The sequence below is a fragment of the Eulemur rufifrons genome, chromosome 30 (genome assembly GCF_041146395.1).
Source record: "Eulemur rufifrons isolate Redbay chromosome 30, OSU_ERuf_1, whole genome shotgun sequence".
NCBI classification, from domain to species: Eukaryota; Metazoa; Chordata; class Mammalia; order Primates; family Lemuridae; genus Eulemur; species Eulemur rufifrons.
Window position 1 is genome coordinate 131,291,573 of NC_091012.1, and position 108,513 is coordinate 131,400,085.

General features: G+C 40.4%; 2 protein-coding genes, 3 non-coding genes and 1 pseudogene across 9 annotated transcripts; 4 read left to right on the plus strand and 2 right to left on the minus strand.

Moving 5' to 3' along the window:
• The first annotated feature begins 1,549 nt into the window (after positions 1 to 1,549).
• LOC138379344 (small Cajal body-specific RNA 15) lies at positions 1,550 to 1,682 on the plus strand. Its single transcript, XR_011232110.1, has one exon. It is a non-coding gene; the product is annotated as a small Cajal body-specific RNA 15 (non-coding RNA).
• Positions 1,683 to 20,232: 18,550 nt separating this feature from the next.
• RBBP7 (RB binding protein 7, chromatin remodeling factor) lies at positions 20,233 to 48,261 on the plus strand. 4 transcript variants are annotated; one of them, XM_069462792.1, is made up of 12 exons: positions 20,233 to 20,558; positions 21,386 to 21,530; positions 27,955 to 28,100; positions 31,963 to 32,136; positions 33,152 to 33,267; positions 37,189 to 37,349; positions 38,570 to 38,696; positions 38,816 to 38,893; positions 39,516 to 39,592; positions 42,186 to 42,243; positions 45,356 to 45,466; positions 46,156 to 48,261. In XM_069462792.1, the coding sequence occupies exons 1-12, from the start codon at positions 20,543 to 20,545 to the stop codon at positions 46,222 to 46,224; spliced, it is 1,278 nt and encodes a 425-aa protein (XP_069318893.1). In that variant the 5' UTR covers positions 20,233 to 20,542; the 3' UTR covers positions 46,225 to 48,261. The 4 variants fall into 4 exon arrangements, with proteins under 4 accessions (XP_069318893.1, XP_069318895.1, XP_069318892.1 ...); XM_069462794.1 differs by having other exon boundaries at positions 20,274 to 20,558; positions 31,990 to 32,136; positions 46,156 to 46,584; XM_069462791.1 differs by lacking the exon at positions 20,233 to 20,558 and adding an exon at positions 20,733 to 21,105.
• On the minus strand, positions 42,614 to 42,718 carry LOC138379365 (small nucleolar RNA U13). Its single transcript, XR_011232128.1, has one exon. It is a non-coding gene; the product is annotated as a small nucleolar RNA U13 (small nucleolar RNA).
• A 64-nt stretch (positions 48,262 to 48,325) lies between the features above and the next one.
• On the minus strand, positions 48,326 to 93,557 carry TXLNG (taxilin gamma). Of its 2 annotated transcripts, XM_069462789.1 has the most exons (10): positions 93,434 to 93,557; positions 72,156 to 72,459; positions 69,581 to 69,672; positions 62,526 to 62,696; positions 61,014 to 61,208; positions 57,556 to 57,675; positions 55,166 to 55,240; positions 53,313 to 53,405; positions 51,230 to 51,325; positions 48,326 to 49,818 (listed from the first exon to the last, which is right to left on the minus strand). In XM_069462789.1, exons 1-10 carry the CDS (start codon positions 93,533 to 93,535, stop codon positions 49,495 to 49,497), a joined length of 1,572 nt encoding a protein of 523 aa, XP_069318890.1. In that variant the 5' UTR covers positions 93,536 to 93,557; the 3' UTR covers positions 48,326 to 49,494. The 2 variants fall into 2 exon arrangements, with proteins under 2 accessions (XP_069318890.1, XP_069318891.1); XM_069462790.1 differs by lacking the exons at positions 69,581 to 69,672; positions 72,156 to 72,459.
• Positions 93,558 to 95,273: 1,716 nt separating this feature from the next.
• On the plus strand, positions 95,274 to 95,681 carry LOC138378467 (thioredoxin pseudogene; annotated as a pseudogene).
• An 11,548-nt stretch (positions 95,682 to 107,229) lies between these two features.
• On the plus strand, positions 107,230 to 107,344 carry LOC138379218 (U5 spliceosomal RNA). Its single transcript, XR_011232002.1, has one exon. It is a non-coding gene; the product is annotated as a U5 spliceosomal RNA (small nuclear RNA).
• Positions 107,345 to 108,513: the final 1,169 nt, after the last annotated feature.

Consider the following 108,513-nt stretch of genomic DNA (forward strand, 5'->3'; position numbering starts at 1 on the left):
TCTGCTATCTTCCTGCCAGAACAGAGCGAGCTCACCGCTTTGCCTCACCTCCCCTGCCTAGGGCACTTTGGGCCAGTTCCCCCAGGGCCTGGGACATTGTGGCCCAGATAGCCACACCTTCAGATTTCTGCTCAACCTTATCAGTGAGGCCTTCTCTGAGCAACCCTCACCTCCCCCCCCCAAAAAAATCCTCGCTGCTATCGCTCTCTCTTCTCTGCTTCACTTTTCTCCAGGGCACTTGGAATCATCTGACATTCAAACAGGGTTCTTTGCTTTGTCTGCTCCACCCCACTGGAATGTAAGCTCCACAAGAGTGGGCATCTTTCTCTGTTGCTCACTTCTGGATCACCAGTGCCTAGAACATGCCTGCTACATAAGGGCTCAGTACATGTGTGTGTGTGTGCACATGTGTGAGAGAGAGACAGAAGGAGACAGACAGAGACAGAGGGAGAAAGGGGAGGAAGTTCAGATAAGGTTGAGAGGTAGATTGAAACTAGATTCTACTTGCTGTCTGACAGGATGAATAAGCAGGATCAGGAATTTACTGAATCTTCAGGAAAGGTCCTAGCAATGTATCCAAATGTCCATATGTTTAAATTTGCAAAAGTAAAATGCTTAAGCTGTGATCGGTTAAGAACACTGTCTCTTTCCTTTCCGACTTCCCCTCCGTCACACGTGCTACGGTGGCTTTGTGCTGTATTAACTTAGCTAAGCTGGAACTCTTGCCCCGAATTCTCTGCCCTGTATGGTTCCAGGTTTGCGCTGGCTGCTAGAGACAGTCTGTAGGTGATATGGAAGGCAGGTCTACACCAGCAGGCATATTTTTGAAGTTCTGAAGGTTAGTCCAAGGGGCCAGCTACTGTGGCAGCTTGAATGCAGTGTCACTGACTGGATTTCTCACTTAGGTGGCACTGGGCAGCACTCAGGCCCGCAGCTCCTTCAGTGACTCCCAAGCCTGTGCCAAATGCACGCGCCACTCCATAGCAGAGTACCAGCTTCTCGTGCAGGTCACCCACAACATCGCAGTGAGAGGCAGTAAGAGATTAGACACAGGTTCCAGTTTGTCCCCAAGCATTCCAACTGTGGGTCCCAGTTCATCTTTGCTCTTGTCCACATTCAGTTCCCCTTCCTAAGTGCTGGTCTGGCTGACCTATAGCAACTTTAGGCTCAACAATAGACATGGAGCAACAGCTTGCACACACTCTTCCACCAGCTACCACAGTGGTGTAAGATCGAACCCCTATAACAAAGCCCTTATTCTAGATCATTCATAGCAGTTCTGCTTGTTGGATTGACCACTGACAATCGTGCTCAGTGGCATTGGAGTGGCCACAGGCATTTTGGGAACCCAGCTAAGGGGAAGTTGAGTTGGGGGTATGTTTGGCTACGGTTCAGAGAGACATACATGGTTGGCAATCTCCTCTATGAATGGTTAAGTCATTGATTAGCCATCCAAATAGGAACGGCTCCCAGGAACTCGCCTACAGCCCCCTGCCAGAGGGCTTATCGCAATATGATCATGTCCTAAGGCACCTGGCATCAGATGTGTGTAGTGGACAAAAAACAAAGTTTAAAATGCACAGAGCTAAGCTGACTCTACTTTTAGCCTCTGAAATGAAAAGGTAGATAGAACAGGTCTTGTTTGCAAAATAAATTCAAGACCTACTTATCTACCAACAGAAAAAAAAAAAAAATGCACAGAGCCAGGAGTAAGTCTGTGGAAAGTTCTCCCAATCACATGACCCAGTTTTTCCAGAGTTTGTGATGCTTCTGGTATTTGTCAGCTTTTTAACATTTGTAATTTATTATTTGTTTTCTCATTCCAAATAATTATGCACTTTTGTATCTACTGTCGTACTATTAAGTTTTTATCATTGCTCTTAAAGAAGGCCCCCAAACTGCATAAACTTCCGCACCCGTGAGACTTAGATCATCCCCTGCTCTTAAGTATCAAGTTGGAAAAGTTGGATTTACCTCTGGAGGCAATCAGGAACCATCACAGGATTCTGGCAGAAGGATGGAATAATCAGATCTGTACCGAGCAGTGGTGTGCTGGAGCAGGGTCACATTGGCTCATGAGAGCTAATGGTGACATTTTCAGGAGTTTTAGGAGGAATTGACATCATATCGCAGTAGCTTGAAATTAGTCACTGTGGGAGTATTTATACCATGGAAATTGGCAGATCCTATAAATCAGGCCTCCCCCTCTTCCCCCAGAGAGCCGGTTGTTAAACATATACCAACACACCACTGGTACCAAGTGATTTCCTCGGTCATAAATCTTCATGAGAAAATATCCCTGGAATGAATTTACTCTCAAGTGAGGCTGATAGAGATGGGGGTTAGGGAGGGAAGAAAGGGTAGAAGGCATCACAGAGGAGAAGTTGCTTAAAAGCTTTGAGTACTGAAGAAGAGAAATAAAGAAAAAGGATGGGAAACTCTCAAAACAAACAAAACTGTACTCACCCTTCAACTTTGCCCAAGATGAACCCTGCTGACCTTCAATTCTACATGGGGGTGAGGGGCACTGCAGTGGAGATTTCTCAGTTTGTATGTTACATGTCATGCCTTGGACACTCAGGGAAGCACTGATCATGGCATATGCAATTTAATATTCTAAACTAGATTTAGAATCACAATAAAAGGTCATTGTCTTTGCCGCTGGGGGAATTTCAAGATGTATACTAAAATAAATATAAAGATAAATACTTTCGCTGATATTCTTAAATTACAGACCATATTTCATCTAGTCTAAGGTGTCATGATTATAAGATATATCATTATTTAATATATAAAACTAAGAAAAATGCTGCCAACTATACTATGACATGATATTGACCATCAGATGAAACCTGAATTCAGAGATGTTAAAATGTGAGGGAAAAAAGAGTGAGTCTCAGAATCAGTGAAATATGAAATAGCCCTTGAAGATCTTTTAGACTAAAAGCATTGTTTGAGAAATGAGGAAATGACAGCTCTGGAAGAGCAAACCATCTACTTAAGAGCATAGGCCTAGTTACTGACAGAGTTGGAAATGGAACCCAATTGTCTCCCTGCCTAGATCAGAGCTCACAGGTATTAGAGAATTTCATACATCAGAAATGATGATAAGGGTTAGTCTGTAAGTTCTTTTCACCTCTGAGAACATGATGTGCTAAAATATACAAATTATCCTCAGATAAATCAGAAAATGTTATATAAGACAGAATGACAGACAGCATCTGCTAAAAAGGTCCCCATATCAAGCATTGGTTTCTATTATAGATTTCTGTGTCTGTAACAGTGCCTAGCCAATATGTGTATTGGCATATTGTAGGTTCTCAATAAATGTCAGATGGGTTTATCTGGCCCAAGGACTATCTTGATGACTTTGAGCCAGTTACTTTCTCTCTCTGAGTCTGCTTCTTCATTCATAAAATGGGCATACTAATATCCATCTCCCAGGTGCATAGTGAAGGTTAAATGAGATGGGAATATAAGTATGCCTGATAGAGAAGCTGGCCAATGGTGGAAACATCAATGTTAGTTACCTTCACCTTTTAATTTATTGTTAGATTCAAAGTCGTTTAAATGCCAACTTTGTAAAGCCATTCAGAAAAACCAATGTTCCTATAGACTCTAATGCTCTAGATTTGCACAGTACAATATGGTAGCCACTAGCCACATGTGGGCTATTTAAATTTATAATTAAATTAACTAAAATTAAAAATTCATTTCTTCAGTCACATCAGTCACATTTCAAGGGTTTGATATCCACATGTGGCTAGTGGCTGATGTGCTGGACAACACAGATACCGGACTTTCTAGCATCGCAGAAAGATCCACTGGACAGTGTTGCTCTGCACTAATTGGAGGAGTACAACACTGCCCGTGATTCTTTCCTCAACCCAAGTAATGATGTCCCCCATTTTATACCAAACTTCACTTGATTAATGTATTTGTGCGCCCTCCTGTGGCTAGAGGTGGAAACTACTCTGTGTTTAACTGAGGTGAAGCAGCACATTTACAAAAAGAATAGCTTAGACATTTTTAGTAATCCAACCACTAGAAGGAAAAGAAACATAAAATAGTATATGCATTTTGAATGCTCTGAAGACTACTAACGAAAATCTATTTGAGGAGGTTTGACCACGTAATCATATTATTCCTGTATCTCAGCATTTTCTGAATTATTTACACTCATGAGATAAAGACATTCTCTGTTTAAACAAAGGATGGTACTATATAGCTGTTTAAAAGTGTGAAAAGAGGCCGGGCGCGGTGCTCAAGCCTGTAATCCTAGCACTCTGGGAGGCCGAGGCGGGTGGATCGCTGGAGGTCAGGAGTTGGAGACCAGCCTGAGCAAGAGCGAGACCCCCCCTCCCCCTCCTAAAAATAGAAAGAAATGATTTGGACAGCTAAAAATATATACAGAAAAAAATTAGCCAGGCATGGTGGTGCATGCCTGTAGTCCCAGCTACTCGGGAGGCTGAGGCAGAAGGATTGCTTAAGCCCAGGAGTTTGAGGTTGCTGTAAGCTGGGCTGATGCCACGGCACTCACTCTAGCCTGGGCAACAGAGCGAGACTCTGTCTCCAGAAAAAAAGAAGTGTGAAAAGAGAGGCAGGATTATTCGATGAATGATCCCAGGCGCTGTCTCAGTGGCACCTGACAACAAACAAGCTGGAACCTGTCCCCCCCCCCCCCCCGCCCCAGTAGCGTGTGAGAGGTGAGAGGACTAAACTGAGACGCCACTTCCCACCGGATAAAGGGGACTCCTGTTTCTGGGCGCCAGGCACCTGGCCCTTGCCGACACTCCCCTGCACAGCTGGCACCTAAGCTTAGCCTGCCTGGTGCCTGAGCCCAAAACTTTGTGCCTCACCTCCTCACCCCCTTGCAAGGTTGTTCTCAGGCTTATGTAATGAAAATGAACCGTGGTGGCCGGGTGGGGCTTCCCGTGGAGCAGTCGGCGCCTGACTTCTGTGGTCTCCAAGCATCCTCTCCACAGCATGCTCAGAGCGTGAGGGACCTGGGGGACCGCTGACTCTTCTACCCAGGATTCCAGCCTCACCTTGGGGGTGGTGGGAAACTAAACCTTTTTGTACAGATTTATTTTTTTCTTTTTTTCTGAAGACGTTAATATATCATGTACACACACCAAAAAAAATCAGAAAACACAGAGAAATACAAAGAATATAAGGATCACCCATAATCCTATCACCCAAAAAGAATCACTTAACAAATACAGCTTAATATAGGGTTGTTCTATACATAGTGAGTGGTATTTCCCCCCTCCCCCATACTAGTTTACTTAGCTTTAAAAGATATGCAGCGCCGGGCGCGGTGGCTCACGCCTGTAATCCTAGCACTCTGGGAGGCCGAGGCGGGAGGATCGCTCTAGGTCAGGAGTTCGAGACCAGCCTGAGCAAGAGTGAGACCCCATCTCTACTAAAAATAGAAACAAATTATCTGGACAACTAAAAACATATATAGAAAAAATTAGCCGGGCATGGTGGCACATGCCTGTAGTCCCAGCTACTCGGGAGGCTGAGGCAGGAGGATCGCTTAAGCCCAGGAGTTTGAGGTTGCTGTGAGCTAGGCTGACGCCATGGCACTCTAGCCCGGGCAACAGAGTGAGACTCTGTCTCCAAAAAAAAAAAAAATTAATAAATAAATAAAAGATATGCAGCGAGCAATGCGGTGGCCAAACAGCAGCTGCCTCCTGGAGTCTGGCCAAGAGGTTCCCAGCACAGCTCTGGGACCCTCCGCCACGCAGGACAGGCTCACTGCAAAAGTTGGGCTGAACCCAACACGAAGTCCTTCAACTCAGGACAGCCACCTCCTTCGACTGGACACCTACGTGTGTACTGTGCTCCGAACATTGTCTCTGTCTGGGAGCAAGTGCCAAGTCATATCCCTCCCAGTGCAGCTGCAACTCATCAATCAAGGGTTTCACAAGGAATGCTTCTGGAAACCAGGTACAAGATGACCCGCTAGCATTCCACATTTATCTGAGCTCATGGCATTCTGGGGAGTAGATACACACAATGTTGCTTTTTCTTTTCTTTTCTTTTTTAAAAAATAGCTTTATTGAGATATAATTCACATACTACACAATTCAATCATTTAAAGTGTTGCTAGCTTTTAGTATATTTACAATCTAATCTTAGAACATTTCATTCCTCCTAAAGGAAACTCGGAAAAATTAGCAATCATTCCCCACTTTCCCACAAACTTCCCAAAGTTAGGCAATCACTATTTTATGGCTCTATGGATTTGCTTATTCTGGCCATTTCGTATAATTGGAATCATATTATATTAATACAATATGTGTTTTTTTGTGTCTGGCTTTTTTCATTCAGTATGATGTTTTCAAGGTTCATCCGTGTTGTAGCACATATCAGTACTTCATTTCTTTTTATTGCCAAATAATATGGATAGACCACATTTTATTTATCCATTTATCAGTTGATGGACATTTGGGTTGTTTCCACTTCTTGACTATTGTGAGTAATGCTGCTATGGACATTCATGTACAATTTTTTGTGTGAATATATGTTTTCATTTCTCTTGGGTACATGCCTAGGAGTGAAATTGCAGAGTCATATGATAACTCTATGTTTAATATTTTGAGGAACTGTTAAATTGTTTTCCAATTTGTCTGCATCATTTTACAGTTTCACCAGCAATGTATGAGGGTTCCATTTTCTCCACATCCTCACCAACACTTGTTATCATCTGTTGTTTTCATTATAACTATTCTTGTGAGCATGAAGTGGCATCTCATTATGGGTTTGTACATCTTCATCAGAAAAATGTCTATTCAGATCCTTTGCCCACTTTTAATTGGGTTATTGAAAAATAAATTGGTTTATTGTCTTTTATGATTGAGTTATAAGAATTCTTAATATTTTCTGGATACATTCCTTTATCAGATATATGATTGGCAAATATTTTCTACCATTCTATGGAGTGTCTTTTCACTTTCTTTTTTATCAATATATAATAGTTGTACATATTTTGGGGAAATGTGTCATATTTTGATACATGCATTCAATGTATAATGATCAAATCAGGGTAATTGGGATATCCACCACCTCAAACATTTATCTTTTCTTTATGTTGGGAATGTTCCACTTCTTCTCTGCTAGCTATTTTGAACTACACAATAAATTATTAACTATAGTCACCCTACTGTACTATCAAACACTAGATCTTATTCCTTCTAACTGTATTTTTGTACCCATTAATCAACCTTTCTTAATGGTATCATTAGTAGCACAAAAGTTTTTAATTCTGATGAGTCTAGTTTATCTTTTTTTTTTTTTTTTGGTCACTTACGCTTTTGGTGTCATATCTAAGAAATCCAAGGACATGAAGATTTACTCCTATACTTTATTCTGAGAGTTTTATAGCTTTATCTATTACATTTAGGTCTATGACCCATTTTGAGTTAACTTTTGTGCATTGGAATTGAGGATACAACTTCTTGAGGGCATCTAATTGTCAAAGCACCATTTGTTGAAAAGACTGTTCTTTCTCTCTTTGAATTGTCTCAGCGCCCTTGTCAAATATCAACTGTCATAAATTTAAAGTTTTCATTTCTGGAATCTCAATTTTATCCCACTTATATATGTGTGTATCCTTATGCCAGTATGACTGTCTCAATTACTGTAGTTTGTGGTAAGTCCTGATATAAGGAAGTGTGAGTCCTCCAACTTTGCTCAAGTTTGTTTTGGCTTTTCCAGGTGTCTTGACTTTTCATATGAATTTGAGGATCAGTTTGTCAATTTCTTCAAAGAAGTTAGCTGGGATTGTGACAGGGAGCGTGTTAAATCTGTAGATCACTCATACTGTTTTATAACCTGCTTGTTTTTCAGTTCAATATATTGTGGATGTCTTTCCATTTCAATAATTACAGAGTTCAGGCCGGGCGCAGTGGCTCACGCCTGTAATCCTAGCACTCTGGGAGGCCGAGGCGGGAGGATTGCTTGAGCTCAGGAGTGTGAGACCAGCCTGAGCAAGAGCAAGATCCCGTCTCTACTAAAAATAGAAAGAAATTAACTGGACAACTAAAAATATATAGAAAAAATTAGCCGGGCATGGTGGCACATGCCTGTAGTCCCAGCTACTCGGGAGGCTGAGGCAGGAGGATTGCTTGAGCCCAGGAATTTGAGGTTGCTGTGAGCTAGGCTGACGCCACAGCACTCTAGCCCGGCAACAGAGTGACACTTTGTCTCAAAAAAAAAAAAAAAAATAATAATAATTACAGAGTTCATCTTTTTTTATGTAATAATTCAACAAATATTTATTAAATAATTATAAGACACAAGGTAGTCTGGTTACTGATTATACCAAGATGAATCAGGCATGTATCCCACCTAGAAAAAGGACCTAGGAAGAGAAATAAAATATGAATATAAATAACTGTTCTCCAAGTATCAGAGTTATAGATAAAATGCTACAAAAAAGGTTACTTACAGAAATGAGGAATGAGGCTATAGATATAACCATTTAGCTAGACTAGGGTTTCTCGGTCTCAGCATTATTGATATTTGGGGATTATTCTTTGTCACGGGGCATGACGGGGGCTGTTCTGGAGTATGTTTAGCAACATTTCTGGCTTCTACCCACTAGATACCAGTAGCACTCTTCTTCCCTAGTTATGACAACCAAAAATGTCTCCAGACATTGCAAAATGTCTCCCGAGAGGCAAAATCATCCCTGGTTGAGAACCACTGAGCTAGACCTTGCACAATCATTTTTAGTGGTTGCATAGTACATTCCAATAGATAATCTACAATTTATGCAACTAATACCCTATAATTGCACATTCCTGTTGTGCATAATTTTTTACTACTTTTTATAAAACATAACTTTCAGAAAATATAACATCAACTCCTTAGGGTAAATAGTTACATCATGCTAGGTTTTTGTTTTTTTTTTTTTAACTATAAAAGTTCTATGGGAAAATTATTATTTCAAACAATTTAGAAGATAAAAAGGCTATGTCTCTCAGTCCTACTCCCCAGAAATAGTCTATGGTATGTCAGTTTAAAATTTTTACATTTATTTAGAAGTGGTAAAAACCTTCTTTTAGTGCATTTTTATCATTACATGTGATAATTCGGTCTATTCACTGTACATTTTATCTGGAGCTCTCCAAGCCACAATTTTCAAACTGCCAGTCTTGGCCCATTCCTGGAATCAAATTAGAGGGTCATGACCAACATTTCTAAAAATGAAATAGAACAGAATTGATTATATCAGAGCATACTATACATAGCAAAGATAGGTACTACCTTGTAAAAAAACTGTTTCAGAGTATCACATAGCTAGATGATAGATAGATGGGTAGATAGGTGGGTTTAAAATGCATGTGTTGCTGTGGGTTGCAGCCAAGAAAAATTTAAAAGCCACTGCTGTAAGCAATCTAAATATATATTTAACATTCCTTTCTATAATGGGAGTGGAGTAGTGGATGGGGGGCAAGTCTCTTCTTTCTTGATTAAAATAGAACAATTAATATAACATAAGCAAAAACACTTTGTGTTAACAATTACTCCCCAGAAAAACAACACTAAATCCTATACAAAATAGTATTTAATGTAAAGTTAAGATCAGGGCTCCATTGATTCAAATTGCCCGGACTCCTTAGGAATTAAATGATTCAATAGGAATCATTCACGATGCTTTTATACATTTATAATTGAAATTACACTACTGTATACATTAAGATAGTTGCTGACTTTTTCAATGTAGTTCTCTTGTACCTTGTTCTTCACCCAGTTTGACTCAATAAACATCATCACCAAACAGTCCATGACTACTGGTAGGGAACACGGGACACAGTGGCTTATATAAATGTTGTCCTTCCCCTCAGCAAGAAGTGAGAGAGGAAGGTCAGTTTATACGGACGTGATGCTCTTGAATATCTTTATTTCATACCAGGATAACACAATAAGGTCCACGTGACCAATTTACTTTATATTATTATATTAATCTTTATGTTTGTTTAAGACAAAACTATTGTGAAATTTGGCTATAAAGCACGTTTCACAAAGGATTTCACTAAACTCATAATATAATTAAGATTTCTGGCCGGGCGCAGTGGCTCACGCCTGTAATCCTAGCACTCTGGGAGGCCAAGGCGGGAGGATCACTCGAGGTCAGGAGTTCAAGACCAGCCTGAGCAAGAACGAGACCCCATCTCTACTAAAAATAGAAAGAAATGATCTGGGAAGCTAAAAAATATATATATAGAAAAAAAAAATTAGCCAGGCATGGTGGCACATGCCTGTAGTCCCAGCTACTCGGGAGGCTGAGGCAGAAGGATTGTGTGAGCCCAGGAGTTTGAGGTTGCTGTGAGCTAGGCTGATGCCACGGCACTCTAGCCCCAGCAACAGAGCGAGACTCTGTCTCAAAAAAAAAAAAAAAAAAAGCAGAGCACTTTTTAAAAATGAAGAAAAAAAAAATATTTCCCCAAGTTAGAATATTTACTCTAATTTGAAATGATCATATTTTCAAGGTCACTGAAGCCAAAATTGTAGATGAATATACAAAATGACCTTCAGCCTAACATAGAAAGGAAACATTTGATAGGCCTGAGAAACAAGTTTTTCCCCAACATTTTATTTAAAAGATTACCAAAAACATTTGATAAAAGAAAACTTTTGAATCTTCTGTATGAGCCTATTCTTTTTCAGAACACCAACAGCCAAATGATGCCAGCTTGGCTGATCTATCAATGCAATCATTGAAAGCCACATGGCAGGGAGAGAAAAATAATAAAGTGAACCCTTTTGGAAATGTAAGGGGATTAAACAAAAAACAATTTAGATCTACTTAGGAGAGGATTTCATTCTGAGATCTAGTCCAACTCTTCAGAGATGAGGAAACTGAGTCTTAAAATAAGACTTTTTTAGTTAATAGACTTAATTTTTGTGAGCAGTTTTAGGTTTACAGAACGGTTGAGTGAAAAGTACAGAGTTCCCATGTGGCCCCTCACCCCACCAATATACAGTTCTCCAGGTTAATTCACACATGTTACTCTTGGCACGTTTGTTATAATTGATGAGCCAATATACATACATTATTATTAACCAAAGTCCATAGTTTACAGTAGGCTTCAATATTTGAGTCCTACATTATATGGCATTTGACATTAAAGTATCATACAGAATAGTTTCACTGCCCTAAAAATCCCTGCGCTCCATCTATTCATCCCTCCTTCTCTCCTCCTGAATCCCTGACAAGCACAGATCTTTTTACTGTTCCATAGCTTTTAGCCATCGTAGAGGTGAGGGGAAACTTCACCCCAAAAGTTCGCTGAAATATCAACTCACAATTAAGGCAGATTAATAAAAGAAAGGTTTATTTACTACTGTGTGCTCGGGGAGAATCATGGAGTGATTGATTACCCACTATCCCAGTGAAGTTCAGATATTTTTTTATCTGTCCTTTTGGGGGGGGGAATGAAGAGTACAGGTAATTCTGTTTCAGGGCAACAAATAGTGCTAGGGAGGACAAATGGATGCAGGAGACAGATTGACTTGTAAATGATTCTCTTTGCAAATTAAATTAACCTGAGAGACAAGTATTATATTTAAATGACTTGGGCCAGGTCTAGTTGCATCCTTGATTTTCTTTCCTGCAATACATTGAGATAACAGGGAGAGGAAGGGAGTCAATCGCCCTTTTGATCTTTTCATGGGTCAGTCTGGTCAGTCCGGTTTATGCAGATAGAGGGAAAACCTCCTCCAATGCTTTTTTATCTTGAATATCAAAATACTGTTTATACCACGGAGTCATATTTTGGGTTGAAATTTCCTGAGCTCTTTCAGTAACAGGTGTATAGTGGTATCTTATTGTTTTCATTTGCAATTCTATAATGGCATATGCTGTGGAGCATCTTCTCATGTGCTTGTTTGCCATCTGTATATCTTCTTTGGTGACATGCCTGTTCAGATCCTTTGCCCATTTTTAAATTGAGTTGTTTGTTTTCTTATTGTTGAGCTTTAAGAGTTGCTTATATATTTTGGATGCCAGTCCTTATTAGCTAAGTGTTTTGCAAATATTTTCTCTATGGCTTGTCTTTTATTCTCTTAACAATGTCTTTTGCAGAGCAGAAGTTTTTTTTTTTTTGAGACAGAGCCTGGCTCTGTTGCCCAGGCTAGAGTGCCGTGGCGTCAGCCTAGCTCACAGCAACCTCAAACTCCTGGGCTCAAGAAATCCTACTGCTTCAGCCTCCCAAGTAGCTGGGACTACAGGCATGTGCCACCATGCCCGGCTAATTTTTTCTATATATTTTTAGTTGTCCAGCTAATTTCTTTCTATTTTTTAGTAGAGACGGGGGTCTCGCTCTTGCTCAAGCTGGTCTCGAACTCCGGAGCTCAAATGATCCACCCGCCTCAGCCTCCCAGAGTGCTAGGATTACAGGCGTGAGCCACTGTACCCGACAGAAGTTTTTTTTTTTTTTTTTTTTTTTTTTTTTGTTGAGACAGAGTCTCACTTTGTTGCCCAGGCTAGAGTGAGTGCCGTGGCGTCAGCTTAGCTCACAGCAACCTCAAACTCCTGGGCTCAAGCGATCCTACTGCCTCAGCCTCCCGAGTAGCTGGGACTACAGGCATGCGCCACTATGCCCGGCTAATTTTTTCTGTATAGATTTTTAGGTGTCCATATAATGTCTTTCTATTTTTAGTATAGACGGGGTCTCGCTCAGGCTGGTCTCGAACTCCTGACCTTGAGCAATCCACCCGCCTCGGCCTCCCAGAGTGCTAGGATTACAGGCGTGAGCCACCGCGCCCGGCCGACAGAAGTTTTTTATTTTAATGGAATACAAACGTATCAATTTTTTCTTTCATGGATCAGGCTTTTGGTGCTGTGTCTAAGAAGGCATCACCAAACCCAAGGTCATCTCGATTTTTTCATGTGTTATCTTCTAGTTTTATAGTTTTACATTTTACATTTAGGTCTCTGATCCATTTTGAGTTAGTTTTTGTGAAAGGTATAAGACCTATGTCTAGATTCAATTTTTTGCATGTGGATGTCCAGTTGTTCCAGCACCATTGTTGGAAGGACTATCCTTTGTTGAATTGCCTTTGTTCCTTTGTCAAAGAGAAAGACTTTTTAGCAACACATCTAGGTGTTCTTTTCATGTCAGTTCTTTTTACTGGCAAACTGATTATAGCTTAATTTAAGGGAATTGTCTCTGGAGTCAGATGACTTTTGTTTTTTTATCTAAGCTTTTTCAGTTAAATGCTGTGAGATCAGGTAGTTTATTGAACATAAATTATACCTCGATATAGTTAAAACACATACCCTCATTCATGAGACAAGCCAGGAAATGTAAATACTATCTGGATATTAATATCAAGGAATTATTGTTAGTGTTTTTTGTGTGTGAGAATGTAGTTATTTTAAATTTTTAAAAAGTTCTTATCTCTGTAGAATGAGATACATAGAGAAATGCTTGTAGATAAAATAGTACGATATGTGATATTTGCTTCAAAATAATGAGAGAAGGGAAGAGTGGATTGGGGGGAGAAATGAAACACACATGGCCATGAGCTTATATTTATTGAAACTGGATAGTGTGTACATGGCGGGTTCATTCCACTATTCTCTTATCTTTTGTGTTTGAAATTGTCCATAATTTAAAAATTTTAAAAAACTCTGCACATAAACTATTGTCTTTATTTCAGTTGATAAATGGAACAATACTGAAAGCATCACAAAGGTTTTTTGATTGTTGTTACACATCATTTTTCATTTTAATTTTCAATTAAAATTTTGGAGATAATTATAGATTCACATATATTTGTAAGAAATAATATAGACAGATCCTGAATACACTTTGCCAAGGTTCCCACAAAGGTAATATCTTGCAAAACCATAGTATAATATCACAACCAGGATATTGATATTGAAACAATCCATTCATCTGACTTAGATTTCCCCAGTTTTATTTGTGCTTTTGTGTGTGTGTGTTCTATACAATTTTACCACCTGTGTAGGTTCATGTATCCTCCACCACAGTCAAAATACTGAACAGTTCCAACACTACAAGCACAAGGATTCTTCATTTTGCCCTTTCATGACCACACTCAACTTCCCCCCACACCATGCTCCCCAAACCCTAAAACCTGGCACCACTAATCTGTCCTGATTTCCAAAATTTTGCCATGTCAAAATGTTATACAAATGGAATCATAAAGTATGTAACCTTTTGTGATTGGCTTTTTCACTCAGCCTAATTCCCTGGAATGTCAAGTTGTTGCATGTACCAATAGTTTCTTCCTTTTTATTTCTGAATAGTTTTCATGGTATGTATATACCACAGTTTGTTTAACCATTCACCAGTTGAAGGACATCTGGGCTGATGTCAGTTTTGGGCTATTACAAATAAAGCTGCTATGAACATTCACAGATGCATTTTTCATCTAACATTTTGTTTTGCTACTAGTATATAATCTCCCCTTCCATTGATTAATTGCAGATAATCAGTAATTTTGCAAACTTTCCCACTAAGGTCTATTGGCTTAATTGATCTATACTTTTGAAGAATGTATAATTTCCCTTTAGAGATTGTGAAGTATTTTTTTCAACAATATAATGAATTTTACTGGTTTTTCTTCTAACATATTTTGCAAAGCAATTCTCAATAGGAATCTGTAAATGACCTTATAGTTACAGACCTTTCGATGACTATGATAGCTTTACATCAATGCCAGTTTCCTCTTTGTAATAATCAAACTAAACAATCTTGCTGTACCTCCTGCGCCTCATAAATATGTATTGGGAGACAAATTTTCCATCGGATATATCTATATGCCTTCACTAAGGGCCAGAGAACATGTTACAGGTTTGAAATTTGTGCCCTTAGGTCTTTCAGCATAGTATAGTAACAAAGTAATTTACATTCAGCCACAGATATACTGCAAATTTCCAATTTAATGGGGAATTCTATTTTCAAAAACCATTACTAATCCTCTTAAAAGTGAAGCATGCTTTTGCCGTGGTTATTCACCTGCCGTCTCTTGGCTCTAAGCTAACCCCCTTTTGGGGTGGGGGTGGAAGAAAAAAAATAATAAGGTAACCCCTTTTTACTCTGTCCTGTGACACTGGGGCTGGTACTCTACAAACTGTTTTTTCTAATTCCTGTGCCAGTTGCCTTCCTGTTAGGTTCTTTTAATGCAAGTTTCTAATGGGAGATTGAAAGAGGGGAGAAAAGACTTCTTGTTGCCAGCTTCCACCACCAGCCCCCCCCCCCACTCTCGATGCAGCCTCCACCTTCTTTCATCCTTCCTAACATCACCAACCCATATTCCCACAGAGCCACCAGCACCAACCAGCCACACCTTCCTGGGTGGTCTGAGCCTGAGCTGAGCAGTGCACCCCTCAGACATCTGAACATCCACTGTAGGGAGAGCCAGCCAGCCAGGTGAGGTAGCCACTATGTACCAAATTCCCTGTATTGAATCAGCTCTATTTGAAATACTTAGCATGGCTTCTGTTTTCCAGAGTGTCATAGCCTTTTTATACAATTGCAAGCAAAATTTTGCAAATTTTTTAGTATCTTATCTATGCTCTCCAACTCTCCAACTACAAAGGTCATGTTCTTTATTCAGGGTAATCTGTGGTTGAATTCAGGACTTGGAGAGGGAAGGAGGTAGGGTTTTAGGCAAATATCAGAGTTTTTTGTTAGGAAGCAACAAATGGACTCCGCCTAACTTAAGCAAAAAGGGAATCTATGAAAGCATGTGAGGAGAGCACAGAATCAAAGGAGTCAATTTGGAAAGGGTGGGAACCAGAGCCATTCCAGAGATCTAGGATACAGGAACCAATGGATTGTACCTTTAGGGACTGTATCTTCAGGGTGCTTCACCAGCAGGAATCTAAGGAAGCCACATTCCAGGAAGGGCATGGCCCCCTGCAGTCAGGTGCCTACCTCTGGGTGCTGGAAAGCGGGACATCTCGATAGACAGTCCTCCCAAACTGTAATTGGTTGAGGAAGACTCGTTCACCCAAAAGAAATCTATGTTGTTTCCTGGAGAAGGAAGAATGGATGGTGGTCAGCAATTACAATAAACATACCCTACAGTACACTTCAAAAGAGGTCTTCAGTTATAAATTAGAACGCACTGTATACAAAAGCTTTGACTAAAAGAACACTGTATTTGGGGTGGAACACCCAGGGCAATGTTTCTAGGGGAAGTTTCCACGGTTAGGAGAAATAAGCTTTAGTGGTCTAGTGCACAGAATGGTGACTATAATAAATGGTAATATATTGTATATTTCAAAATTGCTAAACAAGTAGGTTTTAAATGTTTTCACCACAAAAAACAAGCATGGGAGGTGATAGATGTGTTAATTAGCTTGATTTAATCATTCCACAATGTAAACATGTATCAAAACATCACATTGTACCCCACAAATATATATGAGTATTCTATCAATTAAAAATAAAATTTAAAAAAAAAGAAGGTTCTGAATGTGAAGCCTTCTCATCACTGCTTATGGACTGGGACAAGCCCAGGAAGAGTTTCTTATTCATTATTTTTCGTTTGACAAATATTTATTTACTACGCCCCAGTGAATCTAAGTCCAAGCCTCAGTGATTCTGGTCTAGGTCATTTCCTTTATTCACTGTAACCAATGCGGAGCTCATGTTGCTTAACATTAACAGCTAGCATGGCAGGGTAAATTGGCCTTTTAGAAACCCAGAAAGACACCCCACAAACGTTCAATGTCAATGCATTCATAAGCATAAAGCAATTACTTCACTTTACCTAAGAAAATATCATAGTAAATAAAAACAAAGTACAAGTTCAAACAAATACAGTATGTTTTCTATTATAATAATTTTCCTTCAACTCCCTCTTGTACAATTGCATTAAACAATATTTTAAGAGAAATTACTTAGAATTCTATCACACTAAGACAACTTTTCATTTGTATTACTCTACTACCATTTATTTTTATCTAACATACATGTTTTTTCCTGTTTATATGAGTAATGTGTGTCTACTGGAGAAAATTTTTTATGAAGATAAAAAAATGAAGATATGAAGAATAACAAAACAATCATCCATACACCAGTACCAAGAGACAAAATGGCTATAAATATTTTAGTGTATTTTCTGCACTCCTAATGATTTGGATGAAAACAATTTGGCCAGAAACAAAACTGGTATTCTTAATGCTACTCTTTTGCTTGTATAATTTTCAGATTTTTCTGTAACAAGCTTTGTTTTTGTAATAGGAAAAACAAACAATAAAGGAATGTGTAAAAGAGCAGGATCTCTGTGTGTCTTGTTCATCCAGCTATCTCCAGTTCCCAGAACACTGCTTGGCACACATCAAGTACTCCAAAAATGTTTTTTGAATGCCTGAGATTTTCAACCCAAAACTAGTGAGACACGGTTGCTAATGAACATGGAATCACTCTGCAGGTTATGTCTGGGTATTATTTTCGTCTCCGATTCCTTTTAGTAAACAGTTCATTCTATCACATATGATCACTTTTGCTGTCTTAATATAAGACTGATTAAATCCAAATTTCAACTCCAACACTCACTAGCTATGTGACCTTGGCAAGAAACTTCACCACTCTGCCTCACCTTCCTCACCTGGTAAGCACTGGTCCAGGTGGTGGGAGCAAAACAAAACAAAGATCCCATCCTCAAATTTACATTCTAGTGTAGGGAGACAGTCTATGAGGAAACATTTGTCAGGTGGTGATAAGTGCTATGAAAAAAAAAGAAAAAGAAAATAGAGTAAAGGGGATGGGAAGTGATTACTTGTGGGGGAGGATGAGGGTGGGTTGCTATTTTACAACAGGTGGTCAGGGACAACTAAAGGTTTAAAAAATATCCTAGTGTAGTGTTTTTCAAACTTCAAGTTGTGACCAAGTGTGATGGAGGGCGATCTTCATTTAAAAAAAAAAATGAAGTAACATTCATGCTTTGTGTGTGCATTTGTTTGTGCATTACTCAATTAGCTGAGGCCAAGAGGGACAAAAAGACAACTGCAGAAAAAGTGCCAGAAAAGATGAGGACCAGAGCAAAGGGGTTGGGAAGAAAGGCAAAATGAAACTGAAGACTTAAGCAATGCAAGAGAGAAAACCGGTATCACTGTTTTTTCATGTAAAAAAATTACCTGATGGGAAAAAGACCAAAAAGATTAAGAGAGAGAAAAAACAGATTCAACAACAGAAAAAAATCCAAAGATAACGAAATATGCTGTATGTGATACTTTCAGATTAAGTGTATGATGGTGTGTGAATATTCCCAGAAACTCCCCAAATATATGCTCCATACTTCCTTCTCTGACTCTCAGCAAGGGAGACAGCATAAAGATTTTACAGCCATATCATCCGGGAAGATTTCTTTTCTTTCAGTCCTTTAAACATTTATTTTAACAGGTTTTGGAAATCATATCTACCTATCAGAAATGAGTAAATTGTACGAAAGACAGGCAGGAAATCATCTCCCAAGCTTTTTCTTGCTGTGCACATGAAGTTCCCATTGAAGCAGAGCTAGAACACAGTGGGCAAACTACAGTCCTCCTAGCTAAATCGAAGTCACCTAGTGTTTCTGTATGGCCCTCAAGCCGAGACTGGTTTTTCCACTTTCAAGTGGTTGAAAAAGATCAAAAGAAGAATATTGTGTGACCCATGAAACTACATGAAGTCCAACTTTCAGTAGTGTCTACAGTTTTATTGGAACACAGCCAAGTTTATCCATGGTGTCTGATCGCTTTTGCGCTGCAATGGGGCAGAGTCGAGTAGCTAACCCCAAAGCCTAAAATATTTATTCTCTGGCTCCTTTTAGAAAAAGTTTGGCCAACTAGTGTTCTACAATATGAAGGCTGTACTGCTTAAACACCCTTCCAACCCTCCTCCTTCTCCCGCCACCCGCTCAGCTTTAGTCACTAACAAGATTCCTGGACCTGACATGGAGGGATGGTGTTATAATAATGGATTGTATCACATCGGACACCAGAAACACGAGACAGTAAATTTCTATATAAGGGAATGTGACTGGTTGTGCCACTGCCCAGATTAACGTCTGGGTTTGCCTCCCAGTCAGAAAAGTGGGCATCACAGCGGCATCTGCATGATTGCGTCTGAGCATGAAGGCACTTGGAAAGGCACCAAGGCAGCAAATGTTCCGGGGGTGCTTTTGCAAGGGGAGCCTCTCTCGGAGTCTGGACCTAGATTGCGGTTCCTTTTGCACGTAGGCACCTCGGCCACCTCCCCCCACCCCATCCCCTCTGCTCCTGGCCTTCATTTTCTTCTCTCCATTACCCTTTTGGCCTTGCAGCTTGCTTTCTCCTCATTCCTCCCCAACCCTCCCAGCCCGCCCACTTCCCCACTCCCCGGGGCAGAGCAGGTCTCAGGTAAGCTGGCCCGGGTCAGCCCAGCCCAGCTCTCTCCAATTTTGCAAGCTTAGGCTAGGGTCACCCTGGGACCCCTGCAGGTGAGAAGAATGACTCAGCAGGGGCCCGGGCTGGAATGAGTTAGGGACGCTAGTGCAGGAACAAAATCCCCTGCAGCAGTAAGAGGCTGCCAACCATCATTTTAAGGACCCAAACGTGCAAACTAGAGAAAATGCAATTCAAGTTAGGTTTGGACTGTCGGCGGCCTGTGCCACCAGGCTGCATGTTTAGCCTAACAGGGAGGCCCAGCGGCTTCTGCAGCCAGAAAGCGCCCGCGGCCTCCGCAAAAGTCGCCTTTGCCTCCAGCAAACCCCACCTCGGCCCGACCGGGACTCAGGAAAGGCCAGTTGGCTGGAGTGGAACCTTTCAGGGCTGCAGAAAATTGCATGTCCGTGATTATTTGGGAGACTTTGAGAGCACAGTAATCTCTCGAGAATAGCAACCATTTTCCTCTCTCGCTCTGAGATTTTGCTTGGCTATGCCGTGGCAGCCTCCCTGCCCCCCTCCCACCCACACCGCCGCTGCCGCTTCTAGCAACCACGCCCCGCGGGCCCCAGGGCTGGCCGCCACAGGGCTAGCGGCCCCCGCGCAGGCAGCACGCCGCGCCTCCATCCCCCCGCCCCGCGCGCCCCCACCCGCCCCCGCGGCCGGCCCTGGGAGCGCCGGGCGAGTCCTCGCGCCTGCGCCTCACCAACTTCCTGCCGCGGAACGCCTCGCCTACCTTCAGAGGCTCGCCTCCGAACGCCTCGTGAAACCCGCCCGCCTCACGTCATTGGTCCGGGCGCCGGAGCCGTTGGCTCCCAGGCCCGCCTCTCACTTTTCCCAGAGCTGATGCGCCTGCGCTCAGCTGCCTGGGCGGGCTGGGAGGCGCGGGTTGAAAAGTCTCGTTCCAAGTTTGGAGAGAGAGAGAAGAGCGCCTCAGACCTCGGTACCCGCGAGCGGGGAGGAGGCAGGGAAGAAGGACGCAGCGCCTGGGGAGCACCCGGGCTGCGAGACGGAGCTCAAGCTTCGAGAATCAAGAGTGTGTGACGTGCCTGGGAAAGGCAGGAGCGCCAGCGGTCGGGCTGCTCTTGGCTAGCGAGGGGAGTCCGAGGCGGCGGCGAGGGGCAAACGACCCGACGCAAGATGGCGAGTAAAGAGAGTAAGAGGCCCTGCGGGGCGGCGCGCGTCGGGACCGCGGGGGGCAGCGGGCGCGCGAGGCCGCGGCACGCGCCGGCGAAAGGCGCGAACTGGCGTGAGGAACGGGGGGCGGGGCCGGGCGCGAGGCTGGGCGGGCGCCTTGAGGGGCCTGCGCGGGACGGGGCCGCCGCGAGGAGGGCTCAGAGCACTTCCGGAGCCGGGCGCGGGGCCGAGAGCTGGGCCCCCCTCCCCCTTTCCCTCCTCCCGCGGCTGCGTTCCCTCCGGCGCCCTCAGCCCCGGGGCGGAGGCGGGCGCCACCGCCGGGAAGCGAGCACGGCGGCTCCTTCCACGCGCGCGTCGACCGCCTCGGGGTCGCGGCCCTTGGGGGGGGCGGGGCGCTGGTTCTGGAGTCCGCTGGCCTATGGCTGCCGACGCGGGTGTCGAGGGAGCTGGGGCCTCTCCTGGCGGGGGATGGAGGGAGCGGGCCTATAGGTTTCTGCTGCACGTGGATTTATCTCCCCAAGTGGATTGTGCACCCCCTCTACATGCAGGTCGTCATCTTAGAACAGGTGCGAATGGCTGTAACGTGCTAGACAATTTCGATGTCGGTGTAATTACCCAATTTGGTATACGCAGGAGGTATTGATCTCGAAGGGGAAAAAATAAGCTTCCTGGTGTTATTTTCTCCACGTTCTGGAAGAGCAGTTAGTTGTTGGTGTCCAAATTAGAGGTAAAAGGAAAGAGTGGGTGAGGTGTGGCCATCTTGAGGTGACCTCCAGTATCTGTGTACAGATTCTGACTTGGATTTCTTTTAAACACTTAATCGTATGGGCTTTCTCCAAATTTCAGTGTTTGAAGATACTGTGGAGGAGCGTGTCATCAATGAAGAGTATAAAATCTGGAAGAAGAATACACCGTTTCTGTATGACCTGGTTATGACCCATGCTCTTCAGTGGCCCAGTCTTACCGTTCAGTGGCTTCCTGAAGTGACTAAGTAAGGGTTTCTGGCAAGTTGTATTTTGCTTAAATTTAACTGTCGTACGGAATTTCCTAGTTTTGGTGTTTTATACATAGAACACAAGTATGTAATCAGCCCTTGGATGAGGTGGCAGGTGGTTTTTGTTTTCAAAACTTACGTGATTTGTCAGATGATTTCTGATGTATAAGTGCGATTTTAAAAGGGGAGAAAGTATCTGTTGTGAGATTAATGGCGTTTGGACGAAAAACTGGATTTATTTGACATTTCGTAGGCTTAAATGTAGACCAGCATCTCTCTGGGTTTCAGACTAATGCATTTCTTTAAAAATTTTATTGAAAAATAGCATATATACAGAAAAGTCAACAAATCATGATCATATGGCTTGATGAATTTTTACAAAATGAACACACGCATAACCAGCACCCAAGATAGATACGCTTTAATTGGCAAAGGGAAAGAGAGGTTGGCAACAACTGACCATGGAAAAGGTGGTGTTATTGGCTTATAGTATGGAATACACTTTGAGATTGTTGTTAGTCTTCTTAAGAGTGTTCTTTTTTTGTGAGTTCTAAAATTTTTCTGGTAATAATTGCTAGCGTTTATTGAGCATTTAGAACGGGGCCTGACATATTTGAAGAGTTTTACATTCTATTATTTGGTGTAATCCTTATAACAGTACTATGATGTAGGTACTTTTTATCATCCTTGATATATCGATGGGGAACCTGGGTTCAAGAGGTTAAGTGCCATGCCCAAGATGAAACAGCTGGTAAGTGGTGGCTTGGACTTACCAACTCAGACCTGTTGGCTCGAGACTTGAGGCAACCCCTGCATTGTACTACAGTTCTCATACATTTGTACCTTTTCTAATGAGAGCTTGGCCATGTATTCCAAAAGTATATTAAAGTTGTGTGTTGTGTGCATATATAATTTAATGAGGATTAACTCAAACTCTGATGGATTTTACATAAAATTACTCTTATAATGGCCACATTCTTCATATGCAAACATTAACTTCCATACAGGTAGGGACTTCCCTTGGGGTTCTCAAAAATCTAAATGTTGTAAATGTGGAGATGTGGGAAGAGCAGAGAACTAAATGATGGAAACTTCTAAGCATTGACATTTACAATTACCTTTGAACAGATTTACAAATAGAGCATCATATTATACATTTGTCTTTTTGTCTTCTTGTTAAGCAGATTTAAAATGTGTTAATTTACCTTTTCTGGGTCTTTTTGACCTATTGTAACATAGTAGAAAAGAGCAGAGGCTTTAGGTTTGAGTCTTGCTCCTGCTTTTTATTAGCTTTGTGAACAAGGGCAGGTTGTTCACTCTCTCCCCAAGTTGTCTGGTCTGTAAATGGAGACGTTGGTCGTGCTGATTGCCTACACTTGAGGGAATTAAGATCATGCATGTTAAAGTGCCCGGTGCAGCATACTTACATAGGTAAGTGGTGACTGATGTTGATTCTCCCACCCCTTCCGGTTCAGAAATCGTTTGTTAGGGTTGAAATAGCTCTGTGCTTCTACATTTAGATTTTAGTGAAAGCTACTTACTGAAATTTTTAAAAGTGTTATCTATAATGTATTTTGTTTAAAGGTTTTAAAGATAATAGCTCTATATGTTCTTAGGCCAGACAGATTGCTTTTATATTAACACTTAGGAGCTTAACAGAAAATGCTTTAATTAAATTATATATCATGGTGTTCTTTGTATACAAAGAAGTTGTGGGACGTGCAGTGGCTCGGAGAATGCAAGAAAATGCCAAGCAGCCTGCATTCTTGGATACTGAGGACTGTTCTGTGGTGCTTTGCAGGGTTCCATATAGGATCTGAAGGAACTGTGATTGTGTTTTGTCACCATACAGAACAGTAAAAATGTTGGCTATTCTCACTGCTCCTACTCCACCTCATATGCCCTTCTTCTGCCTATATACAACATGCTTCCTAATGAGTGCTTGGACTTGCTAATCTGTTGTCCATAAATCGAGTTAGGTAATTGTCCAAATAATTGATTTGGCTTTTAAAGTTTTTATTTAGGTATCTCTAAGAAATTGGTTTTTACCCTGGGTATTGTGGCACACTGCTGTAGTCCTATCTACTTGGGAGACTAAGGGGAGAGGATCACTTGAGCCCAGAGAAGTTCGAGTTGAGCCTGGGCAACATAGCAATACCTTGTCTCTTTAAAAAAAAAAAAGAAAGAAAGAAAGAAATTGGTGGGGTTTTTTTTTTGGACGGAGTCTTGCTCTGTTGCCTGGGCTAGAGAGCTGTGGTGTCAGCTCAGCTCACAGCAACCTCAAACTCCTGGGCTCAAGCAATCCTTCTGCCTCAGCCTCCCGAGTACCTGGGACTACAGGCATGCACCACCATGCCCGGCTAATTTTTTCTATATAGATTTTTAGTTGTCCGGCTAATTTCTTTCTATTTTTAGTAGAGACGGGGTCTCACTCTTGCTCAGGCTGGTCTTGAACTCCTGACCTCTAGCGATCCTCCCGCCTCGGCCTCCCAGAGTGCTAGGATTACAGGCGTAAGCCACCGCGCCTGGCCAAGAAATTGTTTTTTTAAACTGGTAGACAGTTATTTCATATCTCTTGTGAAATTTCTTAAATATATTGAGACTAACTTATTCTCTACCTAAAAAGTTTTGTCATTTTTAAAATTCAGACAGTACAAAAGTGTATAGAGTGAAAAATAAGTCCCCCTTCTACATCCCTTACTCTCCTTAGTTCCCTTCCTCAGAGCAGAGGGAGTCATTGTTTTTAATTTCTTACCTGTCCTGCCAACATGTAGAGGTACGTACTTATATCTTCTTTTTTTGTGGTAGAAAGTTCTTCACTTGAGTTTTTCAGTGGAAGTGTATATTGGAGACTTTCCTATCAGCATGCTAGATATGCTCAATCTTTTTAAGGGTGCTATAGAATTTTATTTATGGATATAGCATATAATTTATGTCACCAATTCCTTACTGATACTTATGGGTTTTTTGGTCTTTTGCTGCAACGAACAGTACTGCTGAGAATAATCTTCTAATAGGCTGTACGTTTGTGATGGTTGGGTGAATTTCCTAGCAGTGGAGTTACTGGGTCAGGATGCTGGTACTGAAAATGGATAGGCTCTTTAGACTCTTTTACCATTTGTACTTCTGCAGCCTTTAGGTGTATCCAGTATTGGAGGAAAATTAGTGTCATATTGATTGGTTCAGGAAAGTGGGCTATGTTTTAATGATGGAGGTAAAAGGATTTGTATTAAAAAGAAAAGTCCTTATATGATGATCAAGTTAAGGGAAAGTAGAATAATTGAATTTGATTCAAGAGGAATTTTTAAGATCTTCTAGTCCATCTTGGGACAGTGCTCCTTAGAAAGGGCCTATGATACCCCATCTCTACTAAAAATAGAAAGAAATTATCTGGCCAACTAAAAATATATATAGAAAAAATAAGCTGGGCATGGTGGTGCATGCCTGTAGTCCCAGCTACTCGGGAGGCTGAGGCAGTAGGATCGCCTAAGCCCAGGACTTTGAGATTGCTGTGAGCTAGGCTGACGCCATGGCACTCACTCTAGCCTGGGCAACAGAGCGAGACTCTGTCTCAAAAAAAGAAAAGAAAAGAAAGGGCCTATGATAAATTGACCTGTTTACCTGTAACTTTTACCTGGGTGGTCTTATTTTCCTGCTTAACTCCACAAAAATCAAGTCATTTTTTTCCTTTTATGTCAGTCCTAACATTGCTCTGTGGTACTTCCTTTCTCTCAAGCATTCATATTTCTTTTCAAATATTTATTATGAAATATGTTTAAATTCCCTTTCATTTTTTTTTTTTTAAGAGATGAGGTCTTGCTATTTTGCCCAGGCCAGACACGAGCTCCTGGGCTCAAGCAATCCTTTCGCCTCAGCCTCCCAAGTAGTTAGGACCACAGGTACCTGGCTTTCCCTTTCATTTTTAAGCCACTATTCTCTGTAAAGATTCATTTTGTTCAGGTCCTCATAAAGTACATTACTTAGAACCTGATTGTCCAAGTGTGGTGTTGGTTAAAAATAAATGGGCGGCGCGCACCTCTATTTTCAGCTACTCAGAAGGCTGAGGTTGGAGCATCATTTGAACCTGTAAGTTCAAATCCAGCCTGGGCAGTGTGGCAAGACCTACTCTAAAATATATGTGTGTGGGCACTTGGTCGTGCACATTGCTCACCCCCCACATATAAAGACCATCTAGGCCGGGCGCGGTGGCTCACGCCTGTAATCCTAGCACTCTGGGAGGCCGAGGCAGGTGGATTGCTCAAGGTCAGGAGTTCGAGACCAGCCTGAGCGAGACCCCGTCTCTACTAAAAAAATAGAAAGACATTATATGGACAACTAAAAATCTATATAGAAAAAAAAAATTAGCCGGGCATAGTGGCGCATGCCTGTAGTCCCAGCTACTCGGGAGGCTGAGGCAGTAGGATCGCTTAAGCCGAGGAGTCTGAGGTTGCTGTGAGCTAAGCTGACGCCACGGCACTCACTCTAGCCTGGGCAACAAAGTGAGACTCTGTCTCAACAAAAAAAAAAAAAAATAAATAAAGACCATCTAAGATGGAATTAATTACCTTTTTTGATAGTCACATCATATTCTTGGCACACTGTATGTATCAGCTAAGACCCATGTCTTTTTCCAAACAAGTTGCTATTGCTTACCTATGACTGCCTTGTTCTGTTCTTGGGGGGTGGGGGGAGTGTGTGTTTTTGGTTTTTTCTTAGTAAAAATTCATCTGGTTTTTCTTAAGTTATTACTGAATTACGTGCCTAGAAGTAACCTTCAAACCTTTTTTTAAACCACTGAAGTCTTTGTACTGCTAAAATTTAGAAATAAACAGGTAAGTGGCCTAACTTACCTGGTGTTGAGACCCAGAGCACTGCTTCTCAGTCCTCTACATTGAAGTAGACTATGGAGCACAGTTGAAAATTGCTATTCTAGATAATGCAAATGGGAAAGCCTTGTTGATAGCTACCAATGCAAAAATCACCAAGGTGCCAAGAGGCATTGGCAAATTCTTTGGCTTCAGGGTGAGTCTCCACAGAACAAGGTAACAAAGACCCCTTGGTAAAATGGAGAATGCTCATTTCATAAACTTTAGGTGTCATAAACATAAGTGAGGGGTTTCCCATTATGCCATTGGCACTTAAACCCATTATTTAGGTGGAAAAACTGAGGCCCCAGGGAGGTTGAGATTTAAGCAATTGCATATAGCTAATTTAGTTTGAGCGGGGATTTAAACCCAGTTTTTCGGCTGAACACTATTCTTTCCATTCTACCTTGTTGCCTCTTACTAGGAAATCAGAAACATGTAGTGTATTAAAATAAGACTATAGGGCCGGGCGCGGTGGCTCACTCCTGTAATCCTAGCACTCTGGGAGGCTGAGGCCGGTGGATTGTCTGAGCTCAGGAGTTCAGACCAGCCTGAGCAAGAGTGAGACTCTGTCTCTACCAAAAAAAAATAGAAAGAAATTAGCTGGACAACTAAAAATATATATAGAAAAAATTAGGCCAGGCACGGTGGCTCATGCCTGTAATCCTAGCACTCTGGGAGGCCGAGGTGGGCGGATCGTTTGAGCTCAGGAGTTCGAGACCAGCCTGAGCAAGAGCGAGACCCCGTCTCTACTAAAAATAGAAAGAAATTATATGGACAGCTAAAAATATATATAGAAAAAATTAGCTGGGCATGGTGGTGCATACCTGTAGTCCCAGCTACTCGGGAGGCTGAGGCAGGAGGATCGCTTGAGCCCAGGAGTTTGAGGTTGCTGTGAGCTAGGCTGATGCCACGGCACTCACTCTAGCCCGGGCAACAGAGTGAGACTCTGTCTCAAAAAAAAAAAAAAAAGAAAAAAGAAAAAATTAGCCAGACATGGTGGTGCATGCCTGTAGTCTCAGCTACTCGGGAGGCTGAGGCAGAAGAATTGCATGAGCCCAGGAGCTTGAGGTTGCTGTGAGCTAGGCTGATGCCACGGCACTCTAGCCCAGGCAACAGAGCAAGACTCTGTCTCAAAAAAAAAAAAAAAGTCTATAGGCAGAAGTTTTTTAGGTGGGAAATCATGGTTTATGATTATGGATAGGGATCAGTGATGGACTCTTGTATAGATATTTGTCTTTATTTACTGAACTGGGTGTACTTTTCCCAGAGTGCTTCTTTAGAAAAGGTAGTTTTCACATTGATAATCAAGACAGGAGGATGGCTCTAGGAAAGAAGCAGGCCCTCTGCATACATGTTGTGGTTAGATTATTTTCTTACATTTGCACATGTGGGGATTGTAAAGTTGGTAACCAGAGTGGGAGCAGGTACATAGTTAATGCTCAGTATATATTTGCTAAAGAAATTTTAGTACATTATGAGGGAACTAGATTGAATTTATTATCAACTGAAGATTTCTTGTAGGATTAGCATGACTTATGTTCTTTCTTAAACAGACCGGAAGGAAAGGATTATGCTCTTCATTGGCTAGTGCTGGGGACTCATACCTCCGATGAGCAGAATCATCTGGTGGTTGCTCGAGTACATATTCCCAATGATGATGCACAGTTTGATGCTTCCCACTGTGACAGTGACAAAGGTGGTAGGTATACTATATATTCCAATATTGACATCAAAAGGAGTATGCCTCTTTAAAAGCTTATGCTATTAAAGCTTTATACTATTAGCTTTTGGCCCGACAGTTTAACTTGTTAGGCTTTATCCTACAGAATTACACACATATGTGCAAGGATTTCGTAGTAGTATTTATTATTTGCACGATTGAAAAATTAGGATCAACATAGCAACCCAGATGTTGGTTCATAGGAAATTGGTTAAACTTTTTATGGTATGTTTCAAATACTACTCAGCAATTAATAAGAATGAGAAAAATCTGTATACGTTGGTATGGCAAGGTATCCAAAATAAATTAAGTGAATAACTGGTATGTTTAATTACTATATTCCATTTTGGTAAAAGTAATATGTGTTGGTGTATGCACAGAAAAAAATCAGGCGTATATACCAAAAAGGTAACAGTGGGAATTTTTGGTGGGGGAGAGGGGCAATGGTAGTATGGTTAATTTAGGGGTTGTCGACGTCTTTTTAATGTCAAACACATACTCCCTGTTTTGGTATTCCCATGACTGCCCCAAGTTTTGCTACAAGGACTCACAAGAGCAAATTATACTTGTGGCTAAAGTTTGTTACAGTAAAGAATACAGAACAAAAGGAGCAGGAAAAAGATATGCATGGGAGAGTTTGGGGAGTTCTGGCACAAGTCTTATCCAAGGCCACACAGGATGTGCTTTCTCTCTGGCAGCAAACTAGAGGGACATGTTTGAAATGTCTCTGCCCAGGGAAAGCACATTTGGGTCTCTGGGTCTGAGGCTTTCTTGGGGGGCTGGTTGTGTAGGCACATCCTGCTAACAACCAGCCATGATAGTTGAAGCTTAGGACCCCAATAATGAAAGTAGGTGCGTATCATTAATCTTGATATTTGTGCAAAGCAACCCTGACAAACTGGTACAGCATGGTCCATTGCTCCAGGTGTATACTACAAAAGTTATCATCCATCAGTGACAAAGAACATTCTGAGGTGCGTGTTCCCAGGAGTTGGCTAAGGGGCAGGGGCAATAATGGCCCCAGTGTCCCTCAGAGATGTGAGGATTAAGCAACCAGACCTGCTGGGTTAACTCTTTCTTCACAGCCACAAAGGGTTTGATGATTGTATATTTTCTAAGATTTGCTTTAGGTTTTTTCTTATTGAAAAGAAAATATCATCTAGTGTAGTGATACTGCTGGATTGTATGGTGTATTCATTGTTAATTAAAAATAATACAAAACTATTCTCCAAAGGGATTTACCCAGTTTACCACTCCCACAACTTACAGTTCATTCCTCCACAACCTTACACTTTATTTCTGTAAATATTATTGTAATCAGAAAAATTTTAATGGCTTTTAGTCCTGAAATATATACTTACTGGGCGTTCAGTATAACAGTCTCTATAATATATAGATATATTAAATTATTAAAGTTACACATCCAGTGTATTATATTCTAACAAGTGGCTGAAATAATTCACAGTTAACACTTTTTAAAATTTTCAGTTATTGTATTTTTTAATAGATATTATGGTCATTAAAACAGTGACTTTTCAGTCTTTTGAGTTTGAGAAAACAAAACTCTGTTCAAAGTAAATTGTACCTGGAAGCCCAATTTTTTAAAAAGGAAAGTTATTCAGGTTATTTTAACTAAAAGAATTTGGAAACTTGAGTATCTTTGTAGCAGAAGGGTTAGAACCACTGGAGACCACAAGGATGGGATGTTGAAAGTCAAAAGGAGGGCAGATTTGGAGCAGTTTCAGGAGGTAGAAAATGACAGGATCGGGAGGGATGGCCTTAGGATGCTGAGGCACACTTCTTGTGTTGACAGGATGGAAAGTGCTGAGAGAGAAGTAGGTGCTTTTGCATGTAGTCATGTGAGAGTAGTGGGTGGAGAAGCTTTGGGCTTATTGTGTGGATTGGGATATGGTTTTCAGCCACGCTGAAACAGTGAGCTGTGTTTGCTGCAGAGAAGAATGGCCAGATGCTGCTGATACTAAGACATGGGAGCCAGTGTTCCTGAAGCATTCCCGTATAGCAAGAACTGGCTGGAACCGAGAAGTGGTTTACTCCTTTTGGTCTGTTTTCTCCAGACCCCAGTCTATTTTACTTCTTACCTGCCTAGCTTTGTTAGGCATTTGAGTTAGTGGTCCCTGACCTGAGACACAGGATGAGCTAAAGAATGTGCAAAGAAGAGACAATAAAGGGCAGGAAGAAATAACAGAATTGCAGTGTGAATGCTGCTAAATTTTTTAAGTGTCAGCAAGTAATTCAAGTTTTTATCTGTGAGCACAAAAAAGAATGTTCTTGTTGGTGCTATCTGCTTAGATGTTCTCTACGTGTATTCTTTCTGTGAACATCTTGTTCTCAGAAGTTATACTTTTTATGCAGCTTTGTTACTTTACAAGGCCTTTTTCATAACTTCTCAACAGTATAGTCTTATTCATATATAGCAAGAACTGGCTGGAACTGAGAAGTGGTTTACTCCTTTTGGTGTGTTTTCTCCAGACCCCAGTCTATTTTACTTCTTACCTGCCTAGCTTTGTTAGGCATTTGAGTTAGTGGTCCCTGACCTGAGACACAGGATGAGCTAAAGAATGTGCAAAAAAGAGACAATAAAGGGCAGGAGGAAATAACAGAATTGCAGTGTGAATGCTACTTTTTTAAGTGTCAGCAACTAATTCAAGTTTTTATCTGTGAGCACAAAAAAGAAAATGTTCTTATTGGTGCTGTCTGCTTAGATGTTCTCTACTTGTATTCTTTCTGTGAACATCTTGTTCTCAGAAGTTATACTTTTTATGCAGCTTTGTTACTTTACAAGGCCTTTTTCATAACTTCTCAACAGTATAGTCTTATTCATATATAGCAAGAACTGGCTGGAACTGAGAAGTGGTTTACTCCTTTTGGTGTGTTTTCTCCAGACCCCAGTCTATTTTTACTTCTTACCTGCCTAGCTTTGTTAGGCATTTGAGTTAGTGGTCCCTGACCTGAGACACAGGATGAGCTAAAGAATGTGCAAAAAAGAGACAATAAAGGGCAGGAAGAAATAACAGAATTGCAGTGTGAATGCTACTTTTTTAAGTGTCAGCAACTAATTCAAGTTTTTATCTGTGAGCACAAAAAAGAAAATGTTCTTATTGGTGCTGTCTGCTTAGATGTTCTCTACTTGTATTCTTTCTGTGAACATCTTGTTCTCAGAAGTTATACTTTTTATGCAGCTTTGTTACTTTACAAGGCTTTTTTCATAACTTTTCAACGGTATAGTCTTATTCATGCACCAGATGGAGAGGTTAACCTTGGCACCGCACTGGCAGTTAAACCAAGTTTGCTAGCAGGGTCAACGTGTATCTTAGGGACGAGTGGGGGTTAGTCAGCTTAGGTTTCTGAGTTGAGGATGTTTCTGACTTTAAACTCAAAAAGTATTCATAGTCATGAGGGTAAAACCTTTCCTGTTTGGATGAATCCTAAAATAAGATGCTAATTCAGTGTAGCACTTCCAACTGAGTTGTATTTGTGCTAAAAAGCTGTTGGTCTGTTTATTTTGTGGTTATTTGAAATTTTAGAGAATAACTATCTCATCTTTATAACTGAAAGAGGCTAGTTTTAATTGTTTTAAATCTAAGATAGAACTGAATTAACATGCCATAAGGTAGTTATCAATATTTTCCAGTGTAAGTGGTCTTTAAGAATGAATAAATTCCAAGTGAAGGGTAGACCCACATTTTTGGGTTTTCTCTCTGTGTCATCAATTTGTGTTGTATTCTGTCAGGTTAAAATCTGTTGGGTTGATTAAACCAAGCAAATTGTGAATTTTAATGCCGAGTGTATGTATGTGTTTATTTCTTTCTCCTCACATTAGAATTTGGTGGCTTTGGTTCTGTAACAGGAAAAATCGAATGTGAAATTAAAATTAATCATGAAGGAGAAGTAAACCGTGCTCGTTACATGCCGCAGAATCCTCACATCATTGCTACAAAAACACCATCTTCTGATGTGTTGGTTTTTGACTATACGAAACATCCTGCTAAACCAGGTATGTAATAACAAAGTCAAGCCATTACTTGAGTGTTTTTCTTGATGCAAAATGGTAATGTTTTCTAGGTCATTCAAAGTAGTATGTATACTCTATAATCTTTAAAGGTTTAAAAATTGCTTTGGGGGTCCCATACCATCCTCTAGTTCAGTGATTTGCCATAAGAGCCTAATAGCAGCTTATAATCATGGCTAACTAAGTTTTATTACAGCAAAGGGCCCAGAGCAAAAGCAGGAGGGAAAAGATACACAAGTGAAGTCCAGAGAGGTCAGCCACAGGCTTCTGAGCCTTTTTCCGCCAGGGCCCCACAGAACATGCTTTGTCTCTAGCAGCAAATCACAGAACACATGCTAAATGTCTCTGTCCAAGGGAGCCTGTTGAAGTCTTAGGGTCTGAAGTTTTTATGAAGGCCTGGTCACATAGGCATATCCTGCTCTGTGACCAGCCATGGTTACAGAAACTCAGGACCCCAGCAGAGAAGCCAAATATATCATGAATCTTGCTAAACAGTCCTACAAGTCTTGACAAGTCCCTACAGTATGCCCCACTGCTCTGGGTGTGTACAGTTTCATCAGTCAATGACATAAAGAACTTCCTGAGGGTCACGTTCCCAGGGGTTGGCCAAGGGTCATTCGTGGTTGCAGGCTACCCTAGAGGGATGCAAGGACTGACCTGCTGTGTTAGAAATATTTCTAAAAATGGACTAGGGGTGGGGGGATGGGGTTACTACTACACAAATTTGTGGGATAGCTATAATTTTAGGTATTTTGTGTTGGAGATAAATATTAGGTTTTCCAAAGAAACCAGTCATTTAATAGTCATGAGGCTCAGTTTGCATTGAGTATTTAAAATGAAGCAGAGAGAACCACTTTTCAAAGTGGTTATGGGTCAGACCAAGTCCTTGTTCAAGTGCAGTTGGCTGTTATGGCTCATTCAATGAAGGAGTGAGAATTTGCTCTCACCAGTTCTGATAAACGTAATAACTTAGTAGCTAATGTATTTCTTTTTTTCTTAGACCCAAGTGGAGAATGTAATCCTGATCTTAGGTTAAGAGGTCACCAAAAGGAAGGCTATGGTCTTTCCTGGAATTCTAATTTGAGTGGACATCTCCTAAGTGCATCTGATGACCATGTGAGAAAACATATTCTTTGTAATTTGCGTGTTTACTGAGAGTTAAAGTGTCAGACAGCTCTGCACTGAAGGAGCACTGTATAGATGAAAAGTTTTATAAGATAATACTGCTGATTATTGTGATAACATTTTCTCAGAATTTAGAGTGATGGTTTTCAGACTGCCGTGTTACGAGTCTTAGGATTCCACAAAGCTCTTTTAAAGCAGCCTTAGAATGGAGGGAGGGTGGGCAGAAGGCCTCTCATTATTTAAAAGAGGATCTCTAGGCTCTTATAATGGAAACTGTATAGAGTGTAGGGCCTGATTAATAGAAAGTATTTTCTTAGTTTATTTTTTAGGTGTACAATTCAGTGGGTTTTAGTATACTCACAAAGGAGTGAACCCAATGCTACTAATTCTAAAATATTTTCATCAAATATCCCAAAAAGAAATTCTGTACCCATTAAGCAGTCACTCCCTGTTCTCCCCTTCGCCTAGCTCCTGGTCACCACTAATTCATTTTCTGTCTATATAGTGTTCTCTTCTTGACATTTTATATAAATGGAATCATATAATATGTGGCCTTTTCTGTTGGGCTTCTTTCACTTAGCATAATGTTTTCCAGGAACATTGCTTCTACTTCATTCCTTTTTGTGGCTCAGTAATGTTCCATTGTGTGGATATACCACAATTTGCTTATCTATCATTTGATGAAGATTTGGGTTATTTCTGCTTTTTGGTTATTTTGAACGATGTTGTTATAAACATCAGTGTACAAGGCTTTGTGTGGATGTATGCTTTCATTTCTCTTGGGTAATTACCTAGGAGTTGCATCATATGTTAACTCTGACTTTTTGAAGAACTGCCACACTGTTTTCCAAAGTGGCTGCTCATTCTACGTTCCCACAAGCAGTGCATGAGTGTTCCAGTTTCTCTATATCCGCACCAACACTTGTCTGTCTTTTTTATTACAGCAGTCCTAGTGGGTGTAAAGTGATATCTCATTGTGATTTTCTCCTATCCTGTGGGTTGTCTTGTCTTGTCTTGTCTTTTTTTTTTTTTTTTTTTTTTTTTTTTTTTTTTAGAGAGTCTCACTCTGTCACCCAGGTTGGAGTGCAGTGGCATGCTCATAGCTTAAATTCCTGAGCTCAAGGAATCTTCCTCCCTTAGCCTTCTGAGTAGCTAGGACTACAGGCAGGTGTCACCACACCCAGTTGATTTTTAAATTTTTTTTTTTTTTTTTTTGAGACAGAGTCTCACTCTGTTGCCCAGGCTACAGTGAGTGCCGTGGCGTCAGCCTAGCTCACAGCAACCTCAAACTCCTGAGCTTCCTACTGTCTCAGCCTCCCGAGTAGCTGGGACTACAGCATGCACCACCATGCCCGGCTAATTTTTTCTATATATATATATTTTTTAGCTGTCCATATAATTTCTTTCTATTTTTAGTAGAGATGGGGTCTCGCTCTTGCTCAGGCTGGTCTCGAACTCCTGAGCTCAAACGATCCACCCACCTTGGCCTCCCATAGTGCTAGGATTACAGGCGTGAGCCACCGCGCCCGGCCTGATTTTTAAATTTTTATTTTTATTTTTATTTTTTTTAGAGATGGGGAATCTCTCTATATTGCCCAGGTTAGTCTTGAACTCCTGGCCTCAAGCAGTCCTTCCTTCCACCTTGGCCTCCCAAAGTGCTGGAATTACAGGCGTGAAACACTGCGCCCAGCCTCAATGTTTTTGATGTTGTCCTTTGAAGCACAAAAGTTTTTAATTTTGATGTCCAGTTTTTGTATTTTTTGTCACTTGTACTTTTGGTATCATCTAAGAAATCATTGCATAAACCAGCGTCGCAAAGACTTACACCTATGTTTTCTTGTAAGAATTTTATACTTTTTGCTCTTACATTTTAGGTCTTTGATCCATTTTGAGTTAATTTTTGTTTATGATGTGAAGTAGGGGGTCCAACTTCATTCTTTTGCATGTGGGTATCCAGTTTTCCTAGCACAATTTGTTGACAGACTAATCTTTCCCTATCGAATTGCCTTGGTACTCTAAAGTATTTAACAATTAAAAGTACCGTATGAATGCAAAGCGATCGTGTTAACTTATTGTAGATCGGTGTTTATGGCATTCTTATCATAGCACATGTAGCTTGGCCAGAGTTAGCATTTCATATCAACTTCATGAGAGTAGGTTCCTTGCCTGCTTCCTTAGGATATCTTTGTGCCTAGAACAGGGCCAGTCACTTGGCAGACCTTTATATTTTTGTTGATTGCGATTCCGGTTAAACTACTTGAAGTATTGAAAGTAGATAATTGCCTCAGTGAAGGTTCTTCAGTTGTAAGCAGCCACGACCAACTCTGGCTGATTTCAGCAGAAAAGGAATCTATTGGTGGAGGAGCATTAGGTAGGGTGGCTCACAGAATTGCTGTGATGGCTAGAGAGTGAGGCTTAGAAAACTGCCCTGAAAGAAAGAGGAGAGGCCAGAACCATGACCCAAGTCAGGCCAGTAAAGACATCACTGTGGCTGCCCTGGAAAGTGGATATTGCTGCCCCCAGTACCCCCAACATCAGAACAGATTGTCCCATTGCTGTTTACAATTCAAAGTCTTGGGGGATGACGGAGCCTGTGTCACACTCTTGCATCCCAGCTGCTAAGGAGGCCAGAGAAGCAAGCATCTGCCTTGGTTTTCCAAAAATAAGCTTCTTCCCTCTAAGTGTATGTGGGATGGTTTCCCAAATAGGGAAGGCGAGCTGTACTGAGTAACCTAATTACTAGTACCTTTTGAAGACACCGGGCTGGAAATTGCTGATAATAATAATAGCTGACATTTACCAAGGGCTCCTCATGTGCCAGACATCATGCTAATCTTCCCAGGGTCATTCTGAGGTGGGGAGCAGGGGTGATGGCAGGAACTCCACACGTTCCTTTCTCTTCGGTGCATATAAATTGGACATCTGAGTGTATAAGTAACAAGAGACTAAGGGCATATGTATTGTGTAAAGAAAAGGTTTTGTTACTGGGAAAATGTGCTGGGAAATAGCTTTGTTTCAGAAACTCCTTCATATAAGTGACTTAGAAAGAGATGAACCCGTATCAGTGCCAGTGGAATTAAAAGTAGTGCTTATATACCTTGGTGGAATTACTTCTTATTTTAAACCATTGAATGGGAATCATTGCCCTATAGCTTGCGGTATTTTTTCATTAAAAACTTAAGACTTTCCTCTTAACTCTTTTCATGATAGGATGTCAAGAGAAAACCCAGATCATGAAGCCTCATGATTTGTGGGCTACTGTGATCTTTGAGGCCCGGGGAAGGCCCTGTGACCTCTCCTTGGGCTCTGCTGATGTTTCGAAGAGTACACTGTGGGGATCTGTCTGTAGGCCCCAAGCTTTGTCCTCTCTGAGTAGACTAGTAGAGGTTTTTGGCCCAGGGTCATTCAACCGTCAGACTTCCTGATGTCTGTGGTGGTTTCTGCCATGAAGTGAGAGACTTGTCCGAAAGGCTTTTGCTTTCTAAGAGGCACATTTTAGTTTTAATTCCTAGTCTTCTCAACCCAATGTGAATTTTTAGGATGTGCATTTCTGTTTGGTAGATACTGAGCGCCTGACTCTCAGTGATTTGTTGTGTCATCTAGATGAATTTTAGATACTTGAATGTCTGAATGTATATGAAGGTAGAAACTCCAACGCAAGTGTCCCATGCCTACCACCATACTCAGTCTTCCCCTCCCCTCATTACAGTGGAGTTTCCTTCCCCTCTGCATCTGACATGGGGGCTGCACCCACACTCTACTGTTTGTTTTATATTTCCTCTCCCTCCCGTTTGTTTCTAACTTTTATATATAGTCAAATAGTTTTGTTTCTAATGAAGGTGTTTGAAATAAGGTATTAGCATTTAAGTTCAGTCTCTTACAGCTTTTGTTCTTCCCCCCCTTCTCCCTCAGACTGTCTGTCTGTGGGATATAAACGCAGGACCAAAGGAAGGCAAAATTGTGGATGCTAAAGCGATCTTTACCGGCCACTCAGCTGTTGTAGAGGATGTGGCCTGGCATCTGCTGCACGAGTCATTGTTTGGATCTGTCGCTGATGATCAGAAACTTATGATGTAAGGTGGAAAGTTCAATGGGATTGTGTTAGATGGGTGACTTGAATGACAGTCAGTGATTGTGGTGGATTGTGGTCTGATTTCCTTTTTTAAAGTTATGGCCTTAAAAAAAAGAAACAAATAGCTTCAGGTGGGGTGTAATTGCCATACAATAAACTGCACATATGTAATGGCCTTTATACATAAGTTACTGTGCTATATGGAAAAACACGGTTTATTAAAGAAAAAGAAAAATAGGTATGTAAATGTGAAGGAATGTGCTTGGTAGTGGTAAATATCAAAACTGAGATCCAGAGTGCCTTCACTTGGAGGTCAGGGAGGAGAATGATTTCATCAGGGTGTGGCCACGGGGCTGCATTCAACCACCTATAATACTTTTTATCTTATAAACCAAGGCCGGGCGCGGTGGCTCACGCCTGTAATCCTAGCACTCTGGGAGGCCGAGGCGGGAGGATTGTTTGAGCTCAGAAGTTCGAGACCAGCCTGAGCAAGAGCAAGACCTCGTCTCTACTAAAAATAGAAAGAAATTAGCTGGACAACTTTTTTTTTTTTTTTTTTTTTTTTGAGACAGAGTCTTGCTTTGTTGCCCAGGCTAGAGTGAGTGCCGTGGCATCAGCCTAGCTCACAGCAACCTCAAACTCCTGGGCTTAAGCGATCCTACTGCCTCAGCCTCCCTAGTAGCTGGGACTACAGGCATGCGCCACCATGCCCGGCTAATTTTTTTCTATATATATTTTAGTTGGCCAGATAATTTCTTTCTATTTTTAGTGGAGACGGGGTCTCGCTCTTGCTCAGGCTGGTCTCGAACTCCTGACCTTGAGCGATCCACCCGCCTCGGCCTCCCAGAGTGCTAGGATTACAGGCGTGAGCCACCGCGCCCGGCCGACAACTATTTTTTAAAATAAAAAAAATAATATCTGATGCAAATATGACAAAATACTGAAATTTGTCAAGGCTAGTTGTAGATAGTTAATTGTTATATTATTCTATTATTCTCTACAAAGTGTATATTTTATGTATGCTTGGTAATTAAAACAAGGAATCTAATAAAAGAGGAACCAGAAACAATATAGCCTGAGTTCTCCGTAGATTTAGAATGTGTCGATGGCACTGAGTAGAACGATGCCGACTGACCTGGGGCCCAGTGTGAGTGTGTGAGAAGCTTGGGAGGCTTGAGCGTCCTCCTTGGGTGCTGTGTGCCTTCTATCTTTGTGTTTTAGATGGGACACCAGGTCCAATACCACCTCCAAACCGAGCCACTTGGTGGATGCGCACACTGCTGAGGTCAACTGCCTCTCGTTCAATCCCTACAGCGAGTTCATTCTAGCAACCGGCTCTGCGGATAAGGTTTCAAAGTTTTTGCATGTTGTTTACAAAACCAGTTGTCTTGTGCTTTAATCAGATATTTGAAAACTAGTAGGTAAAGCGCAGAAATAAATTCATTTTTATTTGTCATTTTTCTTCAGACCGTAGCTTTGTGGGATCTGCGTAACTTAAAGTTAAAACTCCATACCTTTGAATCACATAAGGATGAAATTTTCCAGGTACGTAACTGTTTTCTGGTGTCTGTATGTCAGGCTTCAGTAACTTTTTGGGTTGGGGGCGGGAGGGTTTTAATTTTTTCTTTTATATGGAAGGCATGGGACTTTTTTTTTTTTTTTCTTGACAGCTCCTCTTTTACTGTTATAAGTAAACTAGTTGGAAATAACTTAGAGCTTTTTGAGAGGTTATTAGTTCAGAAGTAGAGGGAAAATCCTCACAAAACAGGATCAGTTTGAAAAGCAAAATCCAAGGATTCTTCGGTTAAGGTATTGGTGGGTCCACTAGTGAAAAAATGTCTTGTATATATTTTAACGTAGAGATTTGCATAGGTTAAGAGATACCTCACTGAAAATTTTAAAAGCTTCTGGGATGGTTATGGTGGTGAGTAAGTTTGTTGGAACCCTTAGCTGAGTTGCGCAGTACTGAGGATCACAACCTTCCTGGGGACAGGCTGGAGCTGGGCTGTTTCAGAGCACTTGGAGGGCTGGGACAAGGGGGTGAGGGCTTTAGGCTGAGGATAAGATTACAGAGCACAAGATGGGAAAATATCACAGATTAGAACAATAGCCACAAACCTAGCAACGGATGATTCACTAAATACATTTTCAAAATACCTATTGCTAGGTCCACTGGTCTCCGCATAATGAAACTATTCTGGCCTCAAGTGGTACTGATCGCCGCCTGAATGTGTGGGATTTAAGGTAACGCAGAGTCCTATGACGAGACACTGAAGAAACATGCTAATCTGGCAGGTTATGTAATGATTCATAAACTTGAAAAGTGATTTCCTAATCCCACTTCAATAAGCCTAATATTAAACTTTTAAGTGCCTTCCTAAAGAGCCTTTGTTCTATAAAAGGAAGTAGATCAGCAAATGGACCGTAAAATAAATTTTTGTTGTGAGTTTTGTTTATCTCTTGATATTCAGGCATGAAGGGTGTGTGTGTGTATTTTGCATCCAGATGATTATATTTAAAACACTCTTGCTATAGAAAGGAATAAATGCTAGCTGTTCATGTCTCACTGGATCTCATAGTACACCAGCAGGACTATACTTCCAAGAGTTTTTGTACTGTTTGCTCCTCTGTGCTTTCATTGATTCATTCTGCAGATGTGAGCTCCTGCTGTGGGTTGTGTATCTGCTAGGGAGACCTTTGTGAAGGGGATAAGGACAGCCCATGCTGTCAGAGAGCTTATGTTCTCCAGGGCTCATTGTATGACTTTCTCCCAATTCTTAAGTTGCTTGACTTCAGAGTTGCTGTTCTAAGAATTTCAGACACCTTTACTTTTGTCTGAGCATTTAGAACCACTATAGAGTTGCTCGGTTATATATTTCTCCATAAGATGTCATTATCTTAGGTTTAAATCATAGAATTACCCCCAAAAAACCCTTATTTCCTGCTTGTATTAAATGTATTGTTTTGAAGTGGACTAAATTTAGCACAGGTATGAATATCCCTTATCTGAAATGCTCAAAACCAGAAGTGTTTCTGATTCTGGATTTTTTTCAGATTTTGGAACGTCCGCATTATGCTTAGCAGTTGAACATCCCAAATCTGAAAATTCAAAACCCAAAATGCTCCAACGAGCATTTCCTTTGAGTGTCATATCAGTGATTAAAAAGTTTTGGATTTTGAAGCATTTCAGATTTTGGGGTTTGGGGATGCTCAACCTGTATATTAAAACTAAGGCTGCCTTAATTACAGAGACAGTAGACCCATCTTCAATGCATGGAAGAGACACTGCAGAATAAAATGCTCAAATCGCGTGTAAAACTTAAAACATCTAATGTTCAAAGGTTCTTATGGAACTAACTCACTATGAAAGATACTTGAAGATGTAGAAAATCTTTAAACCAGATATTTGGATGCATTATTCTATTTTATTTAAAAACAATTTTAGTAGTAAAATTAAAAACCTAAGACAAAATTATATAGTGGTTGTGTGAAGTGTTACAGCAAGGTTTGAAAATCTGATGCCCTGGCAACTGTATTGCCCCTAAAGGTGCTAGTAATTTGTGGGCATTATGTATAATTTCTTATAATTCATTCATAACTTTTATTTTTTATTTCTTTAAGACAGTTTTGCTTTGTGCCCAGGCTGGAGCGCAGTGGTGCCATCATAGCTCACGGCACCCTTGAACTCCTGGGCTCAGGTGGTCCTCCTGCCTCAGCCTCCAGAGTAGCTGGGACTACCGGGGTACACCACCACACCCAGCTAATTTTTAAATTGTTTGTAGGGATGGGTTTTCCCTATGTTGCCCAGGCTGGTCTCGAACTCCTGCCCTCAAGGGATCCTCCCAAACTGCTGGGATTATGAGCTATCACTCTCAGCCCATAACTTAATACTAAAGTTACACTAGATAAAATTCAGGATTAAAATGGTGTTAGCAGCTATACTCCTGACAGGGGGAAGAGAAATATACTTGTCTAGCAAGCCTACATGTTTAGGTTTGTGTTTGGTCAGTTTTATGGGAAGGGAAAAAGAAAGTCTTGTTTGGAAGGCTGTGTATTTTGAATTTTTTTTATGTGGTTATTACTATCACATGTATCTTTTGGCTGGATATAAGATAAAGCTGGCACTTGATAAGTAACTTAAAGAGTGATTTCACTGTTGGGGTAACTGGCAAATTCTGCAAATTGAAATTTTTTTTTTAGAGAAGAAGAAAATCCTTAAAAGCCTTTCCTTGGCTTATACATTCCATAGTTAAAGTTGTTTTGTTGCCATATCTTTAGACAGATCTGTAGTACTGATGTGTAATTGTATTTCACTTCTGGAATGCAAAAAGTTTTAAGAGTGAAGTGTAGGGGCTGTGCACCATTTCATATGTAGATTTTTAAAATATACTTTTCACCTTTTAATTCTAATGCAGTAAACAACAAGGTTAAAATATTGAAAGAATTTTGAATTAATGTTTATTAACAATAATTCCTGATTTTGCAGCTTCAATTATGAACAACTCTAACTCACTTCCAGGAAGTAAACATCCCATCCTCCCACCAAATAATTAATATAAAAACCCTAGCTGGGCACAATGGTGTGCACCTGTAGTCCCAGCTACTCAGAAGGCTGAGGCAGGAAGATCACTTGAGCCCAGGAATACTGAGGCTAGCCTGCGCAACATGATGAGACCTTGTCTCTATTTTTTAAAAATAAAAAACTGTTGTAGTATAAAAATAAATTGGTTTTTTGAGTGTGTGCGTTTTAAGATAGCTTTCTGGGCTAATACTGGTTTAGTATACATTCATGCTATAAGAATTTCAATAATGAAAGCATTATGTTCTTTCTTAATAGTAAAATTGGAGAAGAGCAATCAGCAGAAGATGCAGAAGATGGGCCTCCAGAACTCCTGGTATGCTTTGGCTGTCTTGTGGAAGATGAAATGTCATATGCAGATTGGATTATTTGTCATTGGTCCATTTATCTCAAAAATGAGCCAGAACTTCAAAATTCTAGCTGTTGCAGATGATTTCAAAATGGAGGTTCTGGAGGTTATTGTGATTGGGCTTTGGCATTTATCGGAAATAGTAAAGGAAGCCCAGTAGGTTTTTACAGATGTTTCACTGAGAGTAGTTTGAGGTCCTGGGGGATAGTGTGTAGTAATTTCTCACTGATTTTAACTCTAATATTTTTGAGGGTTGGGGCTGAGTATAATTGCTCTTCAGTTAGCAATACTTAACATTTTCTAACAGTATGGAAAAAAATTTTTTTTTTTTTTTTTATGTCAGACGGGTAATGTGCCGATGTCGTAACAAGGTTTAAAGGGAGGCACATCTCACGCATGCGCGTGAAAACCCAATCATCATGCTTATGAACTACAAAAGGATCTGGAAAAAAATTTTAATGACCTGATTTTTAAGTTCCCTGCCCAGAAAATGAATGCTCCCTTGACCTTCTTGGTACCAGCAGTGCCCACCATCTCCCTCTTGTTTCTAATTGAATCATCTCGCATCTCCTCTATCCCTTGAAGGCATAATTATGTGGTGGTGTCTGTCCTCCTCATTCTCCCTGTCTCTCTGAGTCCTTCAGTGTACACTTTTCTGTGAAACATTGCAGGACTTAGCAGTGATTCTTTGTCCTTGCTCTAAATTCGACATTTGTCTCTTCCAGTCATTTGGCAGATAGTCGTTCATCATTGTAACAGAACTAGTTTTTGTGTACCTGTACTTTGCTCACAAGTTTTAAAAGGTAAAGAAGGCCCTTGAGACTAAGCCCTGCCCACAGAAGATGCCCACCATGTCCACCTTGAACAAACACCCTGGCCCTTTTATTCCTTAGCCGGGTAGTTGCCATGTCCCAGCGGCTCTGGACAGAAACTGGGAGCGATGAGACACAGACCTCCCAGCATGTTCAGGGTTTGTAGCACTGTTGATTAAAGAAGAGTATTTCTCTGGGTTTCAAGTCAAAGCTAAGTGGAAAGAAGAGCATTTCTCAATAAACCACTGCCATAGCCAGGTGGTAGCATCTGAATATTACTTTTTTCTGTATTGAGCAACTTGTTCTGAAAAGTCTGTTTTGTGAAACAAGGCTTCATAGTTTTTAAGTATTTTGTAGAAAAGGCGTTCCCAGCTATTTCACTTATTTTTTATTTTGATAACAGCTTTATTAAGATAATTTATATACCGTACAATTACTCTATTTTAAGCATACAATTCAGTGATTTTTTTAGTATATTCATAGACTTACACAACCATCACCACAAATCAATTCTAGAACATTTTGATCCCTTCAAAAAGAAACTGTAGCTATCACCTTCCATCCCTCTTCTTCCAGCCCTTGGCAACCACTAATCTACTTTCTGGCTCTGGGCTATTCTAGACATTTCATATAAATGGAATCATACAATATGTGGTCTTTTGTGACAGATTCTTTCACTTAGCATAATGTTTTCAAGGTTTCCAGCTATTTTCTGCTATCACGGGAAGAGGAAAGTGTAGTACTTTGTACATTATAGCTCTGCAACAATTTCACGGTCCTTGAGAAAATCAACTAGGATTTTGCTCTTCACAAGAGAGCCTAAAATCGGGGGACATTTAGGAGTAGTCAACTGTAGTCTAACTATAATTTTAATATAACAGTATCTTGCTTTGGTGACTCTTGTATGTATTCCAAGCCCTAGTGATCTTAAAATATTTTCACTTGTGTACCCCTTAACAGTATTTTGGAAAAGCTGTTTACCCTTACCTCATTTTGAAACTAATAAGATTATTAGATAGTTACATTGCAGATAACCTAATTGGCAGACACCTCATTGTCAAACTAAAGAATCAAATCAGACTTTGTCAGAAAGAGTAACTTCCTAATTGAAAACAATGTATTAATGTTGTCCTTGAAGAACTGTTTACTCCGAATCTTAATTCTAAAGTAAAGAAGGCACAGTTCTTCCCATGAGGTCGTCTCTTGCAGGAAATAAGACTGCCTCTTTCAGCATTTTCTAGCAAAGTTCTTTTGGTTTAGGCATAACTTATGGGGAGACCCTGGAGCTACACTTTTGGAGCCCCAGGGATTTTCTTTCATCCCAGGGCAGTGTACCTTGGAAAGATTGAGGTTGGGCAAGAGGTATGCCTTTCTTTTAGTAAAGTGAGCAGGGGGAGAACCAGGAGACTGCTCAGGTAGGCCCAGTGTAGAAGTGTATGTAACATGACGTCCTCGAAACAGATTGATTACCTAACTGTATACCAGCGACTGATGCTGGATTAGTGTTCTTTTTTTTTTTTTTTTTTTGAGACAGAGTCTCACTCTGTTGCCCAGGCTAGAGTGAGTGCCATGGTGTCAGCCTAGCTCACAGCAACCTCAAACTCCTGAGCTCAAGCAATCCTCCTGTCTCAGCCTCCCGAGTAGCTGGGACTACAGGCATGCGCCACCATGCCCGGCTAATTTTTTCTATATGTATTTTTAGCTTTCCATATAATTTCTTTCTATTTTTAGTAGAGATGGGGTCTCGCTCTTGCTCAGGCTGGTCTCGAACTCCTGAGCTGAAACAATCCGCCCACCTCGGCCTCCCAGAATGCTAGGATTACAGGCGTGAGCCACCGCGCCCGGCCGGATTAGTGTTCTTCATATTCAGTATGGAAACGGCACTGTGGTTATGTAGGGAAGTGACCTTATTCTTAGGGGATGCAGGCTGAGGTACTTAGCCATTTCATTGTACAGGCACATACAGATAAAGCATATGTAAACAAAATATTATTGTTTGGTGAATCGAGGTGAAGGGTGTACAGGTCAGGTATTCATTGTACTATGTTCTACCACCTTTTCTGAAGGTTTGGAAATTTGCAAAGTAAGTAGGTGGGGTAGATCACTGAGCTTAAAGCCCTCGCTCTAAATCTAAACCATGGCACAGTGCCCCTGCCCGCAGTTGAAATACTGATGCTGTAAAAACTATTTTTAAAATCTTTAATACAAGAATCAGGATTAACAGGAAGAGTACATGAAACCAAAGCTTTTTTTGTTCTTATTAACAGTTTATTCATGGAGGACACACTGCGAAGATTTCAGACTTTAGCTGGAACCCCAATGAGCCTTGGGTCATTTGCTCAGTGTCTGAGGATAACATCATGCAGATATGGCAAATGGTGAGTTAAAATATTTTTCTTGAATGACTATTTTGTAAGGCAGAGATTTACCAGTGATGTGATCGGATTGTTTCAAATAGCACGTATTATACCTAACATTTATAGAAAGTTTAAAATAATTTTTCCTGTTTTAATAACACAATCTTCAGTTCCATACTGGTGCTTTGTCCACTATTTATAGCACCTGTTGGGTCAGGAGAGACCTCTGTACCGATGCAGCATCTGCTCTGATTGTTGTTGCTGCAGTCTGCATCCGCTGGGGTCTCAGCATCACTGTCTCCAGTGTCTGTACTGTGTCATGGGCATGAGGGATACAGGAAGGAAATGTCAAGGCATTCAAATGATACCAAGTTCTCTGACTATGAGTGCGAAGTACTTGACATTTTTAAGGTGTTTAGGTGTTAACCAAAGCCTTTCATAAACATCAGGGCTGTAGATCCCCCTAACTGATGCTAGAAATGCTTTTGGAAAAAGCCTCTTACGAACAATGATCGAAGTAAGTAATGCATGGCAGGCTAGGTGTATGTGTGGAATTACATACTGGCCTACCTTTTCTTTAAATTTTGGGGGGGGACACGTAAAAAGAAAAAAAACTAGTAAATTTCTGGATAGATATTAAATTCTGTTTTTAGATGATCTTGTGAAAACCATAGGGAGTTTTACCTGTGAATTTATTTGGTTATCTCCAGGCTGAAAATATTTACAATGATGAAGAGTCTGATGTCACAACATCGGAACTGGAGGGACAAGGATCTTAAACCCAAAGTACGAAATGTGTTTCTATTGAATGTAATGCTACACAAATGCTTGATTTCTCAAGCGCCAAAAAGGCATTGTATAGTAGGAAGTTAAGTGGGATGGCTTATGGCGTTCTTTACCTTCTGATTCTAGCACTTTCAAGTGAGCTGTTGCGTACTGTATCATATTGTAGCTATTAGGGAAGAAAGGAATGTTGCTTAAGAAAACAACATTACCATTGTTTTAAAATACAAGTAGCAGGGTGTACTGCCTTTGATTCAACTGTTGAAAGTCCTCATTTTCTCAAACTAAGTGCTTGCTGTTCCCAAATATGCAAGAATAACTTTTACACTTTTTCCTTCCAACACTTCTTGATTGGCTTTGCAGAAATAAAGTTTTAAAATAAAATTTGCTTTATTCTTTTATAAGCTTGGTGTAGGGCTGGGGAGGTGTGTACATATATCTACTTTGAGTAGAAATGGGTAAAATTGTACCTTTGGACTTGTTACACAATTAAGGCCACGTGGATAGTAAAAGAATACACAGAAGCTGTTAAATTTATCATACATATTTACTTAATCTATACAGAATCAAGTAGATAAAATCAGATTCACATTAGTGAAAAATCTCTACAAAATGTCTTTGAAAAGCAAAACAAGACTGCCTCTTAACAATTCATATCCTCATGAAAGACGTGGGCTGTAAAAATAAAGCAGTGTGTTTAGCACAAACTAGAAGATATCTGCATCATTTTTTTTTCACAGTTATTTCCATCTACAGTCTGAAAGAGGTAGATTTTTCTGCAACACCTGAGAGTTGAATTGTGATAACCAGGTGTAATAAAGGCAGTTGCATACATAACTGAAAAATATTGGTCTCGAGACCAAGAAGTGTACTCCTACAAGTCTGAGGATGAAACGGTCCATTATCCAAGACGCAAGTTTTCTCTACACCTTGTAATCTACTGTCACCATAAATAATACACATCAAGATTCCATGACGGTGCAAACAAATGCAATTTAAGTGAATTTGACATTTAAACCTTTTCTGGGCCAGCCTAGTAGCATTACAGTGTTCTAGAATATGGTAGATAACAGGGTGTGCTACAAAGCCACAACACTGGGCTGGTGAGGTGATAGCTTTAGGGTGTCCTCCTCTGAGGGCCCCATTTGTTTTTATTCACAGGGTAATGGGAGGAAAGATTCTGAAAGGACACCAAACGCATCCCAGACAGAATCCATATCCTTTAAACGTTACGATAGCATCTAGCTAAAAATACATAGTAAGCCAAAAGCAGCAGGCCAAGTACTGTTAATCACATTGCTTTATAAAGCCCTTGAAAATATGCAACAGGTCTAAGATTTACAATCTTCCACAAAGGACAAGCACCACAAAGAAACGTGGTGGGCTACACAAATGGCTGAATAAAACGTTAAGAGCTGTACATCCAGCAGAGTTCTTGTGAAATGTGATCATTAGTACTAATTTTAAGGTAGATTATATTTCTGATATATGCCTTCTCTTCCCCCTGGGGAAATGAGTCCAATATTTCATTTAGTAGCTGAAGGGGGTGTTTATAAGAGGCTGTTAGAGGGTGCTGTTATTTTTGCTTCCGACTCATTTTGACAGAGTAATTAGATAACCTACTTGGTGGATTTCTTTTCCTCTGCTGTCTGGCCCCTCGATTAACATGACTGTTGGTAGAAGCTTAGGTATAATTCTCCACTCCAGGCGCCGTTTCCTATCTGTTGGACAATTTTCAATTCTTTCAACCCAGTTTAGAACCATGAATGTGACAGGACTTTACAAATAAAACTTTTAACAAAGAGAAAACCCTTTTAACTGGACAAACCAGAGTTTATTCAGTCCAGTAAGCAATTTAACAAGTGTCAGTTTGATAGTTTTGCTCAGTGGAATGTGCTAACATCAGTTCTAGTAGAACCTTTTTATTTCATAAAGCATTTCAATGCAAATTATACCAGGGACAAAGTCAAAACTTCATCAGTGCAGTCTGATCAATCATTTGTGTAACTGAGCCACATTAAACATTGAAAAAAGCAAAGGGATTTTCCCTTATTCCAAGTGTACATATAGACCTTGATGAAACTTTTTTCCTTTAAAAAAAAAAAAGTAACCAAGAAAGGGGTGAGAAACAGCCTGAAAGCATAAGTAATAGATCCTGACTAACTAACACTCTGCTAAGTTTTCCCAAAGTAAAAGTGCTGGTTCCAGTGTTTGTTTCAGAAATGAAGTCAGTTTCAGGTAGGCACTGATCCACAATTAAAACTCCCTTTCAAAAACCCTGGAGTACTTCGCTGGTGGGACTCCTAACACCTTTCAAGTAGCCAGAAGCTAGTTGAGGAACTTTTGCCTAGTGAAAGTGACATATAACTTTACCCCCATTGTCTTAAACTGACAATGGACTTAAAAGTGACTGCAAACGTCAACAGCAGTTTTCAAGGAATAATCAGCTTTCTGTGGGAAGTGCAAAATATGTACCCAGATCCCAAATGGAAATCAAACATAAACCACCATCCCCTACAGTGTGAGCCCCCAGTGGTTGGGATTCCACATGTGGGTTCTAACCTGAAACCAAAGCAGAATGACTACTTTTAGTCACATAAACATTAAGCCTGTTTGTCCAATGCTTTGCTTGTATATACTACTTTGTTCACAAGTGACATCTTTATATACATGTTTTGCCAAAACTTAAAGGGATTCTAGGCTTGTGGCCATCTCAATTTGTTGAGTGGTATAAATATTATCAAATCTAATTTGAATCAAATATGCTATGCTTGTTTCTAGCCCAATACTAGTTTTATTTTTACTTGGCATTTAAATGGGCTATTAGACAAAACTAATCATCTTGATATTTTCTTTCTTTGAATAATATTAACGGGTGCCAAGATGTTTAAATTACTGTTGTTTTCACATCAAGGAACCATTGTCAGAACAACGTTCCTTTGTAATGGTCGGCCCTGTCTTGAGTGAAATTTTAATTAGGATAATTATGTGCAAGGAGTAGGGAAGAGAAAGGACGAGGCAATGAACACATGCATTCCAATGAAGGGGCAATGAGGCAGATGTGCAACACAGCTGAGGAGAATTCATAGATTAAAACTATTCAGAACTGCTAAGCAGCCTCCTGTACCACATAAGTCCAGTAGTTCTAAGAAAATACAGATATGGTAGAAAAAGTAAGAAAATTTTCACCACAAAACCAATGGTTACTACTAACAGAGAAAGTTATACACAAAATATATCTCTCAATACAGCGATCACACCTCATCTTAGTCAACCGACTCTATGCCTGGAGCAGAGCCTGTGCATGAGGGCTTTGGCTTCACGCTCGCTGACTTGGGGTTGGCCTGCAGATGCACTCCGGGGGCCCTTTTCCAAGAAGCATTCCGCTCCTTGTGAGGATCCAGGACAGCGCAAGGCCGCACCCCAGGCCTCACTAAATCCCCAACCGCTGCTTTGGCAGAGACCTGCTCTTTCAGGACTTCCACCTTCTCGTTGAGCTCATTCCGTTCTGTTTGAAGAGCCCTGCACAGCTTCTCTAACCGTTCCAGTTTTATTTGAAAGGCCTTGTACTCTTTATCACGGACTGTTTTCTGTAAGAAAAGAGAGATAGGATTTACATAACCTCATTAAATACAAATCAGGTTATTACATACAAAAAAATTAAGCTGAGCTATACCTGTTTTCTCACCTATTGAGCATATTCAGTTTCTTCAGACTCCTAACATTCTAGCTAGCTAGCTTCACTGCATACGTATCTAAGTATCCCAAATGATATTTAACATAGTATTATTCTAAGGTGACAAAAAAGTTCCCTCTTTGTCATGTTTTTTAAAAAAATAGTCTGCTTTTTAAGACATTTCATATTGATGAGCTATTAAGAAAATTCAAGGCCGGGCGCGGTGGCTCACGCCTGTAATCCCAGCACTCTGGGAGGCCGAGGTGGGAGGATCGCCTGAGGTCAGGAGTTCGAGACCAGCCTGAGCAAGAGCGAGACCCCATCTCTACTAAAAATAGAAAGAAATTATCTGGCTAACTAAAAATATATATAGAAAAAATTAGCCGGGCATGGTGGCACATGCCTGTAGTCCCAGCTACTTGGAAGGCTGAGGCAGGAGGATTGCTTGAGCCCAGGAGTTTGAGGTTGCTGTGAGCCAGGCTGACGCCACGGCACTCACTCTAGCCCGGGCAACAAAGTGAGACTCTGTCTCAATTAAAAAAAAAAAAAAGAAAGAAAATTCAAGATACTCCTCACAAAGACTAGCAGACAAACTTAATGGCCTAAATAAAAACAAAATGGCTCATCTCTACATGAATTTCTCTTCTACCAATTTTTAGATTAGAACAAGATTCTTGTGTACGTGTGCCCCGACATTTCTCTCTAGTGAAATGTTATAAACTAGACCTGTCAAGTTTCTGGAGGTGTGAAATTTAGTGACAGCAAGCTATACATTTCAGCTTTATAAAACTGGCAAAAAATACTTTGTTGCTTTTTTGAAAGACTAAGTCAAGATAGGCCCCTGAGTTGCCTGTGCGCTGTCACTGGGAAGCCTGATGAGTGCTTCCCAAGGTGTGGCCTGGCCCCTGGATGTGCTGCGTTGGCATCGCCTGGATGCTTGTTAGAAAGGCAGATTCTCCCACCATCCCAAACCCAGTGAATCAGCCTCAGAGTGGAGCCTAGACATCCTGGTCTTAACAAGTGAGAGTTGGATGCAAGCTCAAGTTTGAGAAGCCACTGCTGGAGAAGAAAGCAAAATCTAGATGCTTTACAGCTGTCTCCAACACAGGCCTGGGCTGACTTGCCTGGGCAGTAAGCAGCTCAATTCCTCCCTGGGGGCCCTGCACCTAAACCAAGCTTAACTGCCAGGAAAGACAACACTCAGTAACCCCTCCCACCCCAACTCTGGCCAGAGTCCTCAACTATCCATGTCCCTTGCCCTATAGGTACCTGAACTTGAGTCCCCAGGACTAAGACTACACCTTAGTCGCAGGAAACCATCTCACCTCTTCGGCCATCTGCAGAAGTGCTTTATTATTGTTTTCCCATTTGGTACGCCATATTGTTGTTTCTTTTTCCAGTTTTTTAATTTTCTTTGTCATCTATAAATCAACACAATTGCAAATTTAAATTCCAAGTTCCATTTCTTAAATCGACACTCCATCCCACCATACAAAAATGTCTTAATGCCCGTCCCCTGCACCTGCCTCGCCCAGCTGACAGCTGTGCCTGTCTGTCGGTAGCAGAGCTCATCTCAGAAGCTCCTAGGGCGGAACCAAAATAGGGGTTTCGTATTATGAGAAAGACAAATTTAATCTCAATTCCAGGGGCAGCAACACTGAACTCTGTTAAGGCCGGAGGTAGCAATAGACAAGTCCTCCTGCTCTCCAAGTTGTGTGAAAAATGCCCACGATTGTGAGTTTTCTCTTCATTAAACTAATTCCTCAGATTCTTGGGATGAATGATTTTTAGCCCCACAAAAGATGAAGAATTGATGCTCTACCACAACCTCCGACATCAGCTTCAAACCAGAGGCAGCATAATTTAGTAAGACTCCAATGACCAAGAAGTAGTAAATCCTTGAGCTTTGGTCATCCTCACAACCCATAAGACTGTTTTACTTCCCATTTTGCTAAAGTGAGTCCAAAAATCAGGGAAGTGTTCTTAAGCCTATGCTACCAGAACACAGTTTTCAGAAATTCAGAATGAGATTTATCTATGCCCGTCAGCCACATTCGCAGTGTTCCTTCATCCATCGCTGACTGCACACCAGCCCTGATCCAAGTCGGGCACTGAGCCAGGTGCTGGTAAGGGATCAAGGGTAAGATGGCCAATGCCTGTGCCTTAGGTACACACAACTGCCGCAAGGCAAATTGGGACAAAGGCTGTGGGAAGATCGGGGTTGAGAGCTGATCCACAGTCCAGTCCCAGAGGATTCTCCAGAAGGATAGCAAATTTGGGAGTCCCCGTCTGGAACTCCGTTCCGCCTCAATAGTGAGCCCGGGCTGGACTCCAGATGACACTTTTGCTATGCCTGACAGCTCCCCCCCTCCATGGGAGCCTGAAAGGACTGGCAGACAGAACTAATCTGCTGCTCATGGAATTCTCCAGATTACTAGGTCTAAAAATACCTAAAGATGGTAATTTGAGCACCCTTCAACCACATGATAATTGAGCACATGTTAATGAGCCAAGCACTGTTTGAAATACTCTATTTTATGAAGGGTGGGTCTTTTTTTATACCATTTTTAACGATGAAAGAACAGAAAGACATGGAAAGGTTAAATAACTTGTCCATAGTCACACGTTGTATGATACAACTGGGACGTCAATCCAGAGCACACACTCTCAACCACTAGGTAAACTCTGTCATGACTGACATATGTTGAATTGTTGACCGGGTGCCAGGCACTGCTGTACTTCTCCCACCCAACACCATTTTTTAAAGTCCCCCATTTTATGGGGAAAATGCCAAGTAAAATAAGGGTAAATGGATGACTGTATGGAGATTTATGTATAGAACTGGTTCTTAGTTTGAGATCAAAGATATCTCTTTCCTTAACATAGGCAGGAAAATGCAACAAAAGCCAAAGAATTGGTTTGGTTGGGGGAGAAAATTCAGTAAGAGTGAAGTTAAGAAAAAAAGAAAAGCTAAAGATAGGTAGAAACAAACACTGATACATTTATCAATTAATGATAATATATATTTATTTTTCTGGACTTGGGTATCTTTAAATAATTTTATCTCCCAGGACACAGTTCTGTGAAAGGACTGAAAAGTGATCCTACAAAGTGATTAAAACAAATCAAACAACAAATAAACAAAAAAACCCATCACTTTATTTCTAATGACAAATTATATTAAATAGAGGATTTCACTGTAACAAAAATAGAATTAATTCCAAGAGCATAGCGATCATTAGCTACATGGGATACTTTGAGGGCAAAATGACCGAAAATGCCACCGGAGGATCAGAAAAGATAAACTTAAGACAGAATCACAACAAACTCATCCAAGTAATAATTATACTTCAAAGAGCTTATATAAATTACCTTTTATGTCATATTCTACTAAAAATATGCAAATACCTTTTCCATTTCCTGCCTGAAGGTTGTAAATAGTTCATTGCTTTTTGCCATGGTAGTCTGGAATTCTTCAAACTTATCCATATAGAGAGAAAGCTATAGAAAAAAGTATGAAATATTCTGAGTTCCATGTAAACAATTCAAATTCCCAAACTTTCAAATGAATGTAATATGGTTAAATGTGATTTACTGGTTAAAAGTGATAGAAATAAGAACAAATGCACACCCAATCCTGGGACACCAGACACAGATGGCTAAAGTTCTAACAACCCACAGAAATGCATTAAAACTTAGGAAATAACATGGTAAGCGCAGAGAATGAGATACTCTTGGGAAGGACGGCCACATTTAGGTAGCAGGAAAAGGAGGTGACACCAAAGGAAACAAAATGACTCAGGGTGACACAGATCACAAACAGAAGCTACATTGGTGAGAGCACAACAGAATCGGAGCTAGCCTGGGGGCTTGGTAAGAGGGCCCTCTGTGACTTCTATTGCAGCATTATCAATGACTCGCACGTTCAAGAACATCATCCAAAGCCATCTGTAGACTTTACACCTTCTCCACACTGATTCTCATCCTCATTTACCTGGACAACTGAATGTGTTGGGCCGATAAGTGAGGGGTTCAAATCTCCTAGACACTTTCCGGCATGATCATAACTTATGGTGGAAAGTTTCTAAGATTTCCACTGACAGTTCCTGAATTTTCACTCTAACTTAGGCTAGCTTTATAGGAAGTTAACATCACCACATTGTAAAACTTGCCCAAAGAAAAACAGTACTCCAAAGAGATGCTCATGAAGATTCACGGCAGTCTCTATGAATCAGTGTATTTGAAAGCTAATTTAGAGTGCTTAAAGAAACTTATTATATAATAAACCTTTAAAATAAATAATACTTTTTCAACAGAACATAATGTAGTTTTAACTGAAAAAAGGGTGAATTATAGGTACAAACGCCTAATTTTGCCTGTCTGTAAAGACATGGGAAGTCTCTGCTATACCTTTTTCTTTGAGTAAGGAAACAGCACTTGCTACTCATTCCATGCAAGGCAGCCACACAGAAAGATCCAAGAGGGCAACCCTACAGGACCTGGACTGAAAGGAGGGAGGGCCGTGATTAAAACCACCACCACCACAACTCTACGTGGGAGCACACTGTGTGGTCCTATGCAGGATCTTTTCTTTTTTTTTTTTAGACACTCAGGCTCACTCTGTCACCCAGGCTGGAGTACAGTGATGTAATCACAGCTCACTACAGCCTTGAACTCCTGGGCTCAAGTGATCCTCCCGCTTTAGCCTCCCAAGTAGCTGGGACTACAGGCATGTGTCACCTCGCCTGGCCATATGCAGTTTTCAGAATAGGTTATGTGCTCATAGCACAAAATTCTAAAGGTGTTAGGTTAAGCTATACAAAATTGCCATTTTATATGTCAAAGAAGTCAAATATTCTTGACTTCTTTTGCAATTTCATGTGGTTCAACTTGATACAGAGGAACTAAAATCTGGAGATTTATCAGTTTTCCTTCAGTGGGAAATCAGGTGACACACGTGGGAACAGACCGAGAAAGAAAAGAAGTATCTAGATTGCCCAACCATCGAAGTCTGCCCCGAGACCACGGATTTCCTGGGACGCGGGACTTTTAGTACTAAAGCCAGGGAAGTCCTGGGCAAACAGGGATGAGTTGGTTACCCTAAATGAAGTGGAAAATCCCAAAAGGGACATGTGATCTCTTACTCAGTTCTGGTCAGCTCTGGCTGGGAAAAACCAAAACCATCTTAGAGGAGATTCAAGGTGTGTATCAAATGAACCAACAATTTTTCTTACAAATTCTATCTTCTGCTGCCAAGTTACCTGCTGTTTTAGTTGTACTTCTTGCTGTTTCATTTGTTCGTATTTGTGCCTGGATTCTGTTGCTTCTTTTAATAACTAGAAAACAGAAACATTCTGGCAAAATGCTAATAGTAATTGCAGATATCTACAACGTTGAATGACTGACCATACAGTTAGGCTTCATCCTTCTAGAACCACAAATCTGTAGATATTTTTATCTGTATCTTCAATCTGTCCCACTTGTTAACACAGGAATGTAGGAATAATCTTTTACTGCTAAAGCAGAAAAAGTACCCTGGAGACCTAATAAGGTTTATAAAACCAGAGTTAAATTATTGTATTTTAGGTGAAAATAATTAGATGTCTAGTATTAGCAGAGAACATGGCCAGGGATCTTGACATTATCCGGGGGACGTAGAATGCCCCTGTACTCCCTGAGAGGGAAGATGAGGCAAGGTGAAAGTGTAGGGAGCAAAGCAATGAGATCTGACACTCAGTTCCGGAGCACTTTTTTTTAAAAATGGGGGAGTGGGGATGGGCGCTTTCATTTATACACAGTACTTGGGTTTTCAAGAAAACTATATAGTAAAGCTGCATAGTAGGCACTTGTGAAATTCAGTCCTTGAAGTAAACTGTCACACACGTAGTCCAAAGAAGCTTTGAAAAGTCCTGTTGAAAGTACATACATGTGCACACGTATACGTGTGTTTGTGTAAAATTTATACTCCAGCTTTGGACGTAATAATCATTTTTCAGTTGAGCACTGAATACCATTGTCAGTTCCTGTGAAAGGACCACACTGGGAAAACCGTGTCTCTCTGAGCCCTAGACTTACACTCAGCATGACACATTCATAACACGAGGGCCACGCAGGAACGGAGTCTTCACTCTGTGCTCACCTTGGGGCCTTGGCTACTTGAGTGAACACTGGGTCAAACAGTCCAGGTTATTACAATCATTTATTTCTTTTATTATCTTTTTGGATAAGCACGTATAGTTGAATTTGCACATATTAAATATACATACCTAATAAGATTTCCACTGTATTCACAATTATTGACAAGCAATATAATGTGAACATACACTCTGGAAACAATGCTGAGTGATTAGGGTATAGAGAATTCTGTTAAAATTTTATCAGAAATGATATCAGAGTAAGTAAACAAATGGTTTCCCTAGTTTCAAGTTACTTGTTTAAAAAAAAAAAAAAAAGTAACCATATTTAGGAGACCTATGTTTGGTAAGCTTGTTGTTAAACTGAATTACCAAATTTAATATGCTAAATACTAGCACAATTCGTGAAACTGATGACCACTACCTAGGAAGTGAAATAAATAAACATAGAAAAAAATCAAGCAAGTGCAGGTCTTTCCACTGACATGGTCTAATCTCTCCAGTGTGTGTGTGTGTGTATTTTTTTTTTTTTTTTTTTTTTTTTGAGACAGAGTCTCGCTTTGTTGCCCAGGCTAGAGTGAGTGCCGTGGCGTCAACCTAGCTCACAGCAACCTCAAACTCTTAGGCTCAAGCGATCCTACTGCCTCAGCCTCCCAAGTAGCTGGAACTACAGGCTCATGCCACCACGCCTGGCTAATTTTTTGTTTCTATTTTTAGTTGCCCAGCTATTTTTTTTTCTATTTTTGGTAGAAACGGGGTCTCGCTCTTGCTCAGGCTGGTCTTAAACTCCAGACCTCAAGCAATCCTCCTGCCTTGGCCTCCCAGGGTGCTAGGATTACAGGCGTGAGCCACTGCGCCTGGCCTTTGGCACTTTTGTTGAAAATCAATTGACCATAGATGTATGAGTTTATTTCTGAACTTTTTTTTTTTTTTTTTTTTTGAGACAGAGTCTCGCTCTGTTGCCCGGGCTAGAGTGCCATGGCGTCAGCCTCGCTCACAGCAACCTCAAACTCCTGGGCTCAAGCGATCCTCCTGCCTCAGCCTCCCGAGTAGCTGGGACTACAGGCATGCGCCACCATGCCCGGCTAATTTTTTCTATATATATTTTTAGTTGGCCAGATAATTTCTTTCTATTTTTGGTAGAGACAGGGTCTCGCTCTTGCTCAGGCTGTCCAGTATATTTTCTATATAAAAAGTTAAATACAAACAAACACCCGAATGCTTTCTAACTCACTCTCTCTCCCTCTCTTCTCAATCTAGAGCAAAAAACCAATCAGCATGCCCCAGGTGCTACATTAAACATAGAATAAGTTTAAGCATTTTAAATGGCTTTGGTTACAATTTTGGCAATAATTTCTTAAGAAGTAGAACTGATTATACTTAAAAATATACTGTACTTGGGAGATGGACACTTTAAATGCCCTGACTTGATCACTCCGCATTATACACATGTAACAAAATTTCACATGTACCCCATAAATTTGTACAAATAAATAAAAAAAAGAAGTAGAACTTACAAACTCTCTTTCTCGCTGATGTTTTTCATCAGCTTCTTTTATCAGCTGTGTCGTTTGCTGAAGTTTGGCATCCACAAGCTGTTGTTGCAGTTCCTTATGTTTGAACACTTTATCAATATGCTACGGGAAGAGGAAAAATTTTCCCATCATTTACCGAAGAAAGGAACACAGTGGAGAGGAAATAATACAAGTTACAACATCCTGGCCGGGCGCGGTGGCTCACGCCTGTAATCCTAGCACTCTGGGAGGCCGAGGCGGGTGGATCGCTCGAGGTCAGGAGTTCGAGACCAGCCTGAGCAAGAGTGAGACCCCGTCTCTACTAAAAATAGAAAGAAATTATATGGACAACTAAAATATATATATACAAAAAATTAGCCGGGCATGGTGGCGCATGCCTGTAGTCCCAGCTACTCGGGAGGCTGAGGCAGTAGGATCGCTTAAGCCCAGGAGTTTGAGGTTGCTGTGAGCTAGACTGACGCCACGGCACTCACTCTAGCCCGGGCAACAGAGTGAGACTCTGTCTCAAAAAAAAAAAAAAAAAACAAGTTACAACATCCTGCTTTCCTGCTAATACCACTGTAGCTAAGAACACTGGGTCTTTCTGTCCCTGTGCTAAAAGGAGTGACTCTGCAAACCATCCCACAGCCACAGGAGCACTGCCCTCTCACTGCTGCCCTGTGCCTGGCCCTGTCAAAGGTGGGCTATCCCCATCACCAGCTTTGTACTTCCTGTGTCTGCCCTACGCTGAAAATAAGGCTCAAACTGCATCAAGATAAAGAGATCAAACTATTACACCCATACATCATGTACACAATTCCTTTTTTTCTCCCCATTAAATTTTCTCAAATTTCTCAGCCGGAGGCAGCATGGCATGATGGTGTGTGGCCCTGGACAAATTCCTCCCCATGCTGAAGCTCACTGCCCTTGTCTGGACAAGGGATACTCACAGTAAATGCAATGGTTGAGCTATGTAAGGTGGTTGGTGCCTGGCACACATTAGACATCAGTATTTGCAAACAAAATTGTTAAGGGGTTACTGATGTACAATAATACCATCAGAACAATTCCCTCTCTAGCTGAAAATGCTAGCTGGTAATAAGGTAGCCTAAGTACTGAGGAGAGCACAGCAAATAATTGATCTTCACCTGCAAATAATTTGATCATTATTAATTATTTCCTGACCAAAAAAAGAACATTCTATAATATTAAAAATAAATGAGACTCACAAATAATATGATTTAAAATATCTAACTTTTAAATTCACTACATCTGTGATGAGGCAAACTGTCATCTTAAACAAGAATAAAAATCGTTTTTTAAAAATTGAGGGCTTTATAATCTAATAAAAAGAGAATTTAACCTCTAAGATAAAAAAGTTTCTTCAATAAACACATTGCAAGAATGAAAAAGAGGAAACCTATATTTTAGAGACTTGAGACATACAAACCAGTGAAATGGATGGAATTTGGATCTTGTTTGAAACAATGTCTTTTTTAAAAAGGAGACAATTTGAAAAATTTGAACACTGACCAGATATTTATTATTAAATAATTAACTTTTCAGGTGTGAAAATAGTATTGTGGCAATGCTTAAAAAGAGTTCTTATCTAGGTTCTCATAGTAAAGATTGGAAAAACAAAAAAGAAAAGAAAATGAAAGAAAAAATAATTAAAAAAAAAAGAATGCTCATCTTTTTGAGCTACACACTCAAATACCTATGAATGCGGGCCGGGCGCGGTGGCTCACGCCTGTAATCCTAGCACTCTGGGAGGCCGAGGCGGGTGGATCGCTCGAGGTCAGGAGTTCGAGACCAGCCTGAGCAAGAGCGAGACCCCGTCTCTACTAAAAATAGAAAGAAATTATATGGCCAACTAAAAATATATAGAGAAAAAATTAGCCGGGCATGGTGGTGCATGTCTGTAGTCCCAGCCACTCGGGAGGCTGAGGCAGTAGGATCGCTTAAGCCCAGGAGTTTGAGGTTGCTGTGAGCTAGGCTGACGCCACGGCACTCACTCTAGCCCGGGCAACAAAGTGAGACTCTGTCTCAAAAAAAAAAAAAAAAAATACCTATGAATGGAATAATATGACACCTTGGATTTCCTTCAAAATAATCCAGGGGAGTACAGATGAAATTATGGTTTCATCTGCTGAAGCCATTTTTTTAAGCTTGCAATTTTCCATAATAGTAAGTCTATATAAAAAAAAAAGGCAAAAGACTATGAAAGTGATAAAAATAAAACCTTTCTTAAAACTAGCAATTTTTGAAGGGCTATAAAACTATAAATTAATATAAAGTTTGAGTTGAAAACTGGATAAAGTTATAGAGAGATGCCATGATTTTTTAAAATTTGAATCAGCTATCTTTTTTTAAAAAAATGGATAATTCCAGAAATGGATCAGCAATTTGAATCCATTTCTGTAAGGTATACAACACACACAAAAGCACAAGATTTTATTAACTTTAAAGGCATTTAAAAGACCTAAAGCCTCTAAGCCTCTAACCCTGTCCATCTGACCTCTAATCCAAAAGTGAGGAACTTTAAAAAACAGGTTAGCACCAATTTCCTTATCTGGACACCACCTCTGAACTTCCAGACTAGATTGTAAAATAATTGCAAAAGTCTGCATTGGAGGCCGATGGCCAAGTTCAGCAGCTGTGGGTCCTTCCAATAAACTTTTTACTTCAATGGGTGTATGTGTGAGGGCTTAGAAATAGGATCTAATAGTATTAAACCCTCACTTAAAAAAAAAAAAATAAACTGACTTTGGGAGGCCAAGGCAGGAGGATGGCTTGAGGCCAGGAGCTGGAGACCAGCCCAAGCAACACAGCAAGACCACATCTCTACAAAGAATAAAGAAAAAAATTATCCAGGCGTGGTGGTGCAAATCTATAGTCCCAGCTACTTGGGAGGCTGAAGCTGGAGAATTGTTTGAGCTCAGGAGTTCCAGGTTGTAATGAGCTGTGATCTCGCTACTGCACTCCAGCCTGGGCAACAGAATGGGACCCTGTGTCCGGGGGGCGGTGGGGGGACAAATCTGAAACATATGTATACAGGTGTAATGCAATGGTAGTGGATACTGTATAGATTGTCATAGATGTCTAAGATACAGGGTATTTTGGGGCCAACTATTTATTCATTATTAGTCTGGATAAGGGGAAACCATCTGTATGCTAAAATTGCAACCTTCCAATGTCACATGGAAGAGAAGTAGTAGTTAACATGTCTCCTAGAAAATTACCTCACCTATCCAAATCCAGTGACGCCAGGGCCATCAAGTGATGACTGCAATTAGTCATTCTGGTGGCGTGGTGCCTGATTATTTTCTATTAAACCACTGACTTCCATCCACTATACATACATGAAAGTTATAAAACATCCCATGACAGTGGTTTTACATTAGCAGTGAACGGTGAAGATTTTGCTAATGCTGAGAAGGTGTTGAAACAAACACTGGTACCTCTTCCCTCAGTGCGTACTGCTCGATGAGCTTCTTCAGCTTCTCTCCCAGTTCGATGTTCTCCTGCCGGAGCTTGGTATTGTGGATGTCATGCTGCTCCAGCTGGATCTGGATTTCATTTAAAGTAATCTGGAAATGTGTAGTTGCTTCTTTACGTCGTTCTTCTTCCTCTCGTGCCTGCTGCATATTTTCCTCCTTATTATCCAAAATAATTTCTGTTAATGGTATAGTCCTAAAGATAAGATTCTCACAAAAGCAGCTGCTGCGATGTGGGTTCATTTATTGCTGCCCCGCCGTGTTGCTTCTGAACTACCATTGTTGCCCCTTGTGTATGACCAGAAGGCCCTCATGTAAAAGCAAGCACCTTTGCCTAAGTAGAGTAACCAAGAGACGCACACACACCGTCCTGCTATACAGTGAGCACCATGTGATTATCTAAAGTTCACTACTGTCCCTCCTGGCTGGTCATGCAGTGCATCAGCTTAGATCAGCCTGAAGAGATACTGCCCCATTTGCAGCTTACCTTCTGGGTCACACCTTCCACACCCTAGAAGGCAAGGGACAAATGGAATCTTTATTTTAAAAAGCTTACTTTCAACTCTTGCTGGGATACAAGTGTCAAAAAACCTGCACATGTCTAAACAGTTATCAGTCCACTCAAAATACTGATTTACCATGGGAAAAAAATACCACCTGCTTTAATTAAGATCTCAATCAAGGGTTCAAAAGCAAAGAAGAAAATAAGGACTCCCACATCAGGTGAAAATCCATTTTCAGTGTGCTCCTATATTCTAGGGCCTTGGGGATTTGTTTGGGGGGTGGGAAGGTATGTGATCAGAGATCCTGCTCAAAGTCATACACAACTATACACAAGGACAGGCCCATCCCATTCTCACAGGCAGATTCCTTCTTGTGGCTTTGCTCTTTTTCTCTCTTCCCCTGGTGATACCAACTAATCTTTGGGTACCTGTTCCCACTTTCTTTATAATCAGCGAAGGTGTAAGTGCCATTCTAAAAGTATTTAGCAACCGAATAGCTGGGAGTGGGACTCAGGCAATGCAGCCATAACATCCACCCAAGAGTTCAGCAGGAGTTCTCCCTTCTCAAACTCACTTTAACTCAAGTGTGTAACTAGTTTCTCATTTCGCAGCAGCTTTTCCTACATGGTGATCAGCAACATCAGTGGTCAGCAGAAAATTGGCAACTCTAAGCTTCCTAAGCCATGGCTCTAAGCAGCAGAGCCTTAGGCATAAACATCAATCCCATCTAGACTCCCTGTGACCAAGTATGAGGTAACTAAGGAGCTCTTCCTTGAACAGGAAACCCAAACTCACGTAGTAACAGTTGGTTTTTCATTTATAATGACTTCACACATGGCATCAGCCCAAGCAAAAGAGAAAGCAAGGCAGTATCTCTGTCTCTAAGTAGAGACAAGAATTTATTTCAAATAGGTACATGGTGATTATAAATCAGCTAATCCCTCCCGAAAAACAGAAAACTGAACCAACTAACCTTTAATGTCTTATTGTGACGCTGAAGTTCCCTGCAAAGAGACTCTAGTTTGCTTCTTGCCAAGATAGCCTTGCTGTGTTCACTCTGCAAGTGAACTTTCTCTTTCACAATCTGGGCTTGCTTCTTCTGCAGAATCTTCATTTGCTTCTGAACATTCCTGCTCTCCTCCAGCTAAAATTAACAAGCACTTTACATTTAGGAAGTATGGTAAAAACCTTAAGAGTTATGGCTGTAAGAATTATAACAACAGCTAAGGAACACATTTTCAAGAAGCCAAATAAATGTGGTATAATATTTTATTTAAATTGTTTCATGCCATGCTATGCTGCCAACCTTCTCTCTTTTCCAGTTGTGATAGAAAAGTGAGCAAATTTAGGGTAGGAAAAATAAATCTGAAATATTTTATTAACCCTTTAGATCTATTTAATTTTCACAACAACCCTATATTATCCATGTTTTATAGAAGAAATGTATCAGCCCAAGATTCCATAATTAGCATTGGGTGAGGTGGGGATCTGAACCTAGAAGCCTGAATCACTGGCTTTCTTGACTTCCATACTGACCTGCCATCCCCTGGGGTCCTTGATTTCTGCCAACTTGCCTAACTCCAGACACTGACCACAGCTCTTCTTCCTGGTTTCAACTCAATGACACAACAGACAACATGGGCTCCTCAATTTCCAGCTAGAATCCTATGCTTTTTGAACTGACAGTACCCTTCAACTGGATGCCTCCACTAGCAACACTGCCCAAGTTTTCTGGCCTTAACCCTTTGGAAAATGAACGAGCCCTCATTCTAGCCCAGACCTACTCCAATGTTGAAGGCCAGGATTAAGTCAGTTCTAAAGCCAAGCGTATCCTGAATTGCTCTTTGCTGGGTGATTGTCTAGACTATTTCCTAACTGTTACAAGACCCACCGAAATCCAAATATAAAATATGGGTTTATTGTGCTTTGTCTCTTAAAAAAAAAAAGAAAGAAAGAAAGAACTAATGTATTAGGAAATCAACACCCAGTGTTATTATTCTTAAAAAACACCCACAGGCTACTACTGTACTGAAGCAGTCATCAGAATTCAGAACTCAGTAAGCAGCATTCAGGGTTCTTTGTGTGTGAGAAAATTGCTGCAATTTTAGGTTTGGAGCAAATGAGTCTATTTCAAGGTGAAATCAACATTAACAGATAAGATGGCAGCTTCACTGACCTTTCAAATAAAGCTTCTATTGAAGAAGGCAATGTTGCTGAGTCACAATTTCAAGAGCAAGAGTGACATCTTGTGGCCAATCAAAATATATCAAGTGACCTTACACGCAATACACTTACAGATATTAAAACCACCTTTACTGAAATTCCTGGAGGAAAAACCAGTTTTCATATAATGATGTAAAGTAACCTTACTAGTGGGTGGCAGCACAGGTTCCGCACACACTAGCAGTAACTTCCCCTGGGCATGTAGCTCCCTTGCCTTCCCTGACTCTGGGTCACCACAATCCTGAATCTCGTATTCATTTTTCCTTTGCTTTCCCTTTTTATTTTATTTCTTCTTTGTGTAGTTCTAAACAAAATAATAATAATCGTCTTTTTGGTTTTAGTTTTGACTTTATCGTGGCCAGTGCAACTGAGGAACTACATATTTTTTTAGTGAATATTAAATGCAAACCTTTTTATTTCTCTTACAGATGCACAAGCGAAGTAAGATACAAGAACATAAAATGAATGCTTTGCCTAAGGTCACTTAGCCAGCTAGTGGCAATTCTGGGATTAGAACCCAGGCATGTCTACCAGGAATTGAATTTTTTACTTTGTTTAATTTACATTAATTTTAACTTAAATAACCACATGTGGCTAACAGTTACCATCTTGGACAGCACAACTCTAGATTACATTGCTAGGGCTCATCCAAATTGTTGGCATGCAGCTATACATCAGGGGTTAGTAAACTTTTTCTTAAAAACATAAAACCATTCTTAGCTCGTGGGCAGTGCAAAAACAGACTTCGGCCAGATTTGGCCCATAGGCTATAGAATATTCTACTTTTCTTTGTTTGTCTGTTTGAGACAGAGTCTCACTCTGTTGCCCAGGCTAGAGTGCCGTGGCGTCAGCCTAGCTCAAAGCAACCTCAAACTCCTGGGCTCAAGTGATCCTCCTGCCTCAGCCTCCCGAGTAGCTGGGACTACAGGCATGCGCCACCATGCCCGGCTAATTTTTTCTATATATATTTTTAGTTGGCCAGGTAATTTCTTTCTATTTTTAGTAGAGACAGGGTCTCGCTCTTGCTCAGGCTGCTCTTGAACTCCTGAGCTCAAACGATCCACCCGCCTCGGCCTCCCAGAGTGCTAGGATTACAGGCGTGAGCCACCACGCCCGGCCTAGAATATTCTACTTTTTAAAAACATGCCACATATACACACAAAACACTTTATTAATTCGTTCTCTTATGTCAATGGCCATTTGAGCTGTTTCCAGGTTTTGTTATTATTCATGGTGGTATGAACATTCTCATATGTGTTTCCTGGTATGCACATGCCAAGAATTTCTCTTGGGTGCAAACCTAGAAGTGGGGCTGCTGGGTAATGATTTCTAAATGTTGAATCCACATGACAATGCGAAACTGCTTTCCAGAGTAGCTGGCAAATTCATATTCCCAGCAGCAATGTATAAGAAATCATGTAGAGCCACATCCTCTCCAAAATGTAGTATGATCAGATTTCTTAATTTACGCCACTACAATGGACCAAAAATGGCATCTCATATCTTTATGATTCTAAGATATCTTTGTTTTTCTATTTCTATGAAATGCCCCTTTCATGTCTGTGGTCCAGCTTTCTTTCTTTTTTTTTTTTCCTTTTTTTTTTTTAAGACAGAGTCTCGGCCGGGCGCGGTGGCTCACGCCTGTAATCCTAGCACTCTGGGAGGCCGAGGCGGGTGGATTGCTCAAGGTCAGGAGTTCGAGACCAGCCTGAGCGAGACCCCGTCTCTATTAAAAATAGAAAGACATTATATGGACAACTAAAAAAATCTATATAGAAAAAATTAGCCGGGCATAGTGGCGCATGCCTGTAGTCCCAGCTACTCGGGAGGCTGAGGCAGTAGGATCGCTTAAACCGAGGAGTCTGAGGTTGCTGTGAGCTAAGCTGACGCCACGGCACTCACTCTAGCCTGGGCAACAAAGTGAGACTCTGTCTCAACAACAACAAAAAAAAAAAAAAAAAAAAAAAAAAAAAAAAAGACAGAGTCTCGTTGTGTCACCTGGGCTAGAGTGCCGTGGCATCAGCCAAGTTCACAGCAACCTCAAACTCCTGGGCTCAAGCAATTTTCCTGCCTCAGCCTTCTGAGTAGCTGGGACTACAGGTGCATGCCACCACACCTGGCTAATTTTTCTATTTTTAGTAGAGATGGGGTCTCACTCTTGCTCAGGCTGGTCTCGAACTCCTGACCTCAAGTGATCCTCCCGCCTCGGCCTCCCAGAGTGCTAGGATTACAGGCGTGAGCCACCGCGCCTGGCCTGTTGCCCAGCTTTATATCGGGTTATTTGTCCTTTTCATATCAGTGTTCTTTAGATATTCTTGATATTAAATTTTCTGTTGATTGTATTTGTTGGAAATATATTCTCTCCAGTCTGTAATGTCTTCTCATTTTCTTTTAAGGTGTCTTTTGAGGAAGAGAAAGTCTTAATTTCCATAAAGCCATAAAGCCAATTTGTACTATCTTTTCTTTGACAGTGCTTTTTGTACTGAAAGAAATCCTTCCTTAACGCAAGACTGGAAAAATGTTTACCTATTAATAAATCTAAATATCTAAACATTTTAAAGCTTAATTTTTGACACTTAAGTCCTTAATCTCTTTGGAATTAATTGTTATATGTGGTATGTAATGATCTAATTTCATGTTTTTCCATAAGGATAACCACTTTTTAAGTTGTTAATATGAGGATGGCAATTCTCCCCCAAATGCATCTACAGATTCCATGAAATGCTCTTCAAAATCCTAAATGATGTTTCTACCCCCTATGGAACTACTAAATTGAATTGAAAATTTATAGAGAGTCAAGGGCCAAGAATAGCCAAGATACTACAGATGAAAAGAGTAAAGAGGATATACCACCCAACCAGATACTAAGATTTATCATAACCACTATAATAATCTACACAAATTGACTAAAGAATGGGAAAGAATAGCATTATAAAGCACTTAAGGATCAAGTTAATGGTATCCACAGCTAAAAAGTAAAATGCTACAATCTCATGAGCCCACGTGGTCTGGTGAATGTAGCGGCCACAAGGTCTCCCTGATGGACAATCCCAGTTACAGTGCACAGAACTCCGTTCTACCTGCTCTGCGCAATAGTTATACGTGGCTGTGCAACAAGCACAGTGACGTATGATGATACTGTCACAAGAGGGTAGAGGACAGTGATGGCAAAAAGGACATTTGCAGAATAATCCTTGGGAAAAGATTACTCCCTTGGCGGCCACACTGCTATATAACCTATATACTTTACCTTTTAAATGAAGTAAGTGTTGTTTTAAGAAATAAAGCTTTGGAATATTTTCTGAAAACAGTACACATTTTGTCTTTCATATGTTCAGCAAAAATCTATACCAAAAAGAAATTAATCACTAAGCAAGTCTTCAATGTGTCACATCCTAAAATGAATGCAGCAATTATTGCTGGTGCTTAACAATAACCATATCCACACAAAAAAACAAAAAACAAATTTTAAAAAAACACAAACAAGGCTGGGCGCAGTGGCTCACGGCTATACTCCTAGCACTCTGAGAGGCCGAGGAGGGAGGATCGCTTGAGGTCAGGAGTTTGAGACCAGCCTGAGCAAGAAGGAGACCCTATCTCTGCCAAAAATAGAAAAAATTAGCTCGGTGTGGTGGCACACGCCTGTAGTCCCAGCTCTCAGGAGGCTGAGGCAGGAGGATCTGTTGAGCCCAGGAGTTTGAGGTTGCAGTGAGCCATGATCATGCCACTGCACTCTACCCGGGGTGACAAAGTGAGATTCTGTCTCAAAAAAAAAAAAAAAAAAAAAACAACCACAAACAAAACACCCTAGACCCCTGCTACTTAAAGTGTGATCCACAGTCTGGACTATTTGTTCTTCTCCTAATCCATTCATGACTGTCTGCTGTTGTGTATCACCGGGTCAGGCAGCTAACCTTCCATACCACTTTTTCTATTTTTTACTTTTTTCTCCATTTTTTCTTTTCCCTTTTTTGTTCATGTCTTCTTTTTCCACTACTTCTTTCATAATTCTCAGGTGAATGGCACCAATAGGGACTGGCTTCCACAACCTATGAAAGCATTCCTTTCCTGAAGCCAGCAATCCAACCATACTGTGTTTTCCCCCATCTTTGCATTTGTGACTGTTCTGGGCCATTTTCATTGATGCACAGGGTTTCCCGCTGCTCTAAACAGTAGAAGGTGCTGGACTGCTGAATGCCAGCTAAGTAAGATATACCTGGGCCACTTTATAAAGTGAGGGAAAGTAACTGTCATTCTTTAATAAATAATTTTTTTATAGGTGGTCATTGATAAAAAGTAATAGTTTATGATATGGAATAATTGTTTTAACAAAAGATGAAAATGCATAAAAAACTGTAAGTGATAATTCACCTAAGTAGGCCAGGCGCGGTGGCTCACGCCTTAATCCTAGCACTCTGGGAGGCCGAGGCGGGTGGATCGCTCAAGGCCAGGAGTTCGAGACCAGCCTGAGCAAGAGCGAGACCCCGTCTCTACTAAAAATAGAAAGAAATTATCTGGCCAACTAAAATATATATAGAAAAAATTAGCCGGGCATGGTGGCGCATGCCTGTAGTCCCAGCCACTCGGGAGGCTGAGGCAGTAGGATCGTTTAAGCCCAGGAGTTTGAGGTTGCTGTGAGCTAGGCTGACGCCACGGCACTCACTCTAGCCTGGGCAACAAAGCGAGACTCTGTCTCAAAAAAAAATAAAAAAAAGATTTACATACATTTTAGAAAAACAAAAATGTTTAAAATAAAAAAAATTCACCTAAGTATTTCACAAAAGACAGTAATTTTAGCATTTATATTAGAACCACTTATTCTAAGTTTCCCACCACTCTTCCTTCAAAGGGTGCTATGACTTTTCCATTGTTCAATTTAAATAGGATGGCAGGGTTTCCTGGTTGAAACTGCTTCCTTAACTCCAAAAACAGAATTAATACTACTTAGGCCGGGCATGGTGGCTCACACCTATAATCCTAGCACTCTGGGAGGCCAGAGGATTGCTTGAGGTCAGGAGTTCGAGACTAGCCTGAGCAAGAGCAAGACGCCCATCTCTACTAAAATAAAAATAAATTATATGGGCAACTAAAAATAGGAAAAAAAATTAGCCAGGCATGGTGGCACATGCCTGTAGTCCCAGCTACTTGGGAGGCTGAGGCAGAAGGACTGCTTAAGCCCAGGAGTTTAAGGTTGCTGTGAGCTAGGCTGATGCCACCGCAGTCTAGCCTGGGTGACAGAGCAAGACTCTGTCTCAAAAAAAAAAAAAAAAAGAATTAATACTACTTGAAATAACATAGGCCCAGAACAAACTCTCCAATGAGGTCAATTTCTTTGGAAGATGGAAAAAAGAATGCTTGGCACATAGTAGATGCTAAATAAGTATTTCCTGAGACACAGTATTGTTTTAGCAGACTATTTCATCTAACTCACAGTTTCAATCAAAACAGAGCTTTGATCTCTAGAATTCCCATAGGAAAAGTTAAATACAGGAACCACTACGCCCCAAATGACTGGCACCCAAGGCATCACAACACAGCAATCAAAAGGGTGACTTAGAAATGCTCTAAAACTGAGTTTTAGAAAATCTATGCCACATCTTAGCATTATAATGTTCACTATATTATTACCTCATAAAACTATGCAACCAATAAAATCCCCAAGACATCAGTCTCCCCTTCAATTTTGGAATAAAATATAATTTTACATTTAAATCTCTAGCAAAATTGCACTTAAAAAAATTTATCAAACACACAAACATTTCACTATATTTTATATGACCCTCACACCCTTTATTTAATACTCACGAGATCAGCATATTTCTTACAGAGAGCTGCCAGCTTCTCCTCTGGGGTTGAAAGGGTGTTTAGGGCTTGCATCAGTAATAAAACTTCTTTTCCTGATGATTAACAAGATAAGAAATAAGTCCCGAAAGAAGAATGAGATCAAATCTAACCTGTAAACTCTACTAACACTTCCCATGTTCTGACATCCAGAGTAAAATAAATTTATGCCTATAATTAGAAATAAGGGATTTACCAGATCAATTAAGAAAGCTGTTTTTAAATTCTGGATTAGCAGAACCCCTCCCTCCCCATGCCTAAATTTCTTTACTCATTCATTAACACTACTAACTATTTATAAGAACTCTCGTTGAAGGCTTAAAAATTTCCTTGCCTAATCATTGATGTCCAAGTTAAGACAAAGGGCAAGTTACAAAGGGCAGAGAATATTTTTAAAAGCTTCCTCCTAACCAAGTACAAACATAGAAGCACGTTCAAAGGGAGTTTCAGTTGGTACTACACTCTAAGACGCACATAATCACTAGTGACATGTATCTTTTCCTATGAATAATTTAAATAACTTATGATTTACTAAGTATATTCCGTGTTTTAACCAAGGTTAGTGCACATAAATGGATGACAAGATAGCTCTTCCCTTAGGGAAAATATTTTAAGGACTTTGGCAGGGAGAAGCAGGTGGCTGTGATAGGAAAGGACAAATGGTATTGCAAAATAAGTGATAATGTTTTATTTCTTAAGCTGTGTGACAGGTACCATTTTTATTTTTTAAAATGTTCACTCTTATATGTAATATATTTCATTAAAAAATATGTATCTTAAAAATGACCTTGGTATTTGGTATACAGGCTAACTTCAAAAAAGAAAACTTTTCTACCCACATAAAATTTTATTAACAAAACCTTCTCTCATTCAGCACAAGGCCAGTAAGACCTTTAAGAGACAATTAAATGTGATTACTGAATATGATCAGAAATAACTGTAATTTAACTTATAATTTTATGAAGATTTTAGAACTCAAGTTCCATCTGTTTTTTCAGCTAGAATTCACATACCATAAAATTCACCCTTTTAAAGTATATTCACAAAGTTGTACAACCATCACCACTGCCTAATTCCAGGACAAAAAGAAACCCGTACCTATTAGCAGTTACTCCTCACTCCCCCATCCTCCCCAGCCCTGACAACCACAAATCTACTTGCTGTTTCCATGGATTTGCCAATTCTGAACATTCCATATAAAATGGAATCATACAATGTATGCATGGCCTTTTGTGTCCTGCTTCTTTCATTTTGCATAATGTTTTCACAGTTCATCCACATAAGATGTGTCAGTGTTTCATTCCTTTTTATGGCTGGGTAACAGTCCATAGTATGGATAGACTGCATTTTGTTTATCCATTTATCAGTTAACAGATATTTGTGTTGTTTCCACTTTTTGGCTATTATGAATAATGCTGCTACAAACACTTGTGTACAAGTTTCTGTGTGGATACATTTTCAATCCTCTTAGGTACATACCTTGGTCATATGTTAACATTATGTGTAACCTTTTAAGACTCCATTTGCTTTTAACATACAATTGGGGTTGTTGATTTTAAAGAAATTTGTCTGGTTTGTAAGGAATTAAAATTACTTTCATATTCCTATAAATGTTTACATTTTCCAGGGTAGCAAAAAATGAACTTAATAAGGATAATTCCAATGTTCTGTCACATTCAAAACCATGCCAATCAAACACTATAAATCTTAGGTATAAAACATATAAAAAACTGAGGGCTAACCAATGAGGCTAAAATAAAAGGGGTTTCAGAGTTTATTCATGAGATTTAGCATATCACATTCTTAGTCCTAAATCTCAAACATGGCAAGAGAGAAAAACATACACCCTTGAAAGCTAGTCTTAAACTATTTTCTGAACCATAGATAACATTACTTTGTCTCTAAAGTTCTGTAGCTAAGTTTTGAAATAAACTGATTAAATATATAGTTTTCACAGCAATTTTTGGTCAGACTACATTAACACATTAACTGCCATGTGAGTTGTATTTAACTCATCCTAGTTTTGAGCCTGGGGCCTCATGAAGCATATGTAACTCACACATCTCTTCACCTTGGGAGCCCTGAGAATTATTTTTCAAGTTGCATATAACTCACACACAGAAAACAATAAAAAATGAATTTTTCATTAAATTAGAAGGGATCATTTTGTTTTTCAAGTTTTTATTCTATTTCATAATAAAACACCATGGCCCCAAGGAAAAAAATTTTTTTCTTAATGTAGTAGTCAATGTGTTAAAGATACAAACAAGGCAGGTCAAATTCCACTTGTCAAGTTGGCCCCAAATTTTTCAGAAAGCCAAATTCTGATTATTTAGAGAGAAATAACTAAGCTTCCTACTCTGTTATTTTCGCCTCATGCACATAACTGCAGCAGACATGCAGACTGACCTCACCAAAGATAAGGGGTGCATTAGCTAAGCACCTCCAGACTGGCCCTGTTCTTCACCACTGTGCTGCAGAAATACAAGGAGAATGAGCAGTGTGTGAAAATGCCCAACCACTGCACAGAGATTATTACCTAAAGTTTTCTCTTTGTTCCTGCTGTACTCTGATTCTTGCTGACCATCGGGGGGGTCTGTTCGAGCTTCTCGCCCAGGAACTGCCTCTCTTGACGCTTGTGTGCAGTATGCTGGGCTCACCAAATTCCTGTTCTTTGTTATAAAGTCACTGCCTTCATCTTCCAAGGAATGCTTGTTACTTTTTGTGCCACCACAGTTTGAGTCTTGACGTTGAAGAATATCATTTGACTGAGAGTTACACAACATATCCGCTTTCACCCCTAGCCCACAAATTCCAGCTTCTTCCATTGTGCCAATTTCAAACTAGAGGGAAGAGGAAGGAGAAAAAAGATGGAAGAAGAGGCTAAATCAAACGTAATCAATGTTAACAACCAGTGGCATATCAGAGTTTGACAGCTTTTTTCTTTCTTAGTAGTTTGTAAAATCAATGTAAACATGGTAGTTTCTAAGTTTCACTGACAGGTGTGACCTAACTATAAAGTATAAGGAAATTAAAACAAATCACACAAGTGTTAGCAAAGGAGGCCAAAAATGTCATTCAATTATAAATCTAAACTTACTTCCCTAGAAAAATTCACCACTTAAAATAATTAGCACCTTAACATAACCTAAATTGTCCCCCATTAATGAACAATAACTATTCTGGTCTTATCCTCAAGAAGACAGGACAGCAGAGATGGCCACCTAGCTATCCACCAAAAACCCATGATCCCCCATATCCTGTGGAGCTGGCACTATGGGACAAGTGTCCAGCCAGGGACTATACTTCCCAGCCCCCTTACATCTAAGTGGGACTCCCACGTGAAGGTCCCACCAATTGCAATGACTGTCCCTTCTGCAACAAGACTTTTATTTATTTTTTTTTTTTTTTTGAGACAGAGTCTCACTCTGTTGCCCAGGCTAGAGTGAGTGCCGTGGCATCAGCCTAGCTCACAGCAACCTCAAACTCCTGAGCTCAAGCGATCCTCCTGTCTCAGCCTCCCGAGTAGCTGGGACTACAGGCATGCACCACCATGCCCGGCTAATTTTTTCTATATATATTTTTTTTAGCTGTCCATATAATTTCTTTCTATTTTTGGTAGAGATGGGGTCTCGCTCTTGCTCAGGCTGGTCTCGAACTCCTGAGCTCAAACGATCCGCCCACCTCGGCCTCCCAGAGTGCTAGGATTACAGGCGTGAGCCACCGCGCCCGGCCAAGACTTTTATTCTTAGCACAATTCTTTCTCCACCATCTCTCCCCGATTCTGGCTGAATACAGAGGTCTGCAAGACTCTAAGGCTGCAGTCCCCAACCCCCAGGCTACAAACCAGTACCAGTCCATGGCCTGTTAGGGACTGGGCCACAGAGCTCTGCCGCTGCCACTCTGCACCCCACCCCCTGTGGAAAATTGTCTCCCATGAAACTTGGGGGAGTGCATAGGAGGGGAGCGGCAGGCAAGCAAGGGAAGCTTCATCTGTATTTACAGCCACTCCCCATCATGTTCATCACCACCTGAGCTCCACACCCGCCCAAAATGTGGAAAAATTGTCTTCCATGACACCAGTCCCTGGTGCCAAAAAGGTTGGGGACCGCTGCTAAGGGATGGCAGAGCCACAGAATAAAAGCAGCCTGCACCCTAAATCCCATGTACATATAGGAAAGCCACCCCACCTACAAAGAAAACCCACACTTGACTATTAAGTGAACAAAAAACAAACTTTTCTCATGTTAAACCATAGAAATTTTGAGACTGATATTTTTAAGCAGCTCTCCCTGCTCTAACTAATACAGATAATGCAAATGGTAAAGATGCCTTTATTCCAGTATTTTATTCCTGTACCAGTAATTTTACCTTGCTCTTTTCTATCATATTGGTAACCTTATTTATTCATGTGGGTTTTTTCCCCTTGTTAACACTACCTGGTTACATGTTGTAGCAAAAATTTAAATTCTATACATTTCCTCTCTGTATGAAAGAGGGCCTCTTCCTTTTCTGAATAACACAATTGAGGGGGTGGTGTCTAGTATCCTCCTCTTATCGCAAGTGGACAAAAGCTACTTTCAAAAATTAATGGAAGAGCAGAGATTTGTTATTTTGAGTTATAACAGCATCCAGCTGGAAAACTAAAAATACAGTATCTAAAGTAGAAGGGGATGGAGAGAGGATGGAGAGGTTAAGGGAACTAAAACCTTATATTTTATAGTCTAATGTTAATAAATCAAGTACCATGATTTTGGAAGAACAAATTGGCACAGCCACTTTGAAAAACTCTTTGGCAATATGGATACCTTCTAACCCAGTTAACTCTACTCCAAGGATTTCACCCAAGTGTGTACATGCGTGCATCCAAAGGCCAATGTTTAAAGCAGCACTATTTTGTAATAGCCCCAAAAAGGAATCAACCCAAATTTCTATCAACAGAAGAATGAATAAACTGTAGTATATTGGCCAGGCATGGTGGCTCACACCTGTAATCCCAGCACCTTGGGAGGCCAAGGTGGGAGGATCACTTGAGGCCTGGGCAACACAGCGAGACCTTGTCTCTACTTAAAAAAAAAAAATTAGCCAGTTGTGGTAGCTGTGCCTGCAGTTCCAGCTACTTGGGAGGCTGAGGCAGGAGGATTGCTTGAGCCCAGGAGTTCAAGGCTGTAGAGTGCTATGAACAGCCACCGCACTCCAGCCTGGGCAACAACAACAACGAAAATTTTTTTTAAAAAAATTCTCAACGAAGTTCTAGGAAACATCATTCAGAAGATTTCATTACCACAGAAACTTCTTAAAGTCATTAATATGCCTTAATGTCAACAAACCAGATGCAAAGTGATAATTTCAATGCTACATTATACACATAACTACTAGTTCTATCTCTACTTTATATCAAATATTAAACTGCCATATACTAGTTGGGCACATAGATAATGTTAACAAAGACCCTTTACACAAAAGCAAATACAGAGGGAAAAAATGAGTACTATTAATACCATCTTCCCTAATTTTTTAAAAATAACCTTCAACCTATTCTCCAAAAACCATTAGGCATAAGAATGGCACTACAAAAACCACAATGTTAGCCTTAAACACTGATGAAAGTCTGTTAAGAGATAAATTAAAATAGAAGATTTCTCATCTCTAACACATAATAGAATATCTCAGACATGTAATAATAATAAAACCCACACAATCCCAGAAAACCTGGAGTCAGGCCACATCAAAAATACAATGAGCATGCAATTTGTAGGAAAAGGGGGAAGCATAAATAATTTTCCCTAAAAAAATCCTAAGGCCTCTCCTAGGATCAATTTTAATAAGAAAGCTACCTGAGGAATAAAACTGATTTTTAGTTTTTCTGTTTCATTAGTGATTTTTTGGTAACAGCTTTACTGAGATATAATTCACATACAATTCCCCAATTTAAATTATACAATTCACTGGTTCCTTATGCACTCAGAGTTGTGCAGCCATTACCACAGTCAATTTCAGAACACTTTACCTCAAAACAAACCCCCATGTTCTTTAGCTATCAACCCTTAATTCCCCCCCAGTATCCCCAGCACCAGGTGACTAATCTCATTTCTGTGTCTATATATCTGGCTATTCTGGACATTTCATATAAATGGAACCATACAATATGTGGCCTTTTGAGTCTGGCTTCTTTCATTTAGCATGTTGTCAAGGTTCCTCCATGTTGGAACATGTATCAATATTTCATTCCTTCTTAAGGCTGAATAATATCCATTGTATGGACAGATCACATTTTATTTATCTGCTCATCAGTTAATGATTTGTCTCTACTGATTTTATAGAGCCAAAGTAAGTCTTTCATTAGCAAATGTGAAAAATACTCAGTACTACTACACCAAAATTAGCTACACAGGAGAGAACGGCAATATAATACTGTCTTGCTTTTAATAATAGTGGTATTTTCTATAACTTGTGTATTAATGCTTAGGTCCTTTCCATTGGCTTGTTCTACCTCTGAACCCCTGTCACACATATTACATTGTCACTTACTTGGTATATATCTTCCTAGGAAGCAACAGTTTATGCACAAAAGATATTCAAGTGTCAGCTGATGGAGAACATATGGGAGCAAAAATGGCTGCTGAAAACAAGCCAAGGAAAGAACCTAAGGGTTAATACACAAGTTGTAGAAAATACCACTATTATCATTAGAAGCAAGACAATATTATATTTCCCTTCTCTCCTGTGCAGCTAATTTTGATGTAGCAGTACTGGGGTATTTTTCACATTTGCTAATGAAAGACTTACTTTGGCTCTACAAAATCTTTCTGTTTATGAATAAGCCCAGTTCCAGCTGGGCTTGATTCAAACTCTAGTCAACAAATACTCTTGAAATAGCAGGCCCTAAGTTTTCTACTACAAGGACTATTCATTTACCAATCTACTTGAGGCTCTGCACTGGCTACTTGGATATGAAGCAAACCCTTAGGCCAGCAACTTTATTTAAATTGTAAATGATTTCTCAGCCCTCATCTCCTAAGCCGAGAATTCTATCATATGCCCAATACACTTTCCTATTCTGTCTTTTCTCTCTCTCTAATACCCATTCTGTATGCCTTTTCTTGAGTACAATCCCTTATATAAATAATAACAGGTAACACTTCTACAGCAAATAACTCATCCAGGCACTACTGTAAGCATTTTCCTGTATTAATTAACTTAATCCTCACAACAATGCCACCAGGTAGGTACTGCCATTATTTCCATTTTACAGATAAGCAAACTATGGCATGTAAAGTTAAGCATATTGTGTAAGGTCATAGTTAGTAAATTGTAGGGCAAAGATTTGAACCCTAGCAGTCTAGCCTCTGAGTCCATGCTCTTAACAACAGTATACTGCTTCATAACTACCCTCTGTCTACTACTGTACAAACATCCTTGTCCTGGCCCAGCCATCTTGCAGAAATCTATTTAATAATGAGAGATGCTCCCCAAATATTATATATTAAAAAAAATTACAAAACAGTATGCACCATATATTTTATCCACACACTATATATACAGATGCTCCTCAACTTCCAGTGGGGGTATGTCCCAGTAAATCCATCCGAGGGTTGAAAATCATAAGTTGAACCATCATAAGTCAGGGACCATCTACGTATGTATATATGTATATACATACACTCACACAAAATGTTAGAAGGGAATATATCTGGATATTAATAATGGTTATTTTTAATGGTATAATTAAAGGTGGTGCTTCTTTTTGCTTCATTATATTTTCCAGTTTTTACTACAATGAATTTTCATTATTCCTATAATTAAAAAAAAATTTTAAAAAGTACCTGGGCCGGGCGCGGTGGCTCACGCCTGTAATCCTAGCACTCTGGGAGGCCGAGGCGGGTGGATCGCTCGAGGTCAGGAGTTCGAGACTAGCCTGAGCAAGAGTGAGACCCCGTCTCTACTAAAAATAGAAAGAAATTATATGGACAACTAAAATATATATATATAAAAAATTAGCCGGGCATAGTGGCGCATGCCTGTAGTCCCAGCTACTCGGGAGGCTGAGGCAGGAGGATCACTTAAGCCGAGGAGTCTGAGGTTGCTGTGAGCTAAGCTGATGCCACGGCACTCACTCTAGCCTGGGCAACAAAGTGAGACTCTGTCTCAAAAAAAAAAAAAAAAAAAAAAAAAAAAGTACCTGTACTAATAACAATACTTTGAAAGCACCATAAAACATATTGCATGTAAATTTTATTCAAAATTCCAAGCCCAGTCATAGATTAAAAATTGATTTTTTATTAACATAAATGGATGTTCAAATGAAATAAAGAATGCTAAGATCTACAACCCAACAGAAAAATAGGGCAAAGGACATGAAGGAATAATTCCCAGAAAAGGAAATACAAATGGCTTGTAAACATATGCTTAACTTTACTCACAATAAGAGAAATGCAACTTAAAACTATGAGATACCATTTTTCACATCAAAAATTTAACAACACAGGCAGGGTGCAGTGGCTCACACCTGTAATCCCCGCACTTTGGGAGGCTGAAGCAAGATGATCGCTTGAGCCCAGGAGTTCAAGGTTACAGTGAGCTATGATTGCACCACTGCATTCCAGCCTGGGCAACAGAGTGAGACCCTGTCTCTTTTAAAAAAAAAAAAACAAACAAACAAACCCTTTGCCACCACAGTGTGAGCTACTCTCAAGCACTCCTGGTAGAGGATAAATTGATTTAACCACTAAAGAATGCCAACTGGGGCAGGGACTGAGAAGGAGCACAAGGGAATGTCTGGGGTGTTGGTAATGCTATTTATCTTGATGGGGGTTTGGGTTACAGAGCTGCATGCATTTGTTAAAAACTTAGCATATATACATACACTTAAGATGGCTTCATGGGTGAAGGGACAGACATATGGAAAGAGAACTGAAAAAGCAACCATAGTAAAATGTCAATGGTAAAATCTAGGTGGTGCCAAAATGGATGTTTAGTATCAAATTCTTTCAACTTTGCTGTATATCTGAAAATTTTTATAAGATGTTGGGGGAAAAAAATCATCAAGTCACATAAGCTTCAACCCAGCAAATTCCTTTCTTATCAATTTTTCCTATAGCTATACCAGCACCTTTGTGAAATGACATGATACATAAGGACATTTACGCAGCATTATTTGTAGTAGAAAAAAATCAGCACTACCCTAAATGTCAATTAATGATGGACTGGGTGAATAAATTGTACATCTATCCAGTTGAGTACTATAGCATCTGTTTAAAAAAAGGGTAAGGCAATTGTGTAATTACAGGTCTCTGTAAGGATAGGTTAATAAGGGGAAAAAAACCCTATAGCATGCACTGCAGGCAATGATTTGGGGGGGTGTGGTGGAGGGGTTGCACAAATTTATGAGCGGAGAAGTATATACAATCTCTGGCAGGATACAAAAAAACTGAGTGAGTGGGAGACAGGACTTTCACAGCACACCTGTTTTTACCTTTTAAGTTAGGTACCATGACTTACCTTTACAAGAGCTTAAAAATTTTTTTAAACACCAAGATGAATAGAGTTCTCTAATATAGTATCTACCATTAGGAAAAACAAAAGGGAGAGGAAATGTTTATAAATTCCAATCTCAAATGAAAATGAAACCAACACTAAGTGGTTTCCAGATGGATTTCTATTAGAACCCTTCCCTGAACAAAATCATGATACAAAAGTGATCACATTTTCATCTTGTTTATCAAGACTACACTTGTGAACAGAATGTGTACCTCTTCTAGCTAAAAAGACATCAGAGAAGCACACCACTGCCTTACAGTGTTTACTAGAGCCTTCAACACCAACCATCCCCACCCTAGCCACTCCCCTCTGGTCAAAGGATACATTTCACAATCTTCCTTCCACTGACTCAATATTTGGCTCTAAGATGACTCTCTAAGTGACCAAGAGATGTCTTCAAAATGGGGAGCCACCAGTTTATCAACAATAAATTGTAGGAGCAAAGGATAACTGTTACAGAAATTTTTGCAAATGATCATGAGAAAGTACTCTGTATTCATCACCTATTTGTGATAGCTTTGTGGATCAATACATTCAAAACTGAGATCGCATGTAAATTAAAGGCCTAAAGGAAAAAAATGTTTAAATAAATTTCTTTCCTTTCTACTCTGAATAAAGAGACATGAACAACTTTAAAGTTGAAAACTTTCATTTCATTTCTTTAGCAAAAGAACCGTATTTCCTTGGCTTACTTTGTTTAAAGCTTTTAGTAAGGGTTGTTCTTTTACTGATACCGGTCTGGAAAAAAAAAAAAAAAAACAGACAACATCTGCATTCACTTCCTAATTATTTCAACTACTGTCTGCTGACACGAGCTTAAATGCCTTTGACCACTGCCAGGCATGCGCAGAGAGCAGAAATCTCTCTGTCCTCGCCCCAGGGCTAGGGTGGACCTGCAGAGGGAACAGGTGGGAAAGATTGTGCACATTTATGGATTTTCCTGGACAAGAGATCTTTAGCTTGCCTTCGATTGCCAAAAAGTCTATGAGGAACTTATCAAGTAAGTAAAGGGAATCTTTAGTACCTAACAGCCAGCACTGTGCAAGACGCCCTCAAAGTTACCCCATTTAACCTTCCCCACCCCACTGAGAAGTAAGCCTTACTGTTCCCAGATAAGCAAATGAGACTTTGTGAGATTAAGTCACTTGCCCCAAATCATATTAAAATCAGTAAAAGGGGCCAGCAAGATTCAAAACCAGGTCTGCCAAACTCAAGAGTCTATGTCCTCTCCCTTACACTGCTCCCCTCATTTCATAAATCAGCTCTGGAAAATGCAAGTTCAAAGTCAAACAGATCTCTGACGCAGTTACAAAATAAATCTAACAAATTATATGTCTAAAAATACACAGCACGCTAGATATACCAGTATGCATTTAGGAAAACATTGGGAAAGATCTGTAGAATTTTTAACAGTGATTAATTCCAGGATTTAGGGAGGTGAGATGGATCTAATTTGGGGGTAGGGATATTTAAATAATTTGAAGTGATTATTTAAGGGTTTTAGGTTTTTTTTTTTAACTTTGTGTTTTAGGATAAAAGAAATTATCTCTAAAATCCCTCTAGCCCTATGTTTCTAATAATTTGCCCTAAGAGTTGTTAACTTCAACCAGGAATGTAAAGACAAGTGTATGTGCATCCACGCTTACGCAGCCCTGTGGGGGCCAGTGAAGGCAGAGCTGGCTGGGGAAACAGAGAAAGATATCAAAGGTACCCTTGCATCTCTCAGGATATCAGCTATTGGCCTTATTTGATTTTTAAAAATATGAACCTACCTCCTATACTCTTCTAGTATTTTGAGGGACTTTTACATCTCCAAATACAAAGTTTTAAAAACAAATCAATTATAAAAATTACATTTTCATGTAAATTATAAAAATGACTTTAGCTTTATTAAGTCACTTAAAATAGTTTATATATTAAGGCTATTTTAATCTTTCAAAGAATTATTCTGGATAACACAATTTTCCTCACAGCTAATACTTTATCAATCATTCATCTCAAATTCCTGTTTTAATCATTTTGGATCAAAGTCTTTAAAATATGTATTATATAACTCAATGCCTCCTTAAATAGTAATCTGTTTTACTGTGTTAGAACAAAGAAATGAAGTGAAAGGCTTTTTATTTTTAACAGATACAATGATATATTACTATGTGCACTAGTATATAATTAGATCCTGGTGTACATGCCTCTACAATATGCCTGTATTCTTTAAGATAATAAATTCTTAATGTCTCACAATATAAACTCCCAAAGGTGAGATCTTTTTTGTGTTTCAGGTATGAAATATTTGTCTGAGACTTCCTAAATTATATAGCACTGTCTTACAAAACCACACAGACCCATACGTAGGAATTTACTACATTAAAAATGGTATCATTTCAAATTGGTAAAGGAAATACATGATTTGCGATATCTCCCAAACCATATAGGGAGAACAAACTGGTATCCCTGTCTCACCCCTCCAGACATACACAGATTAAAACATGAAAAATAAAAACCACAAAGAACTAGAAGAAATACTAAATAAAATTTTTTTTTCATAACCTTGGCATGGGGAAGGCCTTTCTAAGGAAAGCAAAAAACTCAGAAGCTATCTTAAAAAGAAAAAGGAGAACATGATTAGTTTCCTAAATAATAATTAAAAACTTCAGACCAGCCAAAAGACCAGGAAGCCTTTAAAATGAGCCAGAGATTCAATTTTCAAGGGTTTGTGAACAAGCAGATCACAATTAAAGAATTAAAAATGCCTGATACTGAAAAGCATTTTCAACCTGGTTCATAACATAAGAAATACAAATAAAACTGCAAAGTAAGGCACCATCTTTTACCTACCAGATTTTAAAGGAGATTAAAAAAAAAACCAAAACCCTCAGTGTGGGCAAACAGGTCACTCAGTACACTGGGGGGGGGGGGGTCTCTAAATTAGTAGATCGGGTTTTGCAGAGATATTTAGCAATCTCTATCAACGTGTGAATGCACATTCACTGTCACCCAGCAATTCTACCACTTGGAGTTTATTCCACAGATATTCTCCACTCAATTGCAAAAGATCATTTGCCAAACCACTGATTGGTACCCTCCAAAACCTGGAAACAACCTAAATGTCCACCAATAGGGAACTCATTAATGACCATCCATACAAGGTAAAACTATGCAGCTATTCAAAAGAATAAAGCATCTTGCTTGTTGAGATGGACAGATCTCCAAGGTATAATTAAGTAGAAAAAAAGGCAAACGTCTGGTACAGGAAGAATACACAACAGTGTAAAACATTCATATACTGCATAAGCCAATATATGGATAAAATTTTCCGACAAGGATATCCCGAAAATTGTTCATTATGATTACCTCGAGTGTGGACCTAGAAGTTGGAAATGAAGGTTTATTTTTTTCTTTTCATAATTCTTGGCTCTACCTTAATTTTTTTATCATGTGAATGTATTGCTTTTATTTTTTTAAAGACCTTTTAAGTTGAGATTTTGGTTGGATATCACGTATTATACTTGTTCATTATTCCACTACTAACCCAAGCTGGGAATCCGAAGATGGCAGGAGGTCATATTTCATTTTATGTCATCTTTTCTCTTCACCTTGCTCTATGCCAGAGGGAAATGCCACCAAGTCAACTTACCACAAGTAGCAGTCAGAATCACTAATGAGAAAGATCCCTTACTTGCCCAAGACTACATAACTGGCAGGCCAAGATTCAAACCTACACAATCTGGCTTTGTTCAAAGCCCTGGCTTTTTATCGCTGTTACAGGGCCCACAGGTACTGCTAACATTAAAGAGAATAAAATAAAAGCACAAGACAGGCTTCAAAAGAAAAGTTCATGCCGGGCAAGGTGACTCAGGTCTGTAATCCTAGCACTCTGGGAGTCTGAGGCAGCAGGGAGGATTGCTTGAGCTCAGAAGTTCGAGACCAGCCTGAGCAAGAGACCCTGTCTCTACTAAAAATAGAAAAATTAGCTGGGCAGCATGGTGTGCTCCTATAGTCCCAGCTACTCCAGAGACTGAGGAAGGAGGATCACTTGAGCCCAGGAGTTTGGGCTACAGAGCAAGACTTTGTCTCAAAAAAAAAAAAAAAAAAAAGAAAGAAAAAGAAAAGAAAAGCAAAAGGAAAAAGAATTAACCAACAATTGTGGATTAGTTGATAATCAGAGAAAATAACCAATCACATTATCTTCATATATGTCAACTAAATTGGCATAGTACAACAGATTGAATGCAGAAGCAGATGTTTTCTATTAAGGCATTTATTAGAATTCTGCAAAAATGTATAATAAACGAATGCCACTATTATTTTGAAAAATCAGCTATTTTTAATTTTTTTTTTTTTTTTTTGGAGACAGAGTCTCGCTGTTTTGCCCTGGTTAGAGTGCCGTGGCGTCAGCCTAGCTCACAGCAACCTCAAACTCCTGGGCTTAAGCAATCCTTCTGCTTCAGCCTCCCAAGTAGCTGGGACTACAGGCATGCGCCACCATGCCCGGCTAATTTTTTCTACATATTTTTAGTTATCCAGATAATTTCTTTCTATTTTTTAGTAGAGACGGGGTCTCGATCTTGCTCAGGCTGGTCTCGAACTCCTGACCTCGAGCAATCCTCCCGCCTTGGCCTCCCAGAATGCTAGGATTGCAAGCATAAGCCACCGTGCCTGGTCTATTTTTAATTTTTAAAAAGTTACTTATGTTAACATGTGTGGTAGGCAGCATCTGACATGGCCCCCAGTGACCTTAATGATCCTCCTGGTATTCACAACTGTGTGTAATTCCCTCCTCCTGAGTGTGGGCTAGACTCTTCTAATGAAGAAAGCATTCTAATGAAGAGGGAATTTCGCAAAAGTGAGGGGATGCCATTTATATGATTACAATACAAAAGACTGCGACTTCTTTCTCTCTCATGCTGGAAACTCTCTTTTACTCGCTCTGATGAAGCCAGCCACCATGTTGTGAGATGCTTATGCAAAGACCCATGTGGCAAGGAAGCAACAAGGAAGGCCTCTGGCCAACAGCTCATGAGGAACTGAGGCCTGAGTCCACCAGCCATGGGAACTGAATCCTTCCCAGTTGAGCCTTTAGATGACCACAGCCCTTGAGAAAACCTAAAGCAGAGGACCCAGCTAAGACACACTCAGATTCCTGAACCACAGAAACTGTTAGGATCATAAATGTGTCAAGCCACTAAGGTTTGGGGTGACTTGTTACACAGCAATAGATAACTAGAGTACAACATCAGTTCATTTTTAAAATGAATTCACAATTTTAAATTTTTTTGGTTTAATTTCTAATATGGTAAATATTATTAGGCACAACCCACATGAACAAAAGCTCCTTAGGATTCTCAGTAATTTGTAAGTGCGTAAAAAGATCCCAAAACAAAAAGTTTGAGAATTGCTGCCCTGGTTGCGGTCGGAACAGGAATGGAGAGAGACCAGAAGGCCAGCTCAGTCAAACCATGACCAGAGAGGTGTCCACATCTTGGCATTAATAACCAGGTAGATCCACCTCTAGGGAATATGCCCTAAGACCAAGTGGGAGAACAAGGAGAAGAATGCCACTTCCTTCTACAACAAACAGGCCTCTTAACCCCCTTTTTGTTAAGTGACAGGTGTACCAATGAGGGTAGGTAATCCAAATGGGTGGTGAGGGATAATTGGTATAAACATCTTTCCTTGGCCTTCATTGCTCTGGCTCATTCAGAATCCTTTGTAACTGTATGTGATATACTACTTTCCCATTCAGTCCTCAGAACTATCTTATAGGCAGGTGTGATGGACAAATAGCCTCAGTGATAAGGTAATTTAAGTACCATGTCCACAGTAATGAACCTAAGACATGGGAAGCAGAGACTGAATTCTTACCTTTCTCTATAAAGAGCATACTTTTGGAGAGTATGCTCCTCCCAGGTTATATTAAAAACAAACAAGTGTGGGCCGGGCGTGGTGGCTCACGCCTGTAATCCTAGCACTCTGGGAGGCCGAGGCAGGCAGATCGTTTGAGCTCAGGAGTTCGAGTCCAGCCTGAGCAAGAGCGAGACCCCATCTCTACTAAAAATAGAAAGAAATTATCTGGACAACTAAAAATATATACAGAAAAAAAATTAGCTGGGGATGGTGGCGCATGCCTGTAGTCCCAGCTACTCGGGAGGCTGAGGCAGGAGGATCGCTTGAGCCCAGGAGTTTGAGGTTGCTGTGAGCAAGGTTGACGCCACAGCACTCTTGCCCAGGCAACAGAGCCAGGCTCTGTCTCAAAAAAAATAAATAAATAAAATAAAATAAAAAAATAAACAAGTGTGGTGATGGTCACACAACTTTGAAAATACTAAAAACCGGCCGGGCGCGGTGGCTCACGCCTGTAATCCTAGCACTGTGGGAGGCCGAGGTGGGCAGATCGTTTGAGCTCAGGAGTTCGAGACCAGCCTGAGCAAGAGCGAGACCCCATCTCTACTAAAAATAGAAAGAAATTATATGGAAAGCTAAAAATATATATAGAAAAAATTAGCCGGGCATGGTGGTACATGCCTGTAGTCCCAGCTACTCGGGAGGCTGAGGCAGGAGGATCCCTTGAGCTCAGGAGTTTGAGGTTGCTGTGAGCTAGGCTGACGCCACGGCACTCACTCTAGCCTGGGCAACAGAGTGAGACTCTGTCTCAAAAAAATAAATAAAAAAAATAAAATAAAATAAAAAATAAAAATGATGACTTAAAAAAATACTAAAAACCACTGAATTGTACATGAATGTATAATTGTAAATGGATGAATTGTATAGCATGTAAATTATTTCTCAATAAAGCTGTTATCCAAAAAATTAATAAATAAATGAAGTCAGAGAAATTATAGAGTTCTGAGAAGGGACATAAACTGGAGGCAAGATGGTAAGTTTTAGGAATTGTCCCAACTACTATCTGTTGGCAGCAAAAGGATCCAGAGTGATTGTTGCAGTATGAAAGAGGACCAAGAACACATGGAACCATTAAGAGGTAAGGAGAAGGCTGGGCACAGTGGCTCACGCCTGTAATCCTAGCACTGTGGGAGGCCGAGGTGGGCGGATCGTTTGAGCTCAGGAGTTCGAGACCAGCCTGAGCAAGAGCGAGACCCCATCTCTACTAAAAATAGAAAGAAACTAGATGGACAACTAAAAATATATATAGAAAAAATTAGCCAGGTATGGTAGTGCATGCCTGTAGTCCCAGCTACTCGGGAGGCTGAGGCAGAAGGATCACTTGAGCCCAGGAGTTTGAGGTTGCTGTGAGCTAGGCTGACGCCACGGCACTCACTCTAGCCCAGGCAACAGAGTGAGACTCTGTCTCAAAAAAAAAAAAAAAAAAAAAAAGAGGTAAGGAGAAGAAAAGAGGGGCAAACCCGTGCTAAACTAAGGGGTGAAGGAACCTGTCTCCCCACTAGTGAAGACGCCAAAAATGAGCAAATGGGCCTGGAAAAGGTCTAGTTTGAAAACAGCTTCTTCAGTCTCGTATATAGCAGTAAGTGCTAATACTGTATATTTACCGGTAACATCTATATTAGACTGTGTACATCATTTGCCTTTTAATAAGACAATGACTACATTAAATTTCACATATAACTTCTACAGCTGTTTCTTTTATAAAAATAAAGGGTGCTAGACTCCACGATTTGCAAAATCACTTGTAGCTCTAAAACCATTAACTCAATGAATATCTGCAATCTGAGAGATACCTTTATTAGCCTACACACCTTAACTCAGCAGCAAAAGGAACAGGAAATCTAAAGATTTTAATGTCCAAAGCCACTAAAATATGCTTGAGCCTGATCCACTTTGCAGAGGGGCAGGGGTTGTGTCACACAATTAGCATCTTCAAGCCACAGACTCCTAGATGTAAGATGGTCCTCTACTTTTATTGGTTATCTAAGTCGAACATCCCTGTCCCAATTTCATGAAGTCACCCTTGCCTGGCTCCACGAGGACCAATCCTGATGCACCTTTGAAACACTAAACCTTCTTTTTACTTGTCCTACTTACCCAGACCACTTCAGCTCTTTGTTTACACCAGGTTATGTGGACTTTATTTAAGAGAAGTTAAAAAGGGTCTCTCTAAACTCTCTACCTTCCAATTAATCCAAATTACATGTGGAGGTACCTTTGCAGGGAGTTATAGCACAGCACACCTCCTAAATCATATATCTCAAGGTTAACTCAGGGCCTAAGTGAATGAAGCAAGAGATATTAAGCCTATAAGGCTCAAAACTCCTCTGGTCCCCAGGTTACAAGAGATTTCCATAATCCCTAATCACTCAACTCTACCCTTTATAATTTGCTTTCACTTAGTAAAAACTATTACTCATTTTACCTGTCACCAAGTTTTGCTCACATTCCACAAGGAGCACTTTTTTGACCTTTAATATTCTCAAGAAATGTGTTAGGAGAACATGAGATATATGGAATATAGATAATAACTTTGGAACCCAAACAGCCCAAAATCTGAATATACCACTTACTACCTCCTTCCTGTATGGCCATTGGGAGGTCAATCTCTCAATTTCCTTATCTGTACTGTACGTACCTTCTTAGTTGTTAAGATTAGATATAATGATTATAAACTGCTGGTGCACAGCAGAACTGTTATAATATCAGAATGAAGATATTTTATAAAATGCTTACATTCTCACTTTTAATATGGCCCACATTTCAATCCAAAAGATCCATAAAGAAATGTGCTTCTAGGCTACTGGCACATCTTTCTGGTCAAACCATTCTACCTTGACCTTTCTGAGAGTAGGGAAAGAAGAAAAATGAACAAGTAATGGTTTCACAAGTAAATGTTACTCATGACAGACTATACGGTAGAAGTGGGGGATTAATGAAGGTCATTCTGGGGATATTTTGGAAATGTAACACAGAATGCAAATCAACACCCTAAGCAACAAATGCTAATAAAATTATTTTGATGGCGTAGGAGAACACTAGTCATTTTATGTATCTTTTCCTTCAAGTAATGAAATTTAAGTAGTTATATGTGCCAACAGGATTTCAACTAAGGAAGTAAACTGAATCATAAAAATATACTCTCAGGGCCTGAATGGATCTTAAAGGTCGCCTAACCTATTTTTGGCCTCTTCCGGAAATGTCCCACCTGGGATATTTAAAATACAGCTAATTCTCAATGTTGATGAATACTATATTAAATTTGTATACTACTCTATACTTTTTAAATACTGACATATCCCTTATATATTAACTTAAAGTTACTCATAGTTACGTTAGAACCAAACAAAAAGGAATTGGGGAGAAGGAGGCAGGAAAGGGAGAAAGAGACAAAGAGATTTCTTGGGGATAGGTGAGAACTTACTAGGTAAGCAGAAACTGCCCATGCAGCAGGACATTCTTTGTACTATCAATAATGCAAGTATGTACCAACTCTAGGCAAACTTCACCAACTGTGAGCTATGTTATTTAAGCAAGTTTATTTCTGACTGAGACTCAGATGCCTTATCTATATACCTGGGAATACCACCTACCTTGCAGAGTTATGGAGATATTAGAGTGCCTAGCACACAGTGCATGAAACACAAATAGAATTGGAAGTCTCAAATTTCTTTCCTTTTGAAATGCTATAACTCTCTGAAAAGCATAAAATCTGAACAGCATATTTAAGAGAAACCTATTATAATGAATCCTGTGACAAATCCCCCAAAAGCAATCACACACACTGTTTTACGTCATTTGACACACTTTCCTAAGTAAAACTTCTCTAGCCAAGACCAATATAAATACACAAAATAACATATAAAATACCTTCCAGTAACATAATATGGCATATTATGATATGAAAATGTGGTATGACTAGAGGAATATGCTGTATCTGGTGTGTTTTCATTACTGTTTGTCCTGTTTGATTCCTATTTTTTAAAAAATGAAATTTGCCAAAGCTTGGCAATACAACTAGAAAACAATATTGCAAATAGATCACCTTGTATCTTATTACTTAACCCAGTGCCAGAAGAGTAGTTTATCAAGTTGGCAAATAGGGAGAAAAACAAGATTAATGAAATGGTTTCTTCCTATCCCCATACTCTTGCCCAACCGCCCTGACCTGATTTCTCCTCGTTATGCCTATCGCAGAGAGATTCTGGGAAGAGGGGGAAATATGCAGGTTGGAAGATGGATTTACAAAAATAAAATAATAATAGCACCCTAAAAGCAAGAGAAATGAATCTTTCATATATTCTCCCCTCCAAACCACATAAAATTCTACATGCCACACATTGTGCCAAATGTGTCACATCAACACTTTATGCTTCACAATAATCCTATGTCATAGGTTTTAGAACCATCCCCACTTTACAGATGATGCAACTGAGGCTGAGAAAGATTGAGAAACTTGTCCAAGGTTGCACAGGTACTAAGTGGCAGAGAGCCAAGAGTCTTGACTCTAAAATCCATACTATTTACCCAGTACTACACTACTTATTACTGCAATGTAGATGAAAGGGTATTGGGTTCCAGACTCAGCTTCACCCCTTGGGCAAAGCACTTACCCTTGTTGAGCAGTTTGTCATTGGTAAATAAGGGCAACAACAGCTGCCCAGCCTTCTCCACAGCGTCTGAGTGATGCAGAAAGAGTTAATGTACATACAAATATGCCATAAAAACTACAGGGCATTATGTAAATGTAAGATGTTGTTAATTTGAGCCCAGGTACCATATATTTTTAATCCTTCCAAAGGGTTTATGGACTTAAAAATAAGTTTAATAGCAATTAAATAATTTTTAAGACTCCCAAGGAAAAATCAAGGCGGGGGAAACCTTAGGCATTCTGGAAAAGGCAAAACTATTGCGACAGTAAATAGATCAGTGGTTGCCAGCAGTTTGGGGGAAGGGAGGGAGGATGAACAGGTAGAACACAAGGGATTTATAGGGCAGTGAAACTACTCTGTATGATACTGCAATGGTGGATACATATTATACATTTGTCAAAACCCATAGAATGCACAACACCAGAGTGAACCCTAATGCAAACTCTAGACTTAGTAATAATGTATTAGTATTGACTCATGAACTGTAACAAAAGTACCACACTAATGCAAGATGTAAATAATAGAGGGAAACAATGTGTGTGAGGGGGCATATGGGAACAATGTACTTTCTGCTCTATTTTTCTATAAACCTAAAAACTGCTCCAAACAAAGTCTACTAATTTTTTTAATCAACCTTATAAAACAAATTCTACAGAGGAGTTTAGGAAGTAAAATGAATGAGCTTGATGTTCTAAAATGTGCCTGAATATTTGATAATGTATACCCATCATTTTAGACAATGCTGTTCAACAGAACTTTATGCAATGATGAAAATATTCTAGATCTGCTCTGATATAGTAGGCATTAGCCACATTGGCTACTGAAAACCTGAAATTTAGCTAGTATGACTGAGGAACAGAATTTTTAATTTTATTTAAATAAATAGCCACATGTCACCAGTGGCTACTGTATCAGCACAGTTTCAGGCAATTACTCAAGAGATTCCTAGAAATGTACTGTAATATTACCTTTAGAAGAGAAAAACTACCTCAAGAGACCATTCAAATAGATGTAGTTATGAAACAATGCCACAATTAACTGAGCAGGTCAAGAGTGACTAGGCAGATGGTTAAAACAACCAGGAACCAATAATGCCCATCTCCAATTTCTGCTCACATCAAGTCCCATAATGTAACCAAATAATAACAAAATGGTCACTTTTATTTTAATTCCTTCTATATTTTCAAAACACTCAATTAATTAAACATCATTTCTGCTTCCTGAAAAAAAAAGGGTAGAGGATAAATTAGAATTAAGGAATAATTTCTCAAGTCAAGTGACTCAGAGGAAATTTAAAAATTAAGAATCATAAAGAAGTAACTTAAAATGATTTTAATTTTTTGTTTTCTTTTTGAAGAGACGGAGGTCTCTTTATGTTGCCCAGGCTGGCCTCAAACTCCTGGGCTCTAAGGATCCTTTCACCACAGCCTCTCAAGTACCAGGCTTAAAAATGATTTTTGCAGACACAAGATATTTACTCACTTTTTAAAATGAAAATTCAAGAATATTTAACTATGTATCTCAATTCCATGTTATAGTCAGTTTAAAACCAAAGAGAAAAAATGCCTAGAAAAGCATAACAAAAGAAGAAAGGAATGTCTGGCATGGTGGCTCATGCCCATAACCCTAGCACTTTGGGAGGCCAAAGCAGGAGGATCACTTGAGGCCAGGAGTTTGAGACCAGCCTGGGCAACATGGCAAGACCCCATCTCTACAAAAAATAAAAAAATTAGCTGGGCATGGTGGTATGTGCCTGTGGTCCCAGCTACTCTGGGGGCTGAGGCAGGAGGATCACTTGAGCCCAGGAGTTTGAGGCTGCAGTAAACTATGAGGACATCACTGTACTCCAGCCCAGGGAACAGAGTGAGACCCTGTTAAAAAAAAAAAAAAAGGAGGAATATGAGGTAAATAAACAAAAATGAAAGTAGAGACACACATAACTATTCATATCCAGCTGTTAACCAGAGCTCTGCACCTCAAAGGGTCATTACTCTTATCTTGGTCGTTTAAAATGCTAGTTGATTAAACCTCAGTTCCTAATTCAATGACTTTTTGTCCTTATCCCAGTGGCATAAAAGGGAACTTATGTCCTCAATTGCAGTGGCTTTTTATCAGAGTTCTCCCCTGGGGAACCTATGAAATCAAACACTGAGATTGGCTCCCCACCCTCAGGGAATAAGTAAAGTGTCCAAAGTGACAGTGTTGAATCTCTACAGTACATTGGTCCACAGCTTCTTTTTCAGTCCTGCAAGCACGGGATCTTTCTTTTAGAATACAAAGAGAGAGAGAGAAAGAAAGAGGTAATTGAGAAGTAGTAACACCCTCATGCAGAGACATGAAAATACCTAACCTTAAAAAACAAGCCCCAAAAAGCTAATTCTTAACATTTTGCTCAGATGTAAACTGGACCTTTGTTCTCCTTTTTGAAGTTCATGAACTGCATTAGAAAAATATTATTTCGTAATTTCATACAGGAGTGACTTTTAAGAGTATTGAAATACATAATTAGGTAATATTAAATAGCCCTGAGTGATCGAGCAGGACGTCCAACAAGTTAAATGTTTTAATATGTTCACCTGCAAGGAAAAAGAGACAGGGTTTCCACCTTCCCAGCGTCATTCCCCACAGTTCTCCATTCCAGGGCCCCGAAAACCCTGTACCCCATTCGTTGTGCAATCTTTTTCAAACTCCACCCACTGAGCTCCAGAACAAGTGGAATTCTCCCATTCTGAAAGAGGTCTCTCGATTTTCCTGTATCCAGGGAGACATTGTAAACTCCATGACGTGAGTCAAGTAAGGCAAAGGGAACGGTCCAGCTTGCTTGCCTCCCAGATTAAGAAAGACCAAAGGCCAGGGTCGGGGAGGGGCTCAAGTTTCCGCTCATCAAATTAAAAAAATAAATAAAAGAAAGAAAAAAGAAAAAGAAAGGGCAGGGGGAGATAGGACTGGGAAGACCAGCTATCACACCATACTGCTCCCAACTCTGCGGGACCGACGTCCTCCAGCATCCCCTCCCCATCCATCCCTTGCCCCACGTGCAACCAGGCCGGTGGAGCTCAGAGACTAGCCTCGGGGCTTGGGTCCTGGGGGCCCAACGGCCAACCCCCTCAACGGCCCCGAAGCGCTCACCCACCCACCCGCCCGCCCTCGCAGTGGCAGGGAGCGCAGGGGGGCGGGGGAAGCGGGGAGAAGCACAGCCCCGGCTCCCGCGCGGTTATCTTACTGCGCAACAGCCTCGCCTCAGCGACCCGGGAGCACCCCGCAGCGCGCCCTGCGCACCTGCCTGACGGGAGGAGGGCGAGCTAGTGACCCCAGCAAGCCCCCCCTCCCCATGGTGGCGCCCAGCGCGGGGGAAAACGGTGACGGCGGGGGCCGGGAGAGAGGACACCTGGTGCCCGGGGCCCCACGGTGCCGGCCGCACGTGGCTGTCACACCTGGCGCGCCCCTGCCTCACGCCCCTTCCCCCTCGAGCCCGGGTACGCCCCCTGCCCTCCCTCACTGTCCCCCTCAGCGCGCCCACAAACCCTAACCGTCACCCCCTCCCACACCATCTATCACGGTCCCACCCCCCCACCTGCTCCCACTGTCGTCACCCCATGTAGAGAACAGGGCCGGATGTTCGTCCGGCGGTTAAAGGTAACGGTGGATACCGAGGTGGACCCCGAAAAAGGTAGCTCTAGCATCCTCCCGGCCCGGCAACAACGAGGGCGTCCCCCTGACTGACCTTCTGCCGCGGGCTGCGTCGCCGTCCGCCCCGTCCGGCCTCAATCGCCTCCTCAGCGCCGCCGCCTCTTCCCCGCGCTGCCTCCTCTACCCGCGTCGCCATGAGGTGACGGCAGCAGCCAAACAAGCAGCCCGACAAGGGGCAAGGAACCTCACAGGGCCTTGCGCCCCGCCCCCTAACGTCATGGCCAATCGCCGCATGTAAAGCTTCCCACGTGACCGGAGGAGGTTGGCCCCCGAGGGGATGGAGCGAGATGGGGGTGGGGAGCATTGAATCCTGGGCTGGGCTTCTGCAGGACCGAAGGGCAGACAGAGGCCGCGCGAGCCTGCGCGGACGGGGAAAGGGACTCGGGAGCGGACTACATGTCCCAGCAGGCTGCGCGGCCACGGCTCGCAGGCGCGAATCGGGATTGGAGCATAATGCAGCGTTCTGAAAATGGAAGCGTACTGTGTTGCCTATGCAGCCTACTGGGACTTGTAGTTTCGCGGGGGAAGGTGGGGAGCGATGTCTAGATATCAGGTGCTCTTTATTATCCTGTGGGAAAAGTTTAGAAATATTCCGGCGCTTGAGAAGGAGCGGGATCAGGGACACTTTGTTGTGTTTTTTTGTTGCTGTTCTTAGGAATTGGGCGCGAATGATTTGGGGATAAGGGGAAATAGCAATTTTCAAGGCAGGAGGTGTAATGGCTCTCAGAATTTGAGGTTTCGGGCTCAGACACCTGCCCCGAATCCTGCCTGGAGTCCTGCCCCTCCACCGGAGTTCTCACCACGGTTTACCTATCCCGAGCCCCTGCAGGGTGGAGGCTGCCTCCTATTCCTCTTGGCTGAACCGCCCCGACTTCTAGCACAGTTCTCCACCGTTAGTTGGCGTTTCATTCATGTCGAATGTATCTGCTTTCTCCGACAGTCGTTTCGTTGCTTAAATTTTTCAACAAACTCGGTTTGCTGAATCAATTTTTTTTTCTTGATATTAAGGGGTGGGGGGCGCGCTTTCCTCAGGAAGATTGCGTCTTTCCAAATGCTGGAACCAGATCTCTAATGGCCGAGCTTCTGAAAGTCACAGACCATCATGAAATCCTGACGTATTGTCTTAAATAATTCATTATGAAAATTTGTGCAAATTCTATACCATTTTTACTAGAGTTGAATCCAAAACGGTGGTAACAGGCGCCAAAAATGTAGTAACATACACGAAAGTAAATTTCAACATTGGGGAAATTCCATCCATCAATTTTAATTATTTCTGTATATTTGGAAAAAGTACCATTATTTTGTTTCATGGGCAGACAACCTCAGTCCAGCTTTGAAATTTCAAGATTAAAGCATTGTCTGAGACATAGGGGAGAGCTGATAATGAACGATACCCGGACTCTATGTAAAGGTGGTGGCCTCAGGCACCATATCTCCTCGTCTTAAAGGCAAAAGTCCCGATAAGATGCAGAATAAATCTCTCAGTAATGCAATTCTCCGGGGAATCGAATGACAAAATACACCGTAGTTAAATTACAGTACAATACAATACCACTAAGGTACTAAAACTGACAAGCATTTTTAAAATTTGACCTAGAAAAAAAAAGATTTTATTTATGTAGAATTGCCTGAGACTATGTTTATAAAGAAATGATTAGAAGGTTATTGGTCAAAATGTTAATAATATTTTTCCCTGGATGCTGAGATTTGGGAGTATTTTTACTTCATGATTTTCTGTAGTGTTTAGGTATGTGTGGAACAAGAAAGTCAATAAAGTTGTCTTTATTAAGAAAACAAAAGTCCTTTGGGAGTGCGGTAGTTTAAAAAAAACAGAAAAAATTTGTTTCTTCGGCGACTTGGATCCATTTCCATCGGTTCTTACAGTCGCTCCTGAGACCCCAACAGTGTAAATGGTGAAGCAGATCGAGAGCAAGTGTGCTTTTCTGGAAGCCTTGGATGATGCTGGAGATAAACTTGTAATAGTTGACTTCTCAGCCACCTGGTGTGGGCCTTGCAAAATGATCAAGCCTTTCTGTCATTCCCTCTCTGAAAAGTATTCCAATGTGGTGTTCCTTGAAGTAGATGTGGATGACTGTCAGGATGTTGCTTCAGAGTGTGAAGTCAAATGCATGTCAACTTTCCAGTTTTTTAAAAAGGGGCAAAAGGTGGGTGAATTTTCTGGAGCTAATAAGGAAAGGCTTGAAGCCACCATTAATGAATTAGTCTAATCATGTTTTCTGAAAACATAACTGGCCATTGGCTATTTAAAACTTGTAAATTTTTTTTGATTTACAAAAACTACGAAGTATGGAAACTATATACCCAACTGGCATCTGATTATAAATGACAATAAAATATTAATTATACCCTTTAAAAAAAGAGAAAACAAAAGAACTATGCAAGTGACCTCAAGTCCTAAGAGAAATGAAAAATGTTTAATTATATTTATTAAATGCATGTCTTTATTTTAAGAGAGATTTGAAGTGAATCATATACACAATATGCTATAACATATATAGATATATTGATATATAGATATCATGTCATAAATACATATATGTATACACACAAAAAAATGAAAAAAGGGCTAAAAAATAAGATGAAGTCATGGTAAATTCAATCTATAACACACACACCTTAAGATTTGTATACAAGCTGGAGGTTAGTCAAATTTTTAGTTTGAGCTTCTTGACAGCTGGGCAAAGAGGAAAACACAATTTACAGATTGATTCACAACATCACATAATAAAAACAAACTGGTTACTTAAAAGAAACATAATTATTCCCAGTCTTCAAGAAACATGAATTTTAGAGATCTGTTTCTTTTTTTTTTTTTTTTTTTTTAGACAGAGTCTCGCTCTGTTGCCTGGGCTAGAGTGCCCTGGCGTCAGCCTACCTCACAGCAACCTCAAACTCCTGGGCTCAAGCAATCCTTCTGCCTCAGCCTCCTGAGCAGCTGGGACTACAGGCATGTGCCACCATGCCCGGCTAATTTTTTCTACATATTTTTAGTTGTCCATATAATTTCTTTCTATTTTTAGTAGAGACGGCGGCGGGGGGGGGGGGGGGGTCTGGCTCTTGCTCAGGCTGGTCTCGAACTCCTGAGCTCAAAGGATCCGCCCCGCACCCCCCCCCCAGCCTCCCAGAGTGCTAGGATTACAGGCGTGAGCCACTGCGCCGGCCAGCCTAAGGATTTTTAAAGCACTTAGCTAATCTTTGCTGGAATCCTTCAGTGAGGTTATATTAATATTTTAGGTTTTTAAGGGCTATCATTTTTTATTACCAAGTCTTTAAGGAGCATTTATGTTCTGTTTACATTGATTGTTCTCACCTTTGCTCCAGGAATTATTGTCTCTTAAGAACTGTGCCTGTGAAGAAGGGTAAAAGCCACAAGGACAACAGCTCCTCATTGGGTAGGGGAGTGTTCACTCCAGGTTCCCTAAGGGCTGCGGATATAACCTCAACATGGGACCATTTTTTTAGATGTTTCTTAAAGTCTTGAGCAAGCAGGCACAAAACAATTTGGGTGAACAGTAAGCTCAATGATGTCCCAGCTCTTTGGCCTTTTAGGTGCTTGACCATCATTTTGATGAAAGGCAAGGCACTCGAGGCAGACTCACCACTATTACAGAGGTGGGATTCTGTTAGCCAGTATCAGGGAGCTGGACACAGGACCATTTAGAGGCTTAGCCTACAGTATTATCCCGAAGGAAACAGGCTTCAGACTTGCTAGGTTCTTGTACCCTGTTAATGCAAGGGTGAGGAGAGTCTTATATATTTTAAACAATGCACATATTAATATCTTGAATATCACTCATTTCACTAACATGAGCCCATTTATAATGCCTGTTAGATTGGCTAACAAGCTACTAATTTCACCTATGAAAACCCACTTCTAACCTTCATTATGCTTCTTAACAAAGCCTCTGGTGTTGAGTGAGCTATGGCTAACAGAAGCATCTGTAGTGGCTAGAAAATGGAATAGGGAGTCCTTGACTAATACTAGCTGTCCACCTTGAGTGTCTAAAGTCCTAAGTGAGCTCATTTCCAGCCCTTAACACAACACACTCCTCCACCTCTTCCTTTTCTATCTTTGCTGACAGTAAATTATAGACCTCATCATATCCTATAATACGATCAAAGTATTGACATACTGAAAGAAGCAATGTAGCCATCAGAAGACTGGAAACCTAGGGAGAGCATCAGGGAGGTCAGGCTGCCAGAGCCCATCCTAGCAATGTATGGAAGACAAGGAATCTTGGTCAAAAAGAGAACTTCTTTTTTTTTTTTTTTTTTTTGAGACAGAGTCTTGCTCTGTTGCCCAGGCTAGAGTGAGTGCCGTGGCGTCAGCCTAGCTCACAGCAACCTCAAACTCCTGGGCTTAAGCGATCCTTCTGCCTCAGCCTCACAAGTAGCTGGGACTACAGGAATGTGCCACCATGCCCGGCTAATTTTTTCTATATATATTTTTAGTTGGCCAGATAATTTCTTTCTATTTTTAGTAGAGACGGGGTCTCGCTCTTGCTCAGGCTGGTCTCAAACTCCTGACCTCGAGTGATCCACCCGCCTCGGCCTCCCAGAGTGCTAGGATTACAGGGGTGAGCCACCACGCCCGGCCGAGAACTTCTAAAATAATGATTTGCAAGGCTATGCCTAGTGTGGGAATGGAGGCCCTGGTTGGCCTATCCTAATGCCTTTGATCAGTGGGAATTGGTTTGATTTCTTACCAAACCACCTTCCCATGGTAATCCAGCTTCCTATATGGGTCTGACCACAAAGACAGAATGTAGAAATGTGTGCATTTCCATTTCGTGAGACACTTACATTTCTCATTGTTAATATAGGGAGATTTTGACTTTATATATCAGGTCTGCTTAATGTAAATCTACCCCTGAGAGAGTATACATTCTGGGTGGTCCCTCTAGGAAGCCCTGCTGGCCCCCAGAATATCTTAGGTGTCCTGTGTTATGCATCCCTAGCACATTCTACTTCCCATACCAGGGCAGTCCCCACTCTTCAGTGTAGCGGCTTGTCAAATTGACTCTTTCCGCTAACCAGGTGGTAAAGGAAGTGAGGACAAGACACAAAGAGAGCTCCCAACATAAACTTACTGAGAAAAAGAGCCTCCGAATAGATAAATGCATCGATCAGTTTTCTGAAGGGCCAAACCTTCAATTCCCCAAGAAAATATCCCTTCCTGTGACCTCTTGGAGAATCTTCTGGTAGCAATGCCCCTCTGCAACCTGTGAAGACCTCAGGCAGCCACAGGACCAAGATCACCCCAGGATAAACTTGGTGGCAATAGAAAGTTGTCATTCATCAATTACACATTTACTGAGCGACTACTGCATTCTGAGTTCTTTATTAGACAGCCGACATACCTTGATTTAGAATAAGGGGCACCCAGGCCAACAGTGGACAGTCACATGTACAACAAACAGTAACATAATTCATAAAATGGAAGTATTGCAGAGTAACCTCTTGAGGGTTATTTTCTATTGGTGGTGGGGAGGTTTAAGGATGGCTTAAGGTGACAGCTGTGTGTAAAAGGGTCAACAAGAGTTAAATTAACCATGTTAGTTTGACTTGTCCAGCTCAAAGTATTTTCAGAGAAAAAAAAAAAGCTCCTACTAAATTTTAAATCAGCCAAGAGTATTATTTCATCAAAAGAGTTGAATTTCATGTTTGTTGCGTACTTATTGGGGTTGTAGGTAGTGAAAAGGAGTATTTCTCTTTTCATAGAACAAAGAGCTTATTGTTTAATTTGATTACCCGACACCATCTTTCTGAGCTAACCTTGATTTTAGTCGTTATAGGAATTTGGCCAATTTCTGCATTTGCTATAGATGTCCACATTTCTGGCAGACACTGAAAGATTTAGAAAATGATTATACATTATACCCAGATCACTGAAGCATATTGATGGCAGGCTGTGGAGTGTACTATTAGACTGGCACACACACAGCTGGGGTACCAGCTCTAGCAGAAAAAGGATACTTAAAAACTCTTCTCATGTACAGAATATTGGGAGAGAGTAGGTGCATTTCAAGAATTCATATACATATATTGCATATTTTAGAGTATTGGCATTCATGAATTTTGTTCTGATTTATTTCCCCAAGTCTTGGCTATAATTATAGACTTCCAAGGAAATGGAAACTATATTTATGCATAGAGACAATGGGAAAGAAAAATAGGGGATACTCATGGAATTAGGCTTTATTGAAAATCATTCTATAAAACCTCAAGCTTTTAGCTAAGCGCGGTGGCTCACGCCTGTAATCCTAGCACTCTGGGAAGCCGAGGCGGGTGGATTGTTTGAGCTCAGGAGTTCGAGACCAGCCTGAGCAAGAGCGAGACCCCGTCTCTACTAAAAATAGAAAGAAATTATATGGACAGCTAAAAATATACATAGAAAAATTAGCCGGGCATGGTGGCACATGCCTGTAGCCCCAGCTGCTTGGGAAGCTGAGGCAAGAGGATTGCTTGAGCCCAGGAGTTTGAGGTTGCTGTGAGCTAGGCTGACGCCACGGCACTCTAGCCCAGGCAACAGAGTGAGACTCTGTCCCCTCCCCCCCCAAAAAAATAAAAAAACCTCAAGTTTTTGTTGAGAAAATATTTCTGACTTGAGGCCGGGTGTGGTGGCTCATGCCTATAATCCTAGCACTTTGGGAGGCCAAGGAGGAAGGATTGCTTAAGGTCAGGAGTTTGAGACCAGCCTGAGCAAGAGCAAAACCCCCACCTCTACAAAAAAATAGAAAAATTAGCCAGGTCTCGTGGTGCATGCCTGTAATCCCAGTTACTTGGAAGGCTGAAGCAGGAGGATCACTTGAGTCCAGGAGTTTAAGGTTGAAGTGAGCTATGATGACACCACTGCACTCTAGCTGGGGTGACAGAGTAAGACCTTGTCTCAAAAAGAAGAAAAAGAAAAAAAGGAGAAAATATTTCTAACTTGAAATATTAGCCTTTTTCACGAGTGTTTTCCAAATTTGGTCTGAGAGCCACAATTTCAAAAGCTCCTGGGATGATAAAATACAGATTCCAGGGCCCCCTCCAAGATCTCATTTGGAGAAAACTGGCATCCTTAGGGGTACTTTGTCTTCCCATCCATGAATATAATATATCTTTCCATTTATTTAGGTGTTCTTTAATATCTCCTTACATTGCATGTATATATTTTGTCAGATTAATTCCTAGGTACTTTTTGTTGTTGTTGCTAATTAAAATATTAGAATGAAATATTTCAGACATACAAAAAGCTATCAAGCAAATATAATAAATAATTGTTCACAGGGGATGCATCCGTCAAGTTCCTGTCAAAGGACAGCAATGATAAAGTTATTTTCACAGATAATATTTAAAATAAAAAGTTAGCTGAATAAGGTGACCTGCTCCTGTAGTCCCAGCTACTTGGGAGGCTGAGGCAGGAGGATTGCTTAAGCTCAGCCCAGGAGTTCGAGTTCAGCCTGGCCAACATAGCAAGATCCTATCTAGAAAGAAAGAAAGAAAGAAAAAAGGAAGGAAGGAAGGAAAGGAAGGAAGGAAGGAAGAAAAAGAAAGAAAAGAAAGAAAGAATTGTTACCTCCTGTATTGGAGAGCTGAAAAAGAAAAAGGGAACACTAAAGTAGCAATTGCTAGAAACAACTATCACCCACCTGTCTCCTAGGACTAGAGGGAAAAAGGAAGAAGAGAAGTTGGAATGATTAAGACTGACAAGCTTAGAGGAGGGGCCATGGGGGTCCAGGATGCAAACCTCTGAGGAGGAGGCACTATCAGTGCTGGGGTCTCTGAGGGCACCATGAGATTGGTTCTGGGGAAAAACTACAAATGGGAATCACCTGCTACCACTAAAACCAACTGCAACCAGATGAAGACTATTGCTGAGTTTATGTGGACAAAACCCAGAACTCCCCTCTCCCTCCGGCCTTCCAGTCTCCCTCTGGGGCTCCTAATGCCAGGGCCTAAATGGAAATGGCTAGCAAAGGAGCTAGGAAGAGTCCCAGCCCCAGCATCACAGAGCAGAGCATGGAAGTGGGGGTGGGAGGTTTAATAGATTAAGGCTCAGAGACAAAAGTTTAATGACCAGCACAGGTGGTCACCCTTCAGCCGGAGTGGCCCTGGAGGCCCTCAGCTGGGCCAGGCTTTAGCAGAGTCAGTGGCTAGATCACGGGGAGGTAGGGGGAAAGTTCCAGCAAGGGATCTGAGTAGCCTAAATGGCAGAGGCACATATTCACAGTGTCATTATCAAAGCTAAATTTCTTTTATTTATTTATGTATTTATTTATTTTTTAGAGACAGGAGTAGTGGGTGTCTCCCTGTGTTGTACAGGCTGGACTTGAATTCCTGGATCAAGTCCAGGATTGATTCCTGAAACCCAACTTTCAATGCTATATTTCTAACAATAATTCCTTAATATCATTCAATAACCAGTCCATTTTTTAATTTTTTTTTTTTTCTTTTTTTTTCTGTGGCTGGCCATGTCAAGTCCTACACACCTCTCCAGTACCACTCACCTGGAGAAGCTGCTATGGATGCCAGCTACTGTTTTTTCTCCCTTCCCAAACAGATACAGCTTGGTCTATAGCTGCACTGCCCCATAACAAGGAGACCATTTTTAAATTTATCCTATTGTTTCAAGAATATCTAGAGTAATACAATATATGATTTTAGATATATTATGTACATCTATAATCATATCCATTTTTAAATTTAGAGAGGTGAAATTCATGTAACATAAAGTTAGCCATTTTAAAGTGAACAATTCTGTGGCATTTAGTACATTCAAAATGTCGTGTCACAAGCTGGGTGAGGTGGTGCACACCTATAGTCCCAGCTACTGGGGAAGCTGAGGTGGGGATGATCACCTGAGGCCAGAGGTTCAAGGCTGCAGTGTGCTATGATCATGCCTATGAATAGCCCCTGCACTCCAGCCTGGGCAACATGTCAAGACTCCATCTCTAAAAAAAAAAAAATTCAAAATTTATGTCACCACCACTTCTGTCTACTTCTAAAACATTTCCATCATTCCAAAGTAAAACCCTTCCCCCTCTCTCCAGCCCCAGGCAACCACCAATCTTCATTCTGTCTCTATAGATTTACCTTTTCTGAATATTTCATATAAATGGAATCAGGCAACATGTGACATGAATTTGTGTATGGCTTCTTTCACTTAACATAATGTTTTTGAGATATATATATATCTGTATATGTATAATATCATTGATGTTGGAAAGACAGCCAGTAGTGACTGCAACACTTTATCATTTCTAATATTATTAAACCTTTTCTCTCTTTTCTTTCTTGATCAATCTTTTCTTGTTTTATTGAGCCTAATTATATTTATTAATTCATTTCTGCTACAATTCATATTTTCTTCTTTTGACTTTTTTTGGTCTGTAATGAAATTGCCTTATTGATGTTTCATATTATTACAAAAGTAATCTATACTAAGTGAAAAACTTTCCTAAAGAGTCAGAAATGATCACCTATAAACTTACCACCAAGACATAGTTACTTTTAATACTTTGTTGTATAGCCTTCCGGTTTTATTTTCTATACACACCAATGGGTAGCACACATGCATGAATAAGCATTTTTTAATCTTTTAAAATTGTGGCAAAATATACATAACATAAAACTTACCATTTTAACCATTTAGAATTAGAATATCACAATTTTGCAACCCCTGTGAATGACTGAGTCTACGCTCTGAGCACCAAGAGGTTCTAACATCCACTATGTTTCATACTAATAGGCTTTTTTGTTTTTTTAATTGTTTTGTGATTTTTCACTTTTAGATTATGGTGGAGACTTCTAGCTGCCCACTCTGAGATCAGTTCTTCCCTCTTCCTTAGTAATAAAACCCCCAAAGTATTAGCTGGGCCCATGGACGTCGGGAATAAGATTGTATTTCCCAGTCCCCAGCCTCTCTTGGAGCTGGGGTGGCCAAGTGACAAAGTCCTGGCGAAGGAGATGCAAGTGTAGTGTGGCCGCTTCCTCCTCACAGGACAGCAGGTGGCGCCATTTGCCTTATGGCCCTTCTCTCCGTCCTGCTGAGGGAAACGACTTAGACCGCTGTAATTTTGGATTTTCTGTCACATGCCATCAAACTGATTCTGAAATCATAGAAAGATATCATATATAGATTTGCTTCTAAGGAAGAGGGCCTATGTTTTTTCGTGCACACCACACAGTGTAGGCACACACACCCACACTTCCTCCTGTCGCCATCCTCTCCATATGGTTTTCATTTTGTTAATTTAATCTTTTTAATATTATTTCCATGTGAATATTATTCACAACCTAGTCATAGTGTCCTATGAATACATTATTTTTCTTGTTCAACTTTTTTTCTGAGTTAATAATTGCGTAATGTTTTTATTAGCTTGATTTTCTTTTTTTTTTTTTTTTTTTTTTTTTTTTTGAGACAGAGTCTCACTCTGTTGCCCAGGCTAGAGTGAGTGCCGTGGCGTCAGCCTAACTCACAGCAACCTCAAACTCCTGAGCTCAAGCGATCCTCCTGTCTCAGCCTCCCGAGTAGCTGGGACTACAGGCATGCGCCACCATGCCCGGCTAATTTTTTCTATATATATTTTTAGCTGTCCATATAATTTCTTTCTATTTTTAGTAGAGATGGGGTCTCACTCTTGCTCAGGCTGGTCTCGAACTCCTGAGCTCAAACGATCCGCCCACCTCGGCCTCCCAGAGAGCTAGGATTACAGGCGTGAGCCACCGCGCCCGGCCTAGCTTGATTTTCTATATGTCTGTTACCCAAATCTTTTCCAGAGTTTCTGCTAGAAAGGTTGCTCTCCTCTCAATACATTCTAACACATCAGGTAATTTAGTAATTGTACCTACTTCAGGAGATATCCCTCCAAGAATCCTATGCCCTTCTGCCCCAATCTGGACTGTTTGCTCTCTCCAGCTGATGCACAGCTATCATCCTAGGGTCTCCCTCTTTCCTGTGTTGGGCCCCTTTTTCTGGATTACCTATTTTTCTCTTTTCTAGGTTACCCCTTTGTATGTCAAACACAGTTAAGTTATGCTGTGGTAACAAATGACCCCAAAGGCTCACTGGCCTACAACAACAAATATTTCTCATGCATGTTACGTGTCCCTCAAGGTCGGTTGTAGCTCTGTGCCTCCTCTTCTTCTCCCCAGGGACCCAGGTGATGGAGCAGCCTGCCTGAGACACCACCAGTCTCAAGCCAGAGATGACCCTTAAGCTTCTGCTCAGAAATGACATATTTCTTCTGTTCACATTGTATTGGCCAAAGCAGGTCACACAGCTACTTTAGAATTTATTTGCATATCTATACTTCAGCTGGGTATGAAATTATTATTATTTTTTTTTTTTTTTTGAGACAGAGTGTCACTTTGTTGCCCTGGCTAGAGTGAGTGCCGTGGCGTCAGCCTAGCTCACAGCAACCTCAAACTCCTAGGCTTAAGCGATCCTACTGTCTCAGCCTCCCGAGTAGCTGGGACTACAGGCACGCGCCACCATGCCCGGCTAATTTTTTCTCTATATATTTTAGTTGTCCATATAATTTCTTTCTATTTTTAGTAGAGACGGGGTCTCACTCTTGCTCAGGCTGGTCTCGAACTCCTGACCTTGAGCGATCCACCCGCCTCAGCCTCCCAGAGTGCTAGGATTACAGGCGTGAGCCACCGCGCCCGGCCTGAAATTATTGATTGAAAAATTTTTTCCTCCACTCCCACTGCTTCACTTGACCAGCCTAAAAAATTTTTTTTTTCTTTCAGAACTTTGAAGGCATTACTGTATTGCCCTCTAGCTTTCATTGTTGTTGGAAAACCAGTGCAATTCTGATTCTTGAATCTTGGTATGTGTCCTGTCTTTTCTCCCTGGAAGCTTTTAGAATCCTCTGGTTGTCCTAAATTTCTACTGAGAAGCAGTTTGGTGTAGGTCTTTGTGTGTGTGTGTGTGTGTGTGTGTGTGTGTGTGTGTTGAAAAAGTTACTCTAATTCTTTCTTAATTTTTTCCTCTCCATTTTGTTTTATCTTTCTGGACTTCCTTTAATTAGATGTTGCACATTCTGAAAAAATACCCTCATTTTTCTTATCTTTCTCTCCTATTTTTCTACATTCTGTTTTGCTCTACAGGCAGTCCCAGGCTTATGATTTTTCAACTTTACAATGGTGCAAAAGTTATGTGAATTCAGCAGAAACCATACTTCGAGTACCCATACAATCATTCTGTTTTTACTTTCAGTATTCATAAATTACATGAGATATTCAATACTTTATTTTAAAATAGACTGTGTTAGATGATTTGCCCAACTGTAGGCTAATGTAAGTGTTCTGAGCACGTTTTTAAGGTAGGCTAAGTTAAGCTGTGATGTTCAGTTGTTTAGGTGTATTAAATGCATTTTCCATTTGATATTTTTCACCTTATGATGGGTTTATTGGGACATAGCCCCATCATATGTTGAGGAGCATCTCTTCTTTCTAGAAGATGATCTCAACTTTTTCTTCCAATACTTCTAATGAAATTTTGATCTATGCCATTATATATATATATATTTTTTTTTTTTTTTTTTTTTTTTGAGACAGAGTCTCTCTTTGTTGCCCAGGCTAGAGTGAGTGCCATGGCGTCAGCCTAGCTCACAGCAACCTCAAACTCCTGGGCTTAAGCGATCCTACTGCCTCAGCCTCCCGAGTAGCTGGGATGACAGGCATGTGCCACCATGCCCGTATGCCATTATATTTTAATCTCTGGACCTGTTTCTTAGTCTCTGAATGTTCTTTTTTCTCATATTATTTTTTCATGGACATACTTTCAAATATCTCATTCAAGATATTAAAGTTTTCATTTTGTTTTGTTTTTTTTTAGCTCATTATAAAGTTTCCCATCAACCTTTCTCTAAGGGATTTAGCCATCATTTGTGATTGTGGACTAGATCCTTATTCCATTTGGCCTTGCAAAATGGTACCTTTTGTATTTGTTAGCTGGAATTTTTATAAAGAGCTTTCGCTTATCAACTCTGTCATCATCTCTTCTTCAAAACTCTTTCTATATCCTGTTACTGTAAGCAAAGGGCTAAAAATAGCTGAGACAATTCTTAAAGAATAAATACCTTTTGTCAACAAAAGGAATCAGGACTCCTCGGAGAGATGCCTGATTCCAGGTCTGGGGGAAGGAAATGTAAATCATTATTGATCTTTCTTATTTTTTCTTACTATGTAAAGCACAGAAATTTCTGAAAACATAGGCAAAAATAAAGAATTTTAGAAAGGTATAACTGCCATTAACATTTTGATTAAGTCTTCTGACTCTTTTTACTATTCATATACATGCCCAACACACACAGCCATGTGCATTTTGGGAAGAAAAAGTATAATCGTGTTAAATATATTTTTGTCACTTGCCTTTTATATTTTATTTAACATTATATTGTGAGCCTTCTCTCGTGTCAAATGTAGAGTTCCGATACCATTTTTTTAAGCGCTCAACAAAATCCTTTATTCAAAATTAATCACACTTAGGGCCTCAATGAACAAAACAAATCAATTCAATTTCCCAGGTGGACTCTGGCCTGGGTCTTTCCCTGCCAAGCAAGCTTCAGCCATGCTTCTCCGGAGCTACAGCGTTAATCCGCAGGGCAATGACTCAGCTTCTAATTTGCATAACAATAGTGCACTGCGTGCAATACATTTTCAAGCTAAAAAGCCGCAGGCTTCCTTTAAACCTATTATTTTGAAGAATGAGGCTTTCTTTACGACTCAAAGAACTGCTGCACGCACTTAACTTCACCCTCAGTACACCAGCAGTGGCCATTACCTGGCAATTGTCTTTCCAAGGTTACTATTATGTTCTTGTTTTTCTTTAGATCACACAAATCTTTTGCCTTGTATTAAAGAGTTCAGCGAAGGGAAACGAATTTGAGTCTTCACGGGGTTTTTAACTGATGTATATAACGTTAGACCTTATTTTCCTTGTTTTATGTGGCTGTAGCTTCTTGATTTCTCTTACGCTAGCTATGTGGTAACTGACTTTTATGGTTTTGATCTCTTTTTTTACTATTTCCAAAGTTTAGTTTTACCTGCATTTGAGGTTTATGTATGTGAAGCCATTATGTTGTTGGGTCTTGCTTTTTCTGCTTAACGATGTATTTGTGAGACTCATAGGTTTAGTCACAATTCACATCACTGTGTGTAGCTGCTGTTTGCTCGTGTTCTTTGCTCTCTCTATGGTTATCGCATTGTAATTGTAATTCCATGGTACTGTTGTGGACATTTGGGTGGGGGGCAGCCTGAGGTCACTAGAATATCACTATTATGGACATTCTTGCACATGCCACCTACTTGCACGTGCCATAGGATATATTTGTCTTCCACTTTACTAAGTAATGGAAATTATTTTCATAAGTGGTTATATCATTTTGTACTCCCTAGGAGGGGAACTGCTTGCTGGGCAAAGACAACTACATATTCAACTTTTCATGTAAGTAATGCTAGTTTTGGCTTTTTCCCAAAGAGACTGTGTCCATGTCCACTCTCACCAGCAGTATATCAACGTTCCTGTTTTTTCACTTGCTTACTAACTCTTGCTATTTTCAGACTTTTACATTTTTGACCATCTGGTGGGTGTGAAATTCATCACTTAAATTATTTGTATAGGATTCCATCGTATGGATGAGCCATCACTGGTTCAAATCAAGATTCTGGTGTAGGGCATGTGGGTAGTTTCCAATTTTTCTATTTTATAATCAAAGCAGTGCTTGTCCAATTCCTTCCTTAGAATAAATTCTAAGAGTGGAAATGCTGGATTAAGTGTCTCGCACTTTTAACATTTTGATGCATATTACCCAACTGCCATTTGAAGATTAACAATTTTACACTTCTGTCTACAGCGTTTGTATGCCTTTTCCCTATACCCTTGTCAAAAATAGGTATTAAAAAAATTGAAATGATCCATGTACTTAATTTTAGAAGTCAAATTGCACAAGGCTTTTAAAACAACAGAGACCCCTGACCTGTGCTTCCCTGTCCCCCAGTCCCACTTCCCAGGAACCACCATTTCAACTCTTAGCAGTTTCATTGTGCATCTGTGTCTCATAATAATAATATGCTTACACCGCTCGCCCTTGATTT

Coding starts and splice junctions, on each gene's coding strand:
- TXLNG (XM_069462789.1), bottom strand. CDS start 93,535: ATGGCGACGCGGGTAGAGGAGGCAGCGCGGGGAAGAGGCGGCGGCGCT. Junction 72,460..93,433: donor GACGCAGCCCGCGGCAGAAG/GTCAGTCAGGGG, acceptor TCTTCCCTCTAG/TTTGAAATTGGCACAATGGA. Junction 61,209..62,525: donor GTCACAATAAGACATTAAAG/GTTAGTTGGTTC, acceptor TTGGATAATAAG/GAGGAAAATATGCAGCAGGC.
- RBBP7 (XM_069462791.1), top strand. CDS start 20,958: ATGGCTGCCGACGCGGGTGTCGAGGGAGCTGGGGCCTCTCCTGGCGGG. Junction 21,106..21,385: donor AGGTCGTCATCTTAGAACAG/GTGCGAATGGCT, acceptor TCCAAATTTCAG/TGTTTGAAGATACTGTGGAG. Junction 42,244..45,355: donor ATGGGCCTCCAGAACTCCTG/GTATGCTTTGGC, acceptor TCTTATTAACAG/TTTATTCATGGAGGACACAC.